This window comes from Parasteatoda tepidariorum, chromosome 7 (assembly GCF_982258835.1).
Source record: "Parasteatoda tepidariorum strain Cologne lab strain chromosome 7, Ptep-v5.0, whole genome shotgun sequence".
Lineage (NCBI taxonomy): Eukaryota > Metazoa > Arthropoda > Arachnida > Araneae > Theridiidae > Parasteatoda > Parasteatoda tepidariorum.
The window spans coordinates 58640810-58767281 of NC_141761.1; the positions used below are offsets into that span (position 1 = coordinate 58640810).

Here is a 126472-nt window from a genome sequence, read left to right on the forward strand (position 1 = left end):
GCGTAAAATCATTTTTCCAACTATAAAATTATCTATATCTCAAATCCCATGAAAGATAACTACAGGAAATAATGAATTTGTTTTCAGGAAATTCATGAAAACTGCTTAGATTTTATTTCATATTTTGAAGAAGAAAAAAACACTTAAAAATATAAAATTTTAATTTTAGAATTCTTTTAAATTTTATAAACACTAGCAGCAAAAATTACGGAAGATGAATAAAAGTGTGAAATCTTTATTTAAAATAAATCAGACTATTTAACATTGAAACATATCCTCCGATACATCAAACATTTTAACACATTTTTTTTTTTTTTTTTTTCTAAAATATAGACTTTTTTTAAAAATAATTATAGTTTTTTTATATTTTAAACTTTCTTTTTCTACATTTTGATTTTTTAAATATCTCAAGGAAGATTTGCGAGCAATTTTACAGTATTTTTTTCATGATACAAACAGTATGAAATAATTCTAAACAATATCTAAACACATTCTAAACACATCTTGCATATTTTGAAAAAGTTTCCAAAATGTATCTCAAAATCCTAATGAAATTTCGACATCATAAAGAAATTATGAATTAAATGGATCAGGTATTTAAAAAAAAAGACAAGAATTTGTGCGATTTTGTAGGGTGATGGCTGAACAGCGAGATCGTAAAGTCAACTGTGTTCAACTTTGTTAAGCACCCGAAATACGAGAACTGAGTTCAAGGAGGTGAAAAAAATTCTGTGATTATGAAAGAGGAATTTTAAAGACACTAAATGTTCATGGTAAATACATTACTTTAATAGGCGAAGGGATATTTAATCATTTGAGTCATGCATTAGTTCAATAGCTTTGACCTAAATGACTAAATGTTTATTTGCTGCGTTAATAATAATTCAAGAGGCGATGGAAATATGATAAATTATTAATTCACTTATTGCTTTACAAATAAATCTGTAAAAAACATGAAATAATGAATACTTTAAAGCCAGTTCATTTTTTTAAAAATCGGAAAAATCGGGCAATGTTGAATATTTGACATTACTGATTTTGTTAAAATTTTCAGGATTGGTTCATTACATAAAACTATTAGTTTTCATAATTTTTTTTTTTTTAAAATTTTTGAGAAAATTTTTCCCGTGATGTTTTATGGGGTCAAAACTGAAGATCCTCTGGAGTTTTGAGAAAAAACACATTTATTTACATAAAGTAATATTTTTTGTTAAATGAATGAACCGCGGCATTGCTCATTATTTTGTGTTCTTTTATATCCACGCTAACTATTCACACATAAATACTTTCAGCGGACCTTTGCCTCGAAGGTCAAAAGTCATCCAAAGATCTTTGAAATAATCTAATAATTTTTGAAACTTTGACAGTCAAAATCTCCCTATGCCAACACTGATGAGTAAACCACAATGGTATATATTTCTGTGAATACATACTATAATGAGTAGTACCTAAAAATGAACGTGTGTGTGGTGTATGTTTGACATGACCTCAAAATAACATTATATTAAAATTTCACCCAACTTTCAAGGTCATTAACTGCCTTCGCCTAAATTAGAAAAGTATGAAATTTGCTGGAAAACAAGCCTTAAGTACAGTAACAATAATACCAATCCACAGGTCTATGGTTACTAATTCACCTTTAATATAATATGGCCCTGAGGCAAGTACCTAAGTACTTGAATACAGAAATAGTTATGCTAAAGATGTAAATTGTTATAGTAAAATATTCCGAAAAAATATTCCCCGCAAAATGTTATGAGATAAATCAGAACGTAAATTAAGTTTTATGCCATTTTTATAAATTTTTTTAACTCATTTATTTTAAGAAGCAGAAATCTAAATCCGCCGACAAAAAATTCTGTTAATTCAGAGAAAGTACGTTGTTGGGTCATAATTAGAAATATCCTCTGCGTTTATTAATTAACAAATTTGATGTCATCTCCTTAAATCATTAAGATTGAGTTCTAGAACGTAAAGATCCGATCATTAGATCAAAAGTTATTCAGAGTGGACGTTTTTTTCTTTCTTTTTTTTGGTACACTGTATAATATATTAAAACAGATAGCAATTGAAGACAGAATTTTGGAATTTAAAATTGAATTTGATATATTTTGCCTTGTATTTTATACTTATTTTAACACAACATATTTCTTACAGTAAAGTGAAGCACAGCATTCTGGAGACAGCCCGTTGTGGGCCAAGGATAGGGGGGTGGGTATGGAGATTAAGGATCCATAATTTCTTGGCAACGTGATCAACATTGCGCACAGGCCGCCTTTACTTCCTAGACAAGCTGGTACCCATCCATCTGAAGCTAGATTTGATTCAAGCCACCACTAGGGATCGAACCCCAGCCATTCACCATTCACAAGGACAATTTATGCTCTTACTCAATTTATATTTAACTTTTCAACTTTACTTTTAAATTTAGCTCTTATACAGATTGAATTTTAAAATAAAAATAAAATACTCTAATATTAGTTTTAATTAACGGAATTGCCATCTAATTTCATCAATCGCTTTGATTTATATACAATTATTTACTCAATCAAAAAACAGAGATAACGTAAAATACGAAACAAAATCATCAGAGGAAAATAGCATTTTTATTAAATTGAACGAAAGTTGAAAAAGCATAATCATAAATAATACAAAAATAAATAATATAAAAATAAATAATATAAAAATAAATTATAAAGACGTACCCTTTGTATAATCCAGTGGTGTCCAACTGGTGGTCCGCGGAGCCTTTTTTTGTGGCCCGCGAACAAAAATATATTAGTTGTCATTTTTTATGGACAATTTTCGTAAAAAATTCTGTATGGGTTCAAAATACTTTTCTCGTTAATAAAAATCTAATTTCTTCTTTTCTGTGGAATTTAACATATCAACGGTGCAAAAAAATTTATTTCTCAGGTTTTGCATCCAAAAAAATATTTATTCAAATAAAAAAATAATTGTGTATGTTGCTCTTTTTTATTTCCTTTCTTTGTATTTTGTGAACATAATTTAGCATGTGCGTATCAGAAATTTTCTCGAAGAAATTCTCCGATTTAACTTTTTGAAACCACTCATTTAGGACGAAAATAGTTACACACACATTTGTAAATTTTAAATGTAAATATCTATTCTCTGGTAGTTGCAGCAGACAAACCTCAATTTTTTCATTGAACATTTTGTGTGCTACAATGTAAGTTTTAATACCAACCTTTTTAAAGTTTTATATCTTAACAATTAGATGTCTGTTGCACATTAATTGTTTAATACATAGGTGCACATTAAAGTTATTATAGTCCGAATTTTTATTATTTATTTAATATTTTTAAAAATATTATTAATAACAATCAAATATTTCTAAAAATCTACTTCTTATTTTAATTTGTAATTCAATACTTTTGTTTTGTACAACTTGGTAAAAATCTGACAGTAATATTTAATATTCCTTCAAACATAAAAGAGTCCTACATAAAATTTTAACAAAGTAGCTGCCCGCCATTTGATTTGTGTTTTTAATTATGGCCCCAGCCTCATGTAAGTTGCAAACCCCTGGTATAATCGGTAGTAAGAGGTAAGAAGCAATATGACAGGTAGATCTGATTTTGATAGAATATTTTCTTCCCATGATGCGCACTAGATCGTAAAAAGTAACGAAAACATATTGTACAATACTACGAATTATACGAGCCAATACGAACCACTGAACGAGCTATTGTATGAAAAGTCGTACACTGACTTAATATAAAAATTTATAATAATAAAAAAATGGAAGGAAAAGAATCTTAATTAAACTACCTACTGATTCTCTGTTAAGTATCCGTTAAATCCGAAGAAACTCTTTATATCTTCATGGAATACTTGTGTCTGGTGGAACAAAGAAATTCTCAGTTTAGCTTAATTTCTGACAGATCAAACTCTACATTTGCCTTTCAGATAATATTATGGGTAATTTATTCTCTGATAGATAAATACTGTCTAAAGAGTAATAATGTTTATTAAATTGTTTTTTATTATTATTATTTTTTCCTTTTTGGTGATAAAGTGTTTTTATTTGAAAGGCTAAGCAGAAGTAGAAGTCACTGAAAAACAGTTCTTCAGAAACAGTTTTACGAGAACTATCACAGGATTAATCAGTGAGTTCTTTCTTCAACTAAGTTAGATCTCATAACATCATATATTTCCACGAAAAGGATTATGCATTCAAGATGATTGAAAAAAGATATATTGCATCTAGTAGGAAAATAACCATAAAAAATTAGCTGTAGTTCTTCAGGAAAAAAAATATTAACTCAGAGGTTGAAAACATTTGCATTCATTTATTGGTAGATCAAAATATTGAAATTTTTTAGCATTAATTACAAATTAAGCATGCACATTGAAATGCATTAATCATGCCCCTCATAATGTGCAAGCCTAATTCTTTAATGAAAGAAGGCAAGCCCTTATGGTCATAGAATATTGAATATACCAAAGAAAAATTGAAATATATGATCAAGAAAAAGCAAGTGAACATTATAATATATTTACGGATTAGTATGAGTGTAATAAATCTGAGTAAGTTAATTTTGTATTTCGTTACTTTTTTATGTTAACCATTTGAAGTTTCAACTTTATGTCATCTGGATATTTTCTGCAGGGAAACGATTGTATAAAGAATTTTCAGCACGTAACGTTTCTATACTTAAAAGACAAAGCCCTCACTCACTTATCACAAATTCTATAATTGGAAATGACGAATTTATTCTAGTTGATTCTAAATAACGAGTTTTTATCAAGGTAGAAGTCTCAAATTTAGACCATATGTTTCTTATAAGATAAATAGGAAAGCTAAAATGAAAACAAACTTTATCTCGATAAGTTTGTTTGGCGCAGCATAGCCGAATCCGGCTTTTGTGCAGCTAAATCGCGAGGTGGTGAATTCATGTAGGTGGACGATTATGTGAAACCGGGAAGCAATGAGTTGCTTGGGAAAAGCAACTAACCATCGCGGGCGAGTTTGAAGACGGTTTCCAGCCCTTTATTTTGGGCTTAAAATGCTAATGACGAGGATGTATAGCAATGCTGCCGTTGGTAGCAGGAACAAGTGTAGAGACGCGAAGCGATGTTTCTGTGCAGGTAATAGACGATTTGGAATCGCGAAGCGTTGAGTTCGTGTAGGCGAGCCAGCTGGTGGCCGCAGACAGCTAGTTCAAAGCATAAGTATGGCGTTGATAAACAGTAAAAGAAAATCAAGGAAATACGTTGTTGATGAATAAATGCTTTTTTTAATGAAAATTTGTTGTATATTATATGAATTTAATTTACCTACGAACTTTTGCGACCAATTGATAATTCTCAATCAATAAACTCTTCAATGATTGATAAAATTGTAATATTTTTATTTAATTTTCAATAATTGATTTCAATAACTTTATAAGAGCCATGAAGGCTCAAGGGATAGAGCGAAGGTCTCCCAACTAGATGACCCATGTTCGAATCCCATCATTTAGCTCACACGACCACAGTGTTGACGTATAATATCCTCAGTGATAAATGGATCATGGGTAAGAGTCCCCTTGCCGTCAGGCTAACTATGGGAGGATTTCGTGGTTTTCCTCTCCATGTAAAGCAAATGCATGCTAGTTCCATCAAAAAACCTCCATGAAGGCAAAATTTTTCCTAATACTTGATTCAGGAGTTTCCTTGTTTTCTGGATTGGATTCAAAATTACAAGGCTATGGAGTTCAACATTAGCAGATCGTAAATCCAAACATTGGGTCGGCTGCTCAACGACTGTTATAAAATGAAATAATATTGAATATTGTCGCTAGAGTTAAGAGTTAAAGAAGAAGCCTCATTAATTAAAGTGAAATTTATAAGCTGCAAAACATTGAATTATAACTTACTTTTAATACAGAAAAATAATTGTGATTTTCCAACAATAAAAAAATATTAATAGATTACTTATCAGAATTAATTAAGAAATATATATATTCCTTTTCCATCAAATAAATATAAACTTGATTCCCCCTCCCCCAGCAGTTCTGCAATTATTGCAATCTTTTCAGCATAAGATAATTTATTTCTTTTTTAGTTGACGAAGAAAAGATGTTAACGGATTAACGATGAACGATCGCTAATGAGCTGATGTTATCTTTTGTTTATGGAGGTCATTATAAAAGAAAAAAAAAGAAAAGAAAACAAGATCTTGGAATAGATTTATATGCAAGAGAATATGAATTATTTTTTACTTATTGCTACAGGTGGCAAGCGGAGCACACCAATTTATTCAAAATTGTCATCTGATTTAAATTCCTTAAAGTTAAAAAGAAGAAAGATATAAAATTTATTAATCTTCTACAGGTATTAAGCATGTTTATTATTATAATTTATTTTCTTTAGATTTGAAACTTAGAGAACTATGAGTTTGTTTAATTTAATTTGACCCCCCCCTTCAAAAATTGGGCCCCTGCGATGCCTATGATTCAGAGAAAAATATTTCCTTACGCATGTCCATGATAATTCCTATAAAAGTGTTTCTTCTTAAATAGCAATAATATAATAAATACTCAAACGTGCTTAAACTGAAACTCAAGTATGCCTGTGATTATTCTAGGAATTTAAAAAAAAAAGTTTACATTGAATAGCTTAAAAAATGCTAAGAGGTATAGACATCATTAAATTCAATAATGAGACAAATTCAGAATATTAAACGTTAAAAGATTAAATGTAGAAGTTTGAGAAATAAACGACTAAGCATTTCCATTTTAGTTAATTGGATTCCAACATTAAATAAATCAAACGATAATTTCTGACACACTTATGACAGGAAAGAAAGCTCACGTCAATCAAGAAGAAAAAAGAAAAAAATTGTTTGCGTTCGCAGTTGACATGGTGGAGTACAATTATTTATTCTAGAGCAGGGTTAAGGGTAGAAGTTAGTCACGTTTTTCGAAACATTTATTTATTTATTATTTTTTTCATTTATTATTATTTTTTTTTATTCATTCATTCTCTTGGAACTTATCTGAGCTATCCTATTTCATAAGATTGGTTCGAATTATGATATTTGCGTACGAAATATTTTCTTTATCTCGAAGCCTGAAAAAGTGCTAATTTCAGTATTTTATTTTTTTCGTAAAAACTATCATAATGTGTATACGATTATCATAAGAGTAATTTCTATTACTATCCGATCAATTTCGAAAATTAATTTATTTAATTAAATTATATTTAATTAAATTATTTTCAATTTTTATTAAAACATAACAAAAAATTCTTTTAACGTAAACAAAAAATTATATATTTGAAACATTACTCTGATTTTTAAAAATCAGTTATCAATAATGTTGTTCAGTTTATAATTCAAAAACATTATTGTATGAACTGTGGATACAACTATGGATAATATACATAGATTTTAAAAGCACAAACCATTTTCGTGTTTTAAAATAGATTTTTTACATAATAATAGAATTTATTGTAAACCAATTCTTTTCCATGCCTAATTGTTCTTGTCTTACTTATAAAAACAAAATTATCATAGTCATATTTAAACTTATAGTCAACTATCATCGCATACATATTTAATAGTAGTTATTCTTACGTTTTTGAACTACTTTTTAGTGTAATATGTTAGAATATATTATTCTACTTTTTAGAACATATTTAAAAACGTTGAAACGTTGTGACTTAAAACGTTGTATAAAAGCGACTTTACTTTTTTTTAAAATTTCAGTTTCTCAGGATCTATATAATGGATTTCCTTATTTAAAAAAAAAATCTGTTTTTTACTCTTCACCGCCTTTTAATAAAAAATAAATACTTAATAAAAAATAAACAATTTTTATTTTTAATTTTAATTTTCTTTTGCTAAATATATTTAATTAACGTGTACGAAATGTTTTGATTCGAGCAGTTAGTTCTAGAGTTATGATGAAATTACAGAAATATATTTGGTATTTACTCATTTCGCCGATGTAAATAGATACAGCTAGTATTTTATTTATTTATCTATGCTTTCATTTTTTATTTAATCAAATAAAAATTAGGATTAAATATTTTTTGAAAATAGTTGAAACTACTGTTTTTTCATTAGCGATTTTATCGCCTGCTCCAAGGAAATGGATAAGGAATAAATTATTTATAATTGTCGTGCTTGCAAACCTCGATCAGCTTTGTGGGCAAAGTGGCTCGGCCTTGACCACTAAGTTCTGCCTTGTCCCAAAAGCATCATTTAGCGATTTATTGGGATTAACGTGAATGATCCCAATAAATCGCAACGTGTTGCTTTTATAAGAATTTATATTATGTTTTGACTAGACTTTTTGTTTCTGCTTTTTTATCCGCAATAAATGTTTCATGATGCGTAATGTCCCCGTACTCCCACTGTGCAGACTTTTAAGTACGAAAAGTTAATAATTGTCACGAAGAAACTTTACATTTTTACATAAATAACATGAAGACGACAAAACTAAAGAAATTAAAAACAACCAAATAGAAATTTATTATTCTTTTGTCAAAAAAGGAAATAAAAACGTCTTTAGAAATCACAACTGTCAATAGGTGCTATATTAAAAATATAAAGTCATAAAAAGTCTAGCAAATATCCCGAGGGAAAATGAATTACTTTAATTCCGGTTTCGATTGATTAATGTGATCGCTTTTTATTTTTTGTTTTGTTCTGTTTTATAGAGCAAAGTAAAAGTGAGAAGGAAATAACCTAAACTGGAGGTCAGCGGCTTTTATTTTTCTTTATTTTTAAATTAAATTTTGGACCATTTTTTGAAAAATGTTTTGAAGATTTTAAATAATACAAAACTAAAAATCACTCTCCCAGATCCGTGGTTGCTCATGGGATAAAGCGTTTCGCCTTTCAAACAGGTGAACCGGGTTCGAATCCCTGACGATACGAATTCCGCACCCGGCTCGCAGCGACAGCGACCACAGTGCTGACGTAAAACATCCTCAGTGATAGAAGGATCATGAGTTAGAGTCAGCTTGCCGCCAAGCTAACCGTTTTAGGCTCTCGTGGTCTTCCTCTCCAAGTAACGCAAATGCGGGTCAGTTGTATCAAAAAGTCCTCCACGAAGACAAAATTTCTCCCAATATTTGATCCAGGACCTCTCTTGTCTTCTGGATTGGGTTCAAAAGCAAAGGCTACGGAGTTGAACATTACTTGTCGTAAACCCAAAAATGAGTCGACAGTTCGACGACGGTTTTTATATTAAAAAAATAAAATTACATTCCCAAATAGATTCGTTTTCAACCTCTTTGCTATTTCAATAAATAAACCAAATTAAAAAATTTGTAGTCCCAATTTATTTTTCATAACATATGGCGTTAACTTTTTTAAAAAATAAGAGAGATAAAGGGTAACTGCTTCAATATAAATAGTGTTTTTTTTTTCTTTTTTCTTTTTCTTTTTCTTTTTTTTTTAAGTTTCATGTGTTACAATTGAACGTTTACAAATGCACCAAACACAATATTAATTAAAAAATCAATGTAACAGTGATAACATTGTAATATTCATGTAACATTGTGAAGCTTGTACTATGCATAGTTATTGTAAACAAAATAATTGTTTTTAAAATATTTTTTATTTACAGAAACGTTATTTTTTGCTGCCATGCATGTGGTCTAGCATTTTTTAAAAATATTAATCTATATTTTTTAAAGTTTATATCGTCATTCTTGGTTACCTAGGTCACTTTTCAATTTAAGATATGAGCCAACCTATAACAATATCATGCGTTTGTAAATCGTGGCGTTTATGTAAGAATTTGAAATGCAATGCAACTACTGAACCCGCTGAAATGCAACTACGGAGTTGAAATTTGACATGCTGTAAGAGTCATTTTTAAATGAATTTGTCTGAATTTATTTTCTTCAAAATTCTAAATTTTTTTCGAAAGTTTTTACAATTTTTGGTGCTCTTTTCGGAAACTTTTTCGTTACCTCGTTTTAAAAATTGAATATTTATCCATTGATGTATAGAAATTTATTTTTCTCTCCCTGGATCTTCATTATATAAGCACCCGCTTGAATTGATGACAATAAAAAAGGTAAAAACGAGAGATTACATGTTGCGAGACATCGAATCATAAAATCAATTCAATTTACTTAGTCAATATTGATACATAGGAGGTAAATAAACACATTGAAACATTAAATCATTAAGTCAAATTGGAAAAGCTCACAACGCAGCTGAAATCAAATTTGTTTTTATGAAATAGAAATAAGACGTAAATAAAATCTTAATAATTAAAATAAAAATGAAAATATAAATGTGTGTTTGAACACATTTATATTTTCACACATTTATATTCTCATTTTTATTTTAATTATTAAGGTTTTATTATTTCTATGTTGCGAGACATCTTAACATTAGTAGTGAAATTAGTGAAAAAAAAAAAAAAAAAAACTCGATATAAGATCAATAAAGACGCTTTCCTACTTGAATTGCTAAAATTCTCTTGAACAAGCAAAATTACTACTCATTTATTTCTCTTTATTAAATTGCACAATCTGTACTCCTTAGATTAATTTTTTTTTAAGTATCGGTGATTATTTTTCAAATTCAAGTAATCAGGTATTTATTTTTCAATTTCATTGCGATTCACGTATTGACAAATGCTCTTACATAAAACTAAAATAATTATATATTTTGTTCTTTGTTATTTTCAGAAAACATTGAATAAAAAAAATAAATAAAGAAGATGAATGAAAAACAATTATGGAGATTGGTACATCTATAATTGTCAAAAAAGTAAGTAAAGTATGCTTATTAAGGCTCTCAAATTGATATTTGAAAAAGAAAAAAAAAAACGAGTTCAAGAGAATAAATCATTTTTAGTTTAATTATAATCAATTTAGCTTCCTGAGTCTCAAAATTTATGAATTGAAAATTTATCTTAACTAAAATTAGATTAACAAAAAAATGCAAATCATCATATCATATATTGCGACTTTTGAATTTTATTTTTTTGTATCGCTTACATTTTGCTTTAATTTTAATTTAATTGTGGAGACATGCGTGGTGTATATAGTAATAATCTCTTTACGGGTCTTAGATTTTAAAAACAACATCATGTTCCATTTTTTTCTTATTGAAACTATTGTTTCGAATGTTCACAAGCACACCTTTCGAATCAAATTGACTGTTTTTTAAACTAATTTAATTGCAGAAAATTTTGCAAAAATGTTTAATATTCAATGGATAAATGTATAAAAAATTAAAAAAAGCAAACGATAAAAAATATTCCTTGAAATTTAAAAAGTATGATCGAAAAATAACTACAAGTAAAGTTTTTTTCTTAAAGAAATAAGTAAAAATAATTGCTAAAAATTTTTTATCTAAAAAATATTAAAATTATTTCTTAAATCAAATGAGCAAAAAACATTCAAACGCGGAAGAATATTTCTCGTTTTTTTTCTTCTTTTTCATTTCATTAGCACAGTATCGCCCTCTGCTTTTATTTTCGAATTCATGCCACTCCCGCAGTTGGAAGAGGGAATGCTGGGAATATTTCGGCGCTGACTGCGAAGTGCGAGTGTGTTTGTCTCGTTGTGTGTTTTAATCCGTAGATTTAATTAGATTATTTATTTATTTTTCCAGTTTTAGTAATTAATATAAAATCGTAGAAATTCTGATGAGTTATGGCGTATCAAGGACCGGCATATGGATTAAGTAGAGACTGCATGCTTAAGGTATATTTTAAAGTAAAAAAATTGTGCTTCGCAGCATGTATTAACAGGTGGTTGTCGGCTAGCTTATTTTATAACATTTACACTTATTTGAGATCTCATCACGTTTTACCTAGTATTTAGCAATTTTAAATGCAACTCATTGCATTAGGTTTTTTATGTTGAAATATATATTTATTCACAAGACAGTTTGTTTTGTAAAAAACTTTTACTCTTTTATCTTTAGTTTTTAAAATGTTTTGATTGCGAAATAAACCTTAATATACGATAGTTAAAATTTTTTTAATATTTGTTATTTTACCAATCCAGTATTTTATGTTTACTTATTTTTGTTTTAGGTCTTTCTAACTTGTGATTAGTGTTTTAAACTTAAAATTAATTAGTTAACATTTAAAATAAAAATTTTAAGTATTAATAAGAAGTGTAAGATTATGGTAAAAGTTTAGCGTATAAGATAATACGATTATGAATAAAAGTAGTATTTCAAGTAGTTTTTTTTAAATTTTTGATCTTTTGTTTTTTTAAAAATATTTAGTATTTATTAAATAGTTGGGAAGATAAGTTGTGTGAAAATATTAATCAGTTTCTATATTTTTGAATCAAATTAAACGTGCATTTTATTATTCTTTTGAATAAGTTTTTAGCAGTTAATCAGGTTTAAATTAAATTGAATGTTTTAATTATCTGTTGTTTCAATGTATGTTTACAAATTGAAAAATGTTATAAAATGTGAGGTCCCTGTTTTAGAATAGACTAATAGTAATTATTCCAATCAGTCTTAAAACTATGCTGATTTTTTAGAATTTGATAATGTAGTTGCAATTAATATTAATCTGCTTCTTGTTTACCAATACAAGTAGTTCCTTGTTGCTATGTTTTAAATGGCATTATTTCTTTTATTATTACTAGATTGCAGTTTTCCCTTTTTGAAGTAATCAATATTACTACAAAAAGTTTCTGAAAACTTTTTCTTATATTGCTTAATTAAATAAGTACCATTATTTATTATTAAATGATTATAATAATTAATGGTATTATTTACCTTTTATTTAATTATTTATTATAATCATTATTTGTGTAAATTTAATATTCTTTAATGACTTATTTTATAGATTAATTGTATCCTATTTTAGTAATGCAGTTCTTAAAATAATCAGTTTGAGTAAACAAATATTTGGATTTTTGATCTAATATCTTTTTAATTCTTATTAGTAGTTCATCTAGAAAATTACTTTTGAACACAAAAGCTAAGACGTTCAGTGTGTTTTCATTTCAAAATTATTATTCTGGAAACAACACTATAAATTATTTGATAAAGAAGTCATGAATTCTATTTCAGATAAATATTGGTATGAGGGAATATTAATTAATAGATAATTATTTTTTTAATGAACAGCACCTACAATTAAAATTTCCCAAGCATTAATTTTAAACTGTTATGAGTTGCTCAGTGCTTTATTAATAGAATTCTACTAGAAAAATTGTTAAAACTTTTTTTTAAATGTATAAAGTAACTCAAGAATTAAAATTAGTATATTTTATTATTTTTTTATAGCAAATTTCGCTTTTAGTATTGAGTATAGTTAAGTGCGGCGAGCTCTCTGCTTATCGCTTATAGCTCTGTGTTTAATTTCGCTTTTATTTACTTAAGTAGAACAAATTTTACTGGTAGGTAATTGTTTAGTTTGCTGTTTGTCCTTTATAAAAAATAGTCTGGTACATGTACACTGCATAAAAAAAAATTTCCTGTTTTTTTTTTTTTTTTTTTCTAATAAGCCCACAGGTTCTTAATTTGCTTATTAACATAATGCAGCATTAAATAAAATGAAACATGCAATGAAAACATTGTAAATAAATTCTGCATATTCTTTGTTAGAATTGCTTCTTTTAATAATATAAAAAATGTAATTTGAATATATTCCAAAAATGCAAGTAAAATCATAATGCATTACATACAAATTAGTTTACACTGATAACAGAAAAAATTCTAATTATAAAATCAAAAAGTAAAGTGTAGAATTTAGACAAGAACTTTGTTTCCATTTTTGTTTTTCATTGTAGCAAGCATTAAGTATCTTAAAAGATTAATTAAAAAAGGTGTCTCTAACTTTTTATTTCATTTAATCAATAATTACATTAAATAATTTGCTTATTAGCATAATGCAGCATTAAATAAAACAAAATATGCAATGAAAACGTAAATAAATTCTGCATATTCTTTGTCAGAATTGCTTCTTTTAATAATACAAAATATGTAATTTGAAAATGTTACAAAAATGCAAGTAAAATCACAATACATGACATAAAAATTAGTTTACTCTGATAACAGAAAAAGTTCTAATTATAAATCAAAAAGAAACGTATAGAACTTAGACAAGAACTTTGTTTCCATTTTTGTTTTTTATTGTAACAAGAATAATGTATCTTAAAAGATTAATTAAAAAAGGTTTCTCTAGCTTTTTATTTCATTTATTCAATAATTTCATTTCAAATAAAGGATATAACCATTTACATTAAATAATTTTAAAAAATAATCCGAAAATGAATTTGGTTAGGTTGTATTTTATTTTAAGCATTTTTAGAATATTTTGCTCACATTAATTTATTTTTTATGGATATTTTTGTTGGAAAGTTATATCTATATATTTAAAAATTATATATTATGTTTATTTAAAGAAATACAGATTCCAATTAGTATTTAAACATAAACTTAGAAACTTTTTTTTGAAAAAATTTAATATATTTTTCATTTGATTCTGTTCCAAATAAAGCTATTTATGTAAATAGAAAATACTGAATGTAATTTTTAGAAAGATTATTTAAAGAAAAGAAAATGAGGCTGCATTAAAAAAAAAAAAATGTTTAGTGTAAACCAGTCAAACCTAGTTTTTGTCTATTTGGTGGCATATCATAAATCTATACCTATACAGAAAGTGAATTTGATTCAAATTAAGCATCTTTATCTTTGTTAACATAAGTAAATATTTTTTCATTTTCAACATTAACATTACTGCAAAATTCTTTTTGCAGTATTGTTAACTGATTATTATTTATTTTATATGTTCGTTAATTGACTGTAGTTACTTATTTTAGGCTCAAGCAAAATTTGACTTAAATCAAGCTCTCATTGCATTAGATTGGATAAAGGATGTAACCAAATTAAATTTGGATCCACCAAATGATGAAGGATTTGTAAAAAATCAATTAGATTTTGCCAATGTATTAAAAGACGGTACAGCATTGTGCACGTAAGAAAGTTCTATTTGTATCCTAAAAGCAAAAATTTCATAATCTAACTATCATTCTTATTTTTCCTCAAGTTAGCTTTTATATGTAAAATCTAGAAAAGTTCCTGGATACAATTTTGGCATACCTTCCAGACTATGGAACAAATTCTTTGGAATGATATTCTCAGAATTTCAATGACTGAACTTATTCTTACATATATTAATTAACTCTATCTGTATTTTAGTCTGCAAATTTGTATTTAAATATACAAATTTAACTGTATACAAATTTGAAGTGTTGATAGTATGAGAATATTCTTGATATTTTTCTTAATTTAATGATTTTTAATGCTATGTGGATGATATAAGAATAATTTAAACCTTATGACAACCCTATTTTTAAAATATATTTTTATAATTTTTTTTTTTGCCATAAATATGTTTAAATTTTTCTGCATCCATTTATGGTTTTGGTCACCAAAAATTTCTTTATACTACGTAACATTCATTATTTGACCTTTTCCGCATTTGGTGCAGATGTTTGCCTGGTCATTGGGAGAGGTTTCATGGTCTTTCCTAAAAGTTCTTTTTAACGCAAAATTGTTGGAAAAATTCTGTGCCTTTTTGTGGTCGTAAATAGAGGTGGTCTTTCCTGGGGGTTTCATTATATATATCTGAGATGTCGAATATGAGATGCTAATAAAATATTTTTTAGATATTATGTTGTAGTTATATTTTTTTCTGTGTAAAAATATCATTTTGTTTCCAATGTCTCAGAATCTGGTTTGATAAGCTTAATAATTTTACTTTTTATTATTTTTAATTTTTATTAATATAATAAAATTTATATTCAATTGTTAAACTAAACTCGGTGACACGACAGCCCATAGAGGGCTAACTGTGCCCATCTCAGTTTTCCTGACCTTATGCTGTGTGGTGCAGGAGCAGATGTTCTACTACCAATAATATTAATAATTATTTTTAACTTTTCAGATTGATCAATAAGCTTTGCCCTGGAGCAGTTAGCAAAATAAACACAATGAAAACTCCTTTTAAGGAAGTAAGTGTCATGTTCTTTTTTTTTTATCCTTATATATGATTGTTTTATCTATATATATATATAGTTCAGGGAGAGGAATGAGTCAAATTTCTTACCTTTTTTACGCAGTTGCCACATTTAGTCACCTTTTTTAAGATTTGTCACTTTTCTGTTATAAATTTCTTTTGCAAGTTGTCACTTGTCAGCTTTAAGATGCTAGCAATCACTTTTCTTAATTTCTCCTGATTTTCCTATGAAGATTAATTGAGGACCTGCTAATGGTGAGTGCTCGCTCGGTTCTTCAGGTTTTGCTGTTTGTTAATTAAGTACTTTGAAGCAACAAAGGTTAACAAGCAATGTTTGCTGAACATGTGATATTGGTAGAAATGAGTATTTGCATTGTTTATTTGACTGTTTAAATTAGTTCTAGTTAACCATTATTATCAGGAAAATATTTTAATATGCTACCTTTTAGTTTTTAAGTTTGTCTCTTTAATAACTATGAAAGTACAATTCACTTTCATAGCCGCATCAGCGAAACTGCTTACAGAATTCACAAAGCTTAGTCAACAACCTACTATACTATGTTATGAAACTTCCTGTGTGTCAACTCTTAAAAACTTCTGTTATAAAGCAAATTAAAGATTTCTCTATTTTTAGTTGTGAAGGAAGTTTTTTCACCGGTAAATCTTTTTTTATTTCAGTCAGTTGTAGTTAATAGAGTTGTCCAGGAAAAGATTGCTAAATTTTTTATCTTAAGCTCAGTGTGTATTATAATCAGTGTATAAAAATAAACCACATTACAATATTTACTCTAACTAAGAGGTGGACAGATTTATTTTTGCCTATTTTATGTGTTTATTAAATAACTAAAGAAAAAGAACTACCACTTGTTTTCAAAACTGTGAATCTAATATATAGGTAGACTGTTGAATTGAAAATAAATAATTCTCATTTATTTTCAGAGAGAAAATTTGGAGATGTTCCTAAAAGGTTGTGAGTCATATGGTTTAAAAAGACACGATTTATTTCAAGTAAATGATTTATATGAGAAAAAAAATTTATATACTGTGAGTATCTTTAATTTTGTAATTTAAGTTAAACTGAATGAAAGATATTAATTTTACTCATTGCATTATGTGTTTTCATTACAGGTTGTGAATTGCCTTTTTGCTTTAGGAGGATTAGTATGTTGAGCTTTTTTATTAAGTTTATATATCTATCTATATATATATTTATATATACAGTAGAACCTCAATTTAACAATGCTGGTGAGACTAGAGAAAAACATCATAAATAACAGCATCTCTATATTGGGAAGGTGAAAATTCCCCTAAAAAGTAAAATTTAAATGCATACAAATGTAATTATATTTTGTTCAGTACACAGGGGTCTGTCCAGGCCGAATTTACTACCATTTAGCGGTACCTTCACAAATTCAATTTTAGGAAAAACGGTAGTTTCACAAATTACTTTTTCTTAAAATTTTATTTTTGTATCCCTTAAGAAACGATAAATCCATATTTTTGTGTTGATTTTTCAATATAATTTTTAATTTTTCACAAATTATGTCTAAATTTTCACAAAATAGGTACCTCTCTGAAAAACCTAGACAGACCCTTGGTACATAAATATAATCTGAAACTAAAATGTCTTCTTCCTAATCCCCAAAATTAGCAGGGCTAAACAATGTCCATGAAATTCGTGACGCGGAGGAAGTTGGCCACCAAAAATGGGTTTTCTAGAATGTCCCTCTTGTCCAGTCCAGGATATGTTGGGGAGAAGCCTGCATGTTGTGGCGCCTGGGCCAGTTTGGGAAAATTTTAACACTACCCTCGAAAGAAAGAGACTTAAGGTGGCCGCTGGTAAGCGCCATCTGATCCTTGCGGTTGCACTGAATGTTGAGTGCACCTCCTGGACGGTTGCTCTGGTACCGGTGATGTTTGGGGGGTAGGAGCCAGGAAACATTCTCTTCTTTTTTCTTAATGAAGAAGAAAATTTTTTCATTTTAATCGAAAAAGAACCTGACATTTTTACTTGGTTACCCTTTTTTTGTCTTAAAGTACAAATTGAATTTTCAATAATTCTGCAGTATCTATTTCTTTTTATTTTTCAATTCCTCCACCATAACTGCTGCTTCATTAAATATTGGTGGCGGATGTGAAGATTGTCTTCTTCACTACTAGACCCCATAATTTCAGCTATTGAAAATGCCTCTGATTCACAAGTCGTAAGGTTGTTATGACACAGCAAATTTTTTTTAAAGTCGATGTTTGGCTCAGCATTCTGTTCTGAATAATTTTAGAATTTTCCTGGATCAGATTTGACCTGTCCTGAAATCATTAAGGAATCTTCCGTGTCTGTTTGACATTGCATAAAAATTATCAACTAAAAGTCCAATTTAAGATGACTCAGAATGTCGTTACTTCAGGGAATTCATATTAGAGGATGCTCTAAATATTATGATTTTTATACATTGTTGTTGTTGAAAATTTATGGGGACCAAGGGGAAAAAATGCTCAAAGTGGGAAGTCGTTGTACACAGATAGATGGCTTTAAATTAAAGTTCTACTGTATATGAACAATCTAAAAATTTGTCTAATTTTGTGTTAAAGAAACATTTTTTTCTTCATTTTTATTTTAACTTGTATACACATTATGTCTAAATTTAAACTGTTTTCTTTTAAATTTTTTATTTATATGTAATCAGGTTGTGCTGTGTATTGTTTTTAAAAAAGTGCTTATTTTTTATTTCCATTTTTCAAAATTCCTTAAAGGTGCTTTTTTTGTTGGATGTTTTTAAAAAGTTCTTAAATTTTCCATCTTCCATAATAAGATTTTTTTTTTACTATGTCTATTTTTGTCACATAGCATGGTTTTCACATTGTTCCATTCAATGTTTTTACAATTCATTCGCCATAATCTCTCAGTGTGCTGTCTGTCCGTAGGCTATGAAAGCGGCAGTCATTTTACATGTTTGATGAAATCATTTTTTATGTTGCGGGTTCGCATGTTCATACACTGTGCTGATTTTGTTTGGCAGGAATCTCGCACTCTGCAGCTCTGCTGCATTTTGTGAGAGATTCGCAATTTCAGGTTTGGTATTTGGTCAGGTTTGGCATTGCCAAAATTTTTTCTTTGATAGGAAAGAATATTTTATTTCTCTTGTTAATTTCACTACTGGTGAAGCGCCATTATCTTCCTCACTGACAAAACACTGATGCTCTCGTTCAGTTCAATTTATATATCTGTACCATAATCCTTGAACATAACTTGGGGATTATTCACTAATTATGTATTTTCATGTGGATCCAAAGCAATCTACAATCACCGAACTTCATCATCTCAAAACTTCTTTCTCTCTTTTATTCATTTAATTTAATAAATATAAGAATTGAGATTTTAAATCGTAGGATTTTCTACTTAAGTGATCATCCACTAATTGCTTAAAATCTTTCTATTGTACATTATTTTTTTACTTATTACTTTTGACTACTTTTACTGTTGTATTATTGCGTTTAAAATTTTCAATGCTCTTGAATTATTTAATGAAGAAAAAAAAAAAAAACAATAATATTTGAAGGAAAGATTTAAAAAAGATTATGAAGTGAGGGACCTTCCCCTATTTTAACATTTAACAAATGCTGTAAAAAATATCATTGCAAAATAAGTTTAATTCAACAAGTAAAACAATTGAACTAAAATTTAATAATATCAGATTTGTTAAATATGAATGTAGGGATGGACCATATAATAATTTATTTTTGACTTTTTTAAGAAACACCAAATCAAGTTACAAATTTTAATAATTGAATAGGGACCATTCTCTAATTTATTAATGTTTTCTTAGTTTGTTAATTCTTTACATACCTTTATAAATTCAGTGTGATCAATAATAATCTTGTTCATGTTTTTGTTGATTATACTTTTATAAATAATATAATTTGATGGAATTTTCATTTGATTTTTTAAATTAATATACCAGTGAATTTTATTCTCAATTTTCTTGCAGGCTAAGAAAAAACAGTATGATGGACCAACAATAGGAGTTAAAGTTGCTGATGAAAACAAAAGAGCATTTTCAAAAGAGAAATTAGAATTAGGGAAGACAATAATAGGATTGCAATCTGGTACCAATCAAGGAGCTTCACAGAGAGGCATGACTCCATATGGTGCTCCAAGGCAGATTTTACCTGATGGTAAATGAGTGGAAGAAACTTTTACGAGCATTTTGTAAATTAACATCGCATTGCATTATTCTATAGTCCCCATTTACATTTTTGTTCTGTTCACTGTGTCATTTTGAGAATATTCACTCGCTTTTTTATGTATTTTGTTGCAACCTGAAGTTATTACTCATATATTTTAATTCCATGACATGTGGCATGCAAGAATTCATTTTGAATGAATTTACTATGTGATTGAATTTGATGTTTAGTTCCTGTAAGCTCTAAAAGCTTAATTGTGCCTTTCGACTGATTTTTAAATATGTCTCAAGTTTTATTCTCGCACATTTTAAACATGTCAGAAACGTGGATATATTTTTTATTTTGATACACAATTTGTATAAATTTTGTGATGTTGCCATTTTATGTGATCTGCTTTTTTGAATGATTAAAAGATATTTTCAAGATTGTGATATTATAGCATTTATATATAAAGCAATTGAGAATCAAAAATGTTTTTCGAGCTTATTAGTATATCGATAGCTTTAATTTTTTTTAGTGTTAACTAAAAAAAAAAAGAAATCTTGAAATAAAATTTTGAATTGGTGAAAAAGAGTAAATTTTTCTTATCAACCTTCGTACTGACTTACTTCTATGTGTAAAAATAATATTAGTACATTATGAATGTTGCCAAATATTTTTGATTAATAAATTTCTTGTGAATTGCTTAGTAGCTTTTTTAGCATTCAAAAAAATTCATGCCCACTGAACACTGTTGTAATAATTTAAAGATCTTTGTTTTAAAGTAAATTTTCTGATTCCTTAATGAATGAAAACATACATTCATTTACATACACAAGGTCGACACATGATTAGAGATGTGAGGAGAAAATATTTCCCAAAGAATATTTTAGAGGAACAAGAACATTCTCGAGTCTGAAATTAAAAGAAAATTTTAAACATCTTTCTTGTGGATAAAAAAAAGAACCTGAACCATAATTGTATATGAATTACAGTTCTTTTATTATTCTCAACAGATTGCAAATAATCTTTAAGTGTACTTACCATATAATAGATAATTGAAGTGTGAATATAATATTTTTTATTAACTGAACAAATGGTTTTGATTCCAATTATATTTTTGCTCTGAAAGAAAAACTTTTAAAATTAAAAGCTTTCAGTGTTATTTTTATTTTACAAAAAAATTGGGAAGATATAAAAGTTTTCAAATAAAATTATTTTGATACAGACTTATTTTTGTTCTTCAATCAGATTACATTACATTAAAAATAGGAAGTTGAACTACGGAATACGTTCAACTAATGAATCTAATATTAAGAAACACTGAAAATTAGCAACAAATTTCTCATTAATTGTACAATTAAGACAAGCATATACCTGCATTTATGCTGAATAACATATTGAGTACACATATTTTCGAGGAAATTCTCAAGGAGGGGGTAATTAAACAAAAATAATAGAACTGAGTTTTTTTTTTTTGCCCAGAGTTGTAAAGTTGTAAGCAAAAGAGCATGATTCTTGGTAAGGAATATTCGGCCACTGTTTGGTATTTGGCCTTTTTTGCCGAATATATGGTTGACCAAATGTTTGGAAAAATATTCTGCAAAGTATTTCAACAGTTATTTTTTGAGAATTTGAAAATATTTAATAAAGAATCTAAAATAGTGTTTTTTTTACTAGGCAGTTTTTTACATATATTTGGTAAATTCTAGAACTTGCAAATTTAAGTTCTGGAAGACAAACTGAAAAGCAATGCTTGGAGAATTGAAACTAGGTTACTTTTTACTCAATCATGAGTTTTGTACTTGTGAATTTTTTTTAAAAATTATATTCAGGCAAAGCAATTTCGGGGTTTTTTCAATATTTTTTCTTTTTAAAAAAATATTACTAAGTGTTAATTTTTCTGTCTTGTTTACAGTATTTTACACAAATGAATCCATGTTATCTTCACACTGAACAATGCACTAACTAAGCTATCTCACTTATTCAGTCAGATTCCACCAAAAAAAAGTTATTTTGCCATAGTATTATCGCTACCTAACTAATGCTAAAACAAGTTTTGTCTACCATGGTAACTGAGATCAATTATTTTTTTATCTACGACAACCAAGATTCTGGAAATAATAACACATTTCTTTGAGTCAAATTAATACTTTATATATTTTACTAAACATATTTAAATTAGTGTCTAAACTTATTTACTTTTTTACATCTACTAATTTTTAGTGCATATAGCATTATAAATAACAAGTAAAGAGATTTGTTAAAAGTTTCAATCAGCTTCATGCACAATTATATTTTATATATCAGCTTGTTTGGAAAACGAAAATATCAGATTATGATTTCAACTTTTGTAGAAAAGTTTTATGCCAAAAAACAATTACTGCAAAGCATAGGCCTAGCACACTAGATATAATGATAAAAATACAAAGATGTCAATTTAAAAATTTATTTTGTCATTTGAAAAAATATATTACAAAGCATAGATATGTAGTTCAAAACATAATTTAAGGAATGTAGATCTTTGCTTGACAGAGGCACTTAATGGAATAACTGTGAATAAAGTTATAAATGCAATAAGCAAAAAATAGAACATTGACGCACATTCTTTCTAGCAAAAAATTGAAAGAAAAAAAAGTCCATGAAGAAAAGGTTGTTTTTTCCCACCTTTTTCAAATAAGTATACATCCTTTATTTTCTTTGAAAGGATTTTCGGATTGAGAAATTCCAAAGACAAGAACATCAGATTTCTGGTGCTCAGAGCAGTATTTCATCAAACTAAAACAAAAGATAATGCATGAATTAATAATATAAATTACCTACACAGGTTCAAATATTTAAGTTTAAAGTCGAGTAGAAATGATTAATTTAATTTAAACAAAAAATCAATGAATTTTCTTCACAAAAAAATACAAATGTTAATTAAAATTCTACCTTTTGATTGAAAAAGCACGGAATTAAAATCTATATTATATTTTATAGGTAGAAAATGCATATTTAGAGGTTATATTAAAAAGAAATCATCGTAATGTGCCAAAAATAGGATTTAAATTCTCTATTTCATCTAGTCTTTACCTTTCAATTATGCATTTGTTTCAAAATGGTTGCTATGCATTTAAAGCTATGTAAATACAAAATTGTTTTAGGTAGTTAGAGATTCTAAAATATTGTTATAATATAGTTTTAATATTAATTTAATTTTGATTAAACATTTATAAAGTTTTTTTAATCATAAATCAAAGTTCTTACAGTGTATTAGAAATACAATTTAAAAAAATCAGATTTAAATAAAAAAAATGTGATTTTTTTATTTATTATTCTTAAAAAAAATCAGGATACCTGATTAATTGAACTTTAAAGTAATTTCTAGAAAATTATCTACAGTGAAGGTTTATAAAGAAATATATCTAGTGATGAAGTTCAATTTTTGTTATGATATCTTCCATAACACAAGATAATTGTTAAAAACCACCTTTCATAATATCTCTTTTATTTTTAAATTATAACTAAAGATGCAATAAATATTAGGTTGATTACTAAACATCAAGGGATCAAGTCCACTTTTCAGTTATACCCAAATAATACTTTATTCCTACTTTTCATGTTTCATGGCACAATTTTTATTTTTGCCATAAATATACATTAAGTTTTCATAGCTAAAAGTACTAAGCTAAGTTTGGGAAAAATTCTCAAGCTTCCCCACAGATATGCCTAAGGTGGATATGAGTTATACTTTTTGAGTTGGCCCCTTTCTGTGACTGTTTTTCAGTTTCTCGCTTTTTCTCCTTTCCCCTTTTTTATTTCAGTTACTGCCCAGAAGTAGCCAAAACTTGGTGGTTCTTCTGCAGCTGCCTTTTTTGCCTGAAATATATTGGTTAAACAGTCGAACCTTCAATTGTATTACGAACACATTTCCTACCTCATCAAGATACAAAAAACTTTCTAAGTTATGACCTTTACATTGAAAGAGTAACATGATTTATGATTTCAACATTGTATTAAACTTGTTACTATTTCCTCACTTTTAACAATGATAGACTTTACGTCCAGTGTATTTTGAATTGCTTTTATTTATGACAAAACCAAAATTCTTGTATAAATAACTTGAGATCTTTTCATATCACTACCTGTTGTTTCTGTTTAACTTCAAGCTTGCTATTCGCTTGATCAAATGATCATGTCTTAGTCCCCGTGGCAGAATCACAGTGACATTGTCGCAGAACGTTACCGAGTTCTTGAAAAAACATTTTTCTTTTGAAAAGTTAAAAAAAAATTACTTTTCTTTTCTACAGAAATTTTTACATAATATTTGAATCATGCAATTAGATAATCACTTTTTGACACTCTCAATTTAAGCTATAGTATCGGAAAAATACGGAAAATTCGAATCGTGCATTTGAATATTTACCTTTTAAGGCTATAATTCTGTCGAATGTTTGGCACTTATTGCTAATGATTTCTCCATAGTTTTTAAACAAGATATTTTTTATATGATATTATTTATTACAACAACTAATTTCGAAACGAAACACGAATTTGAAGAGTCCGATTCGAATGATTTCGCCAGTGATCTTTTTTTTTTTCGGGAATTACTACGGATTTCATGATTTTTAATTATTTTCCCGATTTTGTGTTTTTTTTAATTGTATTTTTCAATTATTTTCTTTATTTCTTTATCATAAAAAATTATTACAAGTTCAGCTTAAAAAAATTTTTTTTGTAAACACAGCACTTTTGTTATTTTAAATTAGTAACATACATGTTTATTATTATTAAAAGCATCATGCAGAAAGATATTAGTGCTAGAGAGTTTTGACACAGATAGCTTAAAAAAATTCTGCTACAGGGGTCTTATTTACTGGGATATTTAAGTGCTACTGCATGTTTTTGTTAATTTATTATCATATGTACATATTTACAATCATTTTGTTTTAAATAAAATGTTTGGATTGCTGTAAAAACATCTTGGCATCTCTCACTACACACTTAATACTCAGCATCCACAAACATTTGAAGTGCAGGGCAAACCTCTACCTTGCTTCCTTTTTTAAATTTGCAAGTTTAAAATACACTTGGCGCATTAGCAGTTGTAGTTTGCACGACAGCTCAGAATACAGAAATATTTGAAAAACAATCGCATCTTTTCGATAAATATGTTGGTATGTAGCACAATGAGATATTGATGACAGTCTGGAAAACATCCTTGAGGATGATCCGAAGACGACAGCATTATTTTGATCTTCTGTAGAGGGACGACTTTGGAAAATCCACTGGGTACCGATTAACATGTTCATTATTCAAGAGACGATTAACATGTTCATAATTGCTCACAAATTTTATTCATTATGTCTCAGGGTTCGGCTGCAAAAAAGGCCAATCATTTAGTGCTTCATATACGAAAAAAATTAGGAACCGCTGCTATAAATAATGCTTAAAGATTACGTTTGCCATGAACATATGTATACATGAAAAGATTTGTTGTCTGCTTGCCGCTTAATGTTTATCAACTATTAACAAGTTTAAATTTCGAAGAAATTAGTGGAAAATAAAAACAACTTTGAAAAGAATAATGCATACACACGCTTGAAACATTGGAATGACAAAACTAGTAAATGTATATGAAAAAAAGCTTCCAATGGACCACACCTTTCAGGTGGTCATCATTATATACTCACTCATCACAAGCTTGTGATACAGGCATTCGACTTATATTTGCTTCTTGTCTTAGTTGCAGCACTTGTTTTCGAAGATTTTGAAGTTGAGACATGTTTAGAATATATCAAAGTAAATGCACAGCTAGAATATCACTTAAATTTTCTAAACTAACGAATCGAAAGTCATAAACAAAACACCGAATTACAGAAAATAAAATAGTCGGTGGTTACAGTTGAATTGCTTTACAGTTAAATCCATGGTTTCTTATTGTAGTTAAAAAAAAAAATTATGATAAATTTGAAATGAAATGAAAAGATAAAAACTGTCTGCTCCATGCCCGAGTTTGTTTACATTTTTTAATTTAACGAAAATTTCCTTTTATGTAACTGATTGTAGTTTTTTAATTTGATTATACTCCAGATAATGTGTTTGATTATTTAAAATCACCTACTTCTAATCCATATCTTTTTAATAACTACTACATTTCATTGCTATTTGTTTAATCTTATATAGTAAATCATATATAGTGAAAAATATAGTGAGTTTTAAGATTTTATTAGTATTTTAAAGGTTTATTCTTTTCTAGCCATTATTGGTATGACAATGTCTAGCTTTTATATTGAATTCATTTTTTAAATTTAGATTAATATTGGATTAATTCCTTTCTCCTTAAAAAATACTACTAACTTTTTTATTCATTGGCGCATATCTATTAAAATAAAATCTATTTGGCATCTTGGCGATTGTAGTTGGCGTAACAGATCACGATACGGGAATATCCTCATATTTAATATAACTTTCTCTAACGTCTTTCACTCATTTGTTTTAAAACTAATAGTAGGTTGGGCTAGTTTGGCTTTTAGCAAAGCTAATTTTAGATAAATCACCGATAATGGATATCTTCCTGTATTTCAAAGAATAAGATAATTTTTCACTTGCAACTTGAACTGAAAAGTTGGGTATTTCTCCTACCTCTCTTTCTCATCAAAATATTTCAAATATATGGCTATTGAAATTGGATTATCACAGTAATTCATGCACAAATCTAAACTTTTCTAACACACAATTAAGTGGGTTCTTCAGAACTCATTCTAGGCAGAAAAAAGGGCAGGGTGCAAAAGTTTAAAAAAAGGACATTATTATTCTAAAAAGGCAATAATTTCTTTCTATGGGCTTTACACGTTCTTTTAAAAAACATTGTCAATTAGTAAAATAAATTTTTTTTCAACTTTACTAAAAGTAGCAAAGCAATCATATTAATTACTAATTTTTATTAATAAATTAACATATATATCGAGTTAATGAGCTAATTAGCTTAGTAATTTATTTAAAATGCATGCATATATTAATAAAACAATAAACGTATGTTTTTAAATGTCTGTAGTTATGATTTAATGATAGTGGAAGTAGCTGCAAACTTTCAAAGACAAGTGCAACAAGGGGGTGTGATGGCTATTTTTCTTTTCCCATATAAATCTATGCATTGACAGCAATGACAAACTAAATAAAACAAGTTGAAAATAACAAAAGTTTTATAAATCCATTGTAAAGTTTGGGTGAAAAATAAAGAAGAGGTGAGAAAAGAAAGGGCAAAAAGGGTCTGGAGTCTATTACATCAGAGCACTAATTTACTTCAGGGGCAACAGGGTGGATTCTTCTTACTAAAAGGGCAGCAGGATGCTGTGCCCTGTCTACCCTGCCTAGAATGAGCTCTGGGTTCTTAATGATTCTTTCGAGTTATTTTCAATTATAAGAAATCGCGCGTGCATACTAAAATTGAAACGTTGTCTTTAAAAAAATTATCCTCTCGTATCATTCAAAAGTGTAAAAATGAAATTAAGCAAATTGAACTTTAGTTCAAAGAGAAAGTGATCCCTCTTTAAGATTTGTCCATCTTTTCTTATACAGTTAAACAAAACAGTTATAGCTCTTATAATCTTATTTTTCACAGTTCATCAGAATTAATAAAATTTTATGAATAATGAAAATTGAAATTTTAAGTAATAATATTGAAATAGTATAATACATAATTTTTTTTAACAATAATAGTTTCTCAATGAATTAAAATCTAGAAAATTTAGAATGAGCAATATTTTTAAAATTTCTTTTCTTTCTTTAATGACATTTCTATTTCTAGATGGCAAAGAAATATGCGAAGCGTAAGCATTGTTCTAGTCCAAAAGAAATTTTACATCTGAGATTAGGTGAGCTACTGCTTGAAAGTAGTGGTTGCGAATTTCCGAATGATATTCCATCTAAATGGGAAAAGCATGGGGATCTAGTGTTATTGCCAGCTTACAGTTTTCGATCTGAATTATGGTCTTCTTTTGGTAAGAACCATTTATGACTTTTAATATACACTCGAACTTCTGTTTAATGAACTTCCATTTTGCGAATTTCTCTATTTTGTGATTTTTTTCGTGGAACCAAGAATATTTTGGAAATTTCTTTGTAAAATAACTTACAAATAGTGTGGTGAATTTTGTATTTAACGAACTTTTCTTTGATATCCACTTTCACTATTTCCCAAAATATTTTAGAACATTTCAATCTTGTTAACGCATTTTATGGGGGAAATGACCTTGAATTGATGTTCAAAGCCACTTTTGGAGAAGGCAGTAAAATCCCTTTCCCTTTTTGTTTGCATTTCAAACGAAAAACTCACGACAAAATTAGCGGATTTTATCAGTAGCAATTAAATTTAAGAACGCATGTGGCATTAAAGTATGTTTAAAATTACTTTCATAATAAATGCAGCTATAATTTTATACACAAATTGAGTTTTTTTTAGTTGAAAATATATGTAGCATGATATTGTAACACTGGGCAATGTTTTGCTCTATTCTTGCTTTCCATGCAGATTTCTTTTATGGTTAAAATTTATAAAATAAATAGTATATACTAGGTTACAAGATAAGGGTGTATCAATTACTATTTTAATTATATCTATCTATCTAACTCTAGTGTTTATGAATTTAAAACTTGTTTTGTGTTGTTTAAGTATTTCAAAAGATTATCTTCTATTCAGCGAATTTTCCATATTACGAACTTATTATTGAGATTTAGCGACTATGTTAAATAGAAGTCCGACTGTAGTTTCAAAATTGTCTAAGATTCTCATTTTATTTGCTAGTGATTTAACATAAAATTTATATATTATTATATGAAATCTGTATCGAAATCCTAAGATTATTTTGTCCTTTTTCTATCATTATCATGTTACAATTTCCTAAAAGTTAACAGTACAATGTAATTATCAATTTAAAATGATTCACAATAGTTTGACAACACAAACACATGACTGTGACCTGTAAGAGGCATGTGAGGGATGTTATGAAAATACTTATTTAATTCTCTCATTGGTCAATGCAAAAAAGTTTTTGTTAACAAAATATTTACTGATTTTAAACAGAGATTAAAACTAATATCATGACAATTTTTGTTTCAGTGAAAAATTTATATGAATTAGTTCCTATTAAAGTTAGATATTAATCTTAATAAACAAATTTTAAACAAATTTATTTTATTACTTAAATTAAATTTATAATATTTCACTAAACTCACACTGTCCTGTAGCAACAAAGTTACGTAGCATTTTAATTTAATTTATTTCTTGTATTTATACTCATATTAAATAATTCTTTATGTCAATATAATTCAACCTCACACAATGAGCTGTTGTCAAATTCTCTTTTCTTTTTTTAAAATAAAAATCTTTCTTTTTATAATAGCAACATTTTTATTTCAATGCAATTTTTTCAACCAATTATTATTCAATGTCATGACAACTGGAAATTAAAAATCAATTGTTAATCTTTTTTTCTACAACCACTTTTACATTAGCATCATACATTATTGGATTGCCTTAATTCACTTAATTTTGGGAGTTGTTCTCTTGTCAAATTATTAATGTGAGGTTTTGCAAGATTGGCTGAATTGGCAAAATTCATTTTTCAGCCAAAGCACCAATACTGGATCTTAGCTGATAAAATTATTTCTTATTCTTGAAAAGTCAGTCATCATCATAGTTGTTTTGTTATCACCATCAGAAACTATGTGAAAGATTTTGTAGCAGAGATATTTTTCGTTTAACTGAAAATAGAAGTCTGCTTTCAATATTATTATTTTTCTGTAGTATTTCATTTAAATATGTATGCAACATGAAAAACAACAGATCTCTATAAAAAAAATGTGTTCAAGACATGACATAACACAACAAACGCATTTAATTTTATTTTATATTTAATCCGTTCTAAAGTTCAATTTAATTTTTTTTAAAATTTTAAACAAATTTTGTTTAGTATTTTTATATTTCTTCTATTTTTTTACTGTTTCTTTCACCGTCCTGGAAAAAAGTAGGATTTCCTTTAAAAGAACCAACTTTGTAAGAAATAAAACCGTTCTTTTGTGTTCTGATTTTTATAATTTACAATCAATTATCTTGATGTAGCAACCTGTTTGGCATTTTCAAGTTTTGGAAAGCACAGATTATTTCAAAACATTAATATTTCAGGGATAGATGGACACTTTTGCCTTTTGTTTTACTACTGTTCCTTTTCACATTATGTTCTTTTTACTACTATTAGAAAATAATATGTTTTTTGTCTGTGATGGCGCACAAAAGTTTTGTCATAATGAAATATTTAAGCTGTATTATATAAAACTATTAATAAATTATTTTTATTTTAAGGTAATAAGTTGTGGATGATAGTTGCTGATACTTTAAAATGTAACAGAGTCGCCAGAAAGAACTCAATTTGTAATGATAATTACAGAAGCCCTCGTGTTGAGTTTTTATTAGGTTCTGATTCATGGGTTGTACATACTGATAATAAAATTAAGTAAGTAACGTTTTTTTTAAAAATAGGAATTAATGATTGATTGAATTTGTGAACATAAAATATCAGAGGTATTTTTGATTGAACTTTCGTTTTTACTGTATTTACTGCATTTGTATAAAAAATGTATAATTTATCTTTGTATAGCATGATAATATTTTGATAAATTTAAATAAGCGTGAATTATATATGTAGATTAGTAACATTATAACATGATTCAAAACTTGATATTTTACTCTGGTCATCTTTGATTATTCTGTGTAGGTAGGGTAGTGTGTTATGCTTGTTGAATATAGTAAAGTAGTTCTTTGGCTGTGAGAAGACACTGAACTTCATTAATATTCAGATGTTATGCCCACATTGAAATTATCAATGTGAATTGATATTTAAAAAATTTCTTCTTTTATTAATAATTTGCTTACAAGTTTTAAAAATATTTTTTTTAATCTTTAAAATATTTATTAATGATTGTTTGTTCTTATCATGATTGCTTGTTATATCAGAATAGTTTTCATCTGTTATAGAAACAACAGGTTTTGCAAATAGTACTTGTGAATATTATTGTTCTGTTTCAGAAATAAGTGTTTTTAAATTTTTTTTTATACTTCTGTTTAGCTTTTTGTAATTGTATGAAAAAATTTTGAATACTAATTTACTTTTACTCATTGAAATGGTTAATTCTATTTTCAGGTATGCTTATGATGTTAAACATTGCATGTTTAGTGCTGGTAATATATCAGAAAAATTAAGAATAGCTCAGCTTTCTTGCGAAGGAGAAACAATTGTTGATATGTATGCTGGTAATAATGTATAATTGTTTTATTGATTGAAATATAGCAAACAAATTCAAATTTGTCTTTTAAGTTTTTGGATCAAAATTGTATTTATTGAATTCTTCATTTTAATGCAATCTATTTAATCACTCTTATATGAAACTGTAGAAAAAATGATGCCAACTTCAAAACATTTAAAGAAAAACAATCTTTAAGGAAGGAAACATAGTGAGTTTATATGCATAGCAAAAATATAAAAAGAAAACCACCTTGATAGATTTTATTATAACAGAGATATTACATTTTATAATTTATTTCAAACCTAGATTTTGCTCAAACTACCCTTTAATTTAAAAATGTGAGACTAAAGGTTTTAAAAAAGTTTGATAAGCCATATTTGTGATCAAACCATTTAAAAAATTTTTTTATTAGAGATGTACTAGGTACCCAGCAATGGCTCAGTTCGTGGACAGATTTTCCAGACCCAGCAAAAAGGAATTTTATTTTTATCCAGTTTTTAGTCTTAATACAGTAAGAAATATGGAATACATTAACGAGGAAATTACAATGAATAAGAAATAGGGAATTACGTTGATATTTATTCCAAGTTAATTAAATCATAATGAACTAAAATCAAAGATGCAAAAAATAGGATGTATGTGCATTGCCCTCATTACTAAGTTTGTCTTCAGAAATGCGTAAATACAGTAATATGTTTTTATTGTTGTAAAAATCTGTTTATCGGTTAGAATACGATTTCGGATCTAAATAATATTATGACAATAGTTAGTTTCAATTTATTTTAGATTAAATCGAAATTTTAAGCCATGTTTACAACTTTACTATATTGATCGTATTAGAATAATTTGTTACCTTAGTGTTTTGTTATTGTTGTACTTAATTACATCATTATGAAGGAATCAAAACTTAAAATAATTTAATATCATAGTATGAAATTTCAGTTAAGTTTGAGTCTTAATTTTTGGTGTCCTCATTAATAAACATGAATTTTAATGGTAATCTGTGTGAATGCAATTAAAATTTTCTGTTTCTTTTTGTTTGGTTATTATATGAAATTAGAATGTTGTTTAGTTTCATACTGAAAAATTATTTTATTCAAAAAATTACTTACTTGCATTTGTATATTGTAGGAATAGGTTATTTTACTCTTCCTTTCCTTGTGCATGCCAAAGCACCTAAAGTGCATGCTTGTGAATGGAATCCTCATGCTGTGGAAGCTCTATCTAAAAACTTAATTTTGAATGGGGTTAAAAATAAATGTGTTATTCATTATGGAGATAATAGAGAAGTATATTTTTATTTTCAAATATATAATTTCATTTATTTTTTAAAATAAATTTTTTAATATTATTTTATAAAATATGTATATGATTTGAATAAATAATTTTTTGTATAATTTATTATATAATAATTTTATTGAGAAATTTAAATGAGTTGATTGTGTTTTATTTTTTAAATCCAGTACTCTTTAATGCCTTAAGATAATGTAATTTCACAAATTGTTCCCTTTTTCATTGATTCTGAATTGTCATTACATGAAATGTATTGGAGTTTTAAAAGAAATAAATCTCCATCACCTTTTTTTTCCCTTGTGGCTTTGAGCACAACCCAGAATTCAAGAGATTTTCTGAATTAAATATTTTCATGAACATTCTGATTTCTAGCAGATGGTTATACTATTAGCACAAGGACTGGGCGATGTTAAGATTTCAGCATCGTGATGCATCGCCACTCAAACATCGTGATGTTTCGATACATCGCGATGTCACATTACTATTTCACATTTGGTTTTGCCAAATTTTGCATTCTTGCACACCTTTACTTTTTTTTTATTTGATGCTACTGTAAAGTAAGACTAAATCTAAAATTTTAAATATATATATTAGATTTTTAGAATTTAAACTTTGTGTGTTTGTGGAAAAAGGAGAGTAAGATTTCAAGGGGGATATTCAGAAAAATGAAAATCTGCCAAAATGCATCAAATTTACATTATACGAACTATATTCATTTCATAGGTATTTAATTTCAATAAAGTTATAGGTATTGAATAAATAGTTAACTAGTGAAACGAATAATTCATAAAAATTTTACATGCAGCTTAAAAAAAATGAGAAATTATCTTTAAGGATGAATTAAAAAAAAAAAAAGAATAGTATTTCAACCTTAGCCAACAAAAATTATCGCTAATTTTCAACATTCTTAAAGATGGTTAGGTATCTTAGACAAAAACACATTAAAAAATTATTACATTAAGAAATAATTTTTCTAGAAAATAAAATTAGAAGAAATTGGTGCATTTTTTCAGCTCTCATATTGTAATAAATTTATCTTAACATGGATATTTTAGCAATTAATATTTGATATTTGTGGATAGAGTGCAGTGCATGAAAAAAAAATTACTGTTGACTTCATAATTGGATTTCAAAAAGTCTGATTTTTTTTAAATTTATTTTTCAGAAACTATTCAACTAATTTCTTTTAACTTTTTTATTTTAAAATAAAAAGTTATATTTTTTAAAAAAATTTGTATACCTTACAATTCAAACTTTTTTCGACTATTACTAATGAAAAAAATTAATTAAAATCATTTTTACATAAAATTATCTTTGGATAAACGAATTATGTCAGCCAACTGTAAAAATAAAATAGATACAATTATAAAAATAAAATTTTAAATGTGCATTGAGCCAACATTTTAAAAATCTTTATAAACAGAAAAATAAAAAACGTAATAGAAAAAGATAAAAAAAATATATATATGGATTGAGAAAGCTAGAAAACTTAGATTTGATATTTTATGATGAAGGTAGTAACCTTCAATAATTGAGGAAATTGAGAAAAACCAGTATAAAAACAAAATTTCCTGAAAAAGGATATTATGGAAATTATTATGGCTTCAATATTGTAAAAATCAATTATTTGAAAATTTCTTTTCAAAATTATTGATGACCTAATGTATTATTATGTTGATAAACTATATTTCGTGGAAATAAAATTTAACTGCACACTCTTATTAAAATTGTTATAAATAAGAAAGATCAAAAAACAGTCATGTCGAAAAAGAAAATGCTAAAGAAATAAAAACGAAACGACTGCCTTAAAAAGAAAATTTGCATTTGAGAAGTTGTCGGTTCAAAACCTCGTTTGCAAAGATTTTTTGCAAAAATATTAGATTTTTTTTTTTAATATTTTCTAACAATAATAATAATCATTTTTTAATAATTGAAAACGTGGTCATTATGCAAAATTGCAGCTTTATATAAAATTATTAATGAAAACATTTTATCCATATTGAGGGAATGCAATTCTTCAGATTTAACAAAGAAAAATAAATAGGTAAAAAAGTAAATAAATAAAAAGTCTTATCGAAACAGACGATCGTTTCTTCAACAAGACAAAAATGATCTCAAAGTATTGTCAAATAACAAAACATAAATAATCCTCCGAGAATCACTTTCTTTTCTTGGATTTACACGAAATGAAGAAACACCTTTTCATCTTTCATTGGCGATGAGTTATAGTCACATCGGAAATCATCGTGTGAGCACATCGTTACTTGACAATTCGCGAAGGAAGAAACACAAGGGGAAAGATCGTCTAGTCACATCGGAAATCATCGTGTGAGCACATCGTTACTTGATGCTTCGCGAAGGAAGAAACATAGGGGAAAATATCGTCACGACAATCGATGTCGCCGCATGATCGGGGGGAAATGCTCATCGCGCGTGCTTGCGAACATCGATGTTGGAGAGGGAGAATCGTGCTTCGCGGCATCGGGAAACATCGATGTCAAACTGGCATCGGAAAACATGCTTCGAAAAGGAGGCCAGTCTAAGCATCGGATCGGCGATGATTGCACAACATCGATGTTTTCCGATGCATCGATGTATCGCCCAGTCCTAATTAGCACTTTAGATGTTTATTAAAACACAAAAACAAAGTATTCGTGGACTTGAAAAATAGTAGAAAAACATGATTTATAGCTGAAAAATCATGGTACTGCCTGTTCATCTTAAATTTTGCACATTTCAACCTGTACCTTGTTTTTTCCTGATTTAAATGTAAAACTGCATTGTCACCTTCTTTCTTCATTGTAACATTGTTGCATTTGTTTTTCAATTAATTTCAGCAGTAATTGTCAAATGGTAATAAATCATATTTTAATAATTTTTTTATTAATATTGAAATTTGTTACAATTTACTAGCATATTTATTCATTATTGTTACTTTAATTGATTCCTCACAGGAGAACACTATTACATTTGTTTTTCAATTATTTTCAATCTAGTTATTGAACTTGGTGTTATTTTGTACTTTGCTTAAAATACCATGAATTTGATAGATTTTTAGGAGCTATTAATTTAGCACTGTTACATTTGTTTGCAATCCATTTTGACATTATTAATTATTAAATTCTATTAAGTCCAGCTAATTATGCTAATTTCTTTATTTAAATATTATTTTATATGATTCGCAATTTATTTTTAATGCAATTTTGATGGATTTGTTGCACCATTACCTTGTTTTCTCAATTTTTTTTATTTGTATTGCTGGTTCGAATAGAAAATTCATTAAGGTATATAAGCAATATTTTGATGAATTTTTTGCTGCTCTTAATTTAACACTTTCTCATCCTTTTTTCAATACATATTATCGATTATTAATAACAATCTATTATATAAATAAAAATGTGAGAATTTAAATCTGAAGATATGCATGCTAGCAAAAATGGCGCTTCATCAGGGCACACTGCCTTGTCAACAAGCTGAAACCTTTCTGTTGTCTGTGGTAAGATAAAAACCGGCAGTGCCCTGACGCCCCATAATGGAAAATAAAATGAGACAATAATACAATACCTCAAAAAATCAAGGAATGGAATAAAAATTAAATCCAGTGAAACACAATGACACAAGTCAAAAGTACACTGAGAAAAAAAAAGGAAACGGACACCTCTACATATAAAAAATACAAAGAGGAAATTCCAGTTAGAAAAACCAAAATAATGTAAATTGTCAAATTCTTAAAACATTAAAGTGAAATTAAATAATAACAGTGCTGACCTCTTTCGAAAAACTTCAACAAGGCAAAATTCCTGAATCATGAAAATAAAGTGTTGCCATATAAGGAACAAAAAATCCTATTTTTCGCCGTATAGGTCTACTTATGCAGGCTTCAATATCGACCAAATTAATTTAATTCCTTTCAGACATTTTAAATTAAAAAATTATAATTACAATAATAAAAAGGAAAATTATTGTTATCCAAAGTAATTCTGAAATTCTTAATAGCTGAAAGAAAAAATATGTTTTATTATTACAAATGAATTTAAACCAAAGAATTCGATTAATCAGAATATTTTTAAAAATTTTAGAAATAAAGTTGGAATTAAAATTTGTTAAACTAATAACATTAAACTTAAAATCTCTTTCATCGTATAATCCAATTAAAATGTTTACATAATACACAATAGCATACATACATATTACATAATAACATACATACATATTACACAATAACATACATACACATTACATAATAACTTACATACATATTACATAATAACATACATACATATTACATAATAACATACATAAATTAATTCAATCCTTCCTAATTATATCCTCATAAATCAAATATTTATCAAAAATCTCTAAACAAATAGTTTTTAAATTATTGAATGGTGTACTCGAGAATAGATTTTTAAAATCACAGGTAAGAATACTATTAATTTTATTGTAATGTTTAAATATTTAAAAACTTTTTTCCAGAAACTTAATTATAACATCCAGTACTACCTACAAGTAACAAATCTAAATTTAAATGGTATTTTGGGAAATTTAACTATTGGAAATAAATAAGGATAATTAATGCTGTTGATTTTTATACCAATTTTTTAGACAAAGCTAAAGTTCTATTCGCAATTTCTTTTTTAGAATTGTTACTTTTGACAAAGGTATTATTATTTTCATATTCTTTATTCGTTAAATGTTTAAAATACTTTTTGCAAATTAAGCAAAAATTATTAGATGCATTGTCAACTACACAAATTATAAAATTATATTTCAATTCCTTAATAGATTTAACAATATTAGAATTCAAGAATAAACTTAGGTATTCAATATTATTGTTTAAAATTTTTTTATTTGAAATAATATAAAACACAAAATTTACATTCATTAAAACCCTCTACAGGCCAATTGAATTTTCTTGAACATTTAAATTTTCTAGAGCATAAAACAATCCAAATCTTTACTAATGGAAGCAAGAATAAACTTTAAATTATATCTTCTTCTTGGTCTGAACTTAGTCCCCATAATAAACCTCAAATCTTCATATCTTATTTTATTTTCCATTTTTCTTGTTCTCATTCGTTTTTCTTGTATTTAAATTCTCACATTTTTATTTCTATTGTTTAATTAAGACAATTTTGATTTTAAGTGCTGTTCAGTGCTTTTCCATTTTGACTTATTGTTTTTAAATTAAATTTGTTCTTAATTTTTGTTTAATTCTGTTTTTATACTTTGATTGGATTATCAATCTATTTTAATAATTAATTGTCCGGAGCTATTTTTAAATCTTATTTTGTTATTTCTTTAAATATATATGTTGACTTAAATTTCAATTTATTTATATATTTTTTCTTTTGCACAATTTTGATTGATTGGCAGTGTTTAACCATGTTTTATATATATTACATTTAATTCCCAATTCATTTTGATCTGTTTAATTATTGTTATTTTGCTAATTTAATTTTTTTAATAACTTGATTAGAGAACTATGCCCTATCAGAAAGTTGACAATGTGGCAATTTTTGGTGTCACTTCTAAAAGTTATAATTATTTCCTTATAATTGCCTAAGCATATTTTTACTGATTTTGGACCTTTCTCCTCTTCCCCTTTATCAGTAAAAACATGCAAACTGTCAGAAAAAATAGTAGCCCAGGTAAATCAGGGAAAATTGTTTGAGAAAGTTATATATGTTAAAACTCTGTATTTAGCAGATAACTTGAAAAGAAGTAATTGCTTATTTTTCATAAATAATTTTTGAAATGTTTTCTTTCAAAAATTGCTTCAAAAGATATTCAATTTCTAAATGCATCAAATATTAGAAACTTTTTCATAAAACAAAATTATTAATGAATGAATAAAATACTTTACTTTCTTCATTACTTTTAGGCTATACATATTTGAAATTTATACATTTTTAAAAAAATTATCATTGGAGAACTTCAATATTAAATACATTAACATGGTTATATTAACATTAACATGGATATTAACTATGTTAGTTCTATTTTAATATTATTAATTGTTATACTGAGTGTTCAACTATTCCTTAATGACCACCTTAAATATACAAATATGTACATATACAAATATTACATATACAAATATTACATATACAAATATGTACATTAGTATTATTAGTACCTTACTTATCAATTTTCATAAGTTAGGCTCCTCCCTTATCGTGTTTCAATCAATAAAAAGCCTATTTGTGCATACTTTAAGGGCAATTGAGCTATTTCAAAGTGACCCTCATCTGTAATGAACTATTGTAATTGTCGCCTAAATTATCACTTTTCATGTACATGATTTCCTTCAAGATATATTTATTTCTAAGGCATTAGATGGATGTGTATTGAAAAGTTTGACATCATGAGTTATGATACCTATAGTAATATAGATTTACATTGTGATATTTTTAACTACTGGTAAAACTTTAATATGCATTTGCTTAGTTAATTGTTAATTTCAGGGATGTATGGGGGATATATGCTAATCCTTTGTATATCTGGACAATTATCCCAAATTTTATTATTAAAAAAATAGTTTAAAAAAATCTAATAATAAAAACTTTTTATTTATATAAGTGAAGCAATAAATTTCTGGAGAACTATATCTTGTAAAATATTGGCTCAGAAAAAAAATTGGATGATTTTTATGTTTTGAACAATTGTTATACTCTTCTGGGTTATAAAATAAATTTTAACCAGGTACCTGTAACCTAGTAAAAGATCCAATGCCCAGATGCTGCAAAATTTCAGAACCACATACAAGTCTAGTTTTTTTACTAAAATTTTAAATATTGCTGAAAGTTAGAAGATCTGCATTGGCAACTTTACTATACTTGTAAAAAATTAATTCCAAAATCATTCTCATCAGAAACCACAAATTAGCATTTCAGATTTTAAAAAAATTGCTTAATATTTTAAACCATTGACTATTAATCAGCATATTTGGCATGACGGTTTGGAGTTGGGCCTTCTGTTGAAGAGTCCTTCCAGCCAATCTATTTCATGATCTTGTCTGGCAGTCCCTCATTTCAGTCACTTTAAAATCTGATTCCACAGCCTGATCCATCATAATTTTGTTTTTTCCATTTTCTGACTTGTGAAGGGCTTTACAACAAAACTCTACTTTTCTTGAATTTTTCATACATCGTCATTCACTAAAAAGTTTAAAAAAGAAAAGAAAAACAGGTTAAAGAGTAATTAAAATCATATAAAACCAGTTAAATTGAAAATGAACTTTGGTCCTCTATCTGTCAAAGTTGAACTAATTTTGAGATTGTACGAGTTTGCTTTCTCGCACCGAAAACCAACTTTCTTCCGAGATATTCAGTATAAATCTTCGGGGTTAAAATACAAATATTTCGTAAGAATTTTTTTTTCAAAGTAATGACGCAGTTTTTTTTTAAGCAGAAGATTAATACATTGCAGTCCCACAAGATAAGCTGGTCTTTGAGGGACATAATCCAACCTTTTATTTCTTGAATGTTTATCCTGTTGATGTTAATTAATTTTTCCTAACATTTAATAAAATTTTATATTAAAATAAAATTTATAAAGACATTTAGTAAGTATTGAATTTTGTATCTTGTATTTTGCACTGCTTAAATTTTTTTGCCCTCTCCTATTATCATGTATATAAAAAAATTATTACTTTTTATTTTATTTAACTGAGCAGCTCTGAGCAATAAATAAAATATTTACTTATGATATTCAGAAGCACATAGCAATGAGGCCTTCTTGAAAATTAGTTTATTTTTTAATTATCTGAAGGAACTTAAATTCTAGTCAGGTTAAAAACAAACATCTAAAATGGATGATTGCAATGGCAGTTAGACAGTAGTTAAATACACCATGTTGTACATAACCTTTCAAAGATTAAATACGTTATATCTATATAACGGATAGTTCTTTCACTTTATTAATAATAACAAACTGGTTTTGCTTGTTACATTAAAAACATGAAAAAAACCGTTACATTAAAAACATGAAAATTGCACTTACAAAGAGTTAAGTCTTTTTTTTTTTTTTTAATCATCCCACTTGTACAAAGTTAATTTTGACAAATAAATTGACTTTAATGCAATTTTTCTGAAATTTTTTAAAAATTTAGAATTCTAGAAATCTTTATCAATTTTTTCTAAACTCCCAATAAATAACCTGTTGAACAAAAATAAAAAGATGGTCAATGTAAGGGATTGGGAATCATCTTTGCATTATAATTAATTCCCTAATTTCCTCTACAATGCTCTCTGGTTGTCAACCTTTGTGACCTTGATAGGTCAATTTATTTCATCAACTTTAATCAATTCAATTCTTCAATATATATTTTTATTTCTTTAATGAAATAATTTTTTCTAGGTGTGCCCTGAAAAAGTTGCAGATCGCGTGAATCTAGGACTTATACCGTCTTCAGAAAATGGGTGGAAAACTGCTTGCAGAGCCTTAAAACCAAGCAGAGGAATTTTGCATATTCATGGAAACGTGACTTCAAGCATAAAGACTGAATCTTGTTCACGCGCTGATAATGACCATTGTGAATCTTCTTTGAAAAGAGAATGGATTGTATGGTCTGAAAATGTGCGGTCAACTATTGATTCTATTTTATATGAACTCTATGGGGAAAAATGGAATGTGAGTGTTCAAAATGTTGTTAGAATAAAGTCATATGCACCTCATATTGATCATTTAGTTGTTGATCTTATATGTATATTTAATAAAAATTTTGTTAAAATCTAATATGGTATAAAAAAAAGTGTGTCTTTTTTTTTCTTAATTGGAAATCAATTGCAAACTATGTATTGGCTTAAGAGATTTTTTTAAAAAAAGTTCGATTTTTGTGCATAAAAGTGATTTTTTATACTATAGCAGGTGTTCGGTCTTACTTGAAATTTTCGTTATATTTTTAATATCATAAGAGCGCTTTGTACTGAGGAACGCTTTAATAGTCAATTGATCTTCAGTTCTCCTGCTAGCCAGTCGTGGCTTCAAGATTCTTAATGGAGCTTGCTATGGTGTAAGCTATTTGTAAATATGTAGATGCATTATTAATTAAAAATTCCAAGTCATTACTACATTTGTGGTTAATTTGCCTTGGATAACAAACGGCCTATGGATAAGCAAAGCAGCAGGATTCCCACAATACTTGAAAGTCTTTGAATTTTGTTGGAAAAAATCAGGGCCGTGAAAAATCTTTGACTTCTGTGATATGGCCCCTGAAAAAATTTTATTGTCTCGTAGTAATTTTTAAAACAATAATAATCTTTCCTACAAAAAAGCATAAAGAAGAAAAAAAAGAAACTTCGAGCAAAATGATAAAAATTTTAATCAACCCCTCCTTTCGACGTTTTCGTTTAGTGTAAGAATAGTTAGAGGTCTGCTAAGTGAGAATTTCGGAGTCTGATCTAAATTTAGAAAAATACCCTTATCCTTATTTACCCCTTTCCTGTGATTGGATTACAAAATACAAGCAGGGTGTGGGAAAACCAATAGTGAAAAGAAAATGTGCATAGAGCGAAATCATGTCTGGCATTACCCTTGTTTTAACCAGGTGTAGCATGCACTAATTTTAAAATGTGCGGTTTTTTAAAACTTTTTATTTTATCTGATAACGTGTGAAAGTTCAAGTTTTATTCCAATTTATAGAGAATATGTGGGGCTTTCCGAAATTCCGATTTTCTTTTCAAAAACTGAAAATCGATTAATTTCTGATATATGCGATTTATAATGCTATCAAATATTAAAAGGTAACGAAATTTGCACTAACGCAATTTTCGAAAAGCGCCAGTGAGTAAATTTCACATAGCTTTAGGTACCTCTCGATATGCAGTGTTTCTTCGAATCTTAAATATAATTGTTGCGTTAACTTCATTTAACTTTTTGATCCTTTATGTTCAAATTTTTGCATTTAATTTTTCCCACTAATAGGTAACAATAGGTTCAGATTCTGTAAATTATGAATCAAACGTCATGATTCGCATGAATGTGATTTATGAATTGCGCGTTTCATTAAAGTAATTCTTAAATCACTCATCACAGTTTGCATTAAAATGCTTTCTGAATCGTACAAAGTGATATGCATATAAATGTTTCTTAAATCATGCATCACAATTCTTATTAAAGTGATTTATGAATCACGCAATAGGATTCCTGTTAGAAGGATTTAAGAAATACGCATCGCAACTAGCACAAAGAGGATTTAAGAATTACTGTTTGAAATTCTCATCAAAGTGATTTATGAATCACACATAGCGATTCTTATTTAAGTTTCTTATTGAATCACAAATTTCCTTTTCCATTGTAATGATTACCAACCAGATTACGCATCGAATTTCATATAAAATTAATAGTAAATTGCACATTGTGTTTTGCGTTAAAGTAATCAAAGAATCACACTCCGCGTATTCTGAGGTAATAAAAAGATGTGTTTTTAAATTTTAAACATCTATAATAAATACTATTTTTCAATTAAATCTGATATGTTTCAGTGAATTTTTTTTCTTCAAAAAAATCTCTTAGTTAAAAATCTTTTTGGAGCCTTGACGATTGTAGTGAGCCCAAGCAGGTACCGATAGAGATTCCGATTGTTTGAGAAAAAAATGCAAAATAATTAAATAAATTCTCTCTTAGTTTTAAAAAAAAAATATAACATGAAATTTTGTAATGGGTAATAGATTGAAAATTTTTACGCGTTGCTTTAAAAATGCTTTTTTTTTTATTTTTAAAAAAAATTAAAGGAGGGCAATTCTTTTATTGTCGGTGAAAAATATATATCCTCCTCTCTTTCAATTCGAAATAACATTATTTCGTAAATTTGCCATCATAAGAGAAATCGGTAAACGAAACCCATATTTGGCGTATTTATTTTCATGTTGCCACCAAAAGGGATTCACCAGAAACTCTAAAATGTTCCCTAGCCCACCGTGGGCTTTCCTTTATATTTTAAGAATATAATCTGGCATCTGAAAGAAACTGTATACCGTAAAACGGTCTCAACAACGAACGGTCTTCTGTTTTGAAAATATCAGCTCTAGTGACATATGTCATATTTCTAATGTTAATACAAAATTATTAGAGAATTCTTCAGTGTATATTAATTTTACAAACCGTATTGTAAAGTTACTTAATACATTCGTATCGTAAGTATAATATTATTCCTACTTGCTTTTTTATGCATTAAACCACTCCTTTTGTGTCGTTCTTTTGATAATAATTATTTTTAAATATTTTCTAAAATAATGCTAAAGCATTAATACCCGTATGAATCTAAAGTCTATTATACTCTTTCATTAACAAAAAGCAGTTCTTAATCACAATTATTTTTCCTTTTTGTTTACTTCTTATTTGTTGTCATTATCATTTCGTTAATTGATGATTTTTATTTGTTAATACATTGCTTGTGTCACTATACGTTGTACCTCTGATAGAAACAGGAAAATTAAATACTCTGTTATCTAAATTGTAACCACATGAAATCGTTATATATTTGATGAAAATAACGCAGCTGTGATTATTGTCGTGGGAGTTAAATGGACTTCATAAGGTTGGTTCAAAGAGTGTTTAATTTTGTTACCTGTTGTACCGTCGATGTCTGTGATTTTGAATTCCTTCACTGAAATAAAATTTAGTGTGCATCAAAAACATAAAAAGAAAAAAAATGTTCTTGAATAAAATTAGTTTTATAATATTATTGCTTTGAAAGATGAAACACCAGGATAAAAGGGAGATAATGTCGGGGACGTGGCTGTTCTGCAATAAATTTGTATCTGTATATATCTAATAAAAATATATTTGTTACCTATTTTGGAGAGAAAAGACTAATTGTTTCCATTGATGATAGCGCAATTTTTTTCCTTAAATTTTTATTCAACATCTTATTGCAAATTCCTTAATGGACTGATCATAAGGATGTGGTTCCCAGTAGAGCACCAAAGTGAGGCATTACTGGTTGCTGTCAGTTAGCGGGTGGGTGATCACTTTAATCAGCCTGCGTAAGGACCGAGTGTGTGCGGTATTGGTCCTCGTTAAACTGTTCTACAATAAAGTGCTTGACTTTGAGCGCAGTTACCAAAGCAGGGGAGCTTTCCCCTTTGCATAGGATCAAAATTGCAATAGCATGTCTTCAGCTCATCCTTAGGGATGTTTCCTAAACCGCTGCCAATAGCCCATTGTCCAGCTGTAGTGGCGGCATAAAGAAAAAACCTACCTATCTAATATATAACCTTATAAGGGGGAAGAGCAAATGTCCCTCTCGATCTACATATACAGAGATGCCAATTAGCTGTGCTTCATGGGAATTTTTTTTAGTGGTAGTTAAATTTATGTTTTAATGTTTGATTCTTGACTTATGTAAATTAGATATGAAATAATTTTTTCTACCACTACATATATATAATTAAAAATTTCATGTAAAAAACACAATTTTATTTCAGTTATCTCATGGTAAGCATTTTAAATTTTGCCAAAATCATCTAAAATCTTGCAAGTTTTGGTTTTTAACTCTCTACCACTTAATAAAATATTTCAGAGAAGTCTTAGCAGTTGGCATCCCAACACATAGAGAAAATATAACGCCAACTTATAATTGAAGTATAATGAATTTATTTAAATATTTAGGAAATGACTACTTGCAATCAATAAAGAAAATCTTTGTTGTACATGTTGTCTCTTAAATAATTAAATGAACTGTAAAAGCCCAGAAGCTGCAAGGATCTGTATATGATTTTTCAAAATATTGTATTCATTGTTAGATCGTTTCATTGGATCAAATAAGTTGTCAAGCGAGGTAGAGGCACCTCCTATTTTTAGTATTTCACAGTTACATGTAGGTGATTCCTACTATGGTGGGTGGCAAAAATCTCTGAGGAAGGATTTACAATTGACACTAATTTTGAATGGGCGTTCTATTTGAAATTTATTCAAAATATTCGGAAAATATTTTTCAAAGGGATATTAACCCCTGATAAAATTGAAGATTTACAAGCATTTTACTACTCTAGGCTATACAGGGACACCCCATGGTTTTCACATTTCTCTGTCCATTGGTCATCACCTAAGATCTATCTCTTCCTGAAGGCGTTCCATCCATTTCCTGCCCAGATTATGCCCTTTCAGAAAGACTTCTTCGTAGTTGTAGAAAGATAAATAAAATAAAGATTTATTCCGGGATCATGGATTCTCTGCATTTTGATCTTTCTTTTTTTTTTTTAGTTCTTATCCTAACTTAAAAAATTTGTTTATGTTGATTTATTCTGCACCTTTTTGAAACAATGTACCTATAACATTCGCCATACTCTAGATACGCCACTGATAACGTAGTATATAATTTTTATCTGTAACAGCATACAGTATTAATATTGGACAATCAGTTTAACATATAATTAAATTAAAAAGCTAATCAACAATTTTAAATCTTTATACAGCTTTATATAATTTTTTATTAAAGTTGTAGCTAAAAATTTTCCTCAATTTCAATTAGTTAATTTTTATTTTAAACTCTCATTTAGATATTTTAATATATAGTTTGGTGATAACTTCATAAAAGGCAGTCCTTTCAGATGAACTTTCCAACCCAGTAGTTCTCTTTTCATTTTTTACAATTTGGGTTGACCATTATCAATGTACACAAAATGAGATTGAACATTTACTTATCTGTCATATTGCGAATTAGAAAAGTAACCAGAACTTAAACCAGTTCAGAGAGGGATCCCCTTTGTTATTTTTGATGTTCCCAATCCCCTAAAAATTCCTTGTTCTTTTGTACTTCAGTTTTTTCTGAGGAGAAGAAGTTGGAGTTGGAAATTCTCCCCATCTCTTTTCTCTGAAAATGAAGGTAAAAGAACAAGGGATTTTTAGGGTGTTTGAAACCTCAAGAATAACAAAAGATCACTCACTCAACTAGTTTAACTACTCTATAAAGTGGTCCGAAGATCACTTTTTTAACTGGTTTATTTGTTAAGGATGTTTGACCGTGTAAAGCTATGGGCAGATGGCGCTAAAGTTTAAAATTCATCATAATTCTGGATTACTACTTGCGACTGATTTTTGCATCTAAGCTTTAAAAAAATGCACCATTGATTATTATTTTGAAATGGTTTATTTGTTATATGAAGCAATTTATCAGTGAATCAACTATTAGTAACCATCATTAGTAGGATAATTTTTTTTACTTTTATTATAATTTGAACATCAGAGATTCATTAATATTTAACCAGATACTCATGAATATTTGATTATTTTCTCATCTATTTTAAACTTCTGTATCAGAATGAAATACAACTAACTCTGGAAAATTAAGTCCCTTTATTGAACATAATAAGTTAAGGTTAAAAGTTTAAGTTCATTAAAGTGAACTCTTTTGTAAATTTTCCCTCATATCACTAACCCTTATAGATTATTAAAAATTCTCCGATAATTTTTAAAAAATTGCCACTATAAACAAAGATAATAGTATGATAATTAGTGAGCAAATCTAGCTGGAGTTCGTCACACAAGCACGAGATTTTCCCGACAATTGATAGTATTTCTGACTTTCTAAACTTGATAAATTATTTAAAAAAGTTTTTAAGATAATAATCTCGCCCTTGTTGATATGTTCAAGAATATGCTGTCAACTTAGCTTTCTGATCAATATTTTCAGACTTCTTGTTATTTTCCTTCTGTCATGCCTGACCACAGAGGGATTGATCTCAATTAAATTGCCACTTTGGCTTAGTGAATGGCAATGATGCATAGCCCTCTACAATTTGTAAATTATCTGTCTCCTCTATCCTTTTATATGAAATTGTATTTTTATTTTAAAATTTATGAAGACTTCATGCAACTAAAGAAGAAAAAAAAATTTGGTATATTTCTTGTAATGAAAATTTATTTTTTCCAGGTAAACAAGATGGAAGAAGACAATGAGTTTTTGAAATTGTCCGTTGAGGACAGGTGTCAACATAAACTTTGGAAAGCCAGGCTCAGTGGTTATGAGGACTCCATAAAATTATTTCAACTGCAAGATGATGAAAAAAGCCCAGAATTTACCAAATACCTTGGTCTTCTGAAGAAATTTGTCCTTGATAGTAATGCTATTGCACAAGAGAAAGGTTTATCAGCTGTTTTAGCATTTTTAGAAAATGCTGCATGTGCTCCAAAAACTGCTAATGAAGTAATGAGTGGACTTGTAAGCAAATGTTTTTCATCTCCTAGAGCCAAAACTCGAGAATTAGCATTAGAAATAACTTTAATGTACATAGAACTTGAAAAACAGGATGTTGTACTTGAAGAACTCATTAAAGGTTTAGAAAACAAGTCTCCAAAAGTTGTTGCTGCTTCCATTGTTGCAGTGCGTGAAGCTCTGCACGCTTTTGGATCAAAAGTAATACCTGTAAAATCTTTTTTGAAAACCTTATTCAAGCTTTTTGAAGATAGAGATAAAACTGTTCGAGAAGAATCTAAACAGTTATGTATTGAGATATATAGATGGGTAGGTGAAGCTATCAAACCTCAGATGGCATCTTTAAAACCAGTAACATTAACAGAGTTGGAAAATGAATTTAAAAACATAGCTGGGGAAGTACCAGTTCCTACCCGTTATTTGAAATCTGAACAAGCTAAAATTAAAAAGAGACAAGAAGCTGGTGAACCAATACAGTCACAAGTCACAGAAAAACCAATACCCGTACAAATTGATCCATATGATTTGATGTCAGAGGTTGAAATATTGTCAAAATTACCGAAGAATTTCTATGAACTGTGTGAGGCAAAAAAATGGCAAGAACGTAAAGAAGCTCTTGAGGCATTGTTGCAGCTGACTACTAATGTTAAGTTAGAGTCAGGTGATTATGGTGATCTTGTTAGAATGTTGAAGAAACTTATTGGTAAAGATTCTAATATTTTAGTTGTGGCTTTGGCTACGAAGTGTTTAACGAATTTAGTCTTGGGCTTAAGAAAAAAATTTCAACCATATTCTTCAGCTTGCATTCCAACTATATTTGAAAAATTCAAAGAGAAAAAACAAAATGTAGTAGTTGCTCTTCGTGAAGCAATTGATGCACTTTATAGCATTACTTCTTTTGATCCTATGTTGGAAGATATTCAATCAGCCTTGGATAATAAAAACCCTCAAGTCAAAGCAGAGACATGCGCATTTTTGACTCGTTGTTTTTGCAGTTGTTCTTCGTCTCAATTGAATAAAAAATTGCTTAAAACATTTATTGCATGCTTGCTAAAAACTTTAAATGATACTGATGCTGTTGTTCGAGAAAATTCAGCTGAAACTTTAGGGACTGCTTTAAAAGTAGCTGGAGAGAAAAATATGTCAGTATTTTTAGGAGATGTAGATGCTATAAAAATGGCCAAAATCAAAGATTTTTGTGACAAAGCTGTTGTAACTTCAAAACCAGAAATAATAACTGAGAAGAAGCCACCTGCTCCTGTTAAACCTTCTAAGGTAGAAGAGAGTGTTAAACCTGTGACTGGGGGGATAAAAAAGCCAGCTTCTGCTGGAGCAATCAGAAGTAAACCCCCCTCTAATACTCCTCGCTCTGCTCCTGTACGCACAGGTGCTAGTAAAAAACCAGTTGCAGAAACTAATGTGCAAGAATTTAAAGAGCAAGACCTTTCAGATGAAGCAGTTTTAGAGCAAATTGCAGAAATTATACCTCAAGAAATTATAAATGGACTTAGCAGCTCAAATTGGAAAGATAGATTAGCTTCAATTGAAAAATTTTCTGAAATAACTCAGCAACTTCAAAAAGGATCCATTCCTGCTCAATGCCTAATTAAACTCTTGGCTAAAAAACCGGGTTTTAAGGATAATAATTTTCAAGTTTTGAAACTCCGATTTGAAATATTAACCTACATTGCAGAAAATGGGAAAATTTCACACGTAGCTGTCGAGAGTTGCTTATCAGATGTTGTGGATAAAATAGGCGATGCTAAAACTGGTGTTCATTCAGGGCTAGCTTTGACAGCATTGGCTGGAGCTACTAGTCTTGAGTATATCAGCCTTGAAGTTTTAAACATTGCTTTTAACCAAAAAAATCCAAAGAACCAAACTGAAGCTTTAATTTGGCTTTCAAATGCTATAAAACAATTTGGCTTGAAATTACAAATTAAAGAAATAATTGAGCATTTGAAGAAAGCCTTCTCTTCAACTAATCCAGCTGTGAGAAATGCTGCTTTGGTTGTTGTAGGCACAATGTACATGTATGTTGGGAAAACTTTGCGATCATTTTTCGAAAATGAAAAGCCTACTTTGTTGCAACAAATCGATGCTGAATTTGAAAAACTGAGTGATGTAAGACCTCCAACTCCTGTTAAAGGAAAAGTTCCAAAAAATGATGGGTCAGGGGATGCTTCAGAAAATACAAAATCTTCTGGACAAGTCAACCTTGCTGATTTACTGCCTAGAGTTGATATCAGCAATCAAATTACATCACAATTACTCTCGGACCTTTCTGATAAAGACTGGCATCTTAGAAGTGAAGCTTTGCAGAAACTTTCCACTATTATTTCTGATGCTAAATTTGTAACTCCAAATTTAGGTGATTTGCCAAATGCTTTAAAATTACGAATGACTGAGACCAATAAAAGATTGGCTATTCAAGCACTAGGTATATGTGAGTTGTTAGGAACAGCACTTGGAGTTCATACTTCTAAACAGATTAGAAACTTTGCACCTGCAATACTAACATGTCTTGGAGATAGCAAACCAAATGTGAGAACTCCAGCAATGCAGTGCTTAAACACATGGATGGATCAGTGTCCTTTGTCTAATTTATTTGAAGGGGAGATGTTATATGATGCTCTAAAGGCTGAAAACCCTTTTTTGAGAGCAGAATTATTTGGATGGCTAACTGAAAAGTTGCCTACTGTTACAGCTCTTCCCTCTGCTGAACTGAATCTTTGTGTTCCTATTTTATTAACTTGTTTAGAAGATCGTAATGTAGATGTGCGAAAAAAAGCATCTGAATGTGTGTTACCCTATATGATTCATGTTGGTTATGAGTCAATGTCAAGAGCTGCCTCTAAATTGAAGCCAGCATCAAAAACTACTGTGGTTGCTCAGTTGGATAAAGTACGCCAAAGTTTACCTGCAAAGCCAAATGCTAAATCTAAACCAACTAAACAAGCTGCGGTTTCTAACAGTCGTTTATCTCCTCCACAGGTAGGAAATGATGATGGGGAAAAAAATAAAATGAAGCGCAGTACTTCTAAATCTAAACTTAGCCTGAAACCTCCATCAACTGTATCGAAAAGCAAAAAGGAGGAAGAAATCGATACATCTCCACCATTGGTTGCTAATAATATGAAGGAACAAAGATTGGCTGATGAAAAAGCTCTTAAAGTTTTAAAATGGAACTTTACGAATCCTAGGGAGGAATTTTATGTTCAGTTAAAGGACCAAATGATTGCTGCCAACTGGAATAAAACAATAATCTCTCATTGTTTTCACAATGATTTTAAATTTCACATAAAAGCTATTGATTTATTAATTGAATCGGTAGAAAATAATTTAGAGGCTTCAGCAGCTAATTTGGATTTGATTTTGAAATGGCTTGCTCTGAGATTTTTCGATACTAATCCTAGTGTCTTGATTAAAAGCTTGGAATATCTGCAAGTTTTGTTTCAAGCGCTTTTAGAAGTTAATTACCACTTGCTTGAACCTGAGGCTGCATCTTTTGTTCCTTATTTAATATTAAAAATCGGAGATTCTAAAGATACTGTACGCAAAGGTGTTAGAGAAATAATCAAATCAATTACAAAAATATATCCTTACAGTAAACTGTTTTCTTATATCATGCAAGGTTTAAGCTCAAAAAATGCAAGACAGAGAGCAGAATGCCTAGAAGAGTTGGGCTCCATGATTGAATTATATGGTTTAGGTGTTTGCCAACCTTCACCCGCTGTTGCATTAAAAGAAATTGCTCGTCAGATATCTGATAGAGATAACAGTGTGAGAAATGCAGCTTTAAATTGTGTTGTTCAAGCTTATTTTATAGATGGAGAAAAGGTATATAAATATGTCGGACAGTTATCTGACAAAGATTTAAGCTTGCTTGAAGAGAGGATAAAAAGAAGCTTGAAAACGAAAGCCAACAAACCTGTTGATACAACCATTCCGCCATCAACACCCAAAGCAATTCCTCAAACCAATTTGAATGCTTCTCGAACTTATGCTGCAAATGAGTCAAAAATAACTCAACCTACAGTATCATCTATGCCTGGTCCTCTCAGGTTAGATACTGAAGATATTGAACAGATGTTTAGACCCAAAGAGCCTTCTGCACTCGTACCTGGTCTTATTCATGTAAATGCAGATGAAATTTTAAATTTACCAGATATACAATTACCTCGATCTAGACTACGGCCTCCAACCACATCTCTAAAATTATTGAATAATTCTGCTGAGATAGAAACAGCTGTAAATCTGGTTATGGCCCAATTGACTGCTCAAGACATATCTGTTGTTAAAGAGGCATTTATTCAGATAGAAGAAGTTTTAAAACAGAATGATCAAGCAGTAAGAGTTCTAGGTTCCAGAGTGGATCAACTTCTTGTAATGGGTGCCATGCAGTATCGATATGCTCATAACAAGCATATGGCTGATGAAAATATTTGCAAAGCTGATGTTATTTCCTTGTACAGATGTGTAACATTAGCTCTAGTAACACTATTTGATAATCCTGATCTTGCTAAAAAAGCTAGTAGGGATGTACTCAGAGACTTAATTCCACATCTTATCACTGTTATGCTTGACGAGCGCCTCGAGGATCTTCAAGAAGGTGCTCAAGTAATAAAGGTGATAAATGTTTTAATCATGCGCATCCTTATGAAGTCTAACCCAACGCATGTTTTAAGTGCATTAGTTAAGTTGTTGCATGATTGTGTTGGTAGTTCTAATGTGTCTGATCGCTTTACAGATCTTGTGATGAAATGCCTCTGGAAAATGATTCGAACAATTCCACAAGTGATCAATGATTTAAATATTGATAGGATTTTATTAGATGTCCATGTGTTTCTTAAAGCATTTCCGTCTTCATCATGGAAAGAGAAACAATATGATACTCCCATAAGGACTGTTAAAACTATTCTCTTTAAATTGGTAGAAATTAAAAATGATGACATAATGAAACATTTATCATTAGTAACTGATCGGCAGGAATCTGATCTTGTCAATTACTTGCAAAAACTTATTACTCGCAAGAAAGTGGACAATAGAAGATCCTTGAACAAAAACATGTCTCAAGATGACAATATTGGACTTAATAACAATCACAAGCGAAATCGAGCATCACCATTAAAACTTTCAAAATCTACTCATGAAGCTTTAACTGAAATATTTAAGAAGATTGGCTGCAAAGAGCAAACTAAAGAAGGTCTTGCAGAACTGTACGAGTTTACTCAAAAACATCCCGAAGCAGATATTGAACCCTACCTTAAAACCTCATCTGATTTTTTTCAAAATTATATTCGTCAAGGAATTCAACAACTGGAGAAAGAAAAAGGCTCTATCAAGTATAAGCCAGATTCTCCTCTTGCTTTCTCGGGCAAAACCGAAGAAATTGCTGGTTGGAATTCTAATTTTCCTAATAAGTACGCTACATTCACCAAAGGTAAGCTGAATTCACAAACGTGGGAAATATTTCCACCGGTTCCTCCTCCTACGGTTGACACTACACCAATGGATCTGGTTGAATGGCTGAAGAGTGTTGTTGCTCGTTTGGGGATGGACACATCTAAGTATGATGATCCTGCTTTTCTTGATAGAGTGTGTGGTAATGGAAATCAGGGGCCTGTGTCTGATGAGGAAATTGCAAAAATACATTCTGATGTTGAAAGATATCAAAAGATGTTGGGTGAATTGAGAAAGTCACTGTAATTGTAGCTGCCAAAAGAGAACTAATTTTCCATCAAATCCCTAGTTTTATAATGTAGCTATGTTTTATGTAGTGTGATGCAGCCAATGTAATGTATTATAAATTTTTTCTAATAACCCATTAACAACTGAGATTTAGATTTTTAACATTGTTTAAATCCATTTTAAGTTATTACCATCTGTATGAAAGCACATTGAGTTTGTGTTTAATCGTAAGTTTATTTGCATTGTTAAGGAGAATACCTGTTAATTGAATTTAATAATACAGAAATATAATTAAACTAATTTTCCTTTTTTTAAAAAAAATTGCTTGAAATTGGTTTTTATATACAAAAATAATATACAAAACAAAATCATATCGATACAGAGGTAAACAATTATTTTGTCAAGGAAAATCTAACTGCAGTTAATGGGTTAATATTTTGCTTGGCTTGTAAATACTAATTTAATAATTGACACAGTATTTTATTAGTCTTCCTTTAAAATGTTTTTTTTTTAAATATCTTTTATGAATAACGTTTTAACTGTTTTTTTTTTTTTTTTTTTTAAAAACTATGCTATAACTTATTTTCTCTCCTTTTTTATGTGATAAACCTCTAGTGTGTTCCTAAACTAAAAAGTGTTTTTTTATTAATAAATTTTTACAGTTTTGTTAAAGATTAAACTTTTTTGAGGTTAATATTTTTTAAAAAAATGAACGTTTCCATTTTTTAAAGCATTTGGATTGCACTTAAAAAATTACAGTTTTTCTGTGTGTACGAATATTGAGCTTTCTTAAAATTAGCTGTAGTTTAGATTAATGTTCCAATATCCTATTTGTAAATAGTCTAACATTATAAGCAGTCTTACATTCAGAATTATGATGAATATTCTGGGATCTCAGTTTCATTTCTTAATTTTTTTTCTTTTCTTATTTAACTACATTTGTGAAAAACCTATTTATATTAATATAATGCTACTTAATGTTATTCTTATTTATTGCTTTGAACTTGAATGGTGACAAAATTCTATGCATACATTTCAGAATTACATAAAATTTTATTTAAAACAATTTCTATATGTTTAGTTATGTATGAATAATAAATTGATTTAATTAATGTTAAGGTTCATAATTTAACAAAGTTGCCCAGAAAGGTTAAAACGAATGAAGAACAAGAAGTTAGAAAGTTTTTTGCTAAAAATGTTGAAGGTTTTCTTAATTTTGAAGTATATTGTAAGCACATACTAAAATTTATAGATTGAATAAGTGTTTTTAAAGAACAAAGTTATAAAACTGAAATAACGTTCTTTAGAAAGCGATTTAAGTACAGACATGAAAAACTTCAGGTCAACGAATTTCATGTCTGCTTATTTTTAAGAAATGATAGAATTTAAGTTTCTGATTTCAAAGCTTAAAATTTATCTTAATGTTATTATGAAGAGTTATTTTTGTGACAAATGATCTTTTTCTGATGTACAATTACATGAATGGAAGAAATTTTTCAAATCATTTAAATTAAATAGTCGCAATTAGCCAATAAATAACAGAAAGACTCTGGTATCAAGCTGAAATTAAAAGCAAATTAACCCATTAAACACTGATAAACTACACTGAATAGATTAAATTTATTCATGTCTATTTATACATAAAAAAAAATATTTAAAAGAATCTTTATTTGGTTTGAAGACATGATATAGCTTTAAAATGGGAGACTTGCTGTTTTACAGCGTTAAAATGTCAAGTGTCTCATTTCGGGATTCTTTCCAATTAACTGCTGTAAAACTCATAAAAATATTTCTTGACGTCTGTTTATTATTATGTAAAAACAGAAGTAGTATTTTTAACATTTAGCGACTCTAAAATTTCTCAAAAAAGATTAATAACTATTTCTTCATTTTTTACTTTGAAAATGAAGAAGATTGTCTTGCTTAAATTTGAACAAAATGTAGAATCTATAAAAAAAGAATTAAAGTATGCAAACAATGATTTTAACTTGATTAAAGATTTCCGAAATGGAAGAACATGGTGCTTATTGGGTTAAACAAAAGTTTATAAATATATTCTTATTGTATTTTATCAGATTATTATAATCTTTTAGGTAATTAAAATACAGTCTGGTGTTTAAATCAATTAATATGTTTAGAAAAAGGGAAAATTTTTCATATAAATTAGTTTGATTTTTTATGTAAAATCTGCTAATTTCTGATGCATAAATGTATTAAAATGTAAATATATACTGTTTGTTTATTATAAGCATTATTTATTTTAGATTAATGAAATGTTTAATATTTGTTAAATCTAGCTTATAAATTTCAGGTGCCTTTCTATTAAAGTATTCAATATAAAAAACTGTAAATAATGCTTTATTTTTAAAAAAGAAATATCAATCTCATAGGAAAGAATTGGTTTTTAGAACTTGTGTTTGTTCTTTTTCGTAACCCACATGTTTATCATTTATTTTTAATTCGTCTTTCATAATTATTTTGTTTTTTACTGCATTGTTTTGTACCATATCTAAATCAGTGTAAATATTTTACCCGTAATAAAAGAGCCGGAATCTAAAGAGTGTTTTGACTATGTTTTCATTTTGAATTTATTTGCTTTAATGAAATTAGTAAATATTGACTGCAAAGCTGCCAATTTTTATGCTTTTTGGGGAATATTCATATTTTTTTTTAATTTGAGGAAAAGCCTTACTCTGCAACTGATATTTTTCTGTTTTCATCATGTTCTTCAAAGCAGCACGTAATTTTGATAAAAACTTTCTTTAAAGTGTATTAATTGGCAATCGTGTGTTTAACATTCGGTTATTGATGAACAAAAATTTTAAATTGCATCTAGTGGTTCACTATTTCAAACTTTTTGGGATGTATGTTATTTTCTGAGATAGAAAACTCAATTAACAATTCCACATTAAGACAATTAACAATTTTATTATTATTATACAATAGCTCTATTGTGAGTTGTTTTAGTACTCCATTATTAAAATTGTAGTGGAAACTGTTTTAACCTTCTATTTAACTAAATAATTCTTAAATTACAAATACTATATTTTATTATTATTTTGCGATAAAATAGGATATATTATACCCAAGTAGAATAAAAGAAAATTATATATATATATATTAGTTTGCCGTTTTAAAAAAAAATAGTCTGGTATTTGGTTCCCACTACGAAGCTAGCTGTAAGTATAGACAGCCCTGGGTGGAGGGTCACAGTTTTCACACCTTCAATTGATGACATCAACTGAGGGAATTGCTATAATGTTGAATCTTGTATTGGAATATTCTTGTGCAAATGAGAGAAGCCTCTTAACTTGGAAATTAAACCGAAGATTTTATGTGGTTTGAGTGATGGGATTTTTAAAAAATCAGTGATTTAAGCAAAGTACAGAATACCATCTAGTACTCTTTCAACAGTTTTAATATAATAGAGAATGCAGATGATAATTTTTGTCCTCAAAATGGAACCACATAACTGTTGTGTTATTTCAACGGAAGAAATAATAAAGGCGGAAATCGTTGAATATGGTGATTTATTGCGCTATATGTGGTTGCACAGAAAAGATTTTTTTAAGACATATCTCGGGCATTTCACAGGTAAGTTAATTTATCATTTTTTAGATTTACAATTATTACTAGTTCTTTCACAATATGCCTTTTCAGTTGAAATTTTTTTTTTCTTTTCCAATTATACAAGCACATGAAAAATTAGAGAATATTATCAGAAATATTAAAGCTGTTTAACTTTATCATAGCAGGAAGTTAAAATAAGAAAATTAAAAAGGTGAAATTTTGAGGCGATTCAACATCGGTTCAAAAATCCTTTCTTGTAAAATTTTCAAAAATTATAAATACCTCGAAAAATATCTATAATACTACAAGATACAGTAATATTGTAAAATCTATTGGATTAAAATTGTTTTCTATTTACTTTAATACTATTTAAAAATCAATAAAAATACTAATATATAGTGCTGTAACAAAAAGAGCATCCAATGCTTTTGTGAACTTATCTGAATCAGATTGTAATAAGTTTTATCATGAGATATATTTTAAAAATATTTTAAGCTTTAAAAAAATTAAACTTTTCTTACTTTTGTAAAAATTTTACTGAAGTACAGTTTATACACATTAAAAACTTGGAATTCTAAAATTTGTTATCTATTGAAGTTTTGCATACCTGCCAAGTCTTCTGTTTACCCGTATATTCTTCGTATTTGTTGAAATTAAAATTTTTTTAAAAACATGGCGATAAAATATCCACTGATGGCAAAAATACTTCTCTTATTCCTCAACAGTTAGTGCTATAGCCAGCACTGCAGTATATTGAGTTGTTGGTTATTATAAATAATGGTTTAAAAAAATATTGTTTAGATTAAGATTTATATACAAATTTTTTACTTCGCTAAATGTAAAAGCATATATTATTTCAAATTTCTCTTTTGAACTGAAATGATTATGTATGATGTCGCTAGTAAAATCTTTGTTATTTTATTTCTCCAATGTTGGCAGGTATGGTTTTGTCAAAAAATGATTGTCTAGTTCACTTTTCTGCTAATTTTAACGTTTCTGAAGCTTTCATTCATTACTTGTTTAAGTACAAAAAGCAGGGTGCATAGCGTTTTTAAAAAGTGCTTAAAGGTGCTTATTTTCGTTTTTTAAAAGCCCTTAAAGGTGCTTTTTTCATTGAGAGTTTTTAAAAAGTGCTTAATTTTCCCCTTTTCAAAATGAGATTTTTTCCTTACCATGTTAATTTTCGCTAGGAGTTATGAAAAAAGACACAGTTCACATTGTTCTATTCAACATTTTCACAATTAATTTAACCCCAATCTATTTCGGCTAATTGTCAGTCCCTAGCGTATGAGAACGCCATTCGTTTTACATGATTCTAAATTTCATGATTTTTGACAATTGTCTAAAACAACAAAAGGTTCTTTTTTGAAATGACAATTAAACCATCAATTGTCAAACACTTTCCAACCCTGCCTAGTTGTGATATTTTTTTTAAAGTGCTTAAAAATATTTTTTGTTGAATAATTTGGCTACGCACCCTGAAACATGAATCACTCATTTGTTAGATGATGCTCTTCTTTCTCTCCCAAAATTGCTGAATGAAAGGGAACAACCTGACTGTAGTGACTCAGATGTTTGGGATGAACAGAGGGAAATATAACAGGGCTGTTTTCTGTTATATGATACTACGAAATAGATTTTACTACCTTTCGTCATACAAGGTTCAACTGTATATTCAAATTTAGGTGGGATAATTTTGTGTTGGTTTAAAAGAAGAAAAAAAAAAATACAGATTAATGATACTTAGTGAAATGGCACTTAGTTATGAAAGGACTTAATGCCTTGAACTATTACTAACATTGTTTCCTTGTTTTAAATTTAATACATAGATGTATAAATTTTAATTTAGAAAAATAACTATCCACTGCTTGATTCCAAATTCAATCTCTTAGAAAGGGAGAAAATAGAATAATATTCCTCAACATAAATAATTGAAACTCCACTTAGGTCCTTATCTGTGTTTACAGGTCTATATGCCTTTTGCGTTCTGCAATAATCAGCTTAAAAACCTCGTGTTAAAATACAATATTGATTGTTAACTCAAGGTATTTCATGTAAAATGCTATTCCACATTGGGAAATTTTGCATTAACAAGGTTTGATTTTATCAAATTTTGGTTACTCAAAGAAAAAGTAAAAATGTCAAATCATACAGTCAAACAGCACAGGAATGTACACTGTTTATTAGCTCTGGTAATATTTGTTACTACAATATAATAATTATTTAGTTAACAGAGAATTAAAAATAGCTGCATTAAATACATGACTGTTTTAGAATACTAAAACATATTAAAATTTTTTTAACATGAAATGAAAAAAAAAAAAATGCTCAACAACATAATATTAAACAACACAGGAATACACTATTTATTAGTTCTAGTAGTTATTTCAAAAGAATTATTTATTTTAATATTTAGTTAAAGAATTAAAAATAGTTGTATTAAATACTGTTACAATATACTAAATTAAATACATTTTTTTTTATAAAATGCTTATCGAAATTTTAAGGCACACTAATTACAATAGTTAAAAAACACATTTATAAAAATGCGTATATAAATAATTGAGCACCATGTGTTAAGTCACATTACATAAAAAAGTTTTATTTTTAATCAAAATATGTATGATGTATCAAATTATTAAAAAAATTGTTTATAAAAACTTTTCACAATAGTGAAACTTTAAATGGATTACTAGCTCCAAGATGGGTACACAAATGCTATTTTTTTTTTAAACATTGTTTTCTATGATTATACATAAGAGAAAAGAAGCTCTTTTTTGAATTCCTATGACAGATAAAAATGAAAGACTAAAAGCTGTGCATTGCAATCTAATTCTGGCATAGTAATTTTTTAAAAATAATAAACTATTTAATAAAGGAAAATGTACAAAAACTTAAATATAACAAAAAATGAACCGGTCGATGTGATGTACAAGAAAATATACATACTGTCAAATAGTTAACTTTCGTGCTATTAATACTAGTTCTGTTTAGTATAAGGCACACTCTTAGAACAATAGTGACAAAATAATGGAAAATTTTTTACAACAAATTTCAGCTCAACATTTGAAATCCTTGAGTTCCAGCATCTCTCAGCTTCCAAACTCCAATTTTGCAATCACTAAAATCAACATATAGGGTTAATGACAAGGTTAAATTCTGATTAAAAAAATAATACTAAATAAAATAATAATACTCAGATCTTTTTTAAAATTCAAATCAAGTTTTCTTTTTACTAATAAATGTTACTAACACTGATAAATGTACTACTAATGCTTAATATTATTTAAAAACAATATAACCAAAATACTTAATATTTCTAACTGGTTAAAATTATTATATAATTATTGCAAACTAATCACTGCATAAACAAAATCGCAGTTATTTTTGTACAACACCATTTTGCAAAGATAAAAACCCAATTGTAGATTAGATAAATTAATTTAGATCAGGAAACATAATAACATTACTCTAGTCTTTTTAAAAAATTTAAATACTGAAACAACGTATTTAATAAGTTTCAAAAGTACTTTTCATTTAAAAATAAATGGCTGTAGTTAAAATATGTTAGTTAAACAGCAAATCATTTTGCATACAGCTAGTGGAAAATCATATTTTATAAATTTCATGTCACTTTTTTTAATCACACTAAATAGTTTTTTTTTACATCAAAGCATCATCTTAAGCATCAAAGGAATTATAATTTACGTACAATCAGCTCTAAATAAAACCTTCAATGTCAAAAGTCCTCCTTAAGACTTTATAAATTACAATAAATATTTTCGACTTAAAACAATGATTTCTAAAGAAAAGAAACAACAACAAAAAACGAAAATCAAAATTTCTCCCTGAATCAAAGCTAATATAAAACAAAACTGTAAACCTTCCATGAATCAGAATTAATAAACAAAAATCTTAAATTTTCACTTTAGGGCTAATATGAAACAAAATCTTACCTTTCAAAGTCATTTTTCTTTTAAAAATAAAAAAATACTGCAATTCGTTCATATTTTGTCTATCAAATTTTGAATAAAAAGTATTTACTGTTCTAAACTGAAATTTAAAATTGCATTTCACGTTGGCTTTAATGAAAAGAGTTAATTCGAAGCATAAAATTTTTTTAAGCACCAAGATATTGAAAAGCATATTGTTTTAATCAAGTTTGCTGTTTTAACAGCAAAACTTTAAATTTATCGTGATTCTTAGAAGTTTGTTTGAAAACTCACTGTGATATTTTATTTAACAATTAAAAATAAGAAAACAATATTTTTATAAATTTATAATATAAAATTTAAGAAAAAGTATGAAAATATTCAAGAAGTTCCTCAGCTTTTTAAATGAAAATTTCATTTAAAACAAGGTGTATTATTTATTATTTAGGTGCACAACCTGTGATTTAAAGGCTAAATGCGACCCTTGAATGGCCAATGTACCGCCTTCCGATAAAAATGAATTTTGAAAAAATATACAGCTTACATAAAAAAGCTTATAACCCTCTTCAAAACTAATTTCAATTTTTAAAATACACTGAAATATTATTCTCTATAAACTATTTATAAGACATTAGTTGTTGTTTGTGCTAGTTTTCCACAAATTTTAGTATGTAGTATTGCAAATTACACTACTTTATAATAACTACACAGCAAGATCAAAAACCCTTATTGTTTTTTTTTTAAGTACATGAACTAATTAAAATTATTTGAAACTTTATGTTTTTTAGATATTTAAATCAAATTTTTCCATTATTTGCCCAAGTCAATTCACAATAAAATTATGGAACAATAATTTTAAATTTTTTCCTCACATACGCAATACTAAAGAATTATTTTAAATACTACTCATACCTAGCGCATTTTTTTAAACAAATTTTAAAACAATAATTTCGTAATTTTAAATTGCTCTAAAAATTTTGTTTAATTTTACTATTTTTAAAGTTATAGTAAAAAAAAGAGAAAGAAAAAAATAAGTTTTTAATAAAAATGCTTTTATCTCCAAAAATATTTAAGCTAGATTTACATAATTTTAGTTATTGCAAATAACAACCAAAGTAATTGACGCAAGTCATAAGCTTATTGCTTGATTTTCTGGCCTATGAATTTGTTAAAAAATATTTGTTTTCTTCTGCAATTTTTTGTCGGCCTCCATGGGTGCAGGTTGCAAAAAAGGCCAGAACGGAAAATTTTTTCTGAGAGGACAATACACCAAGTATAACAACCAAAATGATCATCTACTTTATGAATCAGTCCATTTGTGTTTATTGTGATGTTTTTCACCTCCCAGCGCAATGCTAACCTTCCTATTTATATGATGATTAACCTAAGCTAAGTACTGAAATAGAAAATGAATAGCATTTAATAAATCTTACTTGGATGCAGTAAAAACAAGTGAGCTATTAGAAGATATGCTATTAATAGATGACTGATGACCTCTGATTTCTTCAAATTTCCTGAAAGAGCCAGTCGACCACAGCTTAAGGAAACCAGATTTGCAACCAGTGACAAATTCATTACGATCTTGCAATACATTTACAGCACAAATGCAGTCGTTATGTGCATTTTGCACAACCTGAAAATAAATAAAAATACAGAATAGCACACAAAATATAACAATAAACAAGAATTGATACACATTGTGTTTACTGAACAGGGTGGCCACTCAAAGCAGGTTTCAAATTTCCCTGATTTTTCCAGGTTTTCCAGTAAAATTCTTAAAATTTCCAGGTCAGCGTGTTTCTCCCCCCCCCTGCTAAAGTGCAGTATAGGTTCATGAAAAGTGTCAATATTAGTGTATTAGTCAATATAGTGTAGTATTTCATTTAAAATTTTATTTTTTAAATATATCATCTTGAATAGATGTGGAGGAAACAATATGTTTAGCTTGCAGAAAATAACGCTTTTAATGAATAAAATTTTTTATAAGTGTTAAATAGTTTTTGCACAAAATGTACCAAATAGCAATGATCCAAAACAACCCTGGATAAGTACTGTTTAATATATTTTTATTAAGCGAAAGAAAATAATTCCAGTTGATTAGAAACCAATAAATTCTTATATTTATTTATAGAGCCATTTTATACTGTATTTTAAACAAACAGTGCTCTTTATATAATTCATTGAAATAATTTTCTTTAAACCAATATCATAAGTCAAATGTTTAAATAATATTGTTTGTTTCAAATTAGCACTATTGTTTTAAGTCATATTCAGTATTTGTAAACGAAAAATTATCAATTTCTTGTTGCATATTCTATAGAGAAAAAAAACTAGATACAATTCTTTAACTTTTATTCCTTTTTTTCCGTTTCTTAATGGAAATTAGAATGCATTAAGAATTCCAATTTAACATGGTTTCCTAGCTTAGATAAGTTAATTGGTTTTGTTTTTACACCTGGGCAATTCCATGTTGTAGGAAAAAAAATGAACATTAATTTCTTAGAAAAATTATCTTACAAAACAAAACTTTGCTGAGAAAAATAATTCATTGGACAAAAGCTTTCAGAAAAAGAATGCAAGATAAAATCTCTAAATTTTAACCAATTATTTTTTTGAGAATTTTATAAAGTTAAAAATACTAAAACATTTTGAATAATTTTGTTAAAAGAAAAAAATACCCCCCAAGCAGAGGAACAAACTTCAACAATTAATTAATTCAGCCCACAGAATAAAAGAAGACTTAAAAAAAAACTTTACTTTTATGAACAGAAGCAAATATCCTAATCCTTTCTTCCACATTTTTGCCTTTCTTATACTACATAGTCCCATAACCTCCAATGAGGTCAAAGATTTCTCCATTCATTTCCCAACATAAAAGAGTTTGAAATGGCATTCTAGTTTAACTGGGTAATAATAAAGAGAATTTTAATGCTAGAAAAGTATTGCTTAGTTGATGATATTTAAACTTCTCTATGATAAATTTACGTCTAAATAAAAGTGGATATAACGGATGGTAACATAATTTAAATTAAAAGAAAAATTCTAGTTTTTCTTTGAAATTCCCTGATTTTTCCAGGTTTTTATCCAAATTTCCCTGACTTTTCCAGGTTTTTTCCAGTATAAAAAAATTCCCTGATAATTCCAGGTGGGTGGCCACCCTGACTGAAGTACACTTTCTGATATTTTGAAAGAATTCTGGTGTTTATAAGAGCTTCAAATATTACATCCAGATAATCCCCTCCCCCAAAAAACTCAATGTAAATATTTAACTGAAATCAAACAGGGTATCTGCTACATTTTAGATTTTCAAATTCATGACTAATTCCAAGAACTTTTCCTGACTTAACAAAGTTACTAATTCCCCCCGACAAAAACAGAACAATAAATTTGAAGAGCATTATAGTAACATTCATTGAAATGATAGGTGTAACCAAAACTGTTATATTCTGCATCTTCATATTTATAGATTTGAAATTTAAAAAACAGAGTAAAGAAAGAGTTGAAGCAATAAAATAGCTGGAAAAAAAAAGCAAATAATTTTTTCTTCTGCAGAATTATATTCTAAAGATACTTTCCTCGTTCATCAGAAAGGAAAGAAATACTCCAGATTTTTCTGTTCTCATTTCGGAATACAAAAAATGCATTGCTTTAGTTAGAATTTTAAATTGATAAAATAAACAAACATTTTGAAATCACAGAAGTTTAAAAGATAATTTGTTCTAGAAATGATGTTTTTTCTTTCATTTTTTGAAAAAACATGATAAAAACATTTTATATTTTAATAAAATATGACTGTGAGTGGGGATTTTGTTAGAAATTCAGATATTTGGAACACCATGACATTGCGGGGGATTCCATTTTAAAAATTAGACCAATTTGGCGACCTAAATTCATGACTTTCCATGATTTTTTTAAAAAAAATAGTAAAATCATGACTAATTTTGTTCAATACCGAAATTCATGACTTTCCAGGTGTGCGGATACCCTGTCAAACTATTCTTTGTGGAGTCAGTTAGTTTTGATTCCTGAGTGAGAATAGTTCATGAATGGAGAACATTCCTCTGTGTGCTTATATTGAAAGATATTGACACTAGGGATATTTCTTTTGGTTTTTCATGTTTGTATTGGCAACACAAGGCATAAGATCTTCTGATCTCAAGCAGAAAAATAATTTTAACATACTTGACAAGCCATAACATGGGTTTCACACATTTAAATACATAGAAGTTAACTAGTTTCTAAAGAATTCTATAGGAAAATATTCTTCTTCAATGATGCATCAGTCCAGGGTGGGCCACGACCTTACTCAGAATCAAGTTCCAAGCTGCAATCTTCTTGGGTTGAGTCTTCCAGTTCATAGCTTTGAGAATTTTTAAATCTGTTTCTAGGCAGTTGATCCACCGGATTCTAAGATCTACAGAGAGCTTCTTTTCCAGGCGTCATAACATTTTACACCACCCAAAATGCTTCACACAGAATATTATTAAGTGGAAATTTTATAACAGAAAGGATAAAAAATGATTTATTCCCATTATATACTCAATTAATTGGGATGGTTAATAAATGTATCTTTTTGGATCTCTAATGATTGAATTTATGCAAATTTTATACAATACAATAATTTAATATAAATATTACATATATAATTTAATTATAACAAAAAGATGTCTAACATAATAATAATAATCTGTAACTCTGATAATCCCAATTAAAGAAGTGTCTACTGTATCTCAGTAACACATATTGAACCCCTTCTCTTCAAAGAGGTATCAGAAAAAAGATATATTTTGGTAAGAACGACTCATTTAAAACTTCCCATGACTTATTTGCTTTAAAACGCATTTGCCCTTTTAAACATTTTTATAAAGTGTTATAATGTTAAAGTGTTCAAAAATAATTATTCAAATGCTCCTAGATGGGAACATCTGGATTTAAACTTGCCATTATAGATTAATGTAAACACAGATTTGGTTTTTAAACATTCTTCTCGTGTATACTTTACATATTTCTAAAAAACAAACAAAACATTTTATAACAAATAAATATACAAGAACAATATTATTTAGAACAAATCAAAAAAAGAATACAATCTTCTTATCCTTACATATTCTGCTTGTTTAGTATCCAAGTTCCACTTTCTTATAGACTTATCTCTCGAAGCAGACAATAAAGTATTATCATAAAGGGCAAGAGCTTGGATTGCATCTTCATGAAAAGGCGAAAGACTGTATTTTGGCTTATGAATGCCGAAATCATCTTCCCTTGCTTCAAATACCTATATTAATAAAAACACATTGTAAAACTTAATTAATAGGAAGCACTTTAAAAAGGTGTTTACAGAAATGAGTTTTGTAGTTATAAATGCATACTTTAAGAGCTTTGTCGCCAGTACCACATACTATTCTATTTTTCTGAAACTCCATATCGTTAACAGCTAGGCACAGCACATTGGACTTATAACCAACATCCAAGGCTCCTATACATTGCAACCTAGAGTGAGAAATTACTTAGCTGATATTACAAACAGCACTTGTAACACATTAAAAGATAAATGAAGTTACAAATTAGAGTACAGTGAAATAGTGAGAAAATTATCAAGAGTAAACATGATTCCCAGCTAAGTTCTTATTTTTAAGATTATCCAGTGATTAAATCAAACGCTAAAAAATAATTATTATATAAATAACTAATAAATAATTTTTAGAGGGAGCATTAAAAAAGCATAAATACCTATAACTTAAAAAAAAAATATTGCAGAACATGGCATATGTGAGAATTAATTCATAAAAATTATCCTTAATAAGATTTTAAAGAAAGAGGAATAAATTCCGTTTAAGGTGATCCTTTCCCTTAATGTTTATTAGCACAATTAGTAAGACATAAACTTCCTTCTCTTGAAAAAAACTTATATGAATGAAATACGAAAGAAGATGAATGTATTTTTAAAGGCTGATTAATATTCATGGCTAAAAAATAGGGTAAAATGGAAAATAATTTATTGTTGTATAAAATTAATAAAAGTTAAAGCAAAGTTAAAAAATTGCATAAATTATTCAGTCATTAAATGTCATAATTATTATGTACACATGTTTTTTTAAGCCTAAATCTGAAATAATGTTTTTTTTTTAAACAGATAATGGTCTTCAAAGAATATTTTCTCTGTAGATCATTAAGAGGTTTGTTTTTTACTCATCAAAGTTACAACAGATATAATATTCTCATTTCAATTTTTAGTAAACGAACTATATGATTAATAATGACACATAAAATGTACACAATAGCTGCTCAGGCTTTTCTTACAAGTAGTTATTCTTTTAAAGGAATGAAATGTGGAAAAAAAAACTTAATTTCTCAGTCTATTGTAGAAAATTTTTTCAGAAGGAACAAATCAAAATTTCTATTCAGAAATAAAAGAATTCTACTTACATCCTCAAATCAAATATTTGAACCGATCGTGTAGAAGCTGCGTAAAGGAGAGTACCATACTGGTTTAAAGATATATCATTTATTTCATCATCAAGACCTAGAGTTGCATCTTTCAGTCGTTCAAGCTTACCAGATGCCCTAAAAGTAAAACAGCATTAAATAAAAATCGCAATGAGTCAAAGCTATGCAATTTTTAATATAATTATTGCACAAAAAAAGAAGAAAAGAAATCACAGAATATTTTTTTTTTATTTAACTTAAATTCAAACCATTCATACTATTGAATACTGGGAGAGGTAAAATAATCTGGTACTCATGCTGTTAGGATAATTTTCTTTTTAATATTTATTTATCTCATAGTTAATTCAAAAGTAAGTTAAAATAAATAGCAATTGTAGGTTGGCAACTTAGAATAAAAGCACCAATTCAGGGGTAAAAATTTAAAAATTGAGTTACAGGTAAAAAGACCAGTAACTAAAAGATTTTACTAGTTTGTCAATGCATTTCTTCTGATCCCTTTACATGCCTCTCAGATTTTATTTTTAAAGTTAATAAAGTAAATTAAGGGAAAATTGTAATCAAGAAAATGTTTAATGCTTTTAATAGTGATGAAATATGCTATTCCGTAGAGAGAGAAAAAGAAGAAAAAAGAGTAGAATAGGAAATTAAAAAACCATAACAGCCTACCCGGGGCTGCTAAATTTCTATGTTTTTTCGGAAAATGTATTGAAATGGTTGCTAAGTTTATGTCTCAATATATGATTTATCGTTTCAAAATTTTGATTTAAAGTAATTTTCTCCACCACTACCATTAAATTATTCAAAATTTAATAAAAAACACAACTTCGTTCCAACTTTTGTGTGATGTTTTAAAAAGGTTTGCAAAGCTACCAAGAAATCTGAAAGCTTCAGATTTTAATTTGCAATCATTTTATAAAATAATTTGCAAAAAGTGTAGTTGGCAGCTTTGCCTACTATACCTTTACAGAATTACTGGTCCTGTAGACCACTAATAATTATTCTATGGTGAATTTGAACCAGCATTAATTTTGATCCTAGCAAGCAATGATGTTTGTTTTAAAATATTATATTAATATAAGATTTATTTGAACATCAGGTAGTACTTATTAGAATATAGTAGACTGTTACTTTGTGGATAAAATTTGAATATAAAATAATAAAATTGTGAAAATAAAATTTGTGGATTTGTTGAAGATTACTCTTGTCTAAACCGGTGGTTCCCTAACTTTTTCTTCTTGGAAAAACTTCCTTTTTATAATATGTTTTATAATAAGAGAGGAAAAGGAATATACAATAATTTCAAAAAAACAATCGGATTTCTTTTAAGCCTGCACTCTTAAAATAATTTATTTTCAACCAGTATGTTTAAACTTTGAATCATACTATTGTGAAACTGTTTTGAAACCTTATTGTTTTCTTTCAAGTGAAACCATAGTATTGTGTAATAAAATTTAAAATGTCTTCATTTTTATTTTAATATGGTTCACACAAATTTATTATGCTCACTGAAATGGTGCCAATTGTACTTCATAATGACAAATTTAAATAGATTTAAAAATAATAAAGTTAAACTTCAATAGGAATATTAAAAATTTTAAAAAACGAAATAAAAGAATTATGAAGGAAACATAAATGCAATACAGGACTTCATCAGGGGGCACTCTGCATGAATAAATTTAATTCATTTCATTCAGAAAAGATGTCAGCTAAATGTGTAAGCTAACTGAAGTCGAAGAATATCAATTATATAAGAAATGAAATATTGGATAAAGGAAAAGTTAATAAAATTTTTTGCATATTTGATTTTATAAGAATATATGTAAAATTATTTTGCCACGTTAGCCATTTAAAACTTTGCTATTGTATTAGAAAATATTTTTTGATGCTCGAGAAAAATTTTATCTTGCTGAAGAACATAAAGAAAATATCAACTCAAAATGGTCAGGAATAAAATTTTTCAGTCGTAGAAATAATTTGTTATTCAAATAAATTCATTACACAGATCAGTAATCTAGAAAGAAAACAATTTTTTTTCATTTAATGTCCCTCCTCCTACAGAAGTTCAACCAATAATATCATCGAATACCTTCATCAGGGGTCTGTCCAGACAATTTGTGAACGGTCCAGTTTTTGTGAAATTGCGAAAAAATTACTCACATTCTTTCAACCAGGGTCCTGCTTTTATGAATTTGGTCCGGTTATTGCAAAAAACTTTTTCAAAGAGTTTTTAAATTGTAAATAGATACAAGATTATGCTCAGCACTGTAAAATTATAATAAAAAAATTAACTTTTCAAAAATAAACACTAATTGCTGCTTCTAAATTACAGATGCAACATACAAATATTTGGGATTTAGCCTATACTGCCGACGACAGGACTTAATTCGTTTACATTCATCTTTCTTGTTTTCTGCCCTGGTTCAATTAACAAAACAATAATGAAGATGAACAAATTTGTGAAGAGTCCAATTAAAAGAAAAGTCATTTTGTGAAGGGTCCGTTTTTAAGTTAAAATATTTTGTGAAGGGTTCGTTAACGAACCCAAATTCCTTCTAAACAGACCCCTGTTCATCAATTCTATGGTTATATTATTTGTTTTACATCCATCTCAAAAACTCTCATCCTGCCCTTACACAAAAGTCACCAGTCATTATTTTCTGAGAAAATGATAGATAAAATGACTCTTAATCAAAAACAATCTCGTGAAATTTTATTAAGAAAATTTTGCACACATACACATATTTTTTTTTTACCTTATTGTATTTAAGAAATGAAAATTACATTTTCAACAAGCGTAAATTAAGAGATAAACTTATACATCAAAATCATATTTTTGAAATAGTAAATAGGAGTTTAACTTACTCAATTGATTGAAGTGATTCCATGATGAAGGGACAATTAGAAATAACTTTATTTTTATGCATTGACATTGGTACTAAATTAATTCAGACATAGGAAACATGTTTGCAAAACATTTTTTGCTAAATAATTTAACTAAATAGCTGTGAAACAAAACCATGGAGTCACTCGTTGATATTTACACTAGAATGGCTAATCACATCAAAATTTTGTAGAAATCAAAGTGGAAAGGAAACCCATAAAATATCTATGATATTAAAAAAAAGCAAACTACATATTACAAAAAACCAAGGAAGTTTTAAAATTTCTTACCAAAATGTGTGCACAATAGATGCAGGATTCTGTCTTACATCCCAGACTTTTACTGATGATGCAGAAGCAGTAAAGGCTCTTCTTGTATATTCACAGTAACATACCTTTCTAACTGCACTGATATGATTCATATTTTGAATCTCTGCATTAATTGCTAAATCCCATATCCTAATGTAGCCATCTAGAAACAAATTCATACATACCAGAATGAAGCATAGTTTTTAAAAAAATATTACATTTTGGAAAGATAATAAATAGTGACAGCATTGAAAAGAAAAAAAAAAATTAGACTACATTTTATACTATTTGCTCCCAAATAATTTGCCCACCAAGAAAAAAACGGCAGAGTAAGCCACAAAACATGAACATTTAAAATAAGCTTAAATAATTTCTTGATTAAATTTTTAAAAAAATAACAAACAGAAATGATTAAGAATTCTAAAACCAAATACTCAAGGTCAGAGAAAAGAGAGCAAAACCTTTGTAATTTGACCATGTGTCTATTTTGTAAGTTGACTGTTGAAATAAGTTAAATTAATCTAAGACAGTTATTGAAAACGATATGAGTTGATTAAAAAAAATTAAAAAAATTCTATGCCATTATGTTACATCTTAGAATTTACTGAGTTGGGGAAAAAAAAGAATTAAAAGCTTGCCTAAATGAGTTAATCATACGGGACAGCTATTAAGGGCTTTTGTAATAAATAGGTTTGTAACTAGTAAATACTAAAAAAATGAATTTTAAAGTGTTGAAATGAATATCTATAATATAATAAAATATAAAAATAATAAGAAACAAGGAAAGAAAGAAAGAAATTAATTTTTTAATATTTAGAATCTTTTTTCTCCTTTTTTTTATTTATTTCCTTGTTTCTTTGTATTTAATGGGTTTAATGGTAAAAAAGAGCTAATAAAACTAGTGAGCAGACATAAGCATGAATGCTTAAATGAAAAGAAAATTCCTTCACAACAAAAAGCTGAAACTAACTTAACTATAATTTGAGAAGAAAAGGTGACAGTAAACGAAGCAAATAGTTCATAGCAATAAAAAAACTGAATGAATGTATCAATTTATGCAGTTTTTATAATAATTCAGAGCTATACTTTAGTTTTAACGATTCTTCGAGAAATTTATGGTGTGAAAGATTACCTTTATTTTATCATAAAAGATTTGGCAAAAATTATTTTGTTCTTCATTTTCTTATCTTTTCCTCTGATATTTATTCATTTTGAGATTATTTTAGAATAAAGGCATAATTAATTTATGGATGAATAAAAAATATGTTATGCCTCCAAGCAGTGAAATTCATAGTTTGTATACATAAAATCGCAATGTAAATAAATTGAAATAAATCTTTAAAAATAAAAGGTAATGTATTGCATAGACTTAGAACTTCATTTTAAAAAGTATCCAATGATCCCCGCAAAGAGAGTTCAAATTGTGAAACAATCCCAAAGTAACTGATAAGCAGTTCAGAGCCTTTGTGAGTGCAAGGAGCAATGGGTGACCCCTCTTGCTTTGATACTAGTAAGTTTAGTTTAATTGCATATATGTTCTTTTGTAGTGACATTTTAAGAAATTATTGATAAGAAATTGCTTAAAATAAATATCTATACTGCATCTCTAACAAAAATGCATTTCTTTCTCTTTAATCAATTCAATATTAAATTTATGTACAAAATTGAAATTTATTAAGGTAATGAACCACATTTTTTAAGATACATGATATACTTGGTAAATAATAATTTGAAGTCATTTTTAAAAAAATTTGAGTATATTTATTGTTATTTTGATTGGTAACATGAGAAAAATACATGATATACATATATATATATATATATATATATATATATATATATACACAGAGAACCGATTATCCGGAACGATCGGGACCATCGCTATTCCGGATATCTGATTTTTCCGGTTTTCCAAATCGCTACAAAAAGACGTTTCTTTTTATTGTCAAACTCAACTAAAAAAAATATATATATATATATATTTAGAATCATTTAAAAAACTCTTACTTCTTTTGACAGTGTAGGGAAGTAATGATTATTTCTAAAATGATGGTAAACATCTTTTAAAAAAGAAAGAAAAATTCTGAAATCTTTTGAGGAAATATTTTTTTTTTTTTTAAATGGCGGTATTGAATTTTGTTCCGGCTTTCTGATTTCTGGATAAGAGGTTCTGTACTGTATATATATATAGTATATAGGATCGAAGAAATTATAGAAAAAATTAGGACTTATCCCCCAATAAGTTGACCATTTAAGCCTTGCACCACAAATGGTCAACTTACACAGACATGTTTTACTATATAGTTAAACCCCATGCATCTGTTGTATAACTGACACTTTTTGTATTAAAAAATAGGATGAGGGGCCATTTTGATTTCCTTGACGCACAATTTCCACGTGATTCATCCAACAACGAGGAATAATAAGAAACTAAAGTCATAAAATTGTATAACCATTCTAATAGCCAAGTTACATACCAATGGTGATATTTTATTCAATTTGGAACATTGAGTTCATAAATGTAAAGATAATTCTGCTATCAAACGAAAAAAAATTTAAAAATAAAATAGATAAATCTACCCTTTTTTCCTTTTATTTTAAAAAACTATTTTGATTTAAAATACATATCTAGTAAAAAATACATTTTGCTTACAGACTGTAGAATGAATTAATACATAGTTCAGTACTTTATGAAAGGTAGACAAGTCTAGAATAAAAAGTTTTCAAATTGAACAAGTTTTTGAAAGATGTAAGAGGAAAATTAAATGAAATGCAGGACCTTTTCACATTTTTACTGTATTTACAAATGATTTAGCCCAATTTTAAATAATTAAAGAAAAAATTGAGACTAAAAAACAAACTTATGTTAAATTTCTGCGCCCTCTCAGGTTAAATCTTACTAATTTACAGGATTTTAGATTTTCAATTTGTTTGACTGTCACCATAATTACAGTGTGTTTGTAAAAGTCTGAAAATACAAGTAAATGTTTTATATCACTCAAGACCAGAAAAATCTTTGGTCTTGACGCCTATGTACTTCTACATGCCTATGTACCTCTAGCAATAAAGCCTTAGTCTCCTCTGTATAAAGTCTTACTAAATCTTGCAGTATGTTTTTACAGAGGATGTGTTTCTTGCAAGTAAGTTGAGTTGCACTTCTATTTAATTATTTTGATGTATTTTTATTTTGTTTTAATACTTGAATGTTATTTGATGTTTAATTATTTTGAAAGGTTAAAGTAAAGTATAATTACTTCTCTTTTCATATTGCATAAGTTGTAATATGAGCAATGAGCTAAAAAGTAAATATTTCGAAGGAAAATTTAAAATGTGAAATTTACCAGGTTTTGGAACTTAATGTAACATACATTATGTTACATTATTTGACATTATTTGATATAATTAACACAACATTAATAATGAGTGTAAACAACTATTAAATTCAAAAATGACTCTCACCTTCAGAGCTACTAAATAAAACATCATCAGTACATTCCACACATAAAACAGCTTGGTCATGTCCTTCCACAATGTGTGAACAAACCAAATAGGAGCTTTGTTTTCCATTGTTTGCAATAATAGGTTTAAATCCCCTGTTAAGCATTAATAAATTTTTAGATTAAAAAATCTATCTAATCAACAGACTACAATGTGTTATTCCAATTTTTCAATCTGCATTTTCCAAATTTAAATTTTCAATCATTTTTTGTTTCACACTTCCCCTTTGTCCACAATTAACATAAACTTATTAGAAGTTCCATTGCAAAGGAGCAGAATTATATCTAAGGTTCTGCAATAAGACTTTTGCTAATTACAAAATATCCTTGGATATCGTCAAAAATAAACAAAAACAACTTTTGCTAGTAAGTTACAGCCATTTTTTTTAATAGTAAATAATTTCATTTTGCAAACAAACGTATTGCAAAAAAAGGAATCTTAATTAGTTAAATATAAATTGTTTAACAAGAATAACTATTCTGCACATGTGTTGCAGTTTTGAGCGCGAGAACAAATGTCGTTCCACTTATTGTATAACTTATGTAAATAACTCTTACCCTCCGGGCTACTAAATAAAACATCATCTGTACGTTTTTGACTATGTTTCTCAAATGTTTTTCTATTTTCTTTAAAATTTCTAATTAAAAAACTGTAACTAAAATTATTATTAGCAGCCTATTTATGAGAAATTGCAATAAGCTGTACAAATTGATGTATTTAATAAAAAGATAAACAACTTTTTAGCAATAAACAAGTTATAGAAAATTTATAGATATGAATGAAATAATATTTATGTCTCAATGCATAACATTAACAATGAATGCTATAGTATTCACAACTATAAAAGTCTTACGAAGACAATATAGAAAAAAGAAAAGTACATGAATTTCTGCCAAAACAGTAATTAATTTCATTAATTATAACATACATTAAACTAATAATTAAAAAAAACTAGATAAGAGCAAAAATTAAGTTAATAGTAGAAAATAAGACATATAAATCAGCAGGTATTTTTCAAAGTTGGTTTAACAGAAGAATAAAAATCATTCTCAGTTAAAAATAAAAAATTTAAAAAAAAGCGAAATGTAATAGCATTTTACTAATTACAAATTTGTGCAAATAATTTAATTTAAGAGTTCAAATTTACAGAAAATTTTTAGCTTTAAGAAAATATACATATTTATGCTTACAATGTTGAGGGTATTTCATCAGCATAAGACACAGTAGATTGTAAACTAGTGTTTCCATTCTGGTATTTATTAGCAGCAGGGAGCACAACATATGACAAAGATTTTTCACTAGATAATAAAAAAAAATTTAATATTTAGTTATAAGTTTCATATAAAAGTTATGGTTACAAAATTTGTATTTCAGATAAAACAGACAAAAATACATTTGACATCAAATTGGAAGAAATACTCAACACACTAATTTTGATAAATGATAATTATAAAGCAAATATCCTAACCCCTTCTTCCACAATGTTTGCCATTTCTAAACTGTACAGTCCCATAGCCTCCATAGAGGTCAAAGGTTTCTCCATTCATTTAGCAACCATGGGAGAGTTATATGAAGCATTCTAGTTGAACAGGATAATTATGGAGCAAATTTTGTTGTAAGCAAAGCATCGTTAAGTTAAAGATATATGAATTGTTTGGATGTAAACTTCCTAAAAAAAGTGTGTATAATGGAGGGTAAAATAATTTAAATTAGTAAAATTTAAAAAAAAAAAAAAAAATCAAAAAATTTCCAGCTTTTCTTTAAAATTCCCTGATTTTTCCAGGTTCTTTCAAATATAAAAAAAAATCCCTGATAATTCCAGGTGGGTGGTCATCCTGAACATTCCTGCTAAGCCTTTCCCATTGAGAAAACTGGCTTTTTGTTACAAGAAAGTCACATCTTTCAATTTGGAATAGCTTTCAGTAATGCTCATAAGGTTAAAATGAAAACTGATTATATTTTTCAACAGCAAAAATTATTTAGGAAATAATATAAATATATTCAATTGAATAATTGTGAATTGTTATTTGTAGAAATAGTTTCATACTACTATACTATTTAAATTATGAAAAAGTAATTACTCTGTTTTTGTAGGAGACTCATGTAGATGTACAGGAAAATCCCCCTGAGTCAATTCATTAATATCACTGACATGAACTTTAGAAGAAGTTTCATTATCTCCTGTTGAGAACAATAGTTGCTCAGTAGTAACTGGCTGATTCCTAGCCTTAAATTAAAAAAAAAGAACAAATAAAAAAATCATTAAAATAAATAAATAAATCAAATTACAAAATCTAGAAGAAACTAGAAAAAAAAAATTAATATTTTACAATATAATGAAGATTACATACAGTGTAACTCTAAACATGTAAAATCTAATGTTTTTTTTCTTCTTTTTTCTAATCAAACTTTGAAATTTATCTTCATTTTGAATGATAAAAAATATTTAATAAATAAGTGTAGAGATAAGTGTATTACATTGATTTCTTAATTAAATCAAATTTATTTTTCATTTTATATTGTAATCAGATAAATCAATATTAAATAAAGCATTGATAGAATTTTGGAAGTACTAATTTTACAACTGTAAAAATAATAGAACGTTCATCATCATTTCGAATGATAAAAAATATTTATTAAGTGTAAAATATGTTGATTTTTTAATTAAATCTAATTTATTTTTCATTTTATGTTGTTATCAGATAAATCAATATTAAATGAAGAATTGATAGAATTTTGGAAGCACTCATTTTACAACTGTAAAAATAAATAAAATTCCATAGATGATCAGTATCATGATAAAAAGCTTAAAATATTTCAAAACATAAATTTTTCTAAAAATTTTCCACCTGTACAAAAATTTATAGAGTTTAACATTTTGCTAATAGCTGGTACAACATGTGGACTAGAATGACAGGCTTCACCGTGGTAAACACGGTAAGCAAGGGTTAGTGAATAAATGCTTATGGTGTAAAAATATTAGCTGATAAATAAAACACTTTTTTAAAGCTACAAATGATGATACTTATACAAATGATGTGTTGGTGAGTAACCTATATTATTGTCACAGAAAAACCTATAATGATGCATCTAAAAAAGACCCACAATAATCTGTCCTCACTAACCTCATGAAGTCATTTTCTCTTTTAAGCACATTATCAGCTAATTTAAAAAAAGGTAAATTAAAACTGAATATTAAAATATTGACTGTAATCGAAAACGATGAATAAAAATAGTCTACAATGGCAGTTAAAATGTAAAGTAAGAATTTACTTTTCCCCCTTAAAAAACCCTTTTAATTTTCCGCGTAGCAATTGATTAATGTAAGTACAATAGAATTTTTTCAATCTTTCAAAATTTATAGGGAAATTTCTAGAGATATATAGTTATTTCCTCTAAAAATGATATAGAAACAGGCAAAATTATTGGTAAAACTTCAATAGATAACCCAGAAAAAAATAACATATGCAAAAAAGAATAAAGTAAAAGGTATATTATTCTGCACATTAGCAATAAAAATAAGTTTACAAAATGTATGTAATGCATAGTTAATACAAAATATATGATCCTTTAAAAATTTCTGATTTAATAATATGAATTACTTTTAGTGCAAACAAATCTGCTGTGGCTCTTCGAGATCCTGCTAAGAATATTTTTGAATAGTAAAAATATATACAAGAACAGTACTATTCTGTTTTAGAAGCTGTAAAGAACTTATTACAAAATACCCATTACAAAAATGTCAGTAGCACCCAATACTATAATTAATAGGTATCACTAGCATTGATAATAGTGCAGCAATTTTTTTTGGCCTTCTCAATTAAAACTTAAAGAAGTAAGTACATTTAAATATCTGAAAAACTAAAAATCTGGAATATAAAAAAAACATGTATCCTCAAATAGTAACGTAAAGATACTAATTTTCAATTCGATAATATATAATTAAAAGCAGGGTTACTAGTTATAATTATAAAACTATTAAATTGGCAAAATTAACTTCAATTTTTTCTGATTTTTTTTTTGCTTCAAGAATTTATCGATTTCTAGCAATTTTTTACAGCTGTGAAAAGTTATTATTGAATCAAAGAAAAATTTTTTTAGTGCCTCTTCTCCAAAAATTTGTCTTTTAGAATGAACGTACAGAAAAAAATACAAAATTTAAAAAATTCTGAAAAACAAATGATTAATTTAAGTTAGTACTCACTTTTCTCCTCCGTGGTTTTTCGGACATAAAGGTTGATTCCCGAGAAAAGCTGGACATACTACAATGAGGAGGTATGATTTTGAAAGGGAGATACGCCATTTTTAAAACTTCATGCATTTTAAATAAAAATTATCCAAAATATAAATAATTGTTCAAATAAAAATAATGATTCCTTTAGGTTGAAGGAAGTAGCATGGTATGAAAATAGAGGAGTAAGAAATGAAACCTAATAATCAGAGCCGTCGAAACAATGGGACGAGCAGGGTATATGTTCAGGGGCTTCCATTTCTTGAACTTTTGGGGGCCATGTGTTAAAGATATACAAAAAAATATTTTTTAAATACGTAACTAAAAAATTTAGATTTGTACATTTATTTTTGATATTGAAAATTTTGTTTTTTATTTAAATCATATGGATAGATGCAATTACTTAGAACCCAATGTTCCTAAAGGCAGGAGTCCCCACATAATTTTAAGCAAAATCATAAAATAAAAATTTTTTTGTTAAAATTTTAATTTAAAAATATTTAATTTAAATGTAAATACATTTAATTTAAGTTTAAATGTATTTAAACATTTTAACGTGTATATTGATGCAGGACTCTTTAAATTCCAACTCCTAACTTCTAGAGACACTTGATGTTTAAAAGTATCAAAAATTTTTAAAAAAATCAGATTCATCGATAAAATAGATGCAAAATTTAATAATAATAATAATAAATTTAATCAGAAAAAAGAATTAAATTCTATCTTCCTATAAATATAATTTGAAAAAAAATCATACAATCAATTTTGATAAATTATGCAAAAATTCAAAATAATAAGTGACAGGTGCTGCGCTAAAAGAGAATATTTAAAAGGAACTGTGAAATCTTTTGTTTTAAGCTCGGCCAAAGTCCAGCGACGGCTCTGCTAACTAACACTATTCATGCATTGGTAACTGACCGCTGATTCATTCAGCTTTGAAGGAAAGTAAACCATTCCATTATAAGTAGAGGAAATATATAAGATTCAGAAGTCAATATGAAAGAATCATACATCAGCTTCCATTATAATTATGTAGGAAGAGAAATGAAATGTAAAGAAACAAAAGCGTTAAAGTAAATAATGTATAGTTTCTATTGTTAGTAAAAAGTAAGATGCAGAAAATTAATGTGTTTACCAGTGGTGATGTACCATTTGAAGAGCAAGAAAAAAAAGAGAAAAACAATCATTTAAGAATAATTAATAATAGTCTTAAGAATTAATAATAGTCAAATCAGTAAATTAAATGAGATAAAATACATTCATTCAAACCATATTTACAGAAAAACAAGTACAAACATTTTAAACAAGAAGAAAAATATTATAAAATAAATATATATAGAAATAACCTCGTGTTACGCATGCACAGGGCCAGTAAGATATGAAGGGGCTAAGGCAATGTATTGATAAACTAAATTTTTAAATAATACTTTTTTAAGAGTGTTCTTAGTGAAATATACTACAATTCCCAGGAGGGAAACGGGCTATTTCTGTGCATCGGGATTGTATTTAATGGAAATTCCAAGAATATGTTAAGTGCTATCTAGAAACAATAATAAGAAACAAGTAGGTGAAAAGTGTGTAGCTAAGCCCTTCTTATATTTAGAAGATTTTCTTCAATATAAACTATATTCATGAAGATAGTTCTACATCCAATGAGCTAATTTCATGACAAGTTTAAAATGTCCTGAATTTGAAGACTTTTAATCATTTACATTTTAAATAAGATAAATGTGACAAAATAGTAGGAATTTCACTTAAATTATATAATAAAAAATAATCTAAATGCAGGAATTTTGAGAAAATTACTTTGACTAAAAAGTTTTGAATTAATTTCTCCTTTTTTGTGAGCTTTTAGAAAAATAAGAAAATTTCTGATCACACGGAAATTTTAAACAACATTAAAAGAAAAAAACGACAAACCATAACTATATTGTGAGACAGCGTCTTCAAACCTTTTTTGAATGGTCATTTGCAGAAATACAGTCAATTCGCTATAACTCGAATATTACTATAACTCGATTTTTTTATAAGGTCCCGACCCTTTTATCTTCAATTTCATGTTAATTATTCTCTATTACTCAAATTTTGCTCCCTTTAACTCGATTTTTTTGGGATCTTTTAAAGCAAGAAAAAAAAATCTAGGAGCTGATATCTTGCCCCTTCCTTTGCAACACACACACAATGTCTTTCACACTCTTCATGGAGAAGCTAAAGCTGTCCCTCTTGAAGTATGTGAACAGTGGTTAAATGAAACGTTACCAAATTTACTTCAAGGATACAGTTAAAATGATGTTTTCAATATTGATGAAATGGGTTTAATTTTCAAATGTCTTCCAAATGAGACTATGATGTTTAAGGATGAAAACTGCTCAGGGGGTAAAATGAGCAAGGAAAGTTTGACTGTCCTAGTTGGAGGAAATGCGTCTTGGACAGAGAAATTGCCCTTACTTGTTATTGGAAAATACCGAAATCCCCGATGTTTCAAAAATGTAAAAACATATCCTTTGGATTACAAGTCTAACAAAAAGTTTTGGATGACATCAGTTTTATTTGAAGACTATGTAAGAAAATTGGATCAGAAATTCTTCGCTAAAAAAAAAAAGGTGATACTCTTTATGGATAAATGCACAGCGCATTGTGATCTACTTATTGTGAAAGCAGTAAACTTGCAGTTTCTCCCGCCAAACACAACAGCAAAGTTGCAGCCGATGGACCAGGGTATCATAAACAGTCATCATTCAAACAGTCTTATCGAAAATGGCTTGTCAGAAAAATGATCTTAAATATTGTAAGCAATTAGAAGATTTGCAATTAATAAGCATTAATTAAATAATCCGACAATATTTTGAAAGTCCAAAACCGAAACTAACGGTAAGTCCAACTTCCGATATGGCGAAGTTTTTCGTCAGTCCCATCAGATTCGAGTTATCGCGAATTCACTGTATATGTGCTTAATATTCAAACAAGTTTGAAGATATTGCTAACTTTAAAAGGCTGAATGTTATGAAACTATCATAAATTTCTTACTTTTCATAAAATTATCATTTCCTATATTTAATTGGATAACTTATTTTATGCATATCTTTATAGAGTAAATTCTTTTACACAAAAATTCTCTCTCAATAAATATTTATCAATTGAATTTTTTGCAGAATTCAGTGTCTTTATAGAAAGCTAGGCTTAGAGCAACTCAAAACCAAGAACGATTAAATGAACTCGCATTATTAAACATTAATCAAGAAATTGTGTTAGATGTTGAAAAAATCATTGACAGATTTGCCAAAGTTTCTAAAAAACACATTACATTTATTATTTAAAGATTTTGAATACTTGAATTATTTATGTACTGTTCTATTGTTCATTATGAAAAAAATATATGAGAAGACTAGCATTAAAAACCCTAGTTTTTTTTTCCAAAAAAAAATATTAAAAAAGAAATTTTTTTATAAAGAAAATTCATTGTGGAGGGATCTGAGTCTATGACCCTCCCCCCAGGAAAATTTTTTGTATCCGCCTCTGTATGGGCACCCTGTATGTAACTAAATATCAATGTAGTCATAAGCTTCTTCATGATCCTTTAAAACTTATATCTATCAACTGATAAGTTGACATTGGTTTCAAACATACATAAAACATGAATTCATCAATCTCCAGATGTGTATAAAGAAGAGTCTACTCTGACTTTAAATTCAAAATCTAATACTGCACTAATAATATAAAGGAAAAATACACAATTTACTAAAGGCTAGTTTTGATAACCAAAAAACAGTACGACGTCATCTATAAGTGAGGTAATGAATTCTGATTCGCAAAATAAATTAAAAAATATAATTAACAGGGCATATTCATCCCTCGTTATAATTATTTTTTGGCTAAAATAAATTCAATTTATTTGCTATGACTCCATTTAAAACCAATGTGGTTTGCATTTATGTGTTTTTTAACTCTGCATTTGAATAATCCCACTTTGTATCGATCACAAATCTATGTGGTTTTCTCTATGTCTTTTTTGGCAATTATTGTACCTGAAACTGACTTAAACTAAAAATTTTGATTATTTTAATAGTGTTATTGCAGCAAGTAAAACACAAAAAATGGAGAAGCACTAATGACTTTTTTTACTGTATTGTTAAATGGAGTTGACCACTTTAAAATCAGATGAAATAGATGTATTAATAATTTTCAAACTAAAAAACTCCATCCTACAAGATTTGTTACTGTCTTTGTTAAAAATAATAAGCTTAAGATTCCAGAATTCATCACCATAAAAATTTGATAATGTAAAATACTTAATTAAGTTTATTTTTTAAAGTACTCCCTTTTTGTAACTCAGTTATATTATAATGTACTGTAGTATTGGATAATTTTTATCTTTCTAAATAAGTGAAAACTTAACATATAAAGTGAAATATTTGTATTCAAATGTTGCTACAAAATGTCTGCAAATAAATTTTTGCTACTGGCTAAATTATCTAATCATCCAACTTGAAAATTAAAATGTTTAGTGAATCCCAAAACAGAAAATTAATTTGAATTAACTGTACTATTTAAGGTAAAACAAAACACTGTGTGCAAGGTTTAAAAGAGATATATAATAATAACAGCATTAGAAGTTTGGGCAAAATTTCTTGTGAAAATTTTCTTGTTATATATTTGAGTGAGAGTACTATATTTGATCATAACTTAATTTCTAAACTATTGCTAGATAACTTCTTTTCTTAAAAAAAAAAAAAAAGAAAAAAAAACTTACAGATTTTACCTAAAATTTTCATGACACTTTTTCATTAAATGATTTTCATAAAAATAAATGAACTCATAGAAACAGAAAATTTTGTGACAGTTACAGTTGCATTAATAAAAAAATGAAATTAACTATTATAAATGTCAATAACCACATGAAATATACACTTTTGTTACAGATTTAACTCATAAACAATGCCAGTAGATTATAAATGAAATAAAAACACTCTTTTAGTTATTAAACAGATAAACTTATTGATAACAAATTAAAAAATATTCTACACAATTTTATTTTTTATAATGAAACTTATCAAATTATCTTACCTCTCAACAGGAGATGGGGACCTAGATTCAGAATCATTTTCTGATGGATCTGAAAAATATTTAAATTGAGTTTAAAACACTAAAATAAAAACAGATGTTTTAATTTTGTATGACTATTATTCTCATTGAATTTACACTTTACATGCTAATATTATTAAAAAAAAATTTCTTTTCGCTTAAATCATCTAACAAAAACAAAGACAGAATTTACCTATAAAACAACAAATTTTTTCAACTGGATGATTGTCATTACTTGAAGTTTAAATATTTTAATTATTAAGTCTAGGATGATACTCTTAGAGCTATAACAAATTATGGAGTCAAACAATAAATTGTATTTTGTGTACTGATAATTATATTTTTTTTTTTACTATTCGTAGATTATTTGAACTTGCATTTCTTTTTCTCTTAATGCATATAAAAGATAAAATTAAAGGGCATCCAAATAATTAAAACTATTAATTCATTTTATTATTTTTTGACACTGATTAAAATCAGCTAAAAATATCTACATTTTCTTTATCTAAAATTATACCGTTTTTAAAAGTATATAATGATATGCATTTTTAAAATATAAAGATTTAAAAAAACATTTTGCTGTCTGCAAAAAAAAAACATTAGTCATGCAGAAAAAAAAACATTATACTTTGGTTTCACAGTTAAGGAAAATTAAAATGTGTCTCTTATTTATAAAAACTTCATTAATTTATTGTAAGTTCTTTATCATACTTTTGATTTCTCTTACAATTCATTTTTATTTAAAATAAATTTAGTGCATATACTGTAATATTTCATGATTTCCTATGACACAGTATATCTTTTTAAAGAGAGCTCATATTTTTTACCTTCCTGACAAAGTCTACAGTTACAACTAAGCTGTAGCTAAGCAAATGAAATTATCCCCCCCCCCCCCCAGAAAAAAGAAATCAGAAGACATTTTATCTTGATAATTCAAGCTTCAGGGCATAGAATTTCAAATGATTGAGAATAAAAAGAATGATATAAATGGTATATCAATAAAAAAAGTTGTAAGATTTTAAAAATTAGTAATAAAAATTGTCAACAGATGACTGTACAGATGGACTTTAAACATAAACAACAAGATTTGTGCAGAGTACAGAGTTCTAAAGGATTTTAAGAGGGTCATATTTTGGCAATTTTTTGTTAATTTTTATAGTCCTGTTGAGACAGATTACAAGTTTGAAGGAACGAGGCACGGGTAAAAAGAATGGCAAGTCAGAAATCACGAGTTGAAAAATCCACCATATCAGGAAGAGAGTAATTCAGATGGGAATGTTTAAATTTTGATGCTTTGAGAAAACGAGGTGCTTTTTCTTCCTTTTCTGACCAGTTTCTTTCTTTCTTCTTCTTTAGTTTATTTCTAGAAATGTTTGTGATTTGTGTTATTTTTAAGGTTTTTCTTTCCTTCATTATGCCAGTGTTCCTGATTGACTATTTGATCCATGCTTGGTATATACATAAGACAAACCAAAATATAGGTTTGAAAGAGAGAGCATAGCTGAGTAATAGTGAAGAAAGCAGAATATTTTTGTCAATTATGTTTCCCAGAAGTTACATACTGTTTTACTTAATCAATATTTTGTTGAGTCATAGATGAACTTTAGATGAACATAGATGTACTATATTGTAACTGAGCCTATGTTAGCAAGGTTTATTTAAAAAAAAAAAAAAAAAACATTTTGAAAATTATGTCTAACGATCTTACAGCTCCAAATTTTTATTATATAATTTATCTCATTCTGAATTGTTTAATTCAAAATTATTAATTTTGAATTTGCAATTATTTGAGGGTAATTAATCTGCAATTGTTTGAGAATTTTGAAATTGGTATATATTTTGAATCTGCAATTATTTGAGGGTAATTAATCAGCAATTGTTTGAGAATTTTGAAATTGAGCACTTTTCAGTCGCACATCCTAAGTCAAATATTTACAAATTTTAATAATCTAACCAAAATACAACTATTATTTAAAGCAAAAAAGACACATAAAATAAACACCTGTTTGTTCAGTATGTGCTGTTAATTCTATATATCCAGCTAAATGTTCATTAGCTTGTTGAACAACGTGAAACAGTAGCTGCTCTTGAACAGCATTATTTTCAATGACTTGGGCTAAATGAGACTCTAATTCTTTCATCTGAATTTCCTTTTGACTATTTTGGAAACTCTAAAAGGAAATTGAAATAAAAAAGAACATGCACAGATCAATATTTTTATACACATTATACAAAAAGCAATTAACTCTTTAATTTTTATTGTATCATGATAGGCCTAAATTACTTATAAGATATTTTATCGAGCTTCAAAACTTTTCATCTATGCTACATCAAATAGTGCCATTTAACAGAAAAGTGCTCATTTGTTTGTAATTTCATTTGATTAAACTTAAAGGAAAGTGAAAACAGTAGAAAAGGGTACAGACGCGTAATGAGGCTCTCAAATATTTAATGAGTGGCCCTTCCACTTACAGCTAAAATTTAATTGGAAAAACCTACCCAATTGGTGTAAGAAATAAATTTTATAAATGACTTTCATACTAAATGTTAATATACTCTGAAAAAAGACAAAAATTATAACATGAAAATATCTAAAATGTAGAGTTACTATTCAAGGTGCCAAAAGATTTAGTCTTCAGACATTTTGAATATTTTTAAATAAAATTTCTGTTAATCAAAACACATTCAAAACAAATAGAGGTTTAAAGATTAGGTAAAAAACTGAAAATGCAAGTGATTTAGTTTCAGCAAAAAAGGAAAATATTAATTTTCTATTTATAATATTTGAAATCAAGTGTTTTTTTAAGTTTTACCCAACTTAATTCAACCAATTTTTGTATGAACAATCAGTAAGAAATTCAATATTTTCTAGTCCTTATTTTCTGCAGAAAAAAAATCATTGCGGATTTCATATTTGAGATAAGTTTCCAAATTTTTTTGCTTTTGTACAACATAGGGTTGAGAGTAAAAAGAGGGAAGTGCTGCTTAACAACTTGTTTGAGCTACTTAGGTAGCAAAGAGCAGGCAAGAGTAAGATTTGACACAGTGTAAAGTAATGCTGTCATTCGCAATTGCGATTCCTAGAATTTTTAAGTTAGAGAAATTAAAAAAGGAAAAAAAACTTAAAACATGAGTCCACTTTATCAGTTGTTCACCATAAGCGTGTGATGGGAGCTCAGAAGGATGAAAAAAAGTTAACCTTAGTACAATATAGAGGGGTTCGACTGTGCATATAGTGCTCTTTTGTCTCATAAGCATGAGTTAAATAATTGGATATTAGGATTTCATCGATGCTACATCAAACGGTACCATGGGTTTATACCAGCAGTTCAAAATTTTTCATACTGGATGGCAAGCTATAATTATTCAAACTTTTTTGTCATGAAAGACGGAACGGAGACATCATAAAGGAAACAAAGAAAGTCAAGAGTGGTACTTATTTGTATATTTTTGTCTGTTTCCATGTTAAAATTCTATATTATTTAGTTTTTAATTAGGCAAATTTTTAATTAGTAACAAAAATATTATCCTATAGAACTAAAATAGGTTTCGATACGTGTCCTACATTTTTTTAAACATAAAATTATTTATAAAACACTATTTATTAAATCACCATAATATGTATTTGATTAATATATTTCATGAAACCTATTATTAAAATATCTAAATGGGCCACTTAGTAGCACATCTTTCAAGGTACCAGATTCAAAAGTAGCATAGTTATGCCAGAATAAATTATCTTTCACACATTTTTAACTCTCTCGACAAAATTGACTATAAAAATATCTTTTTTTACTTCAAAGTTGTAATAACTTGCAAATTACACACAAATATTAATTTACTGCACTTATTACTACCCAATATCCCATAATTATTGGGTTTTTTTTCATATCTTTAAGCATAGGTAAGTTGTAATTTAAATGCTGAACAAAGGATAGGAATATTTCTATAATAAGTCAAAGTAAAAAAATGTCAAGCATGCATTAAGTCCTTTAATTGATTTCACAATGGCTCTTTAACAGAAAAATTCTCATTTTTTGCAATTTCTTTTGATTAAAGGAAAGTAAAAAACAGTATAAAAGGGAATATTTTCTCTTTTATGGTAGCAGTACACAACAGATGCGTAATGAGGCTCTCAAAATGTTTAATGAGTTGCCCCTGTACTTACAGCTAAAATTTAATTAGGAAAACCTGCCTAATTGGTGCAAGAAATACATTTTATAAATGTTTTTCCAACTAAATTTCAATATATTCTGAAAAAAGACAAAAATTATAACATGAAAATTTTCTAAATATAGAGTTGCTATTCAAAGTGCAAAAGATTTAAATCTTTAGACATTTTGAATATTTTTAAATAAAATTTCTGTTAATCAAAACACATTCAAAACAAATAGAGGTTCAAAGATTAAATAAAAAACTAAAAATATTAATTTTCTATACATAATATCTGAAACAAATGTTTTTAATTTGAAAATACTAAGAAAAAAACCTTATTCTACCCTACATAATTTTTTTAGACAAATTTGTATTGTTCTTATTACACTAAGGAATAATTCAATAATTATTAATTAACATAATGATTGATATATACATTGTGTTCCAGAAAACTAGAATTCTTTCTGCAGTCCACTTTCAAAAATGGTTTTGCATTGTTAATTCAAATGAAAATTTTCATCTTTATTTGAAAAATATTAATTAAAAAGACAAACAAATCAGAAATCATAATTATGCTTTCTAATCCTAATCTTAGCGTAGGGAGAACACCTTTTGAATAATATATCACATTAAATAGACTTTACATTAAATAGAACTTACCTGATCAATTGCAAGGAGAACTATCTTTTCAATCAAGTAATGAGACTCTTCCAATGGCATATTATTCAAGGCACTTACAATATCATCCGAGTTTATTTGCTCCTAAAGTATGAAAAATGCTTGATATCATGCCTGATTGAATTCAGGGAAATGAAAGAAGGACCTCCATTATTCAAATTAATATAAACGTCAATTATAGGATTTATAAACGAAAGGTACGTTTTAATATTGATTAAAGCTTAAAATTTAATAAATAAATAAATACTGATTTTTATTTTCCAAGAAACTTTGGTGACTCACCTTGCAAGACTTTACGACTCACAGGCTGACAATCCCTAGTTCGAGGTTTCTAAGTTTAACTGAACAACGGGATTACATAAAAAATTTGGTAGCATAAAAATTTGCGGAATACATTTAATTCATAACATTAATGTTGGATAATAGTACATCTTTTCTGAACAACAATCACCAAAATAAATTAATACTGTTATAAAAATTATAAAACTTTTCTTTGAATGATATTAAAAGAAATAACTTATCAATAAATGCATTGAAATATGAAAAACATTATACAAAAAAAATTCTGTTTATTGAGTGGTATTATATAATTTATTTTAAAGTAGAACACAACTTACTAACTATTTCATAAAATTAATACTTACTCTTGCTTCTTCTAAGCCTGTTATTGCAGTCTGACATTCTGACAAATTTTCATGAATGTATTCAATGTTTGCTTTCAAACTTTCAATTTCATCATCTAACTCTCCTATTACATGAGACTCCTATTCACACAATGTGAAATAATTAGTTAATGTTTCACTAAATATTGGGATCATTTAAAAAATTGCATTTAGCATTTCAAATTAACAATGTTATTTATTCTAAACACACTTTTTTTAAAACAGTAAAGAAATGATAACTCTAAGGTAAACAGCTGGAATTTCTACAGTGATGTCAACAAACTTCTTGATTAGATGCCCTTCAAATAAGGTGGGGTTTTTGGAACAATATATGCTAATAAAAATTTAAAAGGAGATTGCAAATTTAATTTAAAGAAAATGCATGGGGAATTTATTTCATAATCATGATAAAACTATTTTTATTTACTCATTGCTGACAGTATACTGGTTTCATTTTTTCATACATCTGTAGAATTTATCCAAACTACTTTGATCTCCTAACCTTTATTTATATTAGTGACAATATCAATGTGCCCATATTTCTTCAAAATTTGTGAACTATTTTAAATTCTCTATACTCCCTAATTATTGACAGGTCCAGAAACAGGTCTCACTACATTTCCCTACCTGATTAACAAAAGATCCTGATCTTTTTTTAGCGTGTGTCTAAGATTCACTTCCATATAAAAGCGCAAGTTTGAGAAAAACTTATACAGTTGCATTTTTTTTTAAGTGAGATCAAAACAAAGAACAACAAAATACATAAAAATCTATTTAAGTGATATGGCTTGATAAAAAAAATTATAATTTTCTATCTTTCATGTTTGAGAAATTTTGACTCTATGTAAATTGTGAAAAGCAAAAATAGATAACCAGTAAAAGTAAAAGGAACAATACTTAAGAAAAATTGTAGTTTAAATTTTATGTTTAAAAAAGGAATTTTTTTAAACAAAATAATAGTTAAATGAAGTAGAAAATGCTTAAAGGTTTTATTGATAATATTTCTGCTTTTTACAAGCTTTTAAATAATAATGACCACTATCCACTGAAATAACTGTTAACAGAAAACAATTTAAAAAGTAAAAAAATAATATTTGCTGTAGAGGTGATTAAATAATTTTACCCTGTTTTCAAACACGGCTCTTTCTCGTTTTTTAGATATTTTGTCCAGACACCGTCCAATTTTTTCTCTTTCCTGAAAAAAGAAATATGATTTCATAAATTTTTTTAACACACTATTGTTAAATGAAATATTCAAGCTTAAACTATTTATACACTCATACAAAAAAAACTAGACTATCATCAAACATAGTAAATAAAAAGAACATAAAAGTACTTTGAGCCCATATGACTCACCTTAAAAGTATAAAAGGAAGCAGTAATTTAAATGTCAATACAAAATCCTTTACTAAAACATTAATATTTTAAACTATATACAGACATGTGATTGCTGAACGAATAAATTATCTGAAATTTTTTCTGTCAATGTGCAGTTTTTTTTAAGTACTTATTTCACAAGGTCAAGAAAACTGAGATGGGCACAGTAGGCCTTGGCCCTCTATGGGCTGTCGCGCCACTGAGAGAGATAGAGTATTTTCGTTCTTAAATAGAAGAGAAATAAAAGACTGTCATATTATGCAAAAAAGTGACATTTATAAAATGTAACAAACAAAAAAAAATTTACTTAAAAGGAAAAAAAATTTCACATAAATAGAATACATAATAGAATACATAAATAGAAAAAAATTTCACATTTCTCGTTTTTCTCACTTTGCAAGTCGTCATAACATCAAAAAGAATACATCAATAAATAATTTAATAAATAAATAACGGTGAAATCTATGGCATTAACTACAAAAAACATCGATAAAACCAGTCAATTGTATTTATGACGAAATCACACGAATCAGACAAAAAGGGGTTGATTAAATGTATGTTTCAAGATTCACATTTTGTGATGAAAAATGTTGTTTTAAAAATATTGAGATTTTAAAAAACATGCGAAAATCAGAAATAATTGGTGAAAAATTAATATTAAAAAAAACGATAGAATTATCGTGTCAAACAGTGAATACTCAGCTGTAAGATTCATATTTCCAGTATCTTAAAAACATCGGGATTTTAAAAAATCATGTGAAAATTAACAGTGATAACTGTAAAAATAAAAATAAACCGATCGAAACATGGTACGGATTTAGAGCTCAAATCGCGTGCAACAATAAATAATTACTCAAATGTTCAATTCGAATTTATCATTTCGAAATAATATTGAATTAAAATATTAAGATTTTAAACCATGTGCATACAAGAAACAATAACTGTGATAAATTCAATAAAAAAAAAAAGTGTTTTCGTCAGGTCAAAAAAAGTAATTATAAATGCATGAATTGAATTTTGTGTGTCACAATAGTTCTGTATAAAAAAATACAGGAATTTAACGAAAAAACTCTGAGAAAATTTATAACAATAACAGCTGATGCACCACAATAAAAGCACCACATGGATTTATGATGGTATTGACACAAATAGAGTGCATCAAAAAGTGATTGCGCAAATGCACAATTCAAATTTTATGTGTCGTTATATTGGAATTTTAAAAACCATGTGAAAATCAAATGCCTTATCTGCAAAAGAAAAAACATCGAAACACGGATTTACGATGGTATGAAGCTTGTTAAAAACTGATTACGGAAATGCAGAATTCGAAATTGCAACCAAACAAAATATGGGTCAAATCTATCACATTCATGAAATAATTCTTCTGTTGCTAATTGGAATTTGCAGCAAAATTGCAACTCGTTAAAATAAAATAGGATTAATAAAAAAAAACATGAGAAAAAACACCATTATTCTAGCAAACAATCTTTTAAGTGTTTAGCATTTCCAAATTACATTTTAGATTATCAATTTTATATTTTAGTGTTTGCCTCAGTAGTTCATTATATTCCAATAGAAATTGTTATGTAATTTTTTCCCGTCTCTTGTTCTCGAAGTTTATCTGAAATTGCACATTCTCTAACAAAACTGCGTCAAAAAAAAATCTATATTGCATGCTAATGAGAACTTAGGAAGAAAAAACGAGGGGGCTGTTAAGGGTGGAATAAATGTCTCATGAACGATATAAGTAACAAAATTTTAGTTTTAGATTAGTGAAACTCGCAAGAAGATTTTTGCTGGAATATAAATTATCAATTCACGGAAATCTGCAAACCAATGGTCTTGCAATTCGCGGAATTCCCCAAATTAAAGGGAAAATCACATGCTTGTAATATAATTTTATTTGCAACTACTAACTAAATAAAATAACAAACATTAAATCTTAAAATTCATTAAAAAAGTTAAACAAAAAGATGTTTGTTTAAACATAATTACAATATTTTGCAGTTTTTTGATAGATGGAATCAAAAATAAGAAAAATTAGACTCTTTTTACAATGAATAATGAATATAGTTAAAAGTTTGTCAGCTTACTTTAAGCCATCTGTCCATATCCCTTTCAATGGCAGCAATATTTTGTCGATTTAAAACTAATTTATTAAGCTAAAAAAGAGAATATATAAAGTATATAAAACTACAAAGTATGTAAAAGTGCAAAGTATATAAAAGCATGAAATATATAAAGAGTATAACAACATTAAATATACAAATATCATGTATATAAGAATACATAATACAATGCATTACACGATCAAAAAGAATGACAAGAAACTACAAATTAAATACACAAATTATATAATACATAAAATATAAAAGGATACTAAAGGATAAATTACAAGGCTAAATTATAAAGATAAATTATAAAGATAAATTTTAAATAAATTTTATTTAATTTTTAGAATTTTAAATAAATTTCATATTAAAGGATAAATTTTTATTTCAACTATCAGTTTTTAAAAAAAGTATTTCATTCAAATGACAAAAAAAAAAAAAATCTAAAATTATTAAAATGATTGTTTCTTTATTGACAGAAGGAAAAATTATGAGTCCTAATTATCAGAAATTTAAAGTAAAACATTATTAAATCTAAATGGTCAACTAATAAAAAAAAGAGAAAAATTACTTTATTTTCTAATTGTTGCCACCTTTGTTTCGCCAATCTATGTTGAAATGGACCTACAAATGTGATTATAACAAAATCAATATGACATAAAAACGATTACACTGATGATAATATTACACAAAATATACTAAGAATATATTTTTAATACCTGTCTTCAAGCGACTGGCACTTCTTGGAGATATACATTTGACAATAAATTTTTTCTTCAAGTTCTGTATTTCATCCGCTCTTTTCTTAAGAACTAAATCTTTACGTTTCTTTTCAGCTTCGAGGGCCCGTATTTGGCTTTCTTTGTTCAACTTTTCTTTTTTCAATAGAGCTATTTCTCTATTGCGCTTCTGCTCAGAATCTTTGAATTTCTTAGCCTCTTCTTTCATCTTGGTTAGTAGAGCAACCTGAGATATAACAAATTTATATTTAATTGATAAGACTTAAAATACATGAGCTACACATACCTATGGTCAATTTGATGAAAATAAAATAATTCTTAGTTGTGAAGTGACATTTTGATCATTTCATTAAAAAATTTCAAATTTTATGTAACACAGTTAAATAGAGAAGTAAAACATCACAAATGTAATCTAAAAAAAATTTATATATACAGTTGACTTTTTTTTAATAAGGAACTCAAAGAGTTGAAAAATATTGAAATTACTTTAAATCTAAATAATCAAGCATTTAACAATACTAAAAAAAAAAAAAAAAACTATAAATATACTGTTAAAAAATGTTCAACAAAAAAAATTACAAAAAGAGTTATTTCATTTTGTAGAAGATTTGTTTATGTGATGTAATTATCCATATGATAATTTATCTTGTTCTCTCTCACCCTCTTTTAAACTTTTAATTTTCAATGACATTTTATTAGTTTTTAATGCAAGTTGGAAAAAAAATAAATCAGTATCTCATATTCGTAAGCTATACTGCTTTGCTTTTTTTAAAGTGCCATTGCAGACCATTCTGTGTCACTTTATATTTGGAAGCTAACTTTCTTTGTAGTAGGCCAAATATATATATATATATATATATATATATATATATATATATACATAAAAAGGACGAAAATAATGTATTCTAAAAATGACAAAGAAACAAACAACTAATCTGACTAATGAAACTGCATTTTTTAAAAAGTTACTTAAATTCAGGTGGTGCTAAATGCTCTTTTGTCAGCTTATTTCTATTAGAATTTTTCCTGAGCTTCATAGTAGGAAACATTTATACGGTTAAATCAAATTAAATAAATAAATTTTCTTTTTGTTGAGAAAAATTAAAAAATCAGAAAATATTATTTAATAATAAATTGAAAACTTATTAGGAAAGTTACAAAAAACTGTTACAGACAATCATTAGATTTTTCACTCAATTAATGCAAGCTACAAATCCAGCCTCACAGCTTCATAATTTACACTAAAAGACATGGTTAAAATAAGAAGCAAACCACCAGTTGGTTTCACTTTTAAATTTATACCCACAAGTGAAATTGAAAGAAAATAAAATTTTAAAAGCTAGTTAAAAATAATAAAAAATTTAGTGTGATTTCATAGCCAAATTTAAAATCAACAATAATAAAAGTGACATAGATGACATATACATTCTGCACAAGTGCCATACTTATGCCTTCTATAAAATTGCCAACATGCTACAGTCTATGCCAACGGTTCACAAATGGTGTTCCACAGAACCCTTGGGTTCTGTGGAAGAGTTAAAAGGGTTCTGCAAATTAGCACTTTTTATAACCAGTGATGATAGTTTTAAAACGTCTGGCTATATTTAGATCCAACCTATAATTCATAATTTATTTAATCTTACAGTTGCCCATAAGAAATAGTTTTAAGTAAAATGCCAATGAATTGGGAATGGCGTTTTTTAAAAGAAAATATGAAATTTCTAATAATTAAACAAATTATGAAACAAAAAACATTTATATAATATTCTATTAGTATTTCCTATTGCATTTTTGAATCAAAGTAACTCAATTCTTTACTAAAGAAATATGATTCCATAATAACCAAAATCAATGTTTATAGTAAATTACAATTCATCTTATGTATATACTTGTACACCAGAAACAAATTTATAATTAGACTAGATACAGCACAAGGATTGTAAATTTAACTGCTAGAATCTAATTTAAGATTATAATTGATAAAAAAATTTCATTCCTCTAATTAAAAATTTGAAATTTAGTCTTTTATAGGTTATATCATTCAAAATTACCATAACCTTTATTTATAAAGTTTGGGTTCTACTTATATAAGGTTGAATATTTAGGGTACCATGCCTGAAAAAAATTGGGAGCTTTTTTGTATGATCCCTATTAAAGCGACCCTCCCATCAAGACGACTGATACGTAGTCCAATTTGTTATTCTATAGGCATAATGTTATTTAAATGTCCATTAAAACGTCGGCACTGATCCGTTCATTTCAATACAAAAACTGAAATTAAGTCATTTCATTTAAAAAAGCTTTAAAGAAATTATTTAAACCATTTTTTCCTATTATGTTACCACAGGAAGAAGTGTAACACGACCTGCTAAATTCTAAATGGTTGTAATTTATGGTCATTTATAATCCTGTGCAACGTTCTTTTCAAAGGATATAAATAAATATATCAATTATACTTTTCTTATTTGAAAATTGTATTAACTCTTTGTGAAATATCAGCCCCTTTTGTGGTTAATTTTCGAGCTAAACATGTGGCCTTGGCAGTTATCTTGGAGTATATGTTATTTATTGAAAATGGCAGCCTTATTATATCAGTACATTATTTTAAAGGTACTTTTACAAATATATTAATGTAGGAAAAAGCTGTATTATTATCAATTTTTATAAAAGTAAGGTTAAAAATCTAAAATTGGTCCAGTTTTTTTCATTTTTGAGTTAATATTCATGGTATTTTTGTGCATTTACAATATAACCGTTTTACGTTATAACGTTTTATTTTCTCTCGGCTGCAAGGGATATTATATCAAGTGCTGACTGTAAAAATATTCCTACCAGACTGAATATTTATTTTAAAAAAACATATCAATGCTAAGGTAACAATTTACTTAATTTAAAAATTTAAATTTTTAGCAAAGTTCGCTTAATTAAATTAAATTGCTCAGAAATCTAATTAAGTGCAAATGCACTTAAATTAGATTTCCAAACAATTTAATTTTTCTTCTCAGTACTACCTCATACATTACAGAAAAAGTATATTTTAAATTTAACATACTTTAGCCCGCTTCATTTCAGCCACTTCTTGCTTCAATTTTTTTAACTTTGCTTCAGATTCAGATGCTGAGCTCAGAAGCTGTGCATGATTTCTTTTAGCATTTTCAAATTGCTGAACATCATTTTTTAAAGAAGAAATTTTCTTTTCATAATCTGCTCTGATCCTTCGTTCTTCTGACTTGTTGCCAGCAGTTTCTGCAAAATACAAAATTATGCAGTTCAAACAAATAGACAAAAAATTTAATTAATTTACACATATGTTTGAAAGAAAAAAAATCAATTACTATTTAGGTTTGATATGATTTTATCTCTTTCTTTTTCTGCCTCCAGAATTTTTGTCTGCAACTGAGCCAGCTTATCTTCATAATAGTTTTTCATGTTGTGGATTCGCCTCTGACTCATTTCCAGCATACGGATAAGCTTTTCTTTCAATGTAATATCACATGTGATGTCAGCAACATTTTCACTCAGTTTCTCTAAAATAAAAAACACAGATAATTTAATATTATTACACTTGAAAATAAAAGACAGAAATACATGAATCATTGATGCACTTGAAGAAAAATATATCTTTGCACTGCATTTCAGAACAAATAGTTTTTGCTGTAGCCATGAAAAAGGTTCTTTTTTTAGCACATTTTCATACATTACATGAAACAATAAGTTATATTAAAAATGAAGTATAAAATAAAATACACAAAAGTACATTCTAGATTTTTTCTGTTAGTTTGTTCTAAGATAAAAAAAATTTTTTAGAATATAATAAGAAATTTAAAGAAAATGGGTGAAATTAAAAATGTACATTAAGGTTTCTTGTAGTAAGTTCTTGTAGTTTGCATATCCCAATCTTTCTCTTCGACATGTCGTTTTGAGAGAGAAATATTTCAATTAATAAAAACAATTTTATTTCAGTAACACTTACATTAAATGCATTTATAACTTTAAAGTTATAAATACATTTAATGTATACATAAATATAAAGTTATAACAGCAATGGCATTCAGCTGTCATTGTAAAGTATTAGGATTCTATTCAGGATGGTAGCATGAGTCCCACCCAGCTATAGATTGATGCCCCCCCCACCCTACAAATGACATTTGTAGGCGTGTTTACTTTATTAAATTTTAAATGATGTTTAGTATTGGTTTTAAAGACTAATTCAGTTCATATCTTAATTTTTCAAAAAATTTTACGATTATTTTATACATCATCTTTATTTTATTCATGATTCTTTCTAGATAAGATCATGATTCTTTCTAGATTTTATTTTCTAAATAAGATTATGACATTTTTGTAAATAGGTTTCAATGATTGGAGATTCAATCATAACTCATATTCTTACCAAAGAATGCCCCAACAAAAATTTACAAAAAAAAAACCTTTTCCATATTTTAAAATTAAATGAAAAAATTCACAAAAATTATGAACAATTTATAGCAGATATTCTTGAATATCAGAGATATAATGTGTAGAAAAGAACTATGTACATTAAAAAAGTGCAATTGGTTATTTTTTTCAAGAAGGGAAAATGCAAATAATAAAGCCAATAATTTTGACTTATTGTAAGAAAAAAACTTACGTTCTTGTTCTGTTTTATCACTTTCAGATTCTGAAGTACTTTCCTCTTCATCTCCATCCTCAAGAGCCTATGATAAAAAAAAATAAAAAAAATAGTTTAAACTCACTCAAAATTATTTTAATTAATTTTAAAAATTTCCTACCAAACTAATTTTTCTCAATTTGAATTTTCCATAAATAACATAAGGAATTTATACATTATTTTTATAGCTATAAATTAAAAACGAAGACAAATTACAGTTTCAGTTTTGAAAAAAATGATATAAATCTGAAAAAGATAATATAAAAAATGTTCTGAAATTATAACTAACCAAAGTTATTAGTCAATATAAAGAAAATACTTCCTGAAATTTCTTTAAGAAACATAGTTTTAAAATTTGTGTAATTGAAATTTAATTTTATTACCTCTCCATCTTCAGCTATATCTTTTTCATCTTCTTCTTCAGCAGCTTTTTCACCAGTTTCTTTCTCCCTTTGAAAAGTACATATAATATTACATTATGTAACTAATGAAAGAAATCATTAGACTTACAAGCTACATTTCCTAAATCAGAGAGTAAAATTATACTCTTACTGATTTTCCTTTTTTCTTACTTATTTTAAATAGGTGCAGATATTTTCTGAGACTAACCTAAAAACTAATAAAAATATCTATATTTTAATTTCATTTTTCATTCTTTTGTGAAAATAAACTTCACAGAAAAATGCTATAGATTTCTGTACATTTACTTGTTAAGAGCACAGCTGAAAAAAAATTCAGTTGATTTGACGTTAATGATAAATGCATCTCCTGAAGGTAAATGCAGAAAGCTGGAATCTTGTAGAAATTTAAATATCTGGAAAACTTGTAATCAACACTTAAGGTAACATACGGCTAAAATGTAACATGATTATTTTTTATTATTGAATTTAAGTTAGGATTTTACGTGTTAAAATTTAATGCAAGTACAAAAAAAAGTTATTTGAAAAATCAATTACAACTCTAATTGTTATAAGCTCAAAAAATATTAATAAAGAGATCAAAATGCATTTATAATTGAAAATAATTAATGGAGAAATAATTTTAAGGAATTATTTAAATAAAATAATGAATAAGTAAAACTATGTTCATTGGATATTTAATAAATATAACATGAATAGCAAGCATATGTAAGTGGTATAATTTGATACCATAGAGAATTTCAAAAAAAATTTTTTTTTTCCAAAATAATAAATAATGATATAAATTTACATTATGTGAGTAAAAGAAAGTGCATTGGGAAATTTTGGATTGCTTGAGTACAGTGGTTTTTAAAATTCATTACCATCTACTTTCTTTATTAAACAGTCTTAAATTATAAATTAATTCAACTTTTCTTACTTTATAAATAAAAGAAATCATGACACCGTATTGCATTTGCATATCAGAACGCAACAGTAAACAAATATTTTTTAAAATCCCATAGTTTCCTTAATTCTTTAAAAAACATATGAATAAAAAAATTGGCAAAGGAATTCTTATTCAAACGAGCACTTTTAACAAGAATCTGTACCTATTATGCATTTGTTATCCTGATAATAAAAAATCTATTTTAGCTGAATGAGCTTTTTGTTGATGCTTGTCTTGTTGAAATATTTTGCAAAAAAAATTTTTTTTTCTCTCCTTTACTTGAAGACTACAAACTTGCCACTACAAAAAATTGCTACACTTGAAAAGTATTCCTACAAATAATATCTTTGCACAGATAAGAAACTGCCCATATGTTTGGGAAAAACTTTATAATTTAATAAATCTCTTGAGACCATAATTGAATAGGAAAAAACAAAAAACAAATATATAACTACTTCTAATTCATATTCTATACATAAGTATATCATAAGTAATAAACTAATGGCAAGTAAATAATTTTAAATGATTTTTTTTCGGTTTCAGAATAAAATAACAATGCAGTTATTACATAGATAAAATTAAGAAGATTACGATTTTTGATATTTTAATTTTTGTTGCGTCATTTTGAGTTTGTAATAATGAGATTTGGTTGCACAGAAAAACATATCATTAAGACAAACTTGAAAACCAAAAAACAAAACAAATAGATCAGAAAAATGAAGTAATATAAAAAAATATTCACCCTTTTAATTTCTTTTCTTTTCGTTTTAATTTCTTAACATTTTTTCTTGCTTCTTCAATAATGTCTGTTACAGATGTTCCATTATCAATTCGAATGTCATAATGCCCAGTAATCGCCACAGTAGATGTGGGATTAAAAGCATACTGTGGTGAAGCTTTTTGATAATTTTTTCGCAAGAGAGCATTTGAATTTTCTGACTCAATAAGCTTGGCTCTGTAAAAATAATAATCCATAACATGCTTAATTTACATAACATGTTGTACATATAGATATTTTGTATAAAAATATAAATGTGAAAAAACACTTTGAAACACTGAAAAACCACTTATGTGCTGAATTGATATTCAATCATGTTTACTGTAAGAGATAAATACAGAGAACCATATAATGCACCCAATTTTTATAACGATTGCATGTTTTTCATCCAGGAAAAATAGCTAGAATTCAATACTCTTACATTACAGTGGACTGTTAAAAGTTTAAAAAGCAATCATTATGTTAAAAATTAATAGCTCGACTGCGTAAAGTTTTTTTTTCTTAACGATTTCTAAATGGTAGTCTGTTCAGCAAAACTGGTAAAAAATTTCTTACACCATTAATTATCAATATATTTTATTCGGACATTATTAAAGCTTTTAAATATACAGCAATCATTTTGTGGACATTAAAATTGAACATACAACAATGCAGTTAACATATTAATGAGTGAATGAAAAAAATCCTTTTATTTGCAAAATGCAAATTGTTTATCATTAATTTCATTGATAAAACACTAAGCAAAGTTTATAAATTAATAAGCATATGCACTAGCTTTCAAAATTAGTTAATCCAAAAAATGAATATCTTTTACTCCAAAAAGAAACCTCTGGATGAGAAAAAAAGCTTCCGACTTCTACCGAATATTTTTGTTTGTTATAATGGAAAAGGAAGAAGGAAAAAAAATCTTTCACAAATGGAAATTGTTTTGAAATCCTTGATTTTGATTCCCTTCATTGTAATTAAATATGTTATACTGCTTTAGACTTTCTATGGCAACTTAACATGAAAAATACACACCGTAATGCTTCGATTTCAGAAACATAACCCAGCACCAGATTTGGAATATCAGACTGGGTACCATCACCTAAAAATTATATAAAACAAATATGAATATGTAACTTAAACCAGTCCTCGAAAGTAAGTAAAGCAATAAAAAATATATAGCATACTATTTTTACTCCAATCACCACTCCTCTTTTCTGCTTCCAGCTGAGCATTTTTTGCATTCAAAACATCTATTGTTTGCTGTTGAGCTTTTATTCTAGTTTTCAGAGAATTGTTTTCTGACTGGAGCATAGTGTTTTCATGATACATATCATTAATGCATTCAATTCCATCACTAATTATTCTTTTGCCCTAAAATAGTTTTTAAAATTAACAGACAGCAATTAAACAAATCAAGAATAATTAAACGCAATTTTATTTCTGACATAAATATACGAGTAAATCATTGACATAACTATTAATACAATTTTTAACAGGGCCATTCACTTTTGCCTGTTTTGTGGTCTATCTTAAAGAAAGGATAAACAATTTAATAATAAAAGCATTTACAATACATACTGAATGAAATGATAAATTGTGATATTTGTAGCTGAATGTGATGATAAATTGAATGAATGAAATGATAAACTTTACAAAATCACAAGCAAGCAACCATAATTGTAAACCAGATAAAATAGATTTACTTTTAGGGCTTAATTTCCAGTGAAATCATTACAACGCAAAAAATATATATTATTCGACATTTTCTAAATACTTTGCAAGTTATCACAATTTTTAATTAATGAGGGGTCAGCAAATAAAAAAAATGAAGTCAAATTTAATTCCAGTGAATAGTCAAAGATTCAATAACATTCCTCACTGAAATAAGATTAATCAATTTGTATTTATATTTAATAAAGTTAATCAATTTGTATTTATAGTTAATAAAGTTAATCAATTTGTATTTATAGTTAATAAAGTTATAAATTTGTATAGTATTGAGAAACTATGGGTGTCTCTGAAAATCATGCTTTTGATTAAAATTCTGCAGAGCAGTGTGTCTATATAGACTATGCTGCTCACGAGACTGTAATGAATGTGCATGACCGATTCATGGGTGCATATGAAAGTTATTAATTAAAACTTAAAAAAGTATTTCTCAGATTTCACTTTGAGAAATATAAAAAATTTTGTCTCTCAAAATATAAAATAAAACTAAGAATACAACAAAATAATACAAATAAAATACATATAAATAATCACAATATAAAAAAAAACATTCTTGATGAATGAATTTTGGGTCAAAACCTTAAGATGAAAGCAATAAAACTATCTGTCATACAAAAATAAAAAAGTAATATACATCTGACACATTTATGGTTCTGAATAGTCTTTATTTTAAGTTTAATTTAATTATGCATATTTATTTAGTTATTTATTTATTGAATGATAGATTACAATATAAGGTATTAGTTTTATAAAATAAAAATTATTTACAATGATACTTTTTACCAAATAAATTAATATGAATTTTTAAGGTATTATAACTGTTCTTTACATTAATATTTTATATAATAAATATATTAACATAACCTTCCAGTATGCAACTGATAAATTATTGCAGTAAAATCATATATTCTTTCCGTAGGCCTAAAACTGCTTTAATGTATACTTTATAAAGAAAAGGAACGTAATGTTTTTCGAATAAACAACTCCATAAATATCCAATTTCAAAATCGAGAATAGCAAATTCAGAAATTTCTTGAATAACACTAACAGGTTTTAGGGAAATTAAAATTTTAACATCCATAATTCCTTCTCCCATCTTCATTAAATTCAGCAAATAAGATTTTAAGAGAACTGCATTGAGGATAAATAAAATAAATAACTCTTCTCTGTAAAATGAACTAATTGTTATTAGTCACCTATTTTGTTCCTGTTGGTAATCTGAAGAAAGATATTACAAATGATATATAAGAGCACTTTTAAAAATTCATCATTAATGTCATTTTATGGATCTAACCATATTGTAAAAATCTAACTCACTCCACACCTTTAAAAATAATTTTTTTTACTGTACACACTTTTAAAACAGTCAAAATTGATATTTCAATGTCTAATAATTAGATAATTTCCTTGTATTTACCTGTTTGAATTCCATTAGTTCTATTTGTAAGTTTTCAACCTGCCTCAGAAGAGCATTGATAGTTTGGCTAGACTTGTCTTTGTTAGCAGTAACTTTATTTCTGATATTTTTAGCTCTATTAGCATACTTTAAGGTACTCAGTGTTTCAACAAAATCTCGGTCAGATGGTGACACACAAGCAATCATCAGCGTCCGACTGAAATTAATAAACTATGTGAACAGCTGTATCATAAAATTTAAAACATTAACTACAACAAAGTAAAATAAAAAATTTATAAAAACAATATATAAAAAAAAAATATTTAAATAACAGCATTTACTATACACATAAAGAAAATTTTACATTTGTGAGTTTACTAATGATTTTTGACATTAAATTCTATTTTTACTATGATGAAGTCTGATTAATGCAAAATAATAATAATAACCAACTGGGATTTCGGCTATCACATGCAAGACAACTTTAAAAGATTTTCCTTAAAAACGACTTTATCATTTCTAACATTATTGGTAAGTATATGGGAAGATGGAGTAATACCGGGTAGCTAAGTTTCAAAGGCCTATTGGAGGTAAATTGTTTGACCTAGAAACTGCCTGATTCAACCAACATATTCATTTTTTAGTTGTATAAAACATATCATTCTTGAAAAATTATATATTTACTATTTTTTTTTTAAATTTTTTTTCTCAAAAAAAAAAAAATATCCCACATGTAGGGTAAAACCAGTTACACGTGTTAACTCTATGGGAATATTAGAACTTCAGTCAAAAAGAAGCAAACATTTATATTTATGGCCATTTGAGAAAATTGTGCATGTAATTTACACATGATGTAGTCAAGGCCGTACTCAAAGGAGAAGGGAAAGAGAGAGACAATTCTACTGGGTAGAGGGATGGCTAAAGGAATGACAAAAGTTTCTTACAAAAGTATTTATTAATGTTTTTTCTTTTCTTTTTTTTCAAAAAAAAAAAAAAAAAAAAAAAAAAAAAAAAAAACTGCAGAATATTTCTTTATATCTATATAAAAACTACAATTTTCTATAAAGGATCTTCAAAAACTCTACAAAACATGAAAATAAGGCTTTTTTGTACTTTGAGGATGGGACCTGCAATAAGTTTTGCCTAGGAACCCGTAAAACCTTTGTTCAGCCTTGGATGTAATTATCTTCTTCCTCTGCAGCACAGCCATTCTCATGGGCTTAAAATATACATCAGACAGCCTAGGTCAAACGAGAACGTTGAACCAGATACGTTTTATACCAGATAACCCTGTTTTGTTACACGAGAAGAGGTTATCGAAATAAAACTGAACAATGCTACTTAATGGGGTAAATCCTTATTGTTTGTTAGGGTATGAATCTTTAGTAAAGTCATAAAACTTTAGACAAAAAAACCTTTTCATAAATGTATTATAATAGCTTAATAAGGATAGCTTAAAAATATGAGAAAATTAGGGAATTGACACAGTAAAACAAACTTTATATAGACGCAGTATGAATAAACCAACAACAGCACACAAATATGGTTGGTCCTTCTTTTTGGCTAGTCAAGTGTAATTCAGAGTTTGTCTGCTAGAAAACATAACTAATTTTGCCAAAATCAGGGTACCCACTTTTAGCCCACTCTTCCCTATATACAGTCACAAAGTGATTATCAGTTGAAAACTAGACATTACTCTTGAAAAGAAAATGAAAAGAAAAAAGTGTAAGAAAATAAAGTATAAAAAAAAGAATAAGAAAATAACAAAAACCTTCACTCTATTGCAGGATAGGAAACAGAACTTAGCTAATATAAAACATTTTATCTATTATGTAATAAAGTATTTTCTACATCTAAGTCACTTTACATTGAAATAAAAATTAATTGAAAGCATATAATTCAAGAATAAACATTCAATCGGGAAAAATGGTTAACAAATGAATATTTAAGAGATTTTAAAAAGTTCAATAAAGCTTTAAATGTTTTCAAATGTTACCTGTTTCCACCAAGAGAATCTTGCAATAACCTTGTTAATTTAGAATCTCTATATGGTATGTGAGTTGCCCTTTTAGATTTATCACCAAGTGCAGATATCACATTTCCAAGAGCAAGCTAAAAGAAATTAAAATATGAAAATTTACAATAAAACCTACGCCAAGAGTTTTTTCAAAAATCAATGATAACTTACCAGTCCAGAATTTATACAAATGCTCTCTTTTTGTCGATCTCCCGTTGCCCCAGTACGTTTCAATCTTTCAGAGCCAGCCAAATCAACAAAATGGAACTTTGCAGTTAGAGTTTCTAGCTCATTCAAGGATTCATTATGTTTGTGTAAAGTTGAATTGCAAGTATCACCGCCAACAGATATCTAAAAGTATTTTCAGAGAATTATCAATTATATGAACAGTATCTTAGAATTTATTACACTGTAGTAGTAAAAATATTAACTCCTTCAGTGCTAGCAAAAAGGAGAAAGAAGTACTTCTCCAGATCTGCACTCCAAGACTATATATACCAATGCGAGTTGTAATATCAGAGTACAAACAGAGATCAAGTCTGTGTGATCTGGGGCTGCTGATGTTAGAATGGCTAGTTTCATATATTATACTGAGGGCTTACAAAGGAGACTGACCAGAACAGGTAAATGTGTTCACAGTTTGGAAGAGGTTAATAAAACAAGCAGGATTACTGGTTTTGAACAATACATATGGCATTTACTACCCAAAACCAATTATTCTTTCTAGAAATAAGTAGACATTCTCAAAATAGTTCTTATAATAAAACCATTAGTATCCGCATTTTCTAAACTTTCAGCTGCTGACTTTACTACATCAAAAAACTAGTTCTTCTCATGTTATTAAATGAAAAAATAGTGCATTGCAGAAAGATAAGATTAGAAATTTATCCAGGGACTCAACACATGGAGTGGGCAAGAAAATTCTAATTGAATTACTTACATACGCTCTTCACACCGTTTTGCACAAAAGGCATCCAGCCACTTTTCCATGTTCTCTGGTCTTTGGTTTGCAATCTCTTCCTCTAATCCTTTAAATTTTGTTCTTTTAAAATCCAAGCCATCTCGCATCAATCAAAAAAGGAGTTTATATTATGTTATTAAATATTTTTTGGGGGACCACAGGGGTCATTATATCAAGAAATGACTAAACCCAAAATTTAGAATCTTGTCTAAAAATTCTAAAATAAATAACGTTTCTGTAAAAACTAAAAAAAAAACTTTCTAAATAAAATCTTCAAGAAGATGAATAACTATAACAAGGATTTTATTAGTATCGTAATTTTACAGAGATACGAGAAGCCTTTTATGATATGTGCGGCGAAACTAATAGGGCGGTCTATCCGTTGGCCTTTTTTTTCCACTACTACTTGAGCTTGAAAATAATATTTTAATGAATTGATTCTGCAAAATTTCCCTATAACTCTTCACATTTTTATCTTTTGCAATGATTTATTTTTATAATTTATGATCAATAATAAGTTAAAGAATTAACAATGCAGGAGAAAAACAGTTTGCAAGAATGCAACAATAGCGGAACAGACGCTCTCCTTTTCAAGCAACAAATTTTGGTTGATAAATTTCCCTCCCAAAGTCACCCCGCGAATAATCTCTAGCAATTCCCTTTTCTCCTGCTGCAGGTGTCAAAGAAAGAAAAGTGACAGAAAAATATGCCAAAAAATTCATTCCCAACAACAAACAAGTGAGGTTGATATGCTTAAATGTAATCTTAATGCTTAAATATAAATGCTTAATTAAATCTTGAAGGTCAAGTTTATCCCCACTTTCAGCTGAAGCTAAACTTCATCATTTTACTTGTAATTTTATCGCAAATTTCAAAGACTCGGAAATATACGATTTCAAAATTTAGAGATGTTTGAGCAAAATAATTCAACATGATGAGAACCTGGATAAAAGAGGAATGCGTGAACTACTTTTTTTATTTATTCTATATTTAATGTTTATTTTAACAAATTTTAGTTGTTTAATCAATCATTTGATTTATTTATAACTGTGATACTATAAATTAATTATAAAAGAAATTATGAGTTTGCGACCATTTTATGTTTAAATTTTGTGCAAAACGAGATTATTTGTTTATTTTTTATATCTATGTATTATTTCAAAACTATTTTAAAGATTTTAGCTGTATCATTTGATAGGTTAAAATTTTAGAAATTAAAAACTTAGTAAAAAGAAAGGGATGCGTTCATGATTGTTTTGTGTAGTACAGTTTTGCACAAAACAAGATTTATTTTATTCAATTATTATTAATATTTTTGTGAATTATTGTAAGGATTTTTACCTTTTTAATCATTTGATTTTATAATATTTAGATCTTTCAAACCAAATTCCGATAAAGCAAGGTGATGCGATCGGGATTTTTCTATATGGTACAATTTTACATCTAGTAAGATTCTTATTATCAATTTATTATATTTTGATAGCTTATTCTTATTACATTTAGGTTCTTGTAAACTTTGTTTTCATAAAATTAGATTATTTTAAATTGGTATTCATTAATGTAATGTGTTTGCGATAGCGTTGCATTTGAATTGCGCATAATTGTACACAGCACAATTTTGCATACATTTGAAAAGTTATGATGAAAATTATCGAAATACATAATTTCTGATCTTAAGTAAGATTGCATATATTAATTTATCGTATACTTAATAATTATTTCAATGATTTTTAAATGTTTAGTCATTAATTTTGCATTGAACTTGTTATTTGAAAGAGATGTGTTTGCAATTGTTCAGGCAGTATAATTTCGTGGGAGATCACATTTTGTAAGCCGCACCATCAAATATGATGGTGTGGCCTTTATGATGAAAAAATTTTCACTCTTTATCAAATTTTACAAGTGCAGCGTATAAACCAGGGTGGCTATTCCCTGCGAAATTACTGTAAATAGTTTTCTCACTTTCTAACAAATTTTATAACCAGAGTCTTAGTTCCAGCTTTAACCAAACTTAAAGTTGATGGATTTCCTACAATAAAAAACTGTTTTTTGTACGGTTAAAAACATGTACGAAACAAGGAAACTTCTTTACAATTTTGCTCAGAATGCATATCACTTGAAGGATTAATATTGTATCTAAGTATAGGATAAACCTACTTATAACTAAGAAAATTAGTTATACTATAAAATTATCATTAGTTACACTATAAAATTAGTTACTAAGAAAATTAGTAATGTAGAACGCCAACGATTACAACAACTATATATTATACTACTACAACTATATTTTACAACACCAATTTTACTTTGAAATAATAAATTCAACTTACCCTGCCAGATTTAGTCATTCTCTGTTGTTTAATGTGAAGAGTAAATATAGCATGTGACCTGGAAGACTGAGTGTTCATGCCTGTACTTGCAGTTGTTCTGGATAATGAACCAATTTTTAGACAATGTAGAGCCTGAAATAGTTAAAATAGTTAGTGTAGGGGAAGTCCTGGTTTATTTGTATTTCTACCAATTCACATAAATAATGAAAGACTAAAAATTATCTAACTCTAAATATTTATTGAAAAGGACAAAACACATAAAAATAAAACAAGGATAAAAAAAAATACAAGAATTTGGAAGAAGGGGGTTTTGGGCTCGAATTAAACATCCGTACTTTACGGCGGTTCCTGGCAGACTGTCTTAGTTCACCGCCAGAGGCGCTGTAGTGGGGGGGGGAGAGGAGAGCTTGTTACATTAGCCTGAATAGTAACTAAAATAAAATACCTCATAAAGACTCATATTTATTATAACAGTTAAAACTAGAAACTAAAGTTTCTTTAATAATAAATATTTTAACAAACTTTTCAGTTAATGCTAAGAAAAATTTTATTCTGAATGATCTCTTGATATTTAGTGATCACAATTTTCATGTTAGAGCTTAAATAAATTTAGTCAAATCTCAGATACATTTTAGTTTGAATTTATAAACAAAAACAATTGGAAATTTCTATTTTAACCATGGGTATTTTAATTTTTTCTCACTAAAATTTAAAATTTTTTTAAATAAAATATAATCAATTATACATTGTCAATTGAAAATAAATTGATAGGTTTATTAGCTCCCACCCTGATTATTTAATGTCTGTTTACAGAGGATTAAAATTGCAAGATTATTTGACCTAAACCACCTTTTTCATTTTTAAATTTTTTCAAGCAGGTGCATAAATAACACTAATAATTTATTACATTCTCTAAGCAGTGACTCTGTTTATGCTCCCTATTGCATCAAATGCACTAAAAATCATTGATGGGATGCAAAATTAAAGTTATGACATGATCTGGGAAACATATTGTTCTTCTCAGAAAAAAACTAACATAGCACTAACAATACAGGTGAATCTATAATACAGTTGAATCTTTTAGATTCTAATATACAAAAATTTTAACAACTACAAAAATCTTAAAAATTTACACAAAGTAAAATGAAGTTGAAATTAAATTTTTGTATACTTTTCTGTCATTGCAATTGAAAGGAATCAAATGAATAAAGTGTAATATTTAATATCATATAATGATGTGATGTTTTTCAACTCATTCTAAAAAATAACTTTACACTTAAATGTAAGAAATAAACACACCAATACTTTTATAACCATTATTATTTTTAATTTCAAATCCCAAAAAGAGTTTTGGTACAAATGCTTTCTGAAATATCTATTAAACTTTTTTTTTTTTTATTTTTTAAAAAGAAAAACTCTCACTCAGAAACTTTTAAATTAACCAATATCAGGATAAAACAAAAAGTTTAAAAAAAAAATTATTATTTTGGATTTTTACATATACAAATAAAAAACCTTTTAAATAATTGTTAATATTGTTTCTGATTAAACAGTATCAGTCGGATAACATAAAAATAGCATGTTATTAAAAACATATAACAATAAATGACAACACAAAGCATGAACACATATTTTGTAATAATTATATATATAAATTTATCAAATAAAAATGATTAATGGAAATATAAACAAAACAATTTAATGTTTGCAAAAGCTTATGTTCTGAAAAACTTTGGGTCCTGAATTGGTAAGGGTCCTTAATTCAACTGAATTGGTAAGTTAAAAAATTGGTATGAATTTATAAACTAACTCACCTCTTGTACATTTGTAACACACTGAGCAATTACACCATGGGTATAAATTTTGCCATCAGCATCTTCGTGTATACGAACATGAGTTCTTTTCGTCTAAAGGAATAAAAATATTCACATTTTATGACTCATAATATAATATTATTTAAAATATAATATGATTTTTAATTAAATCAATAACAGAAAGTCATATATTTAATTATTAAAACATGAGAATAGAGGGAATTTAAATACTCTAAAATACTAAATAAATATATAAGATTAATTATAAAAAAAAATTTCCAATATATTGCCACACATATAACAAAAAATGACTTATTTCTGAATATATGCATGTGCACTCAATTTGATCAAAATAATAGTTTGGAATAATTAATGACATAATACATTTTTTCCCTCTAATGATCAAAGTCTCTAGTGAGCAGACTATTAAAGTAACAGATTTCTCATCCAAAAAGTAATTTAATAAATTTAAAAAAATATTATTCAAACATTCATTTTTTTACACATTTATTTCCTTTACTGTCCATCTATTTACCATTGGAATCTATTACTTTTCCTCACAGAGCCCCTAGAATTTCATAATCAATACAAGTTACAAGTAATTCTTAAGATAGTGCTAGTGTTACCGAATTTCTAATTGATTTTGCATCTAGTTTTCAATAATGATTAATGATTTGAACCAATGATTTCAACACTATTACATTTCAAATAAGGAAATGTTAATTTTAAGTGGAGTGTAAACAAAGTTATAAATAATACAGAAAATGTTATGCATATGACCATTTCAATTCATTTCCTTAATATTTACACACCACTCCTTGATCCTAAAATTATGTTTCTAACATGTGAAGACATAAGCTCTTAAATAAGAGTTTAAGAGTAAGTAAAAATACTCTTTAAAAATTATTTGGTGGAATTTGTGAGAATTGACTACGACTCAAAGTTCAATTATAAAATTTACTGGTTCTACAGTCAAACTGATATTATGAATATCATAAAAAACTACAGAATAGGATGGTTAGGGCAATTATTTAGACAAAATGAAACATACTCAATTAAATGACAAGTTCACAAATTCTGTGTCAGCTAATAATATTAGAGGTCAACCACTTAGGTGACTTGAGGTTATAACATAAAATCCCTCAATAAGGCCCAATTCAAAGTGTGCTGCATCACTGATGAAATATAATGAGTTATAATACTGCAAATAATGAGAAAGTTAAACCCCTAATATCTAAATCTTTATGCAAACATTAAGATTAACAGCTTAGTATTGCTTGACTTTGAAAGAACACAACCAACTATTTAGAAACAACAGCAAAAAAATCAGAAACACTTGATGATACATGGAATGACAAATAAGTATGATGTATTCCCTTAAGCAGAAAGTGATATAAGCTGAATCATAAGTTGCAGAATAATTACGTTATCGCCCTTGCAGAATGATTATGTCCTTGCAACAACAATTTTATACATTGTGAATAATTGTTTTTTATTTCATTATGTAAATATCGAAACATAATTTGATACTTAACTATAATTTGTTATTTAAATATAATTTGGTATTTAAATATCTTTCAATTTTATTTCTCGGTCTTCAGAGTCTCGGTGCTGCCATCTAGTGTGACAGAACTAGACGTCCAAATTAACATGGCCAACGGTATCTCACCCATTGTGGTGGTCCTGAAAGAGTGGATACCACTTCTGGAGAACGCACTAGGTCTACTCATCGGGAAGACTGATTGTGCAGCTCAAAGGAAATAAAAAAATTTATTTTGCAAAATAAAATTATTTCTCCTTTTAAAAAAATGGTAATAGTTAAACCAGTGAGAGTTGTTTATTTTTGACAAAACCCACAAAACATTTGTAATTCTGTCCCTGGAGAATGTTTAGCTCGATAATGATCCAGCACAAATTAAATTGCTTTTAAATTTTTTTCATTTTAAATTTAAATGAATGAAATTATTCTGTAAAATAAATTTTTTGGATAATAAGCTACATTTATTAAGTATGGAAAATAAAACTAAAAGAAAAATTAATTCATGTTTCAAAGAAAATTTTGAAATTTATTTTAATTTACAGTTAGTGTTTTCATCTTTTTTGATTTGTAACAGCACCATCATCAACACTTAGTACTTTTGAATAATTTTTTTTAATAAAGAAGCACCTCAAATGCTGCCACATCTTTATTTAATGATTAACTGAAATTTGTCAAGTTTTATTGGTGTTTGAATTAACTCATGAAATAAGAAATAAAAGATACAAAAATTAGTTTTAAAAAAATACTTCACTAAAAAATAAAATTAATGATAATAATTAACAAATTGAAACAAATCAAACAGATCAGAATACGTACTTTATTATCTAATTCTCTAGCAGTATCTAATAGATCAATAACTTCTTCATTGTACAGCTAAAAAATGTTTTAAAAGATTTGAAAATTATTTTTATTTCTTAAACAAATACATCAAATATTAATATAGATTATTTTTCTCATTACTGAGAAAAATAATTTATATTTATACACTGAATAGTTAATATTAAGAGAAATATAATTAACATTACTAAATTCATAAATCAGATCCAGATTTTATCTACACCACTACCTTATACTGGTTTTTTGCCCACTCTTCTCTTAATGAAGAATTTGATTTGCTGATATATAAGAAAGAAAACAATATATAGTATTTTCTGTGAATGAGTCGGCTGGAGTATACGTCAATTTTGAGCTTCAAAATACAATAGAGCAAATTTCAATACTAAGAACGTTTTGAGAACAAACATTTATCTGCTAATTTGTTTCAGTAGAGTGTTGAATTATTAAGCTTTTATACATTTTAACAAACTTCTTTCTAAAATGTCCATTTTTTACAGAGATTCATTTGTTTGACAATGGAAAAATATTATAATAAAGTTAATAATTAATAGTAAAATATTAGAATGAAAAATATAGATTACAAAAGAAAAAATAAAATAATTTACCTTAAGTACATTAATTGCTCTAATTATAAATTATTACTTAGATATTTCAAGACACTTATAAGTAAGGCAAACTGAAAGATTAAATTTATAAAAATATAAAATAAAAATAAAAAATAATTATGTACAAGAAATGTTAAGTGATGTGCATATACAGTAGTTAATGCTAAAGTTTAAGAATTGATGTTTCTGAAGTTTTTTACATTAATAACATTTTAATGTGGATAAAATAATGTGATATTTTCCAAAACTTGATAACAAAAAAAAATTACACAGATAAGAGTAAAATAACAATTCCTAGAAAAAAAAATTACAAAAAAATTGTATAAAAAATTATATTAAAAAAAATGACTGAATATTTTTATTGAAAAAATATATGGTATATATTTGGGAGAAAAAATTATCTTTAATGAAAAGTTGTCGTTTTATACTAACTTCCATAAACTGTGCATGAACATTGAATTCAGGTGGTGTGCATCCTTTTTCTTTTTCCTTTTCTTGTATATCACTGATTGTCTTAAATAAGTGCTCAACAGCTCGCGGAATAATGCCTCTTTCATCGAGATTAAAGCTGTTGTCAAAACCAGTACCCATAGTATATGTTTTTCCAGATCCTGTCTGTTAGAAAGAAATTATTAAAAAAAATTCAAATAAAAAAAAATCAAAGTTACTAAAAGTACAAATTTAACACAAAGTTTAGTTATTATTTATATCAGTATAATAATCTATATATATTTATATCAATATAATATTTATATCAATATATATAATCAATATCAAGAAAATATAACATTAAAATACAATTTCACAATGTGCTTCCATTCAAAATGTCTCAATTCATTACTTAGTAATTTTAAAAAATAACCCAGAAGCATTTTTTGAATTATTATCATATTTTAAAACTAAAATTAAATAAATAAATTTACACAGATTTCACTCATGTACGGACTAAGATGAAAATAAAAACTTTCTGCAAACAAAACTCTTAATTAAAATACCTTCTACAAGCGATTTATTGACATGTGTAGTAAATTTCAGCCATTTCGTCACGATCTATTTTTGATGAAATTTATTCGAAAATCACTAAGTTTTTAATTGCTTTAAAACTCTATATTGATTATTGTACATATCAACATATATTTCTTTAAATTTAGCAGCTTTTTGATGTTATAAACCTAGTTGACTTACTCTATTTCATGTCTTACTTGGCTTTCCTTGTGCATCTAAAACCTAAATCATTCAAAAACATTTCAATGCAAGCATTTAATAAATATTTTTGTAGAAATCACTGCTGTCTGTTCAATTGTCTGTGTCTGAAAGTCAAATACAATTTTGAAGGCTTAATCCTTTTTTTTTTTTAGTTTTGAGTAATGCTATAAGAATTTTTGTGATAATGTCAAATTTTTCGAGCGTTGGTATATATTATGCATATCTGTTTATGTGACATAAAAAAATACAATTATGAGACAGTTACAATTTTTTTTTTAATTAATATCATTTTATTAATAAAATATACAGTTATTATAATTTTATGTCAGAACATTTTGATAATATTTTAATGATAACATAATGAACGATAATCTCAATTTGAAAATTAATCTAAAACTATGCTTAAATAAGATTAAAACTTAAAAATACAAAGTTAGGGCATGATAAAAATAAATAAATTATAAGTCCTAATTTTACTCATTAAACTTTATTATGTGTGTACTTCTGTTTAAATATTTACATACCCAACCAGGCATGAAAAGATAAAAAATATAAGTTCAATTGAAATATTTTGCGTATCAGGCAATATAACTTTTGAACCATCAAGCATTATACAGTAGAACTCTGGTTTTATGTTGTCTATTTCGAGCATTATCCCGCTTCCTACATCATTTTCTGGTGTACTGTTAAAGGAAATTTTCATAAAAATTGTCTATAGTGATTATGTATAGGAGATTTTACATTACCCTTTTTTTTAGAAAATCCTGCATCTTACGTTTTTCTAACAAATCAAGTTTATGCATTATTTTCGCATAAACTTTTTCTTTCTTTTTTATTTTATTTTTCTAACGAGACTTGTTTATTAGCTGTTTGCAGCTTTTCTGGCACACTTTCTATTCTATCTTATCTTTTTGTCTGTGAGAGGGGAGATCCCCCATTAGTCATCAAAATCAGAAGGGATGAGGAGTGGACAGTGGTTAAAGAAAGTATTGGAGCTTAAATTTTAAAATTAGAGAGTGGAAATTTTTCCAGCAAACTTTAACCTTTGAATCTTGAAATTATCCAATCTCAAAACTCAGTGGCGCGGCAGCCCATAGAGGGCCAAGGCCTACTGTGCCCATCTCAGTTTTCTTGACCTTGGGCTCTGGGGTGCAGGAGCAGATGTTCCGGTCAGGTGGTCAGCCGAACGCGGAACCCCCAGTGTTTAGTTCCCAAGCATGCTTGGTACTCATTTATCGACCCACTGAAGGGATGAAAGGCTGAGTCAACCTTGCCCGGCCCGAGGATCGAACCTGGGACCTGTGGCACGACAGCGCGAAGCGCTACCGAAATTATCCAATCATTTATAGCATTTATTCAATCATTTATAAAATTTTACACTAAACAGCTAGTAAGGTAATCATTTCTTTTTCTTGATTCAGCTGATCTGCAAGATGCTTCTAAAGCAAAAATAAATATTCTCGGAGAACTGATTTTGATTTTGACGGTATTGACTAAAATGCGTTAAAATTGGGTTAAATGCTTCTCAGTATGCAACAAGAAAATACGTCTTTCGGAATAAAATATCATGTTTGAAGATCTACTGAAATTGATGATGTGAATACAGACTGAAAATTTTTCAATTCTTTCGACATATAATTTAATGCCTGTTCCTGATGACAGTGATGAAAACAAAGAAGATGAGCAAAAAATATCACCGGATGTACCCATACTTGATCAAGTGTTTAAAAGCATAAAAACTCTTGTTTTGCAAACAATAGTAAATATTGAGGGGGATATATCTAAAAATAGGTTAAGATTACACATAATAGATTACATAAAATAGGTAAACATTACACATTTTTCTAGTCGTTCATTGCGTAAGAGTTTTCGAGTAGTTCATCTCGCTTCATACGTTCAGGTCCTGGGGCAAAAACTTCCTTTGGGGCCCTCTCTGCTTCACTAATTCAGTAATGAAGAACCAAACTTTATGAAGGTATATAAATTTAGGGATGTAAAAAAATACAGGCTTTTCATTGGCCAAATTTGTTCATCGTAATTGCGAAAATTTAGCTGAATTCCACCCTAAAAAGCCATGGATTTACAAAATATAGATTTCTTGTGTTCATATGATAGATTAATGAAGAAGCTAACATAAAGCTTATGAATTTTACACTGTACTGATATTTTGTTTAAAAAAGTACAATAAAGAATTAAACATAAAATAAATTCTTTATTGGATTTGGAGGCTCCCCCTAATATGGGGGCTTGGGGCAACTGCCCCACATGCCCCTGCCATAGTCAGGCTCTGCATGCATCTTTTAACATAAAATCAGGATTCCACTGTATAACGATGATTAGAAACTATGTACTCTATAATGAGCCCGATAGCAGAAACCTCCCAGTATTATTTTACACTTTTTCAGCTTCTGCAACCATTTTATTCTGAGTTGAAAACAACACAAGTTTCAATATTTTCATCTACTGATGCATACACATCAAACATGAAGGTTGAAGAATTTTTTCCAGAATGTTTGAAAATCCTATTTTCTGCTTCATCATTAACATCAAGAGTAATTGTTTTTTTACAATATAACTTCCCTTCTTTTCTTTTTTTTAAATGGCAGTAGAATTATTGAACGATAAACTTGGAAATCTGCTAGTTACAAAACCGGTCAAAATTAGTATTATTAACACAAGAAGAACAGCATTTGTTATGGAATCATTAAAACAAGATGATACATTCGAGAAAACGAAAGATGGGGGACAATAAATCGAGACTGGTCAGCAGTAATCAATAATAGAATGCTGAAAACACTTACCTGTCCGTATGCCAAAACTGTAGCATTGTAACCATCAAAACAGCTAATAAAAAAAAGAATAGTAATAATTTAAGTCATCGGAAAATAATAGTATACAGTTTAATATGAAACAGTCATTATGTTTCTTTATTAATTATACAATTTGTACTTTAAATTCAAATAAATATTTTTCTAAAACATAAATTTCAAAAAGATATCTAAATGTTCATGAGCTGTTTGAAAAATTTATAAAACTAAAGTATCAGGTTTGGAATGAATACTTAAATTCCAACATTTGAGAAACTATTCTTTATTTCAAGGAATTTTTTTTTTTTTTAAACAATACACTTTCTCAGATAATTTTTGGTATATTTATAATATTCATTTGACGATAATTTTAGTTGATATTCATATAATGTGCTTAGCTGAATAAACTCTCTTTTTGACAATTTTTAAAATTTCAACCACCTGTGTTTTTACTATTTTGCAATGATTATGAAACAAAATACACAGAGTTCCAATTTTTATTTCGGTAGATTTCTTATTTCAAATTATAGGTCTTCCAAATCATTTTCAAATATAAAGTTTTTTAAAGGTAAACCGAATTTTGTTTCAGTAATTAAAACTCCTTTGGTTGACCACAAGCTAAGAACCATTTTTCAACTAATGCACTATTTTGAACAAAACAAAGAACTTTAGAATTTAGAATAAAGCTCATGCTGACATCCGATATCTGGAAGTCACTTAATATTAGTTACGGGATACTGAAAATTAGAGTTAAGAATTACATAGAAAGTTTTCACAAAATATACAATACAATTATAAATTCATACAATTAAGAATTTAAAATTAACTTTAAGAAATTATTTGCAATGAGAAACACAAAGAAAGCTAAAAAGTAACTTTAACTCCTTGAATATATTCCATGCTTAGAAAAACTCTAATTTTTAAGAGAAGAATATATGTGAATTTGTTTGCCAAAAAATACTTATTTAATTATGTAATGAAATCAAAATAAATATAAAAAAAGAACTGCCACGACAGATTTCTGCCTTGACTTTCTGAAAAGCTTTTATTAAACTGTTGGTGTCGTAAACATTTTGGTGTTTTATTCATTTGAGTTTATTTTTTATTTACTCAAAAATATTTTTTTGGCTGTTAATTCTAATGAGAACTTGGTGCTAGAGGAAATAGCGTTACAAATTCTGTAGTAAAATAATTACTTGGGAAAAGGTAAAAATGCCAAGAAATTTACTTTGCTAACTGTAAAAATCATTAAAATAAAAATCATAGCCAATATTTACAAAAACACTCATGTAATTGTTTACCAACCTCTAATCTCAGACAAAACAATACAAACATGATAAGAAAAGCCTTATGTTTACCCGTCAACAAGTTCCTTGACAACAGAGTCAAATATTTCATCTTGTGGTGTTGGCATGTCATATACATGATCAAAGGTATAGGACTTATCATTTCCAATCCAAATTTGAGGCTCATGTGGAATAGTTTTCGTGCAAACATGACACAAATCTAAAATATCCCGAGATATTTGTGGACGTATTCTAAACAAATAATTAAAATTAGTCTAAAGAGAAATAAATAAATAAAAAGAAAACAACATGTGAGTTAAGTTTTGAAGTTTTCTAGATTTCAAGGGAAATACTATTTATATAAAATTATAGAATAATTCCAAAAAAAAATTTTTAAAAATTCCTAATTTTTTTAGTTTTATCAGTTTGATTTTATTACTATTTGCTCATATAAATAACTTTAACAAAATTTTTAATTTCTATTGCAATATTGAAGTTATATAAAAAAAATTATTTAAGAGAGTATTTTAAATACTCTTTGAGGATACAATTGTAAATTTAATCCAGATGTATTTTTAAAGCAAAATTAAAGTTTTTTTTTCAAGGTTTGCAGTATTGATTAAAAGCATTTAGTTTGAAAATCTTTAAAATTTTAGAAATTGTTGAAACCTAAGAGTTTAATTTGTAGGTGTATAATTATGTCTGTATGTCACAATATAATACAATCACATATAGTGAGTTGGAATGATAATGATTTTGTATTGATGCATAAGACTCTTAATTTCTCATGCTTTTAAAATTTTATTGGTTTTTTCCTCCCGCTAATATTATTCTTAAATATTTTTTACAGGCACATTGTCTTAGATGTGTGCATTATTTTCTTAAATTGTTCTTCTGGATAATCAAGGGAACTCAGGCAAATTTTTCCTTCAAATTAAGTATGAACCCTATACAGTTGTTTTAATTTCTTAAGAAATTCATTAAATTTATTTTTCTTCCTATTCATTACCTTTTAATTTACACTTATTTAAAAATGATATATAACTTGAAAATTAACAAGGTTGGGAAAAAACAGGGGTTTTTTTTTCAAATAAAAAAATAAAACCAAAAACCAGTGAATTTTTCTTTTTGTTTAAATCATTTTTCTTTAGGTTAAAGCCAGTTTTTTTTTTATTTACTTAACACGAAACGTTAAAAAATATTTTAAGCCTCAAATTTAAAGTAATTAAACAACTAAAAAACATTTCATAGATATCTATTAGTAATGATCTATTTTATTTTAAGCACTTTTACGAGACCTTAGGATTTCATTTTAAATTTGCTCATTTCAATTTATCTTTCCTTCATATGTATTTCTATAGGTATTCTTCATAACCTTAATAAAACTGCAGATTTATGCTTATTTAAAGTAATACAAATTGCCATTAGCAATTAAACTCCAAATTATAAAAAATTTGAAAATACTTCTTTTTTTCATTTGACTATATTCAAACTAAAAAAAAATTACACATATAAAAAATTTACCTATTAAAAAGATTTTAGTTTGAAAAAGTCAGTTCCTTAAAAAAAAAAATAATAATAATAATTTAGTTTTAAAAAGCCAACCCTTGAAATTAATATTACATTAAAACAGATTGCAATTATAAATCATTTTTAAATTAAAAAAACTATTTAATATTTCCTTTTGAAAAACAGTTTCTTTCATTTTTTCCCTCAGTATTGAAGGTAACATGTTTCTGTTAAATCTGAATAAACTACAATTAAAACTTTTAAAAAAACAAAAGTGATATAGTGACTATTGCAAATAAAAACCAATGAATTTTAAAATCTGCCTTTTTTTAACGAAATATAACAAAAATGTACAAAATCGAAGCATGTTGAAAATCAACCTTTAATAAATCTGTGACCTTTTAGGGGAAAACATTGCTTTCTTGCGTGAAAGATTATTAGCAGGTAGAGTCTGCCACCCACGAACAAAAATAAAAATAATAATAAAGTTAAAATAGTGAACTGAAATTACCAACAAAAAAAAACAACCTTTAAACATACATGTAGGCATAGTCACAAACTATTTTTCCCCCTAAGTATTCGGAGGAGAAGTTTAAAACAATGCAATATCTGACATAATGTAAAAGGGGGGGGGGGGGAATCTATATTTTTGAAATAGCTTGAAAGAAAAAACAAGTTTAAATTGAAATCTAAAAATAGAAACACAACCATTTTTATTTGAAATCTAAATATCCCCAAAACAAAAATTATTACAAAATACATTAAATATTTTTCGTTAATACCATGAAACTGAACTAACTCAATTAAAATAAAATTTCACAAAATTCAATGACCTAAATATTAATATTAGTCAAAACAATTCAACTTACTAACTGCCTCCTACTTATTTATTTTTTAACATGCAAAGTAACTAATTGTTAAGTTGTGATACTAATTACATAAAATTTAAATAATTAGCTGATTATAAAATTAATTTTGCTTCTTCATTCTGCTTCGCAATACTTTTCATAAATTTAAATATTACCGTAAATATGAAGAAAACAATTATTAATTACAAATCAATGCACATAATCTATGTATTAAGGGGAGAAGAAAAAAAAAACATTAAAGAGGAAAATCAAATAAAGCGATTTATGCCTGAATGAAAAACTTTACAATCTAAAGAGTTGAAATTAATATAAAATTTATAATTTTGAATAAGAAAGTATTTTCGGTTAAGACAAAGCCGCCTACATAAAAAAAATTGTTACAGTATTCCTACTACCTTTTATGGAGCAGATTAATAACTGTTTTAAAGAAATTAATTTTAAGTTAAATGCATAAAAGAACTGATTTCAATTACCTAACCACTACTTTGACAGCTGTGTCATCTATCATTTTTTATAGTGAGGTACGAAACAGAACATTTCTTGCACAGGTGGGATATTTAAATTTAAGGCACTCATCAGAACAAAAATAAAATAAATTTGTATACATTTGACAACAGCACGAGTTGAGCAGTATTTTTGCTGAGATAGTTTCGTTTTGAAATAAAACAATCTGAAGATATTAAATTTGTGCTTATAGCCTCTAAACATAGGCTTTAAATAAAGGCTTTAACTAAGGTCTTATTTTTACTAAAAACAATTGTGCGTTTTCGTTTTCATCACGTTCAAACATAGAAGTGATTTCTTGGAAAGTTCTTACTTTAGGTGCTTCTTAATTATTGTTTTCGCAATATACGATTCATCACTCCCGATCGTCTCCCAGAGAATAAAAATTAGTGAGCTATTTGAGGGGCTAAGAATTGCGTGAATTACTGGCATTCGCGATCGCAGCACTCGGATAGGTCATAATCGTCTCACTGTCTTGATTCTCGCCACTTCTGCTTCCTCAGTTGTATAGATTGTCTACTAAAAACTCCTCCCTCCGCAAAGTCTGAGGCGTTCTTTTGCTATGAAAACAGGAATGGCGCATTTTACGGAGGGTAGCTTCACTTGTAGGACTAACACAATAGGCCGAAGAGATTCCCCTTCTCTCGCTGACCCAAATCGAAACTACTCCGAAACAATTATCCTGCACCCCTACTTGAAATTGTCATAGCATCGTTACCTCACAGGTCCTGACAAGTGTGTGGAGAAGTTCTTATTTTAGACAAACTATATGGGAATGTAGTATGATATTTTCGCATACAAGTGTCAAAAATATTTTTTCAAATTTCCACGGCGCTTTCGGTAAGAATTTATGTTTAATGCAGCTTCGAGTTTAATAAAATTTTATAGCATGAAAATTTTTAATCTACTGGAAAATCAAAACAGAAATTAACGTTCTTCTTTCTCCTATGACTGTCAACACGCTAACGGGAAAAACGTGCTAAGTGCTGCAATAAAGAGTTCTGCTCTGAGCCACATGTATCCCATTTTGATCGCCATTGGTCCTTCTTTAACAACTTTTCGCAATTACGAACGTCGTCCCGCATTGGACTGATCGTTTAGACACGGTTCCCAGCAGATCACGAAATATAGATTTTTGTGTGTTCACGCGATAGATTAAGGAAGAAGATAACATAAAGCACATGAATTTTACACTGTACTGATATTTTGTTTAAAAAAAAATTCAATACAGAATTAAACATAAAATAAACTATTTATTGGATTCGGAGGCCCCCTCCAATGTGAGGACTTGAGGCAACAGCCCCATATGCCCTTGCCTTAATCAGGCTCTGCATGTATCTATTAACATAAAATCAGGGTTCCGCTGTATAAAGATGATTAGAAACTATGTACTCTATAATGAGCCCCATATCAGAAACCTCCCAGCATTATTTTACACTTTTTCAGCTTTTGCAACCATTTCATTCTGAGCTGAAAACAACACAAGTTTCCACATTCTCATCTACCTTATTTAACAACTTTTCGCAATTACGAACGTCATCCTGCAGTGGACTGATCGTTAAGACACGGTTCCCAGCAGATCATCAAAGTATTCCACACACAGCTTTTGTGTTTATTAATTGTGATCACTATTTGTCGTTTGGTACCAGGGTACCAGACCGGGTAGCTGTTTGACAGCTGACGAAGACAGTCAGTCTCAAACCGCCATCACACGTCTCCGCTGTGGACACATGAAATCACTGAGGCACTCTGGAGGAGAAAAGTGTTTTGCCCTCTGTACCAAGTGCTATTCGGCCCAGGCATCCCCATAACATCTACTGGACTGCCTCGGTCTTTTAAAACAAGACCATATAGAAAGACCCTTACTTGTTTTAAACTTTTTGAAGGTGAACAAACTCATGGACCTTGTCTAGCTAGGCTAGAAATGGGGATTTGAAAGAAGACTATTTGTCGCAATGACAATTCCTCGAGGGCACAATTAACAGCAGGTACAACTTGTAGTTGTTGTTAATTTACGTCGCACTAGAGCTGCACAATGGGCTATTGGCGACGGTCTGGGAAACATCACTGAGGATGATCCGAAGACATGCCATCGCAATTTTGATCCTCTGCGGAGGGGATGGCACCCCCGCTTCGGCAGCCCGACGACCTGCGCGCGAAGTCGAGCACTTTACGGTTGCACAGTTTAGCGAGGACCAATACCGCACACTGACCGCAACCAGTGATGCTTGACTTCGGTGATCTGCTGGGAACCGTGTCTTAACGATCAGTCCACTGCGGGACAACTTGTAGTAGGAATAATTCATATTGAGTATATTTTTTGAAATTTTGATGATGTTGTAGTTCATTTGCGTTACACTGGAGCTGCACAATGGGCTATTGGCGACTGTCTGGGAAACATCACTGAGGATGATCCGAAGACATGCCATCACAATTTTGAACCTCTGCATAGGGGGTGACACCTTCGCTTCGGTAGCCCGACGACATGCAAGCGAAGTCGAGCACTTTACTGTAGAAAAGTTTAACGAGGACCAATACCGCACACCATCGGTCCTTACGCAGACTGATCCAAGTGGTCACCCACTCGCACACTGACCGCAGCCAGCGATACAAATTGTGGAACTGCCCAGTCAGCGACATTATCTCCCATTTGTCCTGGTGTTTCATCCCCTTTAAAGCAAAATTATATAACTAATTTTATTGAAGAAAATATTTTTTTCTTATTTTGTTTTGATGCACTCTACATTTTATTTCAGTGAAGGAATTCAAAATCCGGTGTGTAATCTGGACCGCAGCCAGTGTGTGATGCTTGACTTCGGTGTTCCACTGGGAAGTCAAGCATCTACATTCTTTACGATCAGTCCACTGCGGACACAAGTTGTGAGAAAGTTCTATCCGAATAACGTAAAAATTTTAACCGTTAATCGAAATTAGTATTTTAATGAATTAAAAGTCGTATTAGTCGTAGATTGATTCTAATGTGCATCAAAATGTGAGTTGTCTGCAAACAACCAAATACTAACAGTGATAAAAGTAAGAAAAAATATAACTATATGCACACCAAAAATGGTCGTAGTTATAAACCAAGATTTTTAACAGTGTACTCTAAAAAGAGCCACTTTTCGCAAGGAAAAACTTACTAAATTAATGATAGCTAAACTAAAAACTAAATTTAAAAAAAAAATAATAAAATAACCGCTGCAAAAACCGAAATCAATTAAAAAAAAAGTTCGAAACATTTAAGCATAATAAAATTAATTTTTTTCAATCTAGAATATTTTCGTGATAAATATGTTACCAACATTTTGCTTTAACAAGATAAACGGTAATTAAAAACTTATTTTACAATCAACGTTTCACGAAACAATCTTTTTCACGAAATTATTTTGCAGGGCACTAAAGACTAACAACATCTTTTCGTATTGAAAGTAAAGAACAAGATTTTAGTATCTTGCATAAGCTTTGCTCATATCGCTCCGATTCTGAAAAGTAACAATAAGATCACACAACTCCCTTAGGTGCTTTACAATATTTGAGTGGCTACAGATTAAATAATTAGTTTGTGTAGACAATCGAAACGCAAGTAATTGTGCTCACAGCTGCCACGATTTTCACGTGACATACATCCCTACTGGTGCCACACACCAGTGCTGATAATATATAAATCCAGTAGGCAAGATACATATTCGAACCTGGAAGTACAGTATGCATGTATCCTAATACAATAATATTATCAAAATTAAAAGCGCACACACATGTATATTTCAGGCTAGATTTAAGGTAGCAGATTGAACGGCATACTTTAAATATCCAGAGAAATTTATACCCAAATGCAAATGAGGGAAAAAATGATATTTCAATTTATTGATGTCTCTAATCGTAAATTCTCCAAAGTAGTTCAGCTTTAATGTAACAGATTGGATTAAATGATAAAATCGCAATTTCATAAGAAAAAATAAGGCTAAATACAACAAGATATTTATCTTGACACATACCTATCCAGCATTATTTGTATAGCCATTTACCAGATGCTGACATATTTTGATAATCATTTATTTACTGCAATACACAAATGGCCAATTTTAGGTTAATAATGAATTGACAGAATAGCCAATTTTCATTTTCATTCACATAGGCACGGATCTGTGTAACATAACTTTGTGACAAATTTTCAAAGAATAAAAAAAAATGTAAGAGTCAGTGCAGAAGAAATTAAAGGAGTTTGAAGGTGAGAATTTGGGAAAATAGAAACAAGAGTCCAGAAAAACAGTTTAATTTTTTCACAACAAAATTACAGAGAAAGTCCGGAAGATAATTAAATAAAAAATTGAAAAGGGTGTACTTTAACAGGAAAATACAAAGAAGGAGAGTATTAAAAATATATAAGACAAGATGCTATAGTTTACATGCATACTTCAAACTTTGAAAGAAAAAAAAAGAAATAATAAACCAATAAGATACATTAGCAAGAGCTTGATTATCCAGCTGTTAAAAAAAACAAAGTTAACTACCCTTACCTTAAGGGATGTTTTATCTTACACAGTTAGAAAATAATAATTTTTTTTTTATATTTTTAAATGTGAAACATAAGATTTATTTTAAATCTTAAGGTAAAAATATCAAGGTTGATTATTTGTTTACCTTATTGCAATACAGAGAAGAAGAAAAAACTTTCTTTTTTTTTCGCTCTACAAAGCATTTTTGTTTCAGATTGCATCCACAATTATGGATTAGGATAAAGAAAAACAACACTGGATAATGAAGCTTTCACTGTAATTAGTAATATTTAAGGGCAGTACAAGAAGGTAAACATTTATATAGAAGAAGCTCAAAGAGTTTAATCAATACTACACCAAGTATATGATACACTACAGCTACACAAAGCAAAGAAAAGTTAGTAGAAATAACCAATAGTTAAGCACATTAAAAACACGAATACAAACGCATCGGTAAGCTGTCTAATCTAATTCAGTTACAAAATAGCTGAACTGATTCTAAATCCACAACTGGAGGATTTTAATTTTGGGAATTAATGCTAAAAATTATATCCTTAAGAGAAATC

At 27.7% G+C, this 126472-nt stretch overlaps 5 protein-coding genes across 8 annotated transcripts; 3 read left to right on the plus strand and 2 right to left on the minus strand.

The window, feature by feature from the left end:
• Positions 1-11431: 11431 nt before the first annotated feature.
• LOC107453807 (myophilin) lies at positions 11432-20841 on the plus strand. The gene is made up of 6 exons (XM_016070765.3): positions 11432-11685; positions 14776-14930; positions 15903-15969; positions 16914-17018; positions 17103-17135; positions 19961-20841. Exons 1-6 carry the CDS (start codon positions 11635-11637, stop codon positions 20153-20155), a joined length of 606 nt encoding a protein of 201 aa, XP_015926251.1. The 5' UTR covers positions 11432-11634; the 3' UTR covers positions 20156-20841.
• A 1729-nt stretch (positions 20842-22570) lies between these two features.
• On the minus strand, positions 22571-26018 carry LOC139426021 (guanine nucleotide-binding protein G(I)/G(S)/G(O) subunit gamma-12-like). The gene is made up of 2 exons (XM_087167882.1): positions 25811-26018; positions 22571-22913 (listed from the first exon to the last, which is right to left on the minus strand). Exons 1-2 carry the CDS (start codon positions 25900-25902, stop codon positions 22808-22810), a joined length of 198 nt encoding a protein of 65 aa, XP_087024008.1. The 5' UTR covers positions 25903-26018; the 3' UTR covers positions 22571-22807.
• Positions 25997-41468, plus strand: LOC107453812 (tRNA wybutosine-synthesizing protein 2 homolog). Of its 4 annotated transcripts, none has more exons than XM_016070771.4 (6): positions 25997-26131; positions 27928-28120; positions 30481-30631; positions 31319-31428; positions 32553-32710; positions 41076-41468. In XM_016070771.4, the coding sequence occupies exons 2-6, from the start codon at positions 27928-27930 to the stop codon at positions 41451-41453; spliced, it is 990 nt and encodes a 329-aa protein (XP_015926257.2). In that variant the 5' UTR covers positions 25997-26131; the 3' UTR covers positions 41454-41468. The 4 variants fall into 4 exon arrangements, with proteins under 4 accessions (XP_015926257.2, XP_015926255.2, XP_015926256.2 ...); XM_016070769.4 differs by having other exon boundaries at positions 26090-26385; XM_016070770.4 differs by having other exon boundaries at positions 26091-26328.
• A 2140-nt stretch (positions 41469-43608) lies between these two features.
• msps (msps cytoskeleton-associated protein 5) lies at positions 43609-56123 on the plus strand. Its single transcript, XM_016070756.4, has 2 exons — positions 43609-43852; positions 47593-56123. The coding sequence occupies exon 2, from the start codon at positions 47602-47604 to the stop codon at positions 53581-53583; it is 5982 nt and encodes a 1993-aa protein (XP_015926242.1). The 5' UTR covers positions 43609-43852; positions 47593-47601; the 3' UTR covers positions 53584-56123.
• A 3164-nt stretch (positions 56124-59287) lies between these two features.
• LOC107453803 (kinesin-like protein KIF21A) lies at positions 59288-121558 on the minus strand. Its single transcript, XM_016070760.4, has 35 exons — positions 121380-121558; positions 118601-118780; positions 117237-117279; positions 113662-113844; positions 112604-112660; positions 110248-110340; positions 108434-108565; positions 105314-105493; positions 105122-105237; positions 103147-103342; positions 101186-101372; positions 101034-101100; positions 99978-100190; positions 98272-98338; positions 97868-97934; positions 96573-96764; positions 96290-96483; positions 93217-93463; positions 93069-93121; positions 92480-92548; positions 90133-90204; positions 88992-89111; positions 88330-88431; positions 85517-85685; positions 83497-83545; positions 78406-78463; positions 76283-76428; positions 75392-75499; positions 74163-74296; positions 70686-70866; positions 67494-67631; positions 66437-66557; positions 66172-66342; positions 62501-62700; positions 59288-60256 (listed from the first exon to the last, which is right to left on the minus strand). The coding sequence occupies exons 1-35, from the start codon at positions 121412-121414 to the stop codon at positions 60190-60192; spliced, it is 4407 nt and encodes a 1468-aa protein (XP_015926246.2). The 5' UTR covers positions 121415-121558; the 3' UTR covers positions 59288-60189.
• Between the last annotated feature and the right edge of the window lie 4914 nt (positions 121559-126472).

Excerpts from the sequence above, each read along its gene's own strand:
- LOC107453803 (XM_016070760.4), bottom strand. The coding sequence starts at position 121,414 with ATGATAGATGACACAGCTGTCAAAGTAGTGGTTAG. Across the intron at positions 89,112-90,132 it reads GAGCCGTGTTTGAAAACAGG|GAGTCTCATGTAATAGGAGA; the intron begins GTAAAATTATTT and ends TTGTGTGAATAG. Across the intron at positions 78,464-83,496 it reads TCCCCATCTCCTGTTGAGAG|TATGTCCAGCTTTTCTCGGG; the intron begins GTAAGATAATTT and ends TCCTCATTGTAG.
- LOC107453812 (XM_016070771.4), top strand. The coding sequence starts at position 27,928 with ATGGCAAAGAAATATGCGAAGCGTAAGCATTGTTCTAGTCCAAAAGAA. Across the intron at positions 28,121-30,480 it reads TGAATTATGGTCTTCTTTTG|GTAATAAGTTGTGGATGATA; the intron begins GTAAGAACCATT and ends TTTTATTTTAAG. Across the intron at positions 30,632-31,318 it reads CATACTGATAATAAAATTAA|GTATGCTTATGATGTTAAAC; the intron begins GTAAGTAACGTT and ends TTCTATTTTCAG.
- LOC139426021 (XM_087167882.1), bottom strand. The coding sequence starts at position 25,902 with ATGTCTCAACTTCAAAATCTTCGAAAACAAGTGCTGCAACTAAGACAA. Across the intron at positions 22,914-25,810 it reads GTATCACAAGCTTGTGATGA|TTTGATGAAATACTGCTCTG; the intron begins GTGAGTATATAA and ends CTTTTGTTTTAG.
- msps (XM_016070756.4), top strand. The coding sequence starts at position 47,602 with ATGGAAGAAGACAATGAGTTTTTGAAATTGTCCGTTGAGGACAGGTGT.
- LOC107453807 (XM_016070765.3), top strand. The coding sequence starts at position 11,635 with ATGGCGTATCAAGGACCGGCATATGGATTAAGTAGAGACTGCATGCTT. Across the intron at positions 11,686-14,775 it reads GTAGAGACTGCATGCTTAAG|GCTCAAGCAAAATTTGACTT; the intron begins GTATATTTTAAA and ends TACTTATTTTAG. Across the intron at positions 15,970-16,913 it reads TGAAAACTCCTTTTAAGGAA|AGAGAAAATTTGGAGATGTT; the intron begins GTAAGTGTCATG and ends ATTTATTTTCAG.